Source organism: Fringilla coelebs (genome assembly GCF_963513975.1).
Source record: "Fringilla coelebs genome assembly, chromosome: 8".
NCBI classification, from domain to species: Eukaryota; Metazoa; Chordata; class Aves; order Passeriformes; family Fringillidae; genus Fringilla; species Fringilla coelebs.
Window position 1 is genome coordinate 33,290,403 of NC_140066.1, and position 124,017 is coordinate 33,414,419.

General features: G+C 42.2%; 1 protein-coding gene across 1 annotated transcript; it reads right to left on the reverse strand.

Annotated features, from left to right (window-relative positions):
- Positions 1 to 18,670: 18,670 nt before the first annotated feature.
- Positions 18,671 to 81,680, reverse strand: CPXM2 (carboxypeptidase X, M14 family member 2; the record flags this gene model as incomplete). The annotated part of the gene is made up of 13 exons (XM_084210653.1): positions 18,671 to 18,921; positions 23,862 to 23,961; positions 25,149 to 25,288; positions 29,455 to 29,752; positions 30,883 to 31,062; positions 31,865 to 32,061; positions 32,955 to 33,078; positions 35,754 to 35,842; positions 42,077 to 42,227; positions 42,518 to 42,602; positions 56,277 to 56,416; positions 62,644 to 62,753; positions 81,368 to 81,680. The coding sequence occupies 13 exons, from the start codon at positions 81,678 to 81,680 to the stop codon at positions 18,671 to 18,673; spliced, it is 2,178 nt and encodes a 725-aa protein (XP_084066779.1).
- Between the last annotated feature and the right edge of the window lie 42,337 nt (positions 81,681 to 124,017).

Sequence of the window (124,017 nt, forward strand, 5' to 3'; positions counted from 1 at the left end):
AAAGCTCCATATTGGGCATGTTTGACTTAAATTGCACCAGGAAAGGCCACAGCCTTTGTAAACTTACACATGGAGCTGATGCCAAAGCCAATGGGAGGTTTGTATGTCAATAAGGGCAGCTCCAGAAACATTTAAACCTTCAAATTCAAAGAGAGTAAGCTAATTTCCCAGGAGAAAAAAAAAAAAAAGCATAATCCATTTAGGATGTCTAGTAAAAGATGGAGAATACAGCACTGGACTTGTCTCATTATGCTTGTGTATCACAGCCAGTCACTGGTTGATTTATATCCCACCATGAGCAATAAATCTCTCCCCTTGTATGTGTTTAAAAAATTGTCTCTCTTTCATGGTGCCTTTCTTCCCTAATTAATCTTATAACAGAGAATAGATATGATTTCCCCTTCCTTGCATCAGCTCTCTGTCATATTTTGACCATCTGAAGCAAGCAGGAGTTGTAAATGCTGGTGCTTGACAAACTGCCTCAGTACACGAAATAAAAATACCACCCCAACATTTCCTGATGACATTTTATAGGATACTCAAAATATGATGCTGTGGCTTGTTAAGTGCTAGATTTTTCAGCTGAATTCTCATAGGCAACTGGCAAAATTTTCTAAAATGTGTGTCTCAGTGATGAATGTAGATATGAGTAACTATCTGTCTGCTGAGTATGGTATGTACTACACAACACTCTGGCTGGAGTGAGTTAAAATCATGCTGGTCAATGTCATGCACAGTGTTTATTATCTCTGCTCATGAAGCAGAGCTGTTCTCTTGTCTAACACACGTGCGTGCAAGGAGGGCGGGGGGGGTGGGGGGGGGGAATTTCCATTTGCTACTTCAATATTTCTGAAAAAGTTTGTCAAGTTTGGCTGCAACCTGTGCCCAAAAATCTGGAGCTGCATGTGCAAAATCTGGGCAGCTGCTTAGGCAATATGCAGATTTCTGTTTGTTGTATCTGTGACCCATATGCAGTATCTACTCCTCACACGCATGTTCAATTAACATTTCCTTCAGAGCTTGTGAATTTGGCAGGCAGAGCACTGGCAGATGACTAAGGGAATGTAGTCCACCACGTCGTTTTGTGGGTTCTGAGCTTTTTCTTTTGTTCATTTGAACGGTTTTTACACCATTTCAGGGCCCTAACTGGGAGCTGTGATCCTGGTTTCTGTTTTAATCTTGAGCTAGTTTGAATGTGAAGATCTGAGTAATTGCAATGGGCAAAACTAGGAGAGACTGATAATTGAACAATTATTAAGTACCGGGCCCTCACTTGACATAAATCAAAATAATGGTGGTTTCACCTGAGGGTTGGGTCCATTAGGTGACTTTATCCAGGATTTATAGATTTATTTCTCTATGTGTAGGGCTCCTTTTTTATGGTATTTACAAATGGAAGGATGTGAGCAGGATTCAGGGAGCTCCTCTGATGTGCAAGGGCTCACTTCCAATGTCAGGCAGCCACATAGCTCATTAAGTTCTACCCCTGTTCTTACACTTTGTGTAGATTACCCTAAAACCTCTTTTCAGTAGCCCCAAATCAGACTTTTTAGAACTTCCCTTATGTCTGAAAATAAAAGCAAACCTAGAGATTAAAAATGCTTCAGACAAATCCTGATGGAGCCTGGTGGCTGCTGCAGCTGTAGCCACACATATCACAGCATCCCAGATCAGCTGAGGTTGGAAGGAACCTCAAAAAGCCCCCAAAAGACCCCAAAATCCACATCCCTGCCTGTGGGAATGATTTACCCTCTCAGTCTTGCCAAAGCACCTAGAAAATTATCTTGGTCTGCTTCAGGTCAACAGTAAAATCTTCTGGCAAGCATATTTTTAAAAAAATAACTGAGACTAATTTTAAACTAAACTTCAAAAGTATCAGAACATCTTTAGGAGGCTCCAGAGGTGAGGCAGGACTGGATGTGAATGGGAGGCTGGGCAGTACAAACTGGCTTTGCTGCAGTGGTTTGGGATTCCTTGGCTGCAGGGAGCTTTTCCCAGCGCCCTGTTTCCAGCCTGAGAGCTCTCCAAGTGTCTCAGACATCATTCACTCATCCCAAAGAAAAAGGAGAAAATCCTGGCAGAGCCCTGTAGCTGTGCCATAGGTTGGGCTGCAAGAGCAGCACAGCTGCCTCAGGAGGATCCTTTTGGGTTTGGGAGGACTCTCATGGTCTTCAGATGGTTTTTATGGAAAATACTCACATAGTTGGAATGACCACAGAGGTTTAGGTCACTTGCAGAATGTGAATTTTTCTGGACCTACATGCCCAAGGTTTCTTAATCCTAAATGAAGAAGGCTCTGAATATCTTGTCCTACACATTTGTATGTGCACAGTGAATATCTCTGGAATAACCCTTTGGAAATCTCTGCTGTTGGATCTGTCTTCTCCCCACACTCTGCGTTCTCCTGATTAAACAAAGCTTAAAGGCAAAGGCAGAGTTTTCACACCTCTGTCAGCTCGTTGTTACTTGGCTCTAAAAGTCACTGATCAGCACGGAGAGCTCAGCTGGAGCCTGACCCCAGAGTCACTGGTGTTTGCTTGGCTGGATTGGGAGGGCTGAGCATTGGCTTTTGTGTCTGCAGAATCAGGGATTATGTCTTTGTAACCTCCCCACACCTGAATAAGTGAGAAAAATGTCATTGTAGCCTTAAATCTATTTATTTTTCATTTGCTTCTTGTGCTTTCAGCATTCAATGTAGTGAAAATTTTCGATGATTGAAGTTTTTTTAGGAAAACCATCCTGCTCCAAAAGGCAGCTGTCCCTGTTGGGAGGGTATAAAAGTTTACACAGAGAAAAGAGCTGCTGCAGTCTTTGTAAAATGTCAGCTTCTTACCTGTACTCCTGGTGTGTTTGGTGTAAATATGTGTTTAGGATTGCTGGTTTTTAAGCAAATACTGCTGATCTATGAGCTGAGGAAGTTGCTGTAGTTTACCCTACATGTCTATATTTCTAAGGAGGAGGATTAGCCCTACAGGCTCGAAGTGCCCTTCAGAAATGTGTGTGCCAAGAAGCAGAAGCATCAGGGCTGTGACAGCAGGGGTGGCAATTGAGGAGTAAAATAACTTTTTTTTTTTTTTTTTGGTTGAAGAAATGCTATTTCACATGGTTTCAATATACCCAAAGGCACGAGTCCATATGGCTGATTATTCACACACAAAGTCATGTCAGGAAAAGGATTTCCATCTGGAATTCTTACTGAGTCACAGAACCAGGGAGGGGTTTGGGGTTGGAAGGGACTTAAATCCCACCCAGTGCCACCCCTGCCATGGCAGGGACACCTTCCCCTGTCCCAGGTGCTCCCAGCCCTGTCCAGCCTGGCCTTGGGCACTGCCAGGGATCCAGGGACAGCCACAGCTGCTCTGGGCATCCTGTGCCAGGGCCTCCCACTATCACAGGAAACAATTCCTAATTCCCAATATCCCAACTAAATCTCTGTCAGTTTGAATCCATTTCCCCTTGTCCTGTCACCCCCTGCTCTGGTCCAAAGTTCCTCTCCATCTTTCTGGCATTAGAAAACTCTTTTCTAGTCACTGTAGTTCTACAGTCAGAGCTTTAAAACAAATGTTTGTTAAAAGTCATGCAAAGAGCAAAAAACAATTCAAAAGTCCCCCTTCCCTTGGGGTTTGGATCCAGTGGTTTTTAAAGCAATGCCAGAGCATCCCAGTGGGATTTCAGTGGGAGTGCAGCAGGGCCATGGTGCAGAACTGGCTGCAGCTTCCCCCTCCTGCCCATCCCACCCTCCTGCTCTGTATTGCCCTCTGAGCTCTTGAACAAAAACTTCAGAAAGCCCTGCCAGATACCAAAGTGTTTTAATTGACCTCCTGACCACTGAACCCTTGTGCAGGGACAGGTAAATTCTCCTCCTGTTTTGCTAATGGGATCAAGGAACGAGCAACAGAGGGGGAAAAGATGCAAAGGAAGGAATCTCATTAATTGAGTGGCTTTAGTGAGGAAAATGTCAGTGAAATGCTCGGTGCCCTCAGGGTCACACAGCAAAAATGTGACAAGGCTGGGGACAAGTTCTCTGTGCTTTGTGCCCAGCCTCATTTAAAAATAGTAAAATGAAGCTACCTGCATCAGCCAGACTAAAGAATGGGTCTTTTTCTAGCAGAAACCATAGGGCTTCCCAGCCAAGACATTGGAAAACTATTATCACGTATTGCCTTGGAAAATAGAAATAGGTAATTAAGAGGTGCCTTGATTAGCTTTATTTACACACAGGGCATTTTTCTAATCCTTACAATTTTTTTTTTCACAGCATTTTTAGTTTTGAAGATCATTTTAGGATTAAAATTTCCAATTATTTGGCAATCACTAACCGTTCCCTTCTGAATTCTTGCAGGAATGTAATTTATTACCAATCCTTCCAGATACAGTGGGATATAAAATTTTGTCCCTAGATTAGGCTATTAGAGGATTATTTGATTTTTTAAAAAGTCGTTAGGAGCTGGTTTTACAACTCCTTGCTGCAAGGACAGTGGGGTTGCTTGGGTGAGTAAGGACCATTCATATCCTGAGAGGGATAAAAATTCAGTCTGTGTATTTAAAGTATTTATTTTGTTTTGCAAATATTGAAAATAGATGGTTTCCTATTTCTAAAAGCACCTAGAGCCAGTCTGAAGGAAGATAGTTATGAAATAACATTGATAGCTGCTGTAGATAGGGCATGTTTGATTCTATTATTATAAATATACCACTATAATTTATTGCATTACACTTTTTTTTTTTTGTATAACAATGGGGTGTAACTGCAGGGGCTATTTATTTAGGGGGGAAAATGGGAATATAAATGAAATCTTTCTAAGTTGCATGGATAAAGGGATGCACAGACCTCTTTTTAATGACAACACACTAAGGAGTGCCATGAGTTAACAGGGATTTTAGGGTCCCAGGTAAACTGAACTCTGAGAGTCTCCTAAGAGATATTCCAGAGAAACAAATCTGTTAACACAAAGGCAAACATGTAAAATCCTCTGTGTCTACACTTTAAAGGAATACAACAAAACAATTATTCTTCCTGAGTTCAGAGTTTGGATAATGGGGCTTGTGCTGTCTGTTCTGTTTACAATGGCTTGTGCTTTGTGGGTACATATCAAATGTTGTAATATATTTTTATTACATAGAGTTAATGGTTAATACAAAGTGACATATATAAACAAATACATACTAAATCTGTATATTGTGATTTTGTTAACTTTACTGTTAATGAAATGTGATTATGACAAATGACTTGGCATGAGCTATTTTTTCATATAAAATTAATGTTTTAAAAAGCCTGTTTCACTTCATTGTTCCAAAAGTCAAAGTCCAGAAGTTCCTGTGGTGTCATTACAATGCTGTGACCCGTTCAGTCCCTCCCATTTTTTTTGAAAAACAGCTACAAAGTCCTTTGCAATGGAATATTCCTTCATTCCAATATGAGCAACACAAGTGGAAGAATTGGAAAATCTGAATGCACAATGCTTATGTCTAGTTTGGATATATGTTTAGCCTTGGTGCAGGTGATTCTGCTTAAGCTGAGTTCTTCCCTGACATCTTGGGCAGGTTTCAGGGTTGGTGAGTGGCTTCCTCCTCCTGCTCCCTGGACACCTTCCCCCATTCAGAATTCCCACAGAAATGTTGAAGGCTCTCCCTCAACCCCACCCAAGTGGTTTGCACCCTGCACAGGACAGAATTTCGATCCTCAGAGAGCAGAGTCTTTCATTTTCCATTTAAAGTCCAAATTCTTGGTCCCCAAATGGATTTTTCTGCTTTAAAGGGATTCATCATTTATACTTTAATAATTTATAATGAATTTTATTAACAGCTCAGAATGGTTTGGATTGGGGTGGGCCTTAAAGGTTATTTTGTTCCACACCCCCTGCCATGGGCAGACACCTTCCACTCTCTGGAATCAGCAACATTTCCAGTCTTCTCCCTGTGATCTCCAGACAGAGATTTGAGCTGAAGATTAAATTCCACTCCAGTGCACAGATTAGGCCTCTTAAGGGCTCTTTTGCTTCCCACCCAGGTGTTAAATCTCCACTGTAGAAAAGCAGAAGAGATCCCAGAAGAGCTGAAAATTGTCAGACATCAAATAATTTCTGATTTAACCAACACTATTACTTTGTGCTGTGTCTTTTATTCCCACTTCCCCCCATCATTTTAAATAACTATTTTCCCCACCTCTCCCTGTGCATGCCCCACCTCCCTGCCAGGCACAAATTAACAGGAGTCTCCACAGATTAACACCCTGCTCTCAAAAAAGCTGGCAGGGCTGGGTGAGGTAAATCACTGATTCACATTCAGCCTGCAGCCACTTTTAATTTGTGCTGAGAGCAAGGCACAAATCCAGCTCCAAATCCAAGGATTTCACTGTTTTCTTTGAAAGAAGAAGCTGATCTGCAAACCTCAGTACAACAAGGGTGTTCTCACATGGGGGAAAGGCATTTCCCAGGATCCCAGCTCCATCCTGGCTCCAGGCTCCAACAAACAGGCAGGGGAAAGCTGCTAACACCATGTGAGACATTCTGGGATGCTGTTCCCTCTCTGAATCTGTGGGAGGTTTTATTTTCCTCTGGTCTCCATTACAACTTTTTTTCCCCATCCCTTAGGAAGGACCTAAATATTGTCTTTCACAGTACAAAGGAATATTAATTCCTGGAAAGTTTCGCCTGGAGATTTAGCACAGACAGAATAATTACCCTGGAAAATGCAAGGAAGTGTAGTTTCAAAGGATTCACCATCCACATCATTATATAACTTTTTTTCTCTTCCCAGTACCATGCTAGGACCAGGTGAAAGACCTCATGGCAGCTTCTGCTGGCCTGGCTCTGGGAGGAAAGCAGCTGCAAGACAGTGGGCACGTCCCAGCACCTCCAACAATGCCAATATTTATCTGAATCCTTTGGCTTAGCAGCACCTGCAGTGCAGAAGAGGGGCCCAGCCAGAGCTGCAGGAGCCCCAACACAAAATAAAGATCCCAGGTGTGTCCCTGAGCCACTCTGGTCCCTGGCATTGGAGCAGCACAGCAAATCTCAGCCCAGCTCCAGGGACCCAAGAGACCTCTGAGGGAGAAGGTGGGGAGCCAGTCCGTGGCCTCTGGGACATCTGGGGACAGCAGCTGACCTAAACTGGTGTTACACCTCTCTGTGGGGCTGCACAGACTGGTTTCCAGAGGGTGGGCTGGAATATGCTGTGCAAACATCACAGAAATGTCCATTTTGAGCAGGGGGATGGAGCACCTGTGATATGGGAGAGCTGGGGGGGCTCACCTGGGGAGGAGCAGCTCCAGGAGAGCTCAGAGCCCCTGGCAGAGCCTGAAGGGGCTCCAGGAGAGCTGGAGAGGGACTGGGGACAAGGATGGAGGGACAGCACACAGGGAATGGCTCCCAGTGCCAGAGGGCAGGGCTGGATATTGGGAATTGGGAATTGTTCCCTGGGAAGGTGATGCTGCCCCTTGTCCTGTCACCTGCTGCCTGTTTGCAATGTCCCTCTCCCTCCCTTCCAGAACCCCCCTTAGGCTACAGAATAACTCAGAGACAAACAGCAAACCTGGCAGGACTCTGAGGGTCACAACTGATCCATGCTGAGCTTTTTTCTGAACTTGTGCAGAGGAGTAGAGCCAGGGTTGCTCCTTCCTCCATTAATATTTACAAAGCCCTACACTTTCTCAGGGCTGCAAATTTTTGTTTTATCACTATGAGAAAAACCCCTGAGATTTAGAGTTTTTAAAAATACCATCGTTTGTTAGTTTGTACAAAGCTACTTTTTCCTTCCATTTTTTGTGATCTTAAGATTGCTCTCAGTGCTTTGTCATCTGTCCTCATTTAATCCGTTTCAAAATTTATCCTTGCAGCATGAAACGTTGCTGTTGATCCCATTAACTGTCTTCTGATAATTGCAGGGTTTAAGAAAGCTAAGGACAAAAACTGACTGAAATTAAGCTTGAAATGAATAAGAACATGAAAAAAAAAAAGAGTAGGAGTATGGTAATTACATGCTTATGACTGTGACATTAGGCAAAAGAAAACAGAGCAGCAGATGGTATCTGAATCTAAAGAAAAATGTAAATGGTGATGAACTCACACCATTCCCTAAATAATGGTGTGTTTAGCAGCAGGTAGATGTTCCATGTAGAGAAGTGCTGCCTGATAATTCAAGGACATACATCCAACACAGGAGGGACATGCCAGGATCCTTTATTAGATGAGAAATCACTTTCTCAGTTTCTGTGCACTGCAGGGCCCCCACTTCTCTTTCCTGGCCATCTCTACCATTGTGCTTGTCAATAAACTCACATTAGTGTTGATATTTGTCACTGGTAATCACATAAAACATCATCTTCTCCTGTGGCCAGGGTGGCCTTAACACAGCAATTGCAGCCTGGGTGGGTTTGTTACAGATATTTTTTCTCATAATTTGTCCCTTCTTTGCAATGCAAAAGAAAGAAGAGGAAAGGAATATAGATCTATGCATTTTTTCATATTTATATACTTCTATATTTGTAGCACCTATAAATATGTATGGCCTTTACAAACATATTCCTCCAAAGGAATACTACAAAGGCAATAAAATCTATTATCTGTTAAAAATTGATCAATTAATTTTATAGAAGACATTAGTGTTTTGTAATTACAATCTCCACTTCTTCCACGTCAAGAGGACTGAAAGACTATTTCTGCCTAGCAGCAAACAATGAATATACATGGGCAGTGAGATCATCTCAGAAGAACTTGTAGTTACTTTGGATTGTTTTCTCCTCTATTTTTTGGCCAGTGTTCACAGACTCCTTCCAGGGACTGAGACATGTTCTTGCTATGGCAAAAATGGGCAGAGTAGATGGAGTTGGTTAGGTGACACAGGCACTGCTGATGCCTCAGGTTTGGCTTTTCTGTGTTTCACATTCTGGGCTGCTTTAGTGTGTGGGGCTGGGCTCACATCAGGGATGCTGAGCTCTGTGCACAGAGCAGGGAGACAAAACAATTCCTGCTCCAGCTGGGCACCAAGGACAAATGAGCCAAATCTCAGGCCAGGAGCACAAACCCCGTGGGCTGGAGAGAGAAAAACAAGCAGGGTGGGGCTGCAGGGGCTGAAGCTGGGATGGGACAATGAACTGCAAGGTGCAAATGGAGCAGAGCTGATCCCAGGGAGAGACCCCGTGCCCGGCCGGGCATTTTGGGGCCATTTTGGTTCATCTTGGGTGCAGCCCTGGCTGGGCTCTGGTGCTGCCCAAGGTGCATCTATGGAGGATCCTTTGGATAAATCCCTGCTTCATTCTGTAACTCCATCCAGCCTCTGCTCTAGGTTAGCCTGCACAAGGCATCACTACCTGTGCCTTTCTAATTTTACTTTTTCTTCCTCCATAACCCAAATTCCACGTGTGTTCCAAAATGTGTGTTCCAAAACCTCCATCAGTTTTAGGAGGGAGGCAAATATCCAGTGTGGCCCCATGTGAGCTGCATTACACCATCCCAGGCTGTCTTACAGTGCAATTTCTCTTCCCTGTGCACCCCAGTTCCCACCATCTCTTCAGTCAGATGGGCTGGCCAGTTGCAGCTCGTTATTCCCTGTATTTTGCTCCTTTTGATGGATGCAGGTGCACACACTGCTGCCCTGCTTTCCCCAGGAGCCCCCAGCTCTTCATCATCCCATTAACGTGATTCCATACTTGCCATCATTTCCACATTAGGATGATCTGCTTTGACTGCACACACAGAGATGTTTGAATTATTTCTTGTGAACAGCTGATCAGATTTAGGTCTGTTTGCTCACAAATTACCCCCTGCCTGTTTGAAGGGTCAGAGAGCTGCTGAGTCACTGAAGTCATCCAAGATATTTCAGGTGTTTTGGGCTAGAGGGGCACCACTGCTGCTTACAGAGAGCTGAGGTGACAGAGGGTGGCTGCCATGCCAAGGGGCACTTTGTAGGGAGCACCCTGGCTGGTGGCAGAGCCTGAACCTCTCCAGGAGGTTCTCAGAGCTCGAATCAGCATGAATTCAGGTGTGCACAAAGCAGCAGTGCAACACAGCCAGCCCCAGGGCTAACCAGTGGCTCTGTCAACAGAGGTATTGAGCAATTCAAAAATGCATTATTGTCCCTTCTGTGGCCTCAGGCAGTGCCTGTCTCCTGTGCTGGGGGAGCTGAGGGGCCTCAATTCCTTGTCCAGTTCTGGGTCCTTCCCTGCAGGAAGGACATGGAGGGGCTGGAGGGAGTCCAGGGAAGGGAACAGAGCTGGGGAAGGGTCTGGAGGCTCAGAGGGAGCTGGAAAAGGGCTGAGCCTGGAGCAAAGGGGGCTCAGGGGGCCCTTGTGGCTCTGCACAGCTCCTGGCAGGAGGGGACAGCCGGGGGGTCGGGCTGTGCTCCAGGGAACAGGGACAGGAGAGAGGGAACGGCCCCAGGCTGGGCTCAGGGTGGACTTTGGGACAAATTTCTTCATGGAAAAGTCTGTCCAGGCCTGGCACAGCTGCCCAGGGCAGTGGTGGAGCCCCTATCCCTGGAGGGATTTAAAGCTCTGTAGGTGTGGCACTTGGGGACACAGGAATGGCAGGAGGAATGGTTGGGCTTGGAGACCTCAGAGGCTTTTCCAGCCTGAGCAATTCCATTACAAGAAAGGCTCTGTAAATTGAAGAAGATAGCTCAAATGACATTTGTATTAGTGGTTTGTTTCCTGCAGCACCCACAACGTGCTGGACCTTTCATGAACACCCAGGAGTGGCTGGGTCATGAACTTTGATGTAGAAATCCTCCTCCTTTCCCAGTGGGAATCAGACAAAGAGTGACTCCGGGTAAGCCTTGGGATGCTGATAAGGAAGCCCATCAAATGCAGTGCCAAAGGGGCTGGGCAGTTTTATCTTGATATCAGCAGCCTTTGTTTGGTTTCAGCAGACCAGAATCTGTCCTTTCCTCTCTGAAGTCTCTTTACAACCTGGCATAAACTGTGGCTGAATTATCAAATATTCCAAGGTAACATTTTCAGATACACAAGTCACAGGAGATTCTGGGGTTTCATCAGCAGGGTGGGGCTTCTCTTTTGTTTGTTTTCTTGTTCCCTCTTTTCTTTTTTCTGCATGGTGGGAGGGATGTTATAACCACTATTTTACATCCTGAGCTCTTAGGCTCACTGAAATTGAAGGAGATGCAGTCAGGGAAGCAGATAAACACTGGGGACTCCTGCACTCTGCTCTGGCTGTTGCTATATTAAGGCTGCATTGGTACAATTTGGGGTTTCTAATGTGGAACAATTGGCAGCTGTGCAGTGCTGATGCCCCCTGAGGGCTGCCTGCATTCCCATTTCTTGTGTGCCCACACAAACACACACCCCATGCTGGTGTGGGTCACAGAGATTCATTTCTACTCCATTTTTAACACCCTGATTTGCTCCTTCCTCCCCATCCACAGTTTATATTTTTCTTTCGAATAACAGGAATTTATGTTATTTTAAATTGGAAATGGGTGATTTCAACACCCTCAACATCTCAATCAACAGCTGATTGTCAAATCCCAAACTCATTGAAGGAATGCTGCTCTGACCATCCCATTCCCCACCCTGGGCTTTTATCAGCTTTGAGGTCCTTTGGTGTGAAAAAAACCCACTCAGCTTTCTGCCAGCTCCCAAATTTGAGAGTAATTTTCTGTTTGATGATAACTCACTATCAGCAGTTGCTGAAATATAATTTGCCACCATCTGCTTCTGAACTCTCTGGCTTGGACTGGCAATCTTGAAATGCCACCACTTATCCTCTTTTGTTCACCTCAGTGGCTGCTTCAGGAACATGGACTATTTGAAAATTCAGGGAAAAGGAAATTCATCCAGGAAAAATATGGGACTAGAATATTTCAACTGGAATCTTCTTTTCCATCTTTCAGTTTTCCTTCTGTAATTAGAAGTTCTGTTTCTCCCCCCTCCAGTCTCACACTTTTTCTGGTCTCTCTTCCCAAAAATCTACCAAGTTCCTTGCAGATGACAGGGATGAGTTCTAGGGAAGCTCTATTGATTTATATTTATATTGAATCAATCATGCAGCAGTCAAGGTCTTAATAATATATCTAAAGACTGTGATAATCTGAAAAATACCCTCTGGAGACTCTTACTGCTTTAAGAATGATCCATTACTCCTGAAGCTGAGATGGAAATCAGCAATTAATTTCTATGGAGGCTTTCATTAGTGAGAAACAGATTTTAAAATGCTGGATTTTCCCCATACCAGGTAGGTCTGCACACAGTGCTGAGGGTGGACAGGACCTTCAATACCCAAATTTGCAGTGACTCAGTCACCAAACTGGTCCTTGGTGACCTTTTTAGGGCAAAAGTCGCAGGAAGTATGTAAGTAAAAGCAGATAAATACCTCTGAAGAGCGACTCTCATAGTTTTAACACTCAAGGAATTTGTTTAAGTATTTTAAAAGGACCATATAGCAGCCAACAGTGGCAAAGCCCTTTAGAATTAAACTGAATAAGGAGATTTAACAGTTTATGTCTCTCTGGTGGATTGTTGATTGATTGCCTTGGTCCTTCAGTGCAATCATGGGGGTTTGGATGTTCCCAGAAATCATTATGTTCATTACAGTGGCTCCAGCTGCCCTTCATTAGCCAAATATAGAAAAATAAGGCAGATACAGGGTGGATCTTAGGAACAGAGTCAGTTTTTTCCTCCAGTTCCCATTCCTCTCCCAAGTATTCTGTAAATTCACCTGTTCTGCTCGTGAGGACAACCTTGGAGTCAGGGGATGATCCCAAATCCAGATTAATGATTCCATTCACCTGAGAGTTCCAGGGCTCACAAAACTGTAATAAATAAAAATGTGATGTTCCACTTCTCACACTGAGGCCATGGAACCAGATCCAGGTCTTGGTGGTAAGAAACAAATCTCAGAGTTAAATCTCCCCTGGTCTGGGTAAGGGAGGTTGTGCTGCCATTGCTCCTTATAAACCCAGCTATGGGATTTCTGTCACATCTAAACCACAAAAAGTAATTCAATTTCTCATCTTTTTACTTGCTGACAGTAAGGCTGGATGAATATTTAATCTTTAAATGACAGTTTACTCTGAATGCTCTTTTCTGTTGCTTTTGGGACAGCAGAGTTAATAAGAATGATTGGGCTGTTGACATAAGTGATGTATTGCATTTTAGAAAGCAGCTGCTGCAAATTAAGGGAGAGAGTTAATGACTAGAATAATTAAAATATCAGGTGGTTGAGATTACTTAGTGTAATAATAGGTGGGAATTGTTGCTGTTTTCTCTGAACACCAAGAATATTTCAGAATGCACAGCAATGCTCTTTTGTAGTGTTTTGGTTGGAAAAAATCACTTTCAAAAGTGCTGCTGTGGCATGAAAATCCAAGTGTTCTCTGCTGGGCCCCAGTCATACTCCAGGGACCTTCCCTGGAAGAGGAAAATGCTTGAAAGGGGTCTGGTCTGAAGCTCAGTTTAGTAAAGTGCAGAAAATTGTGGGATATTGGTTAATCCAGCCTGGAAATGACCAAACACCAGCGAGGGGAAGGTGGATTTGACACCTCTGAGTGTGACACCCTGCAGGTGAGCAAAGGCACTCCAACTCCTGAAAAGGCAGATTAAGTATTAAAAACATGCACCTGTAAAGTACCTTTGTGTTCACTGCCTGGAGTTTTTTACAAGCTGTCAAAAATCCAATGATTATCTTTTTTTTACTGATGAAACCACTCATTTCCCTGTTAAGTTGAAAGGTTCCACCAAAAACTGTTGACTCTGAAATTTGTTAAATGTATAAAAATATCCTTCATGTGCCTAATGAGAAAAACTGAGATGATAATTAAACTCAAGCATGTGAGCAATGTTTTAAAATTTTAATGGAAACTGTAATCTCCATCAAAATCAAACTGAGTCTCTTGTCAAGAGGACAGAGAGGCCACAAAAGTGATCAACAAATTGTTCTGCAAATTTCAGTGTGGACTTGTAAACCTCACCCAGCTATAAAGTGCCCATGAATGCTGCAAAATGTTGATTTTAGCAATGGAAGATGGCAGAGAATGATTATTTAGTGACAAGATTGCATTCACTGTTATGTTTTCATTGAATGCAAATTTTTCTGCTCAAAAATCTTAAAACATCACAGTGAAATACAAAAATGTCACCTGAAGTTTAATTACCTTCAACAAGCAATTAAAGACCAGTAAACACTTCAGATTAAGAGTATAGATATGATTTAAACTTGGAATATTAAAGAGATATCAGAAGGAAACACTAAAACTTCTAGAAGGTAATCACCTGAAGCCAAGAGGATTCAAAACTGTTTATTAAGGACTGGAAAGAGCCAAAAATCCTGTTTGTCTCTATGATAACACAAAGCAGCACAGCCAAGAGTGGTCACAAAAGCACCCATGAAATCCAGGGTATAAAATCACTGATTCTTTCACTGGGTGTGCAGCTGCTGCAGAAGGAGAGGAAAAGGGCTTGGAAAAGCTGTGTGCTCAGGGAGGGTGAAGCAGCAGAGCTTCCCTGGGCTCCGGCTGCAGGGCTGGAAGGTGTGCACAGGGCTGGCTGTCCTGCAGCAGGAGGTGATGCCACCACAATTCATACAAATTATCTCTGCTTTTACACTTCCCCCTCAGGCTTGGGGCTGCTGCCTAAATTCTCTCAGAGTCTGGTGATAAAATAAAAGGTAAAAAAAGCTCCAAATCTGGGCTTTTTTAGACCCACAGCAAAGGTATGTCATGGCAGTTTTTAAAGGTTAATTAGTGGAAGGCACTGGTGTGAATCCACCTGTGTTCTGTTTCTAGCTTGTTTTGGTGTTTCTCAGAAAGGTCAAGCACCTGGCACAATGTGACAAAAGAGACAAGGAAATCTGGCTGGGTCTCTGTCACTCACTGCTGAAATCCACACTTTGGGGAGATGTCCCAAATTCTGTGAGGATAACGAGCTGGAGTTACAGGAAAAAACCCACAACTATAGGTGGGTAAGAGAAGGGAAAGTGGATGGTGACAGAAGCTGAAAATATGTGACAGCTTAAAATATCCCATGAAAAAATGTATTTCCCAGCTAGCACAGACAATGGTTTCATTCACATTCATTTTCATCAGTGTTTTACTCACACAAAGCTCAACCTCCTGGTAAAAGCCATACTCAGATATCCCTAAAACTCCTCTGTGCCAGTAAATTAAACTTGGATCAGAGATTACCAAATGGCACTACATTTCTACCAACATGTGTAAGCAGATATCATTCCTCTAGATTCCCAACCTGACTCACCCATCCCTGGAAGTGTCCAGGGCCAGGCTGGACAGGACTTGGAGCCACCTGGGATGGTGGAAGGTGTCCCTGCCCATGGCAGGGGTGGAATGAGATGGATTTTAAGATCCTCCCAACCCAAACCAGTCTGGGATTTGATTTGCAGGTACTGAGAGCTGTCTTTGAGAGGTTACTGTACTTGCAGTGATCAGGCTGGATGAGAAAAACCCAGATGATAATGAAGCCAATAAAAATGAGCAGCTGGATAACCTGACAGGGAAGTTAAGAGAAGCCAGGCAGCTCCCACTGTGTTTTGTGATAGTCAGGGCTCTGACTGATGGTTGGCATTATCAAGCAGAATGGAGTATCTCCTGTTTTAACCTTTCATTTGTTTAACCTTTCCTGTGTGGGTGAGGTTGTGCAGCTGAATTTCTTACTACTTGGAAGGGATTGTATTTTTCTCTTTTATATCAGGGATGATCAAGATTTAGCAAAGTTCTCACATAAGAGAACAGCTATGAGCTGTTCAAATGGATCTGTAATTACAAAAGGGCTGAATCCACCCTCGAGTTTTATTTCTTGGCATCTCTGCAGGGCTGTCTGTTTTCCTACAACACTAAAAGGAAAAGAGATTTAAAACACAGACTTTAGAAAAAAAAAAAAATTACCTGTTCTAAAGAGGTGGAAAAGGCAGCTAAATAGAAAACATTGGTATCCAGATTTACGGATTTACAGATTTACTGGGTTGTGGTTTGGATGTGTCTGAAGGTAAAATAATGGTGCTGTGTATTTCAAAGGAAAGGAACATTTTAACTCCCAAGTGCATAACTACAGCAGAAAATAGGGCACACATCAGTTTGCCATCATTACATCCAGGGCAGGCATAAACAGCACAAGATATTCACACATCTGATATTCCTGGTAAAACCCCTTGGAGCCTCAGTGTTCTCCAGTGCTGGACAATCAGAAAATAATTGCACAGACAAGTCCACTTGACAGCTATTAGGCCATTTATTTAGGAATGCCTGGACTAAAATGGAGTAAGGTCACCTGCATTAGTCCCAGTTCTGCTGTGCTCAAACTCGTGTAAGCACTAGTGACAGCCAGGAAAGAACACCAAAGCCACTGTCCCCAGCAACTGAGGCCTTCAGCAATCAGAGTCCATCCAGTCTTAGCCCTGTCCAAAATTTCCCCATCAAATCCATTCCTTCTTATCAAATGAAAAATCATTTCTCACAGGAAGGACCTCAGTTCTGAGGACAAAGCACAGGAACCTCAAGGTTTGTAAAGTTAAACTCTCACACCATTATCTCAGGGTAGAAAGGCCTCACCTGCCAGGACTAAAGCAGTGCTTTCCACCTTCAATCCCATTGAAATTTGGCTATTCTGTTCCACTTCTGCCAGTGCATTCCAACCACCCTTTGTGGGACTCCAAAGAGAATCCAGCCAAAAAACTCCATTCATAACCCAAAAAATCTTGTGTGCTCTTGATCTGTAGTGATGGTCATAAAATCTACATATGCCAGTGAACACATCAAATTTAACTGCAAACAAATTGTCTGCTGTCATTACTCCATATTCCAAAATCATTTCACTTTGTTACCTGCACAAAGACATCATAAATCCCTTCCCACCTCTCAAGAAAAAAATATCTCTTCTTGACAGCTGCAGCTCTATTTGCTATACAGAAATATATGGTATATAGGATGCTGTAAGGGTGCAAAGAGGGTGAAATTAGTAAAATATAATTCCACATGATGGAATGATTGGATGAGTTGTTTACTTCTGTTACTTAATTGAAATGATACTGACTTGGAGGCATTCCATAATTTCAGTCACAGAGAATTAAAAGTGCACTCTTCTGTTTTATTGGAGCCTTTGCTGTTATTTAGTGGTATCTGCAGAACCAGGAAGGGCTGAAATTGCCAAAGAAATTTAGAAATATGAATATTTACTATGCAAGGGCTCTAGATTATGATTTTCATTCTGCAGTCTTTTACCTTTTATGTGTTTCCTTCCTTCCTTGACAATAAAAAAATTAATACAGATGGCACATGGTATTTTTACAGTAACTTTTCTACTCTGCCTTATTTTTTCCTCAGTTTCAATGATATTTTGCTGAACGTCTTTTCCAAGAATCCTATCAAACTGGCAAAAACTGTAAATAGCAATCAAAATGTTTAAACCAGAATTGTATTTGGAAGAGTATGCTGCAGTCTGCTACCAAGCATGTTAGGAGATGTTTATTTAGCCACAGACTAGCTAAAATCATGCAGCTGACTCTGTTTTTTTGGTATAATTTAGGTCATAACATTGAAGCTAATGGAGCAAAGTCGTATTTTCATCAGCTGGCACTTTGCCCAGTGTTGATTCTTTCCTAGATGTGCTCTGCACCTTTCCTGAACCTCAATCCTGTCCTGCTGGACAATTTTACTACTCAAAAGCCAACAATAAAGCACAACTCCTGCTCCCAAACAGGCATGAGGCCAGAAAAGCAGCAGCAAGAGGAGCCCAGAGCCCCTGGCATGTCACAGAAGGCAGTGGCATGAGATGTGCAGGAGCACAAAAAGCACCTCCAGTCAGGCCAAAAATGAAGATAAAAGATGGTATCAGAGGATTTGTGAATTAAGCACCTGTCAGTGACTGAGCCTCTCCTCTCATATATGACACAAGTGGCTGTATCCTCAGGAAAAACTTTTTTTAGGTCCTTCTGCCACATCAGGGGGGAAGTGCCACACCACAGTGGTCCTGATCCCAAAACCTTTTTGTCAGGTTTAGTTCATGGAATAAAATTGCAGCCTTGAAAAGCCAGAGGAGAAAACACCCTGGAATTTAACTCTGGCAGCACAAAGCATCCTTAAATCTAAACAACCCAAGCAGGAAAGCAAAGGTGGGTTACTCGCTGCAGGCTTTTTTCCTGAAATATAGTGCTTATCAAAGGGGCAACCTTCAGAGAAAGAGAGAAATTTTGACACAAGCTTTAATCACATTAAACAGAAATTGTCACCTCTCAGCTTTTCCTCCCATATGAGAATGAAACATAAAGAGTGTCAAAACTTTTTTGAGTCGCAAAAATATACCAACTTCATGCTTTAGATACTTTTTAAAATTTTTCATTCAGAACACGTCTCGTTTGTAAGTATCTCTTTTTTGCTGCTGCTGTTTTTTACCCTTTCTCTTCAATTTTTAAAGAAAACAGGTTGACAAAGGATTAAACAACCCAACAAGCAAAACATTTCATTCCAGCTCAACTCAAATCACCTTCCTCCATTCTCCCTGTCCCTCCCCTCAACCAGGGGCTCCTTTCGGTTCCACTTGAACTTCATTTCCGATTCTTTCCCCACCAAAAAATGAGAACCCCCTGAGCATCCATCCAGCTCCACAGACAGAAAGGCCTCGTGCAGAGAAAAAGGCATGAAGAGACGGGCTATGTAACTCTCACTACGACTACAGCCAGGCTGGGAGAAGCGGAGCCGGCGCCGAGCTCTACCGCCGCTGCCACCGCCGCGCCCGCTGCCGCAGCCGGCGCGCCGCCAGGCTCAGGGGCTGCTTCCCAAACTTCCTCATGATCTCCTTGATCCTGGCCAGGTTGGTCTTGGAGATGGTGAAGTCGCACTGGGTGGCCCCCATGTCGTAGCCCACCTCGCAGGTCTTGGTGGCAGCCGTGTAGCCCTCGGCCTTGACGCCCACCACGTACTCGCCCGGGTTGAGGAGACGCCAGTAATCGCCGTCAGCTCCTGGTGGGGGGAAAAAGGGAGGGTTTTCAGGGCTTTGGTCCTTTCTTGTTAAGGAAAGTGGTGTTTATAAAGTCACAGAATTGCTGAGGGTGGGAAACATCTCTAAGACCCTCAAGTACAACCATCAACCATCACCATCACGTTGACCACTAAACCATGTCCTCACGTGCCATGGCCGCCGAATTTCTGAACACTTCCACCACATCCCTGGGCAGCCTGCTCCAGTTCTTTAAAACCCTTCCCATGAAGAAATTTGCATCCAAACCTTTCCTGGGGCAACCTGAGTCCATGAGATGAGGACACAGAATCACATGGGATAAGGTGATTTGGAAGGGACCCACAAGGACCATCGAGTCCAACTCCCAGCCCTGACCATCCCAGGAGAAGTCCTTGGCTGTCACAGACATGCTTAATGAAAAATCCTTTCCTTAAGATTTTTCCTCCTGAGAAGCTGAGAAGCCTCAGGAACAAAATGCAAACAATGATTGTTTGCTGCTGTGGAATGCAGCAGGTGGATCTGGGATTGGTCTCATGTGGTTGTTTCTAATTAATGGCCAATCATAGTCCAGCTGTCCAGACTGTCTCAGTCAGTCCAAACCTTTGTTATTCATTCCTCTTCTATTCTTAGCCAGCCTTCTGATGAAATCCTTTCTTCTATTCTTTTAGTATAGTTTTAACATAATATATCCCATAAAATAATAAATCAGCCTTCTGAACATGGAGCCAACTTTTTCGTCTCTTCCCTCATCCTGGGACCCCTGCGAACACTGTCACACTTGGCCATGGGTAAGATGGCACCACAGGTAGAACCCTGCATCCTCACACCAGGAGGGTGTCCAAGGGGCTTCCCCCACCACAAATACCCCTCCTCAACCTGCCAACCCTAGAGAAAAACACCTCTCCACAATGTTTTCCAAATGATGCAAAAAGGCTCCAAACCAGCTGTCTGGTTTTGGCAGTTGGAAAGGCCTGAGGAAAAATCTGGTGATTCCCATGGGGTAGAAAAGAGCTTTCCCAAACCAATCCTAACTGATGTATCCAGAGGAGCACCAGTGAAATATCCACATCACACAACCCTGATCAGACTGCCAGGACACAGATTGTGGTGCTGTTTGTTAGGAAAAGTGTGTGAATACATAATGTCAACTCACTTTGAGGTGTAAGTAAATATTCCCTTATTCACTTACATTAAGACTTACATTGGAGTAAGGCTTAATGTAAGTAAATAAGAGAATATTTATATATTAAGCCTTACATTGGAGTTTATTACATTGATTTTCCTACAAAGTAAATTCACCAGGACGTTTAACCACCTGGTTAAATGTAAATGCACAAACCAAGCTCCTGCAATCAACTAACCTACTCACAAAAATGTATTTTAACACCTCATTGAATCAGGAGTTGTTGGCTTCTTCTTTTTCCCCACGAATGATCTCAGATATACCCATTTTATGTACCCATATGTGCATCAGGATCGTTTTAGGCTTCTTTTAAATATGATTTTAAGCACCGAGTATTCTTAGCTGTGAATTGAAAAAGGGGAAAAACTATTACCTAAAATTAGTTTTGTACTCTGTCCTGGAGAAACTCCCTGTGAATGAAAGCACATATTCAAATATGCAGTTCCATGTAAAAATAGAAATGGAACATCTCCTGCATGAGGAGGGGTTGGGGTTTTTTAGCACTGATGAGACCTGACAGCCTTACTAACACCAGCCTGGGCTCACTGGCAGAGCAGGGTGTAGCAAAAACTGAAGATGATTTGCATAAAAATATTTTATTTGGGGAAGGATCAGGCTGGTCAGCCTCTGTTTAAAGAAACAGTGTTTTAATTTAGAGTTTGGCAAAATAAAAAAATGTGTTTGCAAGCAGCAAGTGTTAACAAATGGCAGTATTGACTATACCCTGTTAGTGCAGCCTCTGTGTGCCAGAATTGTCCCTGATCAGGTCCATTCTTACATCCCAATATGATCAGGGGTTTTTAAGTCAATATAACCACATTTGGGGTGATAATAAGGTCCAAATTTGTGCATTTTTAGGAAGGGCTCTGAAAGAGGCTCTTTATTCGGTTCTCCCTCACCACTGGGACTGTTGGAAGCTGAGCAAAAGGCCAAAGCACAAATCTGCCCAAATTCCTCCTATTTACCCCCAAGGGCTCATTTTCAGCTGTAAATGCTCTGGCAATACCCCAGGGTGGGCAGAGGGCTGTGGATCCCCCAGGGGTGGCTGTGATCACATCCCTGCTCCCAGCCTGGCTTTAGCCCCAGGACTGCAAACCTGACCCACATTTTCCTGACACATTTATCAGTTCATCACAACCCCACACAGGGCCAGGAATAAACCCACACATTCACACCCCACTAGGAATTCACTGCAAAGCTGGGTATTAAACCTTCAGCAGGATGCATTTTCCCTCCTTTCCATTTAGGAGCCAGCAGACAGGAGTATTTCTGTCAGCTGTCAGTGCCCAGAATTTAATACCAGGCTAAAAGGTTGGGGTTTTCTGAAAATCAGATTAAATCCAGTAAAAAAAAAAATCAGAACAGATGGCAAAAAGAAACACAATTAAAAACACAGATAAATTTAGTAAATAATAGGTTTGCTGAAATAATAGGTTCCAGTGGGAGCAGGCTGGAGGCAGACTGCATCCATACCCACCTACTGGGGCTGGAAAAGGATTGCCATGTCTGCTTAGATAAAATAACAATGCATTACAGGACAAAGATAGCATTGCTGTGGATTTAATATGTCAGACTACTCCATAAATTCTACAATTAAGAGAAATGTTCTTTGAGCCTGATAGGACAGAGCTTAGTTACAATTAAGCAATTGTAAAAGTGCAAAAGCAATTTGTACATTTAAATGTGCCAAACTGCACTGATTTAAATACATTATAAAAATCTTTCTAATGCCTTTTTACCAACAAAAGACTCTCCAGGAAACCTGACCATAGTGCTGCAAACCCAAAGCATGTAACAACTTGAACTCAACTTTTCTGTATGGACCAGGCAGCCAGGAGTGAGGCTGGAGAGTTGTAACACCAGAATTATGCTTAGCTTGGACTAATTAGATAAATATTTAATATATAAATATATTTAATATATTAAATATTACTAAATTCTACTTCAAAATCCTTGGGGTTTGGTACATTAACTATACTGAAATCACTGCAAATTTACCAAAATATTAATAAAAATTTTTCTGGACACTGTGTGAAATTAAATTAATTACACCTTAGTTCAGAAACCACACAGAAGCATCTGTCTTTGAAATCTGGCTGTGACACAGAAGTGCTTCACCAGGAAGAAACTGCACATTTCTCCATCAATATTTGCTTTGTCATTTCCCAAATTGCAGGAAGCAACCCCCACAACTGCCTTGGCACCATGGAGGGGGAAAGGGGCATTTGTCCCCCCCAACTGAACTCTTCTTGCACAGGTTTTCTCACAGAGTCCAGCCCAAATCTGACTGTAACAACGTGGAATCACTCAGACTTAATCAATAGTCACATCTGCATCGAGGGAAAATGGAATAATTCCCCACAAAGCTCTTGCTCCTGGAATCAATGCCTTCAATTAGCCCATTAATGGTGTTAGCTGAATGTCAGCATCCCTCTCCTTCCATCAGGGATATTGTACCCAGGACAAAGCCAAACCAATCTGCTTTCATTTCAGTCCACAGGAAGAAGCAAAGGAATTTTCTCAAACCTTTAAATGTTATTACAGGGCTTTTACAGGCAACTTCTGCCTGGCTCCACAGGGCAGCTGACCACGTTAATGCAGCAGTGAAACAGCAGAGCTCTGCTCACTTGAAACAAAACTTTTGTGAATAGAGATCCTGGCCATAATTCTTCTCCTGCTTGGGCTATTTTTACATCAAGGCAACTCAGAGGTTTAAATGGGCACATTTTTCATTTTAAAAGGTATAAATGAAAGAAGACTGCTGACAATTTGCCTTCTTCCTCTGGAGTTATACATGTCATTTCAGCTTTTTGGCTCCAGCATAAATCCTCTAGTTTCAGGGACTAATGAGACGTGTATTGTTATCTGGATAACATGAAACAAGATAGAACTTTTATGTTCCCATCTCCACAGTGATTCCAGAGTGTGAGCATAAATGTCTCATTAAAAAGAAAAATTAAAGGGAATGAAATAAGTATTTTTATTTTTACTAACAAGTGCAGATGGCCTTGATCCATCGAGGCTCAGCAATAAGTCAAGACATAAATAGCTGCAAGATTCTCTGAGTGCTACAAGGTGGATTTTGGGATCTTGCACATTTATTGCACTTTTTTTTTTTCTTCCACATGACAATCCAGAGTACAGAGAGCTGGAGATTAATCACATATTGCATTAACTCCGAGCAGTACATTAATTTTGTTAACAGAGTAACACAACCCACACTTTATGGCAGACTTTCAGCACTGCCAAGGCTTCCAAGACAGGAAAAAACAGCTGATTACTTTAATTCCTACTGTCATTTCCCAGTGGTCCCATTTTGAAATATTTAAGGCAGAATCATTATTGCCTAATTAAGTATCTGTCATTCAATGCTTTCTGTCACAATGGAGACACAGCAGCACTGGAATTAATCATAAACTAAGTTAGATATCCCAAGATTGATTATTGGCTCAGATCACCTCTTCTGGCAAACATTAAAGATTTGGAACTCACAAAGTTCTGTGATATTCCATGGCCTGAAGTCAGTTTATGTGTCCAAATCTGCCTCACTCTTTACCTCAGTGGCAAAGCACATGGGACTGGCAGCAAACGAAGAGCTCAGAACACCAGTAGAGATAAAACCCCATAAAATTAGCATTCAAAACACATGTGGATGTGGTACTTAGGAACATGGTACAGTGGGTTTGTTTTTGAGCCACAAATCTGTTCTTTTGCACGAATGTTTTGTATTTTTATTTGTTTTTGTTTGTTTTTTTTTACCTGTGCGAATGTCATGGTTCACGCCTTCCACTGAAATAACAGCATTTGGAATTCCCTTCCCATGCACATCCTTCACAATGCCTTTGATGCCACGATGGACCTGGGAAGAGAATTAAAAAAAAAAAACAAGTAAATATTGCACAGCAAAGAACAGTAATATTCCTAGGAACTTACAATGAATCTTTAATTCCATAAGTGGATTTTATTTTTATATTCCTACTTTATGGCTTGCAACATTGTGGAACATCATTATTAACCCTGTAGCAGCCCTTCAGGCATTAACTTGTGAATCAGTTTGTGAATTTTGTTAGGATTCCTGAGGCATCAAATACAGATAAAAAGAACAGAGGAAGCAACAGATACAGTATCGGGGTCTTTTTCCATCAGCCCTTTCTGGCAAGCTCAGGGCCCAGATCACACTTTCAGAAGCTTCATTATTTTATTGCCTGAAGTCAAACCAGCCTGGCTGAAGTGCTATGTCTATCAAAAATACCAATAACCACATAATTAGTCATGCAAGAAAAATAATAGGTGTTGGAACCCTAGTTGCTAAGATTTTTAGACTTTCTGTACTATCAGGCACTGACCCCCCAAAAACCACTATATTTAACCTAAAACCATTAAAAAACTTCCAAAATTAAATAATAAAACTGAAATTGTAAGTGTGAAGTCTAAATAAAAGTGTATAATATCACATAATATAAAACTTAAAGTTTAAAGTTTTAGAATATAATAATATATATAAAATAAAATGAAAGTTTTAAAACAGAAACTAATCCTTCTTCTTCACCACCTTCTTCACAAATTTAAGTAGTATTATATAATTAAATAAAAAAATGGACATTACAAAGCACAAGTAACAAATTAAGTTAAAAATAATTTAAGTATAATTTCTTAATTAGACAAGCTATCCTTAAAAAAAACTTGTAAAAAAAATACAACTCCATTTTTAGTTGATTAATAAACTACTGTAAAACTCACAACTTATAAAATGAATCTATATAAATATAAAAATACATTAATATTATAATATAACACTATATATTATAATAATATATATTATTAATATACTATAATATACTATATTATACTGTAGTATAATATAATATAATTAATATAATATAATATAAAAATTGTATATATTATTATTTATTAGTATAATATGTTATTAATACCAATATATATTATTAATGTAATTTAAATTATATTAATAAATGTAAATATATAAACTAATACAAATAAAACTAATAAACATCTAAATCCAAACAAATTATACCAGGTGAGTACCTGTTCCATAAAAACAATCAGGGACTCGCGGTTGTTTTCCCACTCCTCTGGCAGCTCGCTCTCGTGGGGATATTTGTCACAGCCAACATAGATGGAGAGCTCAAAGCAGTTTGTGTGCAGGTAGCTGAAGTCATTGATGCCTGCCAGTATTGGGGAAAAAGGGAACAACTTCATGGCCTTTTTAATCTATTGATCAGATCTGAGTTTTTAAGCAAATTAATGTAACTTCTGTATACACAAGTTGGGCATTCATCCAGCTGGCTTAGCCCGCAGATTTGGAAGGGAAAAAAGTTTTTAGAAGTGCCAAATGTTCTGTAACAAAGCACCAGAGTGCTCAGGGCGAGGTTGGACAGGTGTTCTGGGTTACAAGCTGTGGCTGGGGTGTGAATTCTATCCCCATCTGGCAGAGCTGGGCAGTTCTCTGCTGTTCCTTAGGCAGTTTTTCCAACCCTCCCTCCAGATCCCTTCTGTCCACGGCCAGTGAGTGTCCCTGCAGGGCTGATCACATTCCATCATCCCATGGGGAGATGCTGTGCCCAGGGCAGGAGCCAAGCATTCCTACCTGGATACAATCTGGGATTTCACACATTCCTACCTGGATACAATCTGGGATTTCACACATTCCTACCTGGATACAATCTGCCCTGGAACAGCATAGCAGCCTTTGCCCAATGCATTCCCAGAGGAGCAGCTTTCTCCTGCCCTGCATTCCCAGAGGGAGAGCAGGCCCATCTCCAGCAGCCCTGGAGCTCCAGAGGAAAACTCCCCCCTTGTGCAGGATCCTGCTGCAGCAGAACCACAGCAGGAGCGCTGAGACCCCATGGGATGGGACTGTGCCACCACCCTGACACACAGGGGACAGGGCATGCTCTGGCTCTGGCAGTGCTGTTTTATATTACTGCATTTTTATTTTATTTTTATTTTCTTCCCTAATAGAGAACTGTTATTCCTATTCCCATATCTTTGCCTGAGAGCCCTTTAATTTCAAATTTATAATAATTCTGAGGGAGGGGGGTTTACATTTTCCATTTCAGGGGAGGCTCCTGCCTTCCTTAGCAGACACCTGTCTGTTCAAACCAAGGCAACAGGGCTTGGAGCAATCTGGGATAATGAAAAGTTGTTCCAAGCAGGGGTGGAATTCCATGGGCTTTAAGGTCCCTTCCAACCCAAACCCTTCTGGGATTCTATTGATGGAGGAGATGGGGACACAACCAGGAGAAAGGTACCTCTCTACAAGAAATATTTGTGCTTTTTAAAGAAAGGTCTAAGCATTCCTAATCTTGGACATTACCCACAGAGCAGCTGTCCTTTATGAGTGCCCTGGGTAGAAATGGAGTTGTCTGTGTTGGGTGGCAGGGAGGTGCAGCTGTTCACCCAATTCACAGAATTCCCATTTGATAGAACCCTGAATGCCAGGACACAGAGCTATGTGCTCACAGGGGCTGTTATGTAAAAGTGATTTATCAGAGCAGTTGGTGAAAGAGTTCCTCAGTCTGTTTTCCTCCCTGAGTAATCTAACTGATAGAAAAGCCAGAAAAATCAAGGCAGTAATAATTATTTTATGTTAGATAGGGTGTCTGTAGTTTGTAAGAAATAAAAGGGTCTCTTTTCTCCCTATCACGGTGCTGCAGAAGACTGGGGTCTGCCCTGTTTTCTGCAATAGGGATTTCCATCAGAAATATGTCCTAATGAAGACCCAGGAACCCCAGTGCCTCCAGTCTCTGAGGAGCTGCAGTTTAATTCTGCACTGCAGAGACCACTGTAACCTTTGCAAAGGGCTGGAGCACTAAGGAGGGCTGTCTTTACATACAGAGCTCAAATATTGCCATTCTCCAGATTTCTCTCCTGTTTCTCACCATTATTTTTCCTCCTTATTAGTTCTCCACTCTCCCACAGATAATGAGATACAGAACATGAACACTAGAGGAAGAAATTCTGTGAGCTTCATTTCTTGTTCAACCTGCACTTCTAATAAGAAAATATTTTAAAATATGTTTCTTAATGATCATTAATTGTTATGTTTTAAATAGCAAAGATTAGCAGGAGTTGCATCCACTGAGTGCTTCTGACCAAGAAGAGTTAAACCAAAATCCCTGTTCCTGTCCAATTAGCACAGAGCAGTAGTCAAGTATTTAATGAGCCCTCAGTGCCTTCTGGAAGCAGAGCAGGAAGATTATATAATACAGATGTTAAACTTTTCACTTTTGTTGATGGGGAAAACCTAAACATCAGCCAGTGGCATATGCTACTCTACATAAATGTGCTTCCCCTCCACTTGAGAAACAGCCACAATTATTTTCCCCTCACATACTGTATAACATCCTGATTAATCTGCTGTGAAATGTTTTGCCATACACACTAATTGCTCAGTTTTAATACGTGTATTTAAGAAAATGGCCTTGTGTTGCCAAGAGCAACTCTTTCCTAGTGCCTGAACATGCAAATCCAGCCTCAAAAACACAGGAAATAAAATTAAATCAATCCCTTTTTAGCCTCTGTGCAGTTCATCCACTGCAGAAACTTCATATGTAAAATTTCTGAAGAACTTGCATTCACTGCAGTCAAAATAATATGAAGGAAATATCATGGCTGGGTTTTAAAGGCATGAGGAGGTGTTGGGTATCTGTAGTTCACATGCTTCTCTAGGGACTGAAATGAAATCTAATATTTCTAAATTAAATAAATACTAAAGATTCATTTAATATTTAAATAAATAGTAAATATTTTCTAAATGAAATTAATCTAATGCCATCTAAATTTTCCCATGGCATAAGCAGTGAGAAGTTTCTGTGAAGGACCACTGCAAGGAAGCAGATGGATGAGGAGAGGGGCAGTTTCCAGGTGTGGTGCAATGAGGAGATGCCACCCACACAAGAGGATGGGTGGGAGAGCTTCTTCAAGCACTTTTTTAGAGGTCTTACCACAAGAGCAGGACATAAATCACAATTAAAACATCATCAAGAAATAAAGCAAATCAGATGAAACAAATCCAAAATGTAATTGGTCCTAAGAAATCAGGGTAATATTCAGCATCTATATTGTCCATCTTTACTTAATGGAACTCAGTGTGACAGCTGTTAGTGACAAGGCCAATATCATCTTTTCTGGATTGATTCATAATGATGTTTCTTGAAACACTTAGGAAAATTAAATTCATAAATTAGATAATTAAGGGGTCAAGTTAGCTCTCAGAGAATGCTTTAGAATCTGCAGAAATGCACAGGAATGTACTGTCAGACCTAAGAGTTCAAGGTTTCCCCCAAACTCACCCAACACTTTTTAACCTCCTAAAAAAATATTTGAAAAGCTAATTCTCAACTGTAGCCTTTAAAGGCTGGCCAGCACCAACTCCACATGGGCCAACATAAAAGCCATAAAAGCCACGTCCAAAATCCCAAAATGTTTACGCAGTGGAAGTACCTGCAAGTTCCAAACATGAGCCAGGTTCAGCTAAACCTGGGTTTCAGAGACACTGCCCTGCATCTGTTTGCCATTAGTGCTGTTCCTGCTGTCAGCCCACTGGTGGCAGATGCCAGTCTCATTTCCTAATTTCAGGGAATATGTTGCTGGACTGATGCACTTAGAAAAACATGAGGATTTTGAGCAAAGGCAAACATGCCTAATGCTGTTAAAAATGGGCTTCTAATTGGGATTTCCTGGAAATCAGGGTTTTGGCCACACCACAGGCCATGGCTTCCCCTCTGTGCTCCCTAACAGGGTGACAGGCTCGGGTGTGTGGAGATTGATCCAGGCTGTGATTTCTCCTGGCAGCAGGAATGCCTGGGGAGCCCATGCAAAATTTAAGTGTAAGGACGTCCAGGTGCTTTAGAAATAGGAGAGCAGCAGGCAAACAGTAGCTTTTTATGGCATTTCATTGCAACTGCCAGTGAATGTAGGTGAGAGCTGATCTGAGGCTGAGTTCAGTCAGCAGGAGGCTGAAATCAGGATTTCCTTATCTGAGAGCCACTGGAATCTCTCCCTGAAGCTTCAGCTCTGACACTGGCTGTGCTGCTTGGCAGCAGTTTGCTTCTTGTCACCTTGTGTGGGGGTTTGCACTGGGTTGGTTTCTTCCTGACGAACTGCCTTGAGTGCACAGAGTTTTTAAAGCTAAAGCTCTGCATGTGCATTTTTGGAAAACTTGGCTGCAAAAGAAGCGGTCACCAGGTATTAATGACAGCAGTGACATCTGGAAATATTCCTCCTAGAACACACATTTTTACCACCACCGCCGCTGCAACGCGCACCAGGCAGCGCCGGCATTACCCTAATTAGCAAGGGAACGCTAATTGGAGCTTCTACCACTTACTTCCAGCCACGGTGTGCCACGAGGCTCCGTTGACAGTGCCATCCTCCTTCTGGAAGTCCTCGGTGTGGCAGGCTCTCCTCCTGGCATCCGTCATCAGGCGGTGCGTGGAGGCGTAGGAGTACGCCAGCCAGCGGAACACGTGGTCGTCGGGGGTGGGCGTGTAGTCCTGGGTTTTCCACATGGACCTCACCATGTCGTAGGGATAGGCCACCACCAGCTCTCCCCCCTGCAGGTTGCCCCCCAGCACAAAAGGGATTTTTTCCATCCAGGCGATGATGGCCCGCGTCTCCACCGCCACCTGGGAGAAGAAGCGGCGGCAGATCTGGTTCAGCGCGGAAATGTGAGCGTGCTGCTTCAGAGGGAGAGCAGGATCGGGAGTGCCTGAGAGTGAGGGGCCAGCAGAAGGGGTGTGGGCAAGGAGAAGGCCTTCTTTAAACTATGGTGCTCGTCAGCCATCCTTGGGAGGTCACAGACAGCCCTGAAGAGCTTACAGAACCTTCACAGCAGTAATTTATGGAACAGGAACATCTATGTCGAGTGACCAGGAACTGGCAGAGGTGCCAGATGGTGACACTGCTCCCCCTCTTTGTTTGTAAAATAAGGGGTTGTAAATGTAGAAATAACAGCCATAAATTAAAACACAGGAAGTTTCACCTCAAGATGAGGATGAACTTTTCCATGAGGGTGGAAGAGCACTGGAACAGCTGCACATGGAGATCATGGAGTCTCCCTCTCTGGAAACATCCCAAACACACCTGGATGTGTTCCTGTGTCACCTGCTCCAGGTGACCCTGCCTTGGATTGATCTCCAGAGGCCCCCTTTAAACTGTAATTATTCCATAATTTTGTGATTTTAAAGTGCTAAAAACTGCCACAGTGAAGCTGCTATTAATAGCTGCCATTCTAATTCAAAGATCAGGCCAAAATAAGTTAGATTTCTGGCACTACAATCCAACAAATGACATTAACATAAACCACAGCACTGGGTTTGCCTATGCCTGATGATTCAAGGTAAGAATATATTTCAAGTAAGAGCAAGTAAGAAAATCCCAGGACAAATCTGTGAGTGAGTTTTCAAAGAGCTCATCTATGCCACAAAACTTGGGAGAAGCCTGATCCAAATGGCTGAGCTCATGCTGTGCTTTTCCTTGTCTACCTTGCTGCCTAAAAGTTGGGTTTGGAGCCCTTCAGGTTCTTGTGATAGCTGATGGAAAAGAAAATCCTCTAGGAAACAGTTTCTTCCTCAAGACCTGCCCCTAAATCCTGGGGGAAAATGGTGCTTTTGGGGTGCATCTTTATTTCCACTGACATAAAGGAAATTATTAGATCAGGTGTGGAACTTCACTCCCAGGTTATTCATTTATTGTGAAATATAAATCTCACTCAGCACATCCCAGCCTTTGTGTCCCCTCTCCTGGCCTTACTCACAGTGGCATTTTCAGACAGGTACCAGTCAGGGATCGGGATGTGATGGTTTGGAACTTTTCTTTTACTCTTCTTCTGATCTTCTGACTCCCAGAGCAGAGAGTTGAGGTCAGGGAAGTTATTGTTGATGTCAATGCCGTCCTGAGTCCATCGTCCTAGAGACCAGCCCCCCAGTTCTGAACCCTTAGATTAAAAAAAAAAAAAAGAAAAAGAAAATTAAAGTTCATTTAGAATCCAGAAACCTGTGAGCCCCTGCAGAAAGTTTGGGAATGTGCCAGAGGTAATTCTATACAGAGAAATGGAAGATTAATTAATTAACTGAATTAAATCATTGATGCTTTTTAAAAAAATTGCATGAAATCTTGAATGAGGTGAAGGAAAACCCATGAAAACTATTTGAGGTTGGCCAAAATATATCTCTCAATGGAGACAGCAGACATTCCCTCCAATGACTGTGATTTTGACTTTCCTGTTCCAGTCTTCTGCAGACTGCTCTGGAAGATTTTCCAGTGCATTTGACCAGCCCCTACAATTTTTCCTGGTGTCTGTCTTCTTCCAGACTGAATTATTACGATGCCCAACACATCGTGCTCTCCTTAAAGGCACATTATTAAATTTCAGCTGTGGAGGAATGCAAATTTTCACGTGCTGAGCTTGGTTTCTCATGAGAAACAGATTGCATGGATTTTCCATATTCCATAATGGTGTTCCCATGGCTCTGTACACCTCAGGATGGTTTTCTCTGGCAGTCTTTGTGACCCTCCTTTCATGTACATTTTCCTGTTAGCCAACACCACATCAAATACTGCTTCTTTCAGCTTTTTCCCAAGATGGTTTGTGTTTACTTTGATGTGCCCATCTTTTCATTTTTAAATCTCGATCGCTCGCAAAACGCGATCTTTGAAGAAAATAAAGACAAGAGGAGAATTTTTCATCCATCTACTGGAAAGAAAGAATTCCTTGGTGTGCTCATCATCCTAATTACCGCTTTATAGGCCTTGTCATATCCATCAGGGTTCACTGAGGGCAGCAGGTGGATCCTGGTGTCCTGGATGAGGTGCACAATGCGGGGGTTCCCAGCCAGGTATTCCTGGCACATGAACTGCATGAGCAGAAGGATCAGCTCTCGTCCAAGCACTTCATTCCCATGAGCTCCTGCAATGTAGTGGAATTCTGGCTCCCCTGTGGGAAAAAAACACAGGGCAGAGTTGTAGTCAGAGCAGCAAATCAAATCTCTATCAAACAGCTTCAATGTCAATCAGCAACATTTCACTTACAGAGTGTTGGAGAAACATCTCAGCTGCACAGACGAGAGGTGAAAATGTCACTTTGGAGAAATAAATTGCTTTCTGTTGCTATTTTAGAACTGGCTTATGCATTAGTGATATCTAAAGCCACTGAGTAAAACCTCTAAAGCCCATATTTGATTAAACAGATCTTTAATTATACTCACAACTTCAGCATGTTAGAGGTAGATATTAACAGTTTTGAAGGTCTAAAAGTCACATGAAAAATCCTTTACTGGAAGAGAATTTTCCTAATAACCAATCTAAGGATATTATTCATGGATACAGCAAAGCACAAAATTCCTTTTTTCCAACAGCTGTCCCAGGCACTATCACAGTAAGAAGGACCAAAGATTGAATTAGTTTTTTCTATGCTGAAGAATTATATCATGGTAGGAAAATGAACCCCAGACCTCATGAGTAAAAAATTATTTGGAGATTTGACCTTAATGCTTGCAATGCATTAAGGTAAATTTCTATCCAAAGCTACATCAATCCCATAACTAAAATCCACCCCCAGTATTAAAGCTCACTTTTATTTTATTACTGTGAAGAATGATCATTAAAGAATTTGATGCCACATTCAAAATGTCCTCTATGTGTGCTCACCCTCCCCTTCCCAATTTAGAAATTCAGCACTGAGGTTCCTCCCACATACGTTTGAAATCTTTGCTGCCATAAATATAATTCCATCAGCGATAATTAGTGCAGATATGGAGGAAGAGGAGGGGGGAAAAAGCCAAATCCCAACACCCCTTCAACAGATTTAGTTAAAATTAAAATCCTAACCAACTTCGTGTTCTCCTGGGTTGTCAGAAATCTCTACTGCATACAGCTTCAGTCCTTGGTTGCTTTTTCCAATATTGTAAATTCTTGTGATATTTGGGCACATTTTATTCACGGTTTTCATCAGCTGCCAACAAAAAAAAGAGGAAAAAAAAACCTTAGACAATTCAGCATCAAAATAGCTCTACGATGAATTGGTTCATTCTAAATTGGATGTGGCACAAGCTCTTGATTTGCTTCTCTGATTACTTTTTAGTTGTAAAAACTTTACCTTTAGTTCATGAATTTATAGTTCTGCTATCTCATTTTTAAAACATTATTCCATGGAGAGTAATTCAAATAATGGAGAAAGAGTAATTCAAATAATGGAGAATAATTAAAACAACCACACTCTGTGAGGTACTGCAGATAAGGGACTTGAGGTGACCCAGGGTTCCAGTGCACAGAAATGCATTTATTTTGCAGGTTGCCACATTTCAATAGAAATAGGAAGTTTTCCACTCTGCCAGCAAGCAGAGATATTGCATTAAAAGCAGTTCTATTTTAGCTAAAGGCTAAAACCCTGCTGTATAAATAATGTTACTGACTCAGGCCTGTGTTTACTAATTCCTCTCCTCACACCTTCTTCAAATGGAAGCAAACTGAGCTGGATGATGTTTCCCTGCATCCATGCAGCTCCACAAGCTGAGAAATGGGGACTGTGAGCCTGTGTGTTCAGAGCTCCTCTGAAACCCCTGACCCTGAAAATTCCACGTGCAGAAGCCTTCCTGACATTCCTGGTGCTCCAGTGCTCACAGGAAACCAGGAACATCAATTTAGAAAAGTGGTTGAAAGTATGGAAATGCTCATTAATAGTAAGAAAAACGCCCAGAACCAAGTTCAAAGTCTATTACATTCAGTGGAAATATTTGTATTGGCCTCAGCAAACTCCCCATCATCTGTTTAATTGCAAACATGTGATTATTTTCTGAGTCAAAGAACTTTTCCTGCATTAGAGCCTTTGTAGTAACACTTACTATGACTCTTTTGGTAACAGGTAATGCAGTGGAGTTAATGGAAATACAATGCTGAAAAACAACATACTTCATATTTGATCTTCTCATTCTCATTTCCTACAAATGGCACAATATTTCACCTATGATCTGGGTTTGTTGTATCAAAGACAAGGTTGTACTCAAATACCCACATCAAACATGTAACAGCTTCCAGTATCACATGAATATATACAAATACATGCACAGGAATGAACAAATAAGAAATATTTTGGGCTGTGAAACAATCCTGCACACAAAACATTGACTGGAAGAAGAAATTTGAATGCTCTTTTACAAGGAGAAAACTGGAGCTGCAAATTTCATCTTCCTAACCAGAGAGTTCTATTAAAATCACCTGACACTGAGAAAATCCCTCCCTCTCACAAATACTTGACTTATTGCAATGTAATGTGATGCTTCCAAAACATGGCCCAGGGAACACCATCTCCTCCTCCTCCTTCTGTGTTGATAACAAATCAAAAACCAGCATTTTTCTAGCATGGTTTATGATGAAGTAGCCAAGAAAAGTGACAATAATGCAGATTTTGGGGGTTGGGGATGTTTTTGATTGTTGTTGTTTGTTTGTTTGTTTGTTTGTTTGTTTTTAATAAGAAGTGGACTCTGGCAGTTATTATTCCATTTTGCACTGAAGTTTTGAGAATAGTTTTGGGTATATAAGACTTGCTGCAATGCAACTCATAATATTCTGCCCATCAGGAATTAAAATCCAGTGAGCTCTAAAAAAATTAACTATTTTGACACAGAAATTGGGAGAGCACAAAGTTCACAATTCCCAGCCACAGTCAGAGATTTTCCATTTGTATGAAGAGTGCAAAACCATTCTGGTTTAAAGCTGTGGATTTTTTCCCCAAGATATTTCCAACCTGACCAACCTGTCTTTCTGCAATGACAACATAAATACATTTTATTTTATTGTTCTTGACAGTAATTATGCCAATTGAGTTCCTACTCGTCTAATCTTTGTGCTGAGAAATATAGGCCATGAAATCTCTACCAAAATAAACGTGTGACTCAGTACACAATTGCTCAATAAACCCCAGTGGTGATTCATGCAGTATAAATACACTGAAAATCCAGCACACAGCAAGTGATTCACACACATCAAGTCCAAACATATTATCTTTATATTTGAAGAGAAAGTGGGCAGAAATATTTCTTAAGGACAACCCACACTTGTGTCTGTGGTGATATGAAGCAAGATTAAAAACAATAACAAAGCCAAGAACTTGTTTGAAGTTAAAGGAAAAAGATTAACAACGCTGGTAGGTTTAAAATTACAGTAGCAGAGGGTTTTTTGGTTTTTTTCTGGTGTTTCTGGTGAATTTTTGCTGATTTTCACAACTGTGAATATGGAATTGGACTCTACAGTTTATTCTGATTATTCAAACCCACAGAAATAGATGAGAAAAGTGATGGCTAAATCAGAGTCAAATCTAGAAGGAGAAATCACTGTTTCATTCACCACTCCAATACATATAAAAGAAACAGAGTGGCACATTATATGAAAATAGTTCCTCTGTCACATAGTGTCAACTCTTTCAGGTTTATTTATGGACAAATTAAGACTTTGGGATTTTATTGGACTGCTTCTTTTAATAGATTAAAACAGAGAAAATAGTATTAAAACCATATTGCTGACAGAGTTTAAAATGAAACTAATATTTTACTTTTTGTGGAATTCAGATTCCACAGGGCTGAAAAACCTGCACCCATCCACCCTCCATCACACACCATCCTCTTTGCCTACCTGCCTCATCTCCTTGTAGTTGTGATGCTTAAAGTCCAGATTATCAGTGGTTGTCATTTCATTTCTTCTGTGGTAATAATTGTTTGGGTCTGAGAAAAGAAAAAAAGGAGTTTTCTCATGCTTAGGAATTTCAAATATAGAAATGCTTTGGCACAATGCATGTAAGAAACTTGGAAATCTGAATTCCACTGCCCTGTGTGCAACTAAACCGGGTTTTCAAAAGCAAAACTCAGAGAAGCAACTAATTTGAGATATTTCTAATCACTGCACAAATCAATTCATACAGATCCAAACAAAAGCAAGGAGGCACCAGCTTTCCAGACAGCTCCTCTGCACAAAAAACCCAAACTTCAATAGAAAAGCAGAAGGGCAGCCTTAGGCTGCAGAGGAGGGAAAAAGTCATTGGGAAATGATGAGTCAGATGCAAGATAAAAGAGTGGAAGAAAAATCAAATTAGAGGAAAAAGCCACAGTAAATGCTTTGTGTCCACTTGATTAATTTACTGTTGCAAGGAATTTTAGTTTTCCTGATGAGTATTTGCCAAGTCCATGCATTGATTGCAAAACATGGAAAGGAATAATTTGGCATATTAAGCACTCCTAATTATCTTCCAAAGGAGTTCCTGTGGAAGTCAGAGGCGCTTCTTACTAAAAATTCACATATTCACTTGTTTATGGATATTATTTATAGTTTGTTAACTTTGAAGTATCAAAGGAGGATGTGTGGTTAGAAAAGAATCTTTTGTCTCCTTGCCATTCCAGGCCCTTCACCTGGGAAAAAAAAACCCAAAACAAACAGGCCAAGATTGTTATGGCTCAGCTTTGAAGTTCCTGATAGATGTGCTTCTAGCCTAATCTATTATGATTTATTTTCAAAGACAAACAAGTCTATTTGGAAAACATCAGACACATTCCTTAACTTGCCACATCTGGGATGTCTGGAATTCTGAGTAATCATTTGTCAAGCCAGTGGCTGTCAGGCTTCTATGAAAAATTGTTTCCCTTCACACAAAATCATCTTCATTGCTTTAAAATTATTGGGGGGAAAGCGAAATATGAAAGAGTCTAAATGTCATCCTTATTGCAACACAAAAAGACATTGTCTCTCAGGAAAAAAGTGGTTTTAAACAGTATCACCTGTCAGCTGTGACTTTTTTAGGGGGGAGAAAAAGAACAATCCTGGATAGGAAAAATATGTAGTTACCATCCCACAGCAACAAATCCTCACTGAAATTATGGAAAACTCACAACAGTGCAAAATACTTTATAAGATTGTTAAGTTTCAGATTCCTGGCATCAAAACCACGAAATATTCCCATAAAGTTCTAAAGTTTTGGGGTTTTTTTGCACTATTTAAGTTGTTTATGAAATGAAACATGCATGCCCCATTAAGCTTCACAGATCATGACCCATCCTTGCCTCCACTTCCATTTCCTAATCTACAGCAGAGATGCTGGAAGGTCAGTTGAAGGCTGCTCTACAAATGTGACAGAAAAATGTCCAAAAAAATCTCATCTCATCAAAACCCATGTTAATTTGTAGAAATTACTCATTGATATACTGATTAGAAATGGAAATCATAAAGAAAACCCCCACTTCTTCCCAAAAGAGACAATGAGTTCAATGCCCCACAGAATATCTTCATCATTGAAGAAATACCTCCACGTTGTAAAAATGTAAAAATAAATGTCATAAAACTGCCAGGATGTTGAAAGTTTGCTGTATCCCCATGAGCCAAAATATACAGCAACTGATTTTTTTCCCTGATACTTTAATCCCATGCCTTTCAAAGCCTGGCTCTTTTTCCATACATCAAACACTAATATCATGGGAATGGCTGTGAATGCTGTAGAGTTGGTGGAAACTTAAAAAAACTGCAGTGAAAATGATGGTATCTCTGGCCCTTCCTCAACAACAGAGCTCAATTTGACAGTTCCCTGGGGAATTTACACTCATACTTTGCCAGGCTCTGCTGCAGCCTGCTTGGATAGCTGGATTTCTGCTGCAGCAGGAATACAGATTAGAACATTAAAAGCTAAAATGTAGAAAGGCAAACAAGGCTTGCACACAGCTGGATGGGTCCACTTTGGCAAAAATATTTTTTTTAATAAAACTGAGAATAAAAGACTGAAAAACTCAAACCACAGAAGATTTATAAGAGAAATATACTGATTTATTCAGAGAAATTCTGAAGAAATTCTCTCTTTCTTCCATGGAGAAAAGATCCTGCAAAACTGTGGTACTCACATTTATATAGAGGGATTTCTTACCTTTTTTCTGCCACTGATCTGTCTGTACATCACCAATAGAGGTAATGAAGTTTGCTGGGAGAGGCACCTTGTGCCCTTCATCCTTCTACTCTTGTAAAGATGGACAAGTGAGTAAAGCTGTTAAATCACAAATTCTTAGGAGCTCAGAATGGCCTGGTTTGGATGGGACCTTAAATCCCATCCAGTTCCATCTGCTGCCATGGTCAGGGACACCTTCCACTGTCCCAGGTGTTCCAAGCCCCATCCAGCCTGGCCTTGGGCACTGCCAGGGATCCAGGGGCAGCCCCAGCTGCTCTGGGCACCCTGTGCCAGGGCTCAGCACCTTCCCAGAGAACAATTCCTGCCCAAAATCCCATCCATCCCTGCCCTCTGGCAGCAGGAAGCCATTCCCTTTGCCCTGTCACTTCAAAGTTCCTCTCTCCATCTTTTTTGTAGCTTCCCTCAGGCACTGGAATGCCACAATGACATCACCCCCAGGCCTTCCCCTCTCCAGGATGAACAATCCCATTTCTCTCAGCTTTTCCTCACAGCAGAGCTGCTCCATCTCTCTGATCATCTCTGATGTCTACAACAGCTCCACATCCTTCTGATGCCTCAGGTTTGGCTTTTCTGTGTTTCCCATTCTGGGCTGCTTTAGTGTGTGGGGCTGGGCTCACATCAGGGATGCTGAGCTCTGTGCACAGAGCAGGGAGACAAAACAATTCCTGCTCCAGCTGGGCACCAAGGACAAATGAGCCAAATCTCAGGCCAGGAGCACAAACCCCGTGGGCTGGAGAGAGAAAAACAAGCAGGGTGGGACTGCAGGGGCTGAAGCTGGGATGGGACAATGAACTGCAAGGTGCAAATGGAGCAGAGCTGATCCCAGGGAGAGACCCCGTGCCCGGCCGTGCATTTTGGGGCCATTTTGGTTCATCTTGGGTGCAGCCCTGGCTGGGCTCTGGTGCTGCCCAAGGTGGGTCCATGGAGGAGATCCTTTGGATAAATCCCTGCTTTATTTTTCAGCTCTCTTTAGTCTCTATCCTAAGTCAGCCTTCACAAGGCATCCCTTCCTGTGTTGGGGACCCCAAAACTCCAAGTGGGCTAATGCCCAACAACTTTGCAGTATGAAGGCTCTGAAAATTGCCCAGAAAAAGTACCAGAAAGGACTAATTGCTTGGCAGTTGATGAAAAAAGAGCATTTTCTCTTATTACAGCCCTACAGCACCTCAGCCAGTGAGGCTCTGATGCTTCCAGTGGGTTTCAGCTTCTCAGAAGTTCTGCTCCAAATGCAGGGCATAATGAAGGCAATCCAAGGGATTCAGAGAAGTTTTTAATAAAAAGAATATTCTGGTTTAAATCCCTTAGACCGCCTTAAAAACCCCAATGTGCTGTTTCACAAATGACTGTGGGTTTTTTTTCATTTCCATGTAATTTAAGTGAATTTGACTTGTCTTCACTAAATTGAACATCTCCCAGACAGCACACGTGTAATCTTGAAATAAATCCGCTGGCAGCCACATCAGGTGATTCTAAGTTTTTTTCCACATGATCTATTTCATGGCAGCCTCATGAGCATTGCTCATGAGCATTAACATCACACAGGAAATCAGCAATGAAATAATATTTTTCAACTATAAACTGATTCTTTTCTCCTTTTATTCTCAGAAGTAGGTGCTGGACTTAGAGCTGCTGTTGACATGGACATTTATAATGAAAGATACTTGTAAAAAGTCACATTTTTATCAAAAAATGAACAGAACTTTAGACTTGACCAGGTAGCCTGGCACTAAGAGAGAAGCAGTAAAAATAAACTGAAGCCACTGAAAAACACAGTACTCCATTACAGAGCTGTTAAAATTCATTTTTAACCTTGGGTTCAAAGTAATGGCATGATCATGGTACCAGTGATAGTTTTCTATATAAGAACTATTAAAAATTAAATTCCATCACAAATTTATTCCGTTAAAATAATTGTCTCTTGCCTTGAATACCCTACAACATAAATAAATGCATGAAGAACTCAACTAATTTTCTCTCTCCAATCTCTGGGTGCTTTTGATCAGATATAATTTCATTTTGACCTTCCTTAGGTTTGAGGAAGAGAAGGCAAGGAAAGCACATCCATCCCTCTGAGGCAATTGTAAAAGATTGTGTGTGTCAGCCTCCCTCTCTGTATACCAGCATTTTTGGGAAGGGGAGAGGGAACTAAATGTTTTTGGATTTTGTCCTCTTTTTGCCCTCTTTTCTGAGAGATGGCAGCACTGATTGTTGTTACAGGTAAGATTTTCTGGCACTTTTCTTCCATGGAGAAATGTCTTTCTCTTGGTGAAACATCAAATCCCTTCTGTTGCCCAAAGATAGCACTGACATAGTTGGACCAAAAAAAAGCTTCTGTAACAATCTAGAAAAGGTTGTTTGTCCACACTAGCCTAAGATACAAAAACAATGCATGTTATGGATAAAACATAAGCATTTCACTGATAGAAATTGCAATTATCTTACATAATACTGTTTAGATAAGCAGCAACTTCTCTGTTCCAGTTGTCCAAATAGTGTTTTATCATGATTTATCCAATTTTTAGCACATCTAGCACATGCAGAAGGTTTTATGGACAGAGCCCTACCCACAGGAATGGTTCTAGCTGTCTTTAACCATTTCCATTTCATTCAGACAGTGCTAACCTAGAATATTAATCTCAGTCAGGTTTTTTCTTTTCCTTTTATCCTTTCTCCTTATTCGTTTATTACCCTCCCTTGTGAGCCTGCTTGATGGAAAGCTGATACAGAGCACAGACTGAATGCAAATGGTTTAATATATTCAGGGATTAATGAAGGCATAAACCCTAAAATCACATGAAGAAAAATTCAGAGTTATGAAATGGGTTTCTTTCCTTCCACCCTCCTTTATTTGTTGGTTAATTTCCCTATGCCCCAGGATCTGGGAAGGCTAGAAGTGTGTGAACTAACAGAGCTCCACCTCCTGATTTTGGTGAATTTAGGAAAATTGGTCATTTTGATGGGGAAAAAACCTGTCAGAGAAGAAGAGCCTTTGATTTCCAGTCCCACAGTCAATACAGTGTGTTAGAGCAGCGCTGTCAAAGTCGCTGCTCCCGCGGCCAAACCATCCAGATATTTAACTTGGAATGAGAAAAATGACACCAATAAAGGGTGAGGAATCAACTTAGAGGGAGCTGCAAAGAAATGTCCCATCCTAGAGGAAGAAAACGTGCGTGGAAAGGCCTCTGGAACCTGGGGAACAGCTTTGTCTCAGGCACCTCGCGTGCGACGCGCAAAATGAGCAAGGAGAAAGAAATGCCAGCTCTTTCTGAGCTAAAAAGATGGGTCAGCACTTATCAAAACCTATTAGTTCTTCAGTCCAATTACATTTTGAATGAACACACCCCATTCCCATTGTGTTTCTCAATGAATGATTCTGGTATTTTCTTTCAGGAATATACTGAATCAGCCACTGCGGGCAATTAACTCAATAAATGACTACCGGGGGGATGCTCTGATGCTGTTTCCATGTGAATCCAAGATCTGTGAAAAGCTGGAAGAGCACTCAGCAGGACAGTGCTGAAAGTGGGGATGTGTTCCCAGCTTCACCCACTGACACAGACCCATGAAGCTGAAGGATAACAGATGCCAGCACTGCCAAGCAGAATCTGGCCCTGGATGGGTGTAAAGCCAGTAAGAACACAGGGTAAAAAACTGCTGCACTCCATAAAAATCACCTTTCCAAATACTGACATTTTTGCTTTTTTCCCTGTTTAGATGCAGTTTTAGGGGAGAGAAAGGGATCACAAAAATTTACATACAAATTGCCCTAGAAAACAGTCAGATCACCCATGCAATCTTGTTTTTTTAATAAAGGCACTTGCAGATACTGAGGCTTGCATATCAAAAGTTATCCTGACACTGTCTGTGGGCTTGGGCAGATATTTCTATTTCTTTCTGCATAACCCTACTCACTAAAGACAAATATTATCCCAAAAGCAAAGCCCCCCAAAGGAAATGCAATTTTTGAGTCTTGCCACGGGCAGCCACGCCAACAAGAACTCCCAAAGGCTCTCACCTGGCAAGGGGCAGCCCAGGATTTCCAGCCTCATGCAGATGCTGCCCTCCTGGAACCAGGAGCGCGGGTTGATGCGGATGTAACGCGCCACCAGCGGCACCGGCAGCAGGTTCAGCACTGGGATCTCCTTCTCGCTGTTCCCTTCAAAAATCTGTCAGGCCAAATGGGGAAAGAAAGGGCAGCATCAGTGCTTCAAGCTGTCTCAGAGTGATTTTGGTAAGAGAAATGTAAAATCATCTTTCAGGCGCAGGCTGATGGTGGCTTGGGCCAGAACTGCTCTTGGAGGGTGGCAATCCCCCCATTCCCCCTGGGCAAATCTGACTCTGTACCTTGGGATTTGCTCTTAACATCCATGAGAGATGCTGCCACCGACTAATCTGTGGCCAGCCCCTGCTTTCCCAGCTCTGCTCTTCCTCATAAAACATGTTTTGTTCTACTCACCACATCTCCAGATTCGTTCCTGACAGCAGTCCACGCGTGGCTGTCATTGCTCACCAACACTCGGTAAGAGGTCACCCAGTTACTCCTTGAAAAAGAGAATAAATAAGTTACTTTTCAGAACTTAGAATGACTGCACATTATTTAATATAATCAAGCTTATAAGGCTGCTAGCAGTGGAAATCCCATTTGGCAAAGTCATGCCAATCTGGATTCAACACACTATTCAAAAAGCCTGGCACATAGAAGCAAAATCCTGGTGAGATAATATTCTGGGAATCCAGGGGGTGAGAGACTTGCTGCTCTCCTCTCCTTTTATATGCAGAGTTTGGGATAAATGGCTTATCTAGAACAGATTTATGCAGTGTTCAAAGATCATCTTTTCAGCTGCAGAACATTTATTAGTTCTGCTGTTATTATCAGAGAGGATGGGAAAAAAGTAATAAATCCTCAAGGATGAAACATCTGTGAATTTCAACCAGCAAAATTTCCATTTCTTTCAATAGAAGAATAACTGGTGCCTGCAGTTATTCTTGTATTTATTAGCAAGAGACAGGGACAGAGAGAAAATTGATCACAGGACTACTGCACTCCTACAATATCCTGATCAATCCCCAATAGACTGATTTTTCTAATGTCATATGATTTACAGCAAAATCCCCTTTCATCTAAAAAAGTCAAATATTTCAGTTATGCCTCATCTGGATCCAGCTAGAGAAGAGTATGAGGAAATGTAAAATGCTGCTTCCTATATTCAGGATGAAAGCTGTGGAGTTTCACACTGCTTGGGCATTACCTGTGGAAATGTCTGTACAGGGCTGGAGAAGGCTGGAGAAGGCAATGCCCAACTCTCCTCCCCCGTTTGTTACTCAGAAAGAGCAGCAGTGATTTGTTTTTTCCCCCAACACCTGGTTTCAGTAGGGAGGGTCTTGGAGGAGAGTTGTGGCTTGGAGGAACATTTGTACCATGAAGTCAGTCCAGGAGGATTAAATTCCATAGTTATGTGCAACCAGCAGGGCTCTGGAGCTGCTCTTCTTCAGCACAGGTTCTCAGCTAAGCTAGAGTCCCATGGCTGGGAGTGAAACCAGGGCTAGGAAAGCTCCTGGCACTGGAGAGAAGAAAAGGGGACTTTGGGGAAGGCATTGGAGAAGCAGCAGAGCATAAAAAATTGGAGATCAGGAGTGCCTGGAAGGACAGACACACCTAAGGATTCCCCTTATACTGCTCCTGTACAAATACAACTTTGATTTGTTTTGTTTTTTTCTTTTAAAATCAACTAATAATAGCAAACTACCTATGAACACACACTCCACATTGAACCCGCTGTGCCTGTGTTTAAAGGGACAAATCAGCCTTTATGTGCTCACTAAAGAGTCAGGCTTCTAATGAAAACCAAAAAGGGACAAGGATGGAACAAGGGTAAAAGCACCAGCCCCAGCTCACCAAGCCTTGTACAAAACAGACAACTGAGTTTGTTTACACATCTGAAAACAAAGATGAGGTAAATATTTAGTATGATTTGGAAAATCACTTCTGGACATTCTGTACTAATGCCCCCAAAAGTTAAAAAATAAGATTTTGAAAAAAGAAAAACCAAAAAAAATGACTGAACAAACCCAGCTCTGTTTTAGACACTAAACCAGTCCTTTGCAACTCTTTCACCAGCCTCCTTCAGTGAATAGACTTTGCCATTCATGTTAGATTAAATGGAAAAATCTTGACTATTGCCAAGCAGACAACTTTTTGTTATGGCAATGAAAAGAAGGGTACATCTATCACTTGTAATGCACACAACTTTAGTATTTGGTAAACAACTGTAACAAGTTAGCAGCACTCTGAAAATCCTAATTGTCTGCCTTTCACTGGGAGGGCTCCTGGGGTAGGAGATTTACTGCAGAGCTGAGAAGTGCCGTGCTGGCGTCTCTAAAATTTGGCTGTAAAATGATAAATGACACACAACAAAATAAACAGTGACTTCAGCAGGCTGGATAAGTTTCTCCTGACTCTTGCAAAGAACTTTCTTCCCTCAGCTTCTCTGTGTTCTTAAGTTGAAGAAAGGCTGATTTACTTCTGTCAAATAAAGGAGCTGACAAGAGGGAAGGAGAGGGACTTGTGACAAGGACATGGAGTGCCAGGACAGGGGTGATGAAATAAAGTAGGTTTGGATCAGATATTGGGAAGAAATTCTTGGTTGTGAAGGTGGTGAGGCCCGGGCACAGGGTGCCCAGAGAAGCTGTGGCTGCCCCTGGATCCCTGGAAGTGTCCAAGGCCAGTTTGGACACTGGGGCTGGGAGCACCCTGGGATGGTGGAAGGCGTCCCTGCCATGGCAAGGCTGGTATGAGATGAGCTTTAAGATCCCTTCCAGCCCAAACCATTCTATAAAATGGCCAACAGAAAAACTTTAAAAAGAGGAAAATAGCTTTTTCTGAATTACTAGAAAAAGATAAGCTTGAGAGCAAAACTCCTGGATTTGAAGGAGGGTGCTGGTGGCACTGTACATATTCAATGCACTTAAAATTATATGGAACTTTTTGCTAGGTTGTTTTTTGGTTTTGTTTTTTTTTTTTAAATTTCCTTGCTCATTTTGTTGGAGGTTTTGCATGAGCTTTGCATAATTGGTTTTTTTAGTGTTCTTGGTCACCTCTCAAAATCAGGCTAAAGGACCAAAAGAGGCAACACCACAAACCAAATAACATCATTGCTTCTGAAGTATTACAGAACTTTTTTCACTTCAACTGCACAGGTCAGGTTAGGAGGGCAAACACAACACATCCATATTCATTGCTCAACATTTGCAGGAGAAATTCAAACAGGGTACTAAAGTCACATGGAACCACGACAACCATGGACAGACTTTTGTAAGAAAATCATGGCACGTACAGAATGTTTTAAAAGAACAAGCTTGCTTTACTGGCATGAGAAAATGTTGCTGTCACAGTAACATTTCTAAGTTGGGACTTTCATTTAACATATTTTGATTTTCTCACTCCCTACCAGTACAAAAGTTCAAACCTCTCCCAAAGGAAAACATATACAAGCAGTCCTGCACATTTTCCATCTTGAGTGGCAACAAGTAACGTGCTATGGAGGGGCAGAATGCAATTAAAATTCTAATGGACTGCATCCAGTCTTGGACACTGGCAGGATAGCAGGACCTCAGAGGGTCATGGAGGAGGTAAATCAGTGCAATGTATGAAGGCACACACCATACACTATCCATTGTGTTTGGCCACGAGCAAAAAGCAGAATAAAAACATCACAGGGGATCAGATCCTTCTCTCACTGGCACTGCAGGCAAAGCTGCCTCCAGGGCCTTAAATCCTTCCCCCTTTTTCCCCCAGTGCCACAATAAAAACAGCTGCTGATAATCTTAAGGGGGCTCCTGTAAACTCAGACTCCCCTGGGAATGGCACCTTCTCCCTAAAAGCCACATCCCCCACGCTGGGGAAGGGGAGCTCTGTGTGTGTTCTTGTGGTCAGAGGATCTGGAAAAAAAACAGCAAAGCCAAACTCAGGGCTTTGAGTGAGTGTCTTCAAACCCCAGACACTTCTACAGCTCCAGACCAGACCAGAACTCACTAAATCCTCCCAAGAGCTGCAGTTTTCCCACCTGTGTGTGGCACAGGAGGGCTGTTGACCCCAGGAAGCAGCTGGATGCTCCAAGAACTGCATTTCCCAGGATCCAGGAGTTCCAGAAACACCTCATTTATTCATGTAGGCACAGAAATCTAAAGCTTTTTTTGTGGCAATCCATCAGAGGAACAGGGCAGCTAAAGCCAAGCCTTGTGCTAGGAGAAGTATTGGGGAATTTTGTCTGTGTGATCACCTGGTGACACCAAGATCCATCTCCTCTGGTTTGGGATTTGCAGACAGGGATTTCTGTCACATCCAATCTCTTTGGAGCCCATCAGCACTGGATAATAAAGCTGTCTAAGGAAGGCTGAAATAAAGCTGTCATGCTTTCCAAGACTCAGGATGTCCCTGCTGTTGTTTCAGAGAAGCTCTTCTGGTTTCACTCTACAAAATCTCTCAGGACTTACTACTGCACTCCTAAGAGAAAAATACAGATATTTGCTGGGTTTAGAGAGCTGAGGAGACAGAATTCTGGGGAAGAAGTCCTAGGCCAGCATTCACAAAAGAGGGCATTAATTATGGAGCTCTTTCTTGGCACAGGCAAGGCAATCCAGAAGCCATTGTGACAATCCAGGAGTATTTAAGGTTACCCCCAGCTCATCTCCCTCTGCCACAAAGTGCCACTTCTGCCTCACAGACTTCCTCCATGCTGGAAAAAGATCATGAGGTACAGATTTGACAAGGATCCTTTTAAATAATCCCTTTTAAAATTTATAGCAGCCGTATCTCTTCAGACACAGCCTATCTGAAAAATCTCAGTATCCACTGACAATATTAATCAATTCCTTTCAGAGATAGTAAATGCAAAAATCAAAATATGATTCAAATTCATTAATGCGGTGAATTTTTGAATTATTACTAATTACTTGATTTTTATCTGTAATGCACTGGCCTTAGACAAAGCTTATTTGAACACCTTCAATTTCAAATTCAGTCTTTTGTGATGCAGGGAAATGTCCTGCTTTTCCATTTTTATCCCAAAAGAAAAGCTGAGGGATTAAATAACTTGCCCAGGGACAGAGAGACTAAACCTGAATGAAAGCAGAGAATTAAAAGCAGATCTCCTACAGCTTTGGCAGGTTGTTGTCCCAATAATCAGCTTTTCCTTATCTAACCACGGCATCAGCTACTGAGCAAAAAGATCATGGGCAGCACCAGAACAACAAAACATCTCCCAGCTGTGCCTGCCCTGATACAATTTCCTGACTTTTCTCTCTGTGTGTTGGACCCAAGGCTGAATCCCAGCTCAGGAGAATGGGAAGCAGTGGAGGGATGCCAGGTTTTTCCTGCCCAGGCTCCAGCAGGCAGTGGATCAGCTGGGAACTGGGATTGTTTGGGTTTATTCTCTAACCAGCAACAAGTGAAATAAACCCAACACTTTGATCCTCATCTCTGAGGGTGCTTTTCCACATCAAGGAAAGCCCAGGTGGTTTGAGGTGCTGGTGAGCAGAAGCTCAAGCCCAGAGTGGCAGAGATGGACCACAAAGAAGGTTAAGGGATGGAGCACCCTCCTGTCTGGAAAGGAGAGGACTGGGGGTGTTCAGCCTGCAGAAGGCTCTGGGCTGGACCTCAGAGCAACTTCCAGGGCCTGAAGGGGCTCCAGGAGTGCTGGAGAAGAACTGGGGACAAGGATGGAGGGACAGCACACAGGGAATGGCTCCCACTGCCAGAGGGCAGGGATGGATGGGATATTGGGGATTGGGAATTGTTTCCTGTGAGAATGGATTTCCCAGGGAGGCCGTGGCTGCCCCTGGATCCCTGGCAGTGTCCAAGGCCAGGCTGGATGGGGCTTGGAGCACCCTGGGACAGTGGAAGGGGGATTGGAGCAGGATGACTTTTAATGCCCCCTCTAACCCAAACTATCCTGTGATTCCCTGACATTCTTAGAATGAGTCCAGCAAATACCAGCAGAGCTCCCATGAACAACAGACCTGGCTCCAACTGAGCATTTTATTCTTCTGCTGTCAGGCCAACCTGATTTATCTGCAATAGAGCACCTAAAATTAATATAAAATAGACTCATTCAGGCAAATAAATGTGTACCCAGCAATAATAAATAAACTGACACACCAAAATACTTGATATAGCAAAATCTCTATACCAAAAACTGCTGGACAAGCTTTATACTAAATGATACTCATGCAACAGAATCAGCATGCTGGCAATTAAATGGCTTTCTACTTGAAAAATTAATTTGTACTCTCATGCAATTAAATGTAAAACCATTAATATTAATATTCTATAATAATATTTATGCTGATAAAATTTTAAATCCCCCACTGCCAAACAGCTTCCAAATCAGCCAAGTCAAAAAATGCCCAGGCAAACCACAGGTAGCCCAGCAAGTTTTGCCAACTAATTAAAATAAATATGATTTAGGAGATGAAGATTGACTAGACAGCAAGGGCATTTTTTTAATAATTGAAATCTTTGAATGTTTAATTTTTAAAATTGCTTCTAGCTGACTGAAATGAATGTATTGCTGTGAAATCCATCTCTTTGGAGGCCAAATGAAGAAAAGCTCAGAGCCAGAATTTCACTTGCTTGAACTGAATTCAGCAGAGATTTGTCAAAGCTTTACTCAATAAACAGGAGTTGGGGTTACAAATACCTTTCCAACCCAACATTTGCAACTTACAGACTTACAGCCAGGTTTTTACATTAATTTTATATACATTTATATATATACATATATATACATATATATATACACATTTATTAATTCCAGAAAATCTGGTGCCAGCTGGGGATGTTTCTTTTTGCTGTTGTGCATTCAGCCAGTAATGCCTGTGGGTGCCAGGGTCAGAGACATCCTCTGCTCCAAACATTTTGGTCTTAAAACCCCTTATTTTTGGCCACTCTTTGCAATGAGATCTTCATGAGTTTGAAATTCTTTCTGCAGCAGATTCTCTGTATCTGCTGAACACAGCCAAGCTGTGATGCCTTTTCTTATAAACCTCTTTTTGTGGTGTTCTTAATTTTCCATTCTTTTTTGTGCCTATCTCACCTTTATAAATCAGTTGTGTGTTTGAGGAGAAAAATCCAGACTTTCCAGGCAATGCCTCACTTCATGAATGTTAAAATACAGGAAAATGAAAAGCCCTGAGAGTACCCAGCAAACAATCACTGCCATTTGTGTCCCCAGCTGAGAGAATATTTACTGCAGTGCTGAAGGCTCTCACCCTTGGTGTGCCAGGGTGCAAGCAAGGTGGTCAGGTGCCACTCAGTGCAAGGGACACTGGTTTGGGGAGGACAAGGAGCCTGATGACCCCAACATGACCCCCACCCAGGCATTCTCATTGCACCAAGCACACAAACCCAGGCAGTGATGAGTAAGGGTGAGTAATCAGCTGCAGCAGATGCCCAAATTCACTGCAAGTCTCCTTTTCCAAAAGGATTTGCCTCATTTGATTTCAAGTCCCTTCCACAGAGGTTACAAAGCTTTCCTTCCTCTTCTGAGCATCCCCACTGTGCAGGGCAGGTTCTGTCACCTCCTCAGCACCCTCTGGGAGTGCAGAGGGACCAGGCAGGACCCTGTGAGAGTGCAGAGTGACTCCTGCCCTGGGGTGGCAGTGACCTGCTCCCTGCCCCTGAGGGACAGAGGATCCCCGTGACAAATCAGAGCCACAGCAGAACAGCATCAGCTCTGACATTTCTGTCAAACAAACTTGTGAAAGCATCAATCTGTCCCTGGGCATGCTGTCAGCACCCCACCCACGCAGGATCACCCCAGCTGGTCACCAAGGCAGCTCTGGGGAGGGCTCATCAGGGTGACCAAGGCTGTGACAGAATTCTGGGCAGGGGATGAGAACTGAGCTGAAAAATCAACAGGGAGTGAAATTAAACAGAGAGATGGAGAGCCCTGGAGGTGCAGCTGCCAAAGGCTGGCTCAGGAAAGCCCGTGAGAAGGATCCACCAAGCCACACCCAGAGAAAATCTAATTTATTAGGTAAAACCATCATAAACATCAGTATAACATGGAACTGACATTATTATCTCAAGGGAGCTTTTCCTGCCATGAGTTCAGGTTGTTTTATAACTCACATCAATACACTTGATATGATTTCTATGGATTTGGAGCAATTCACCCCATGAGGCTGACTTTGGGAAGGCTGTAATCATCTCTGCAGTCCTGTCACCCAGTCAGGGCAAATAACAGTTTGCACTGATGTAATGCACCAGAATTACTCAAGTCTGCACACAGCAGCTGCTTGTTTTGTTACATGATCTGGATAAAACATGGAGACATTTCCCCTGAACTTGTGGTGGTTTCACCAGGGTGTGTTTTCACAGCCTCTGTGAGGGGACAGGAGGAGCTGCTCTGAAAGTCACAGCCAGCTTTGTCTGTTGTACTTGTGAGCTGGGCAGGCTTTGGGGTTTGTTCTCCTCTGCTCTCACAAGCAGCATTGCACTGCTGAATTTTGACCCTTCATGGGTACAGTGTAAAATTCTGTTCTCTTAGATTGTAGCAGCAGCTCAAAACACCTGTGAATATCCACTCCACTTTCCTGAAGGCTACCCCAGTGTCACTGGAAGGATTATCACTGCTCTTTCTTTTGTTATTGTTGGAAGACTGAAGATGCTCATGTGATTGCCTCTTCAGGCAGCCAGTGTTACTACTGAGACCGTGACCTTAGCGCCAGGAATAGCTGAAAAGACCCTGGCAGCGTTGGACTTGATGATCTTAGAGCATTTTCCAACCTTAATGATTCTGTGACTCTGATTTTTACTGCCCTGCAAGCAAGGAATTACCCCCTTGCCATAGACACAATTCTGAGCTTCTGAGAAACTGCCAGAGAGTCCAGCAATAAGTTGGAATGTGGGGCAGCACATTCATTTTGTGTCTGCAGAGCAGAATGCTGTACCACCAAAATTAGAAGCAAGCAGGCAAATTGCACTGACCTAAATTTATCCTCAGCTGCATCTCTGGAAGGCGCCCAGCTTGTTACAGACCTAGAGTTCCCTCAGGACAGTTTGTCAAAAGGGATGCTGGGGCATCATGAAGAGCTACACTGCACACAGGGAAGGCTCAGGTCGAGGGTGCACTCCCAAAAAAACTGCAAAATCATCCCCCTGTTTGATCACAAGGATCTAGTCTGCAGCAGAAGCATGATCAGGCACAAAATCCAATCTGCTGGGTGTTTATTGTTTGCTATCCCCACAGAGCAGCACAGGGAAAGCAAAGGAGTGCCACAGTAGGGAGTGTGTGATGGTGTCTACACCAGCTCATGGATAAAATATTTCTTCAGCACTAATGAAAAAAAGTGACCAGCTTAGAAGGGTGTCAGCTTAGAATCAGGCAATACAAGAAAGGCATTCCTTCCAGCCAGCAGCACCACTGATTTGGTGTCTCCTCAAACCTTTTAAGAGCTACTGCAATTTTGGAAAACACAGAGAATAACCTCTACCCAAATCAGGCTTGAAAAATTAAGATGTTCCCCCTACATTTTTTTTTTCCTAAAGACAAATATCTTGCATAAAAGTAAAAAATCTTCAATATTTTTATGAAGCTGAAAGGTCTTAAAGAGAACATACTTGAAAGTAAGTCTATTTTGATTTTTCTCTAAAAATTTCCTAGTTTTGCTGCAGAACTCCAACTTTCTGCACAGATCATTTCATCCTTGCTTTTCCTTATTGTTGTCATTTTGTCATTCCATGGTGTGGGGTGATAGTTCACAATTCACCATGACTGAAAGGTTAATTTTTAGAAAAAACATCTCACTCACTGCAACATTACATCCTCCCCTGAAAACCAAAACATCCTCTGCATTCACACAGCCTGAAGCTTTATATTACTGTCAGCACACACTGACTCTATTTTGACATGTGGGTTTTCTCTTGATACAAAAGATGATGCTGAATTATCAGAAGAGAGTTTGGCTTGTGGGAAACAAGTTTACTCTGTTTTACAAATTCCTGCCAAACTGCTAAGAGTGATTAATAGTTTCTTTCCCTCTGTCAAGAGAGTACATATTTTAAACTGCAACATCATTGCTTTAAATCCCTGGCACAATTCCACAGTGATGCTTCCAGTGTCCCACTCTACAGCCTTGAACAGTTCTTTAAAGATATTTGGTTCCTAAAACTGGAAGATGTATTGGCAGCAATATGAAGAATTACATATATTATTATTATTATTATACATATATTATTATTACTTAATAATTACTTATTATTAAGAGTCACATATTATTATTACAGATATTCTTTCTGCCCCAAAGCAACAGATATCCTGCTCACTTTCAAGGCATTGGATTTTATTCCTATTAGCCAGCACTTGTGGCACTCCTGATTTTTGGATATCTTCAGAGAAAAAATCAAAAAGAAGTCCTGGTTGTCTCAGCTGAATTTCTGTGAAATTCATCATCTGCAGATCTTCTGGATGGTCTAAGCAGATTTGCCCATTTATGGTGGCAAAAGGAGACTTTTCTGTGATTTCAGGTTTCCCAGGAAGGGCTGAGGTGCCTGAACAGCAGCAGCCCTCGAGCTCACCTGCTGCTTTGACTGGCAAAAGGAAGGACTCCTCAAATCCAGGATTTTTTGTTCCAAGCCTGTTTTTGCTTGTTTCAGGCTTAAAAAAAGAGAGGAGAAAGATTGGATTCACAGAATTCACAGCTGAGCAAAAAATTTGTGTCAGAAGTGCTTTTCCTCAAAAAGGAAATGATGAAACAATCCAAGTATTCACTAAAACCAGGCTCAGTTTCCTTCTCCCCCATCAGGTCATCTGTGTTTCCAGGAGCTGCTTCTGCAGCTCCTCTTCCTCCTCGAGGCTCTCCTGTCTAGACCCTGGCATGGACAAGGGGAGCCACAATCACCAGAGGCAGGCAGGGAATAGCAGGAGAGGAAGGGCTGAGCAGGAGCAGCTCCTGCCAGTGCACAGGCCATGGAAACCCCAAGCATTTTGGTGCTTTTTTTTGCAGGGTGTGCAGTGTACCTTTCAGTTCATCATGGCACAGAAAGCCCAAAAAAGCCCCAGTGAGCAAAGCTGCACGTGAGCAGATCGTGCCTGATCACAGAGGTCATGAACAAAACCAGGCTCCAGGTGCCAGAGCTGCCCCAAAGGAGGAAAAGGATGAGCCCAGCAGCAGAAAGAGAGCTCTGACTGCTGCATCTCACACAGGAGGGCACAGGCCAGGCTGCTGGGAGCTCAGGAATTGCAGCTTTGCAGTGAAGGGCAAAGATGTTGGAGAGAGGATTCAGCAGGGTGTTTTCCCTCCCCTGGCATTTTACATGTCCTCATTGGGTCAGCAGCAGGGAACTACAGGGACCAGGACAGGTACAAATCTGATCTAGGTACATCCTCCAGTCAAGTACAGCTTTTTCATTTTGTTAAAGACTCTTTTCCAACAAAGAGAGTTGGTTTAGTGGTTCTTTATCCCAGTGTCATGGAATCACAGAATGCTTCAGGTTGGAAGGGACCTTAAAGCCCATCCTATTCCACCTCTGCCATGGGCAGGGACACCTCCCACTGTCCCAGGCTGCTCCAAGCCCCAGTGTCTAACCTGGCCTTGGATCTCCAGGGATTGATCCAGGGGCAGCCACAGCATCTCTGGGCACCCTGCCTCTCCACCCTCACAGGAAAGAATTTCTTCCTAATATCTAATACAAGCCCACTCTCCTTCAGTGCCTTGATTTTTTTATTTTTAAAATATAAAGCTGGGAAAGTCTCCAAGGCTTTGGACTAAATAAAAATCTTACCTCGGTTCCCCTGCTTGGCAGGTTTTCACTTCTAATACAACACAGATCAGAGAGGTGTTTTTTTGGCTCTCATACCTACAATAAGATTATTCCCCAGCATCTGTTTCCATCAGTCATGAAAGCACTCTGTTCTTGTCACACAGCCTCATCAAGCTGGGAAGGTGCCTCAGGTAACAGAAGGGCATCTTTTGGTACAAACTTTCCCATCACAAACAATCCCTTTTGATACCATCCCTGCCAGCAGCTGAGGGCCAGGGAAGGAAGCTGATGAGTCTCCTTTGATTTCTGAGGCACAAAGGAACCTGCCCACCCCAAATCAAGTCCCACTCCTCATTTCCTGTCCCTTTCTGGGACTGTTTCTCCCCACAGCTCTGCTCCTTCCATGGGGCACAGCTCAGTCCTCCAGGAGGGTTTTCAGGAGTCATTAACCTGCCCCACAGGTCCTGCTGAAACCATCTTGGCTCCTGGCGGGCAGAAATGAGCCTGGATCTCCTCAAATCTCAGCAGTGATCCAGGAGGAGCCTGGACCTGCTCTGCCAGCACCAATCCTGCTCTTCCTGCAGACCCTCAGGGCTCTGCACACCAATTTTTTTTATGGGGAAAGAGGCAAAACCAGAATTCCCAGCCCATGGCAGGGGAGTTGGAACTCAATGATCTTTATAGTCCATTCCAACCCAAACCTTTCTGTGACTTGGTGTTTCTATGGTTCACAAAAAAACCCCAAAACCCCAAGATAACTGTGAATACCAGCCATAAATAGAGTGTCAAGATCTGCTGTAAACTCCTAACAGAGCTGAACTAAAAATAGAAGCATGACAGGATGAAGCAGTGCAGCTCTGGCGTTGAGAGGAACAGCAATGTCAAGAGGATGAATAAAGAAAAGAGTAAGGCTTTGCTACAGTAATTACCTACCTACCACAGAACAATGTGGAATAAATATAGAAACCTTATTGCCAAATAAACACCTACTCCCACAAGCATGTTAAAAGAAATTAAACAAACAAAAAAAAAACCACAGAAAATTCAACTGTTGAAAGGAAAATATGGTTTTTCTAAGATACAGTGGCATTTTTTTCTGGTTTACCTTCAATTACATGTCACATTCATTTTCTAAGAGAAAGATCTGACAGAATGGATCTCTCAGAGTGGTTGTGCATCTCCTGCACACTCGTGCAAAAGGTCCAGCAGCACAAGTGCAATTATCTGCTCACACAAAGCTGTGAGACTCAGTGACAAACTAAAAGGCCAAACAAACAGTAAAGAGCAGGAAAAAACCCCCAAATCCTCCCCTCCTGTTCCTCTATCCCTCATATACACTCCACAACAGTCACAGAGGAGTAAATGCAGACAAATCTGGGCAAAACACACATTTCTCAGTGCCATGAGACATTCTCTACCACAAGCAGTGGCCAGAAAGCTCAAAAATATTAGATATTTATATATACACAATATAGACGCCTGCATAATTATATGCAGATATGAAATTAAGTAATATTTTAAATAAAATTAATTACAAATATATATATAAATATATAAATAAAATATTTACATATATAATGTATTTGTCAATATATATATATAGTACTAGAAAGTTTCTTTTATCAGCTCACATAAAAATCATACTGTATTGGAATTACAGCAATTACTTGGTGATTTCCCAGGGATTAAGACATCCCAGGATGAGGCATGGTTACCTGAAACTGAATTTAAAAGGTCCCCAAAACTTTAACCTGAGCTAATCAAGTTAAATACTGGGAAAGAATGAGGAAGTTTAATACAAGCAAATATGACAAGGTGAGTGTAAAGGCCCAGATGTAGATCATGACTAGAGAAGTTTGCTACTCTTAAACCTCTATTTTATGCCATATATAATCACTTTGCCTTATATATACATATATATGTGTGTGTGTAAATATATATATTATATTATTATTATTATTTAATTATATCTATTTATTTTCATATATAATGGCTTTGCCCTTTATATTTATAAAATAGATATTATTATATAACATTATATCATATCATATAATGTCATATCATAATATATCATATATTATATCATATTATATCATATAATATTACTATATTAAATTACATCATATTACATAGTATCATTATATTATATTATATTATATTATATTATATTATATTATATTATATTATATTATATTATATTATATTATATTATATTATATTTATGATAATATATTTATGATAATATATTTATGATATTTTTTAATTTTAAAAAATATAAATAGTGACTTTGCCTTATATATAATGACTGTTGCCCCATTCAATGACTTGATGTCTCACAGCATTTCCAATCTGTTTTTTTGGTTTTTTTCTTGAAGGACCAAAGCACATCAGGACCTGAATTCCTTGGTCTGAGAGCTCAGAGTGCCATGGAGAAAAGTCAGGGTGTACTTACGACCAGAGGGAGTTTCTTCCCTGGGTGATGACTCCCGTGAATTTTGTCAGCCTTCGAGCATCCACTTCAATCCACTGGTAGGGGTCATTTCTTCCTGCACACCAAGCACCATCATAAAAATCATTTTCGTTAACACCTGCCTGAAAAGAAGGCAAAGCTGACCATAAATCAGAGCTAAGAAACTGAAGGTTTGTCATGGGAAAAAGAAAGGAACACATCATTCATCCCCCTCGCTTTAAGACCCTTGAGGCCCTCACCAAAATATTTCCTTACTCAAGGCAGGGCAGGAAATTCTGGGAAGTCCCTTTGAAAACTAAGAATGTTTACATGTGAATTTCAGTCAGAAAAGATAAACAGAGCTTCACTCTGTTCTTGTGGCCTGATAGAGCCACAGATCCAGAGCCACAGCCTTTATCCAGAACAAATTATCCACGTGGACTGCAGAGTTTGGGAAGCCCTAAAAAGCCAGCTCCAGCCCATGGAAATAATGGTCAGTGATTAGAAAATCTTGTTTTCCCTCAAAGCAGCAAAGCAGAGTGCAGGGCATAAGGAAACAGCAGCACTACTCCCCACCAGAACCAGAATTATTAATTTTCATAGCCAGGGTGGCAAAGGTTAAAAATTCAGGAATGTCTGGCTGCTCCCCAGCTTGAGCACCAATGTGGATCCCAATTTCTGCTGGGAAACCCACCACACACTGCCTTCCCAGCATTTTCAAAGAAACAGCTGAAGGTATTTTGGGTAAGCTGTTTTCCAAATAAATCTGAACTAGAATTTAATGAAACATAACATCTGAAGCTTTCAGAGATTTATTTTCCTTCTAAAGCCCAGGAAATGTTTGGCACCAAGCTGGATACTGCCATAAAGAGCACAGAAGCTTTGCCATGTGCTCCTCTGAGTCTACTTGTATTTTTGTGGTATTTCATCTGTGGTTTATGTGGATTTATCATTGCCATCCATGCAATTCCAGGAATGGAGATCATTAAATATTTCCCAAATGAAAATGAAGAGGTTTACAGGTTTTTTCTACCCAAATGGGTGACTCTCACTCAGAGAGGATGCTGTGGTTAATCCCTTTTCCCAGTTGGTGTCTGAAGGAAGTGCTCCAAAACACAAGACACAATTCCTAAAACTTCTCATTTTCTCATTTTCAGGTCTGAGATAAGGCAGCTTAAAAATTACTTGTTTTCCTACATCTACCAAAATTAAATTAAGCCCCCTACTTCTATGCATTAGCTCTGATATTTTAAGGAGAAGTTTGTATAAAAGTCAAACAAAAAAAAAAAAAAAAAACACAGAGAAAAAAGCCTGTTAACAATGGGAGATAAATTCTTCAGGGAGAGCAGAACAATGGGAAAACATGAGAATACAAACATGGCCACTGACCTGAGTTATAACCCCTGGCAAGAAAAGGTTTCAATGCATTTTAAAGTAAGATGGAATTTGAAGTAGCCTGAGGCTTTAAAACCTTGCCAGGAAGTGTTAAGATCTGCAGAGCACCTTGAACCAGCATCCTGCTAATCCCTCCACACTGGAAATTCCAGCAGTTCCTGCAGAACAAGTGCCCCTGCCTCCCAATCCCTGGTCCTTTTTAAACTGATGATATTTCCCTTGGTGTGATGCTCATCAGGGAATAAACCTCTCCTCCAGATTGCAATGAGGAAAAATATGGAAAAAGTGCTTATTAAAATAAAAACTCTCCCACCTAAATTATATTCTTGAGTATCCATGGTTTCAACTGGGTTTAAATAAATTTCAGTTTATGTTGCTAATAAAATATGGGGAGTTTTAGTTATCCACAGCTTAAATAGCCTTAAATAGGGGCAAAGATAGCATTAAAAATAAAATAAAAAGAAGAGGAGAAAGACGAAGAGGAAGAAGAGGAAGAAGACAAAACCCCATGCTGATACTTCTCCCCGCTCTCTTATTTTCTGATATCAGCTCCTCTGAAGCTAAAAAAAAAGGTTTTTACTTGGTAAAAAGAATCAGGTGTCTGTGTCTAATCAGCACAAAATACTATGTGAAAAACAGGAGATTAATCAATGAGAAGTTATTTTTAGAAATGTTTCTGAAGGGAAAAAACACAAGACATTTATGCTACAATTTCTCTTCTCAAGCTTCAAGTCTATAATTTTTTTCTGAAGGTGCTTTATTTCCCTATGGCCACATCAAAAAACTGTTTCTATAAAATAAAAAGTTCTAGACTCAATCAAGTATTTAGTAATTAGAATTCCTATTAAATTTCTTTGGGAAAATGATCATTCCTGAGAGATGGGTACAGTTACCACCAAGTGTTCTATCCAATAATACAGATCAAGATCTTTCCTCAGTGAGGTGTTTACTTGAATTTTAAAAATCCATATTGAATTACTGGAAAAAGCAGATTCAAGTTATGTCATGGGTACTTAAATTATCTTCATAAGCAGGAGAATGAAGCAGCTGATGAAAACTGGAAGCCAGGGCCAAGTCTTTTTCCCTTCACAGAACATTCAAGAATAACTCCAAGTCTAACCCAGTTTGTGCTTCACTTGCAGCCAAATGCAAAAATATTTCTCAATATACAGTGTCTTATGAGAAAAAAAAAACCTTTTGGACAGAGGAAAAGAGACTTTTTTCTGTCACTCACAAATCAGTTATTCCCAGGTGTGAAAGCTGAAAAATGTAATTCAGCTAAACCAAATGAGCTGCTTATTAGGTATCCAGAAAATAATATGAAGGTTATAAATTCCTGTACAGATAATATGACTTTGCATTTTAATTCATGTTTCTCTTCCAAATTAGATGTGTGCAAGGCAGAATAAAAACTTGCTCACAATATCAGTGTTCTAAAAGCCTTATTCTATAATGAGGAGAAAGATGATACTACCAAAATGTACTCAAATAAAGAAACTCCAGTCTTCTGCCACAAATCAGCTGGAGAAGGAGTAAAAATACACCAAATATCAAACCACCTCTGCTTAAATTCTTTTCCATTCCCAGCAAGATGATAAAAATTTTTTACCATAGTCAAGGAAGTTTGGAAGGGGAAAAAAAAAGAGCATTGCTCATCACAGGAATTTATAGCAACCACTACCAGTAGGGAAGAACTGAAACGCACAGGCTGCAAGTAAATCTTCAATAATTTTGTCTTTTCCTTGTAATTGGATAATGCAGCTTTTCAAAGGAAACAAAGACTTGGAATGACAATCATGGAACTATGGAATGGGTTGGGGTTGGGAGGGACGTTAAATCCCATCCAGTGCCACCCCTGCCATGGCAGGGACACTTTCCACTGTCCCAGGTGCTCCAGCCCCAGTGTCCAGCCTGGCCTTGGGCACTGCCAGGGATCCAGGGGCAGCCCCAGCTGCTCTGGGAAATCCATTCCAGTCCTCCCCACCTTCCCAGGGAACAATTCCCAAATCCCAGTATCCCATCCATCTTTGCCCTCTGGCAGTGGGAGCCATTCCCTGTGTCCTGTCCCTCCATCCTTGTCCCCAGTCCCTCTCCAGCTCTCCTGGAGCCCCTTCAGGCACAGGGAAGTCTCCTTTGGACACAAATGTCTGTGCTTGCAGACATGGGATTGCTTTACTTGGGTAATCTTCAGTGTTTGGATTTCTCCAACCAGGAAAAAAAGGAAGGGAAAGAAACATAATTTGACAAATTATACACATTTCAACCACTCCCAATTATCATTTAAGTGACACCAAATACTAATGAATTTTATCCCCAAAGGCAGAGAGCCTCAATTAATATTATTTTATGTCATGATTTCTCTTGATGATGTTAAATTACTCCTGGTTGTAGCACTAGTGCAGTTAGATCTCCAAAATACGGAGCTCTACTAAGGTGGCTCGTGCCCTTGAGAAATCCCATCTTAATCCTCACACTCAGGCAGGACTGGGAGGAAAATCAGGGCCCACACAATTCAAGGGCACAAGAGAGCAGATCCTGCAAAGTCTTGGCCAATTCTAAGCCTGTCCTTCTCTGGAATAAAGCACACACCAACTGATTCATTTCATGTGCTTCAGATAATCTAAACAGGAAAAATGAAATAACCAAAACAAACCCTGACAAGCTTTGGAAAAACTTCATTATTCTGCAAATTCTCTGAGAATTGAGGCAGTGCCAGTTACCTGGAGAGAGCCCTGAGCTCCTCAGCTGACTTTGCATCAGATGATGGGGTTGGGCAGAGAGAGGATTTTGTGTTATTCTGGGGGGGGGAGCACCACAGTCCCAAGAACATTGTGACAGCTCCGTGGTGAAATCCAGATCACTGGGCAGGGGCAGCAGCCCATAAAACTGCTTGTCACCATCCCCACAGCACAACATGCTCACAGAATTCCAGTGGCACAGCAGTGTCTCTGAGCTGGCCAAGTGTTTTCCTTCAAGCTCTGAACAGCAGGAAAACCCAGCAGCTTCAACCCCACTGCCTTTTGCCTTTCCCAGCACGCTGCAACCTCCTGTGCTGAGCAGCAAAGAGAAACCAGCAGGGACATCAGCCACCTGCAGCACCTGTCCCTGGCTAAAGCAAATTCCCTCTAAATATGAGTGAAATTCAGAAATCTTCATGCACTGAAACCCCAGTGACAGGGACCTGCAGTTCCAGGTTTAGAAAAGTTTTAGTGCTATTCATTTTTAACTAAGCCCAAAGAAAACTGTTAAAAAAAATAAATAAAGGCAAGCCCAATTTTTTTAGCAGCGGTAGTAACCCTGTGTGGTGAGGGAGTTTAGGGAATTACTGTATCTATAGTTTCAGTAGGGGTAAAAAAAATTGGTCTAATCCAAGCTTTGGGAAATTTCAGGAAGAGCTGAGTGGCATTTTTCTTCTGCTTTGCTTCCCAGTAAAAGACTGTGCCCCTGACTTCTATGGAGAGAGAGAAGTCTCTTCTCTCTTGGAGATTTTAAATAGAGGAAATATCAACCACTGGTAACACTCTATTTATTTTATTTATATATATAAAATATATTTACTTATCACCTCTCTATTTATTTTAACACACTCCTGGTGATGACAGGACTGGATGGACTCCTGGTCTAAACCAGTGTGGTCTTGTGTTTAAATAAATTAAACTTCAACAGCAGCATGAAAAGAAAGTAGCCAGAACCAACAGAGAACTCAGAGGTTTGCATCACAGTCCTTGGTTTTATGCCATTATATAAACAAGACTGTAATGAAATAACTAAGCCCTCCTCTAGAACCCCCCTGAATATCATCTGCATTCCATTGTTGTGATCATGAGGGGCTTTTCCCCTGGCAGAAATACCAAGTAAAGAAGCAAACTCTCTCAGTGGGCTCTCCAAGAGCAATAAATGTGAAGGCTGCAGGTGAGAGCTCACCTTGCACACAACCCCATGGACCTGGGATGGACAGGAAGGGCCCATTCCCACTCTGGGCTGGCTGCCCCTTTTCCAGCTGCCTTCTCCAAAGTGGTTTCCTCAGCTTTCTCACCAACTTTAATACATTAAAACAAACACTGAAAAAAAAAATTAGGAGGGCTATGCAGACATTTTCCTCAGAGAAATGTTTGTGCAGAGGCACAGTGGTTTAAAAATTGGTTGAAAAATCAAAAATTGATTGGTTAAAATCAATCCCTCTTCCAGAGTGAACCATATGGAATGTGGCACTGCTGATTAGAGCTCATCCCTCCTAGTCCCAGCCTAAGCATCAAACCCCTTCAGCTGGGGAGAATCACAAATAGAGGGGTCTAAAATGAAAGATAAATTAAATAAACTTCAGAGATCTTTCACTGTTGGCTCAGTGCTGATATCCTGTTTATGACTTTAAGTGTTCTGCTTTATCATGCAAAGTAACATTTTTAGTCTGGACAGACAGTAATTCAGAGAACAGCCCTAATAATAAAGTGGGAAACAGAAACATGAGAAATAGGACAATGGCATTTGGTCCTGCAAAGCACCTAAACACATTTTAAATCTGAAACAAAAGATGCTAAACAGGATTGTATGTTAGAGAGTTCTGAAGTGAAGCATTTTTTTGGATGGTATAATCACTGCTTCTGAAAAAAAACTGCCTTAGGGAAAGGATTTCACTTGAAACCACACTTTCAATTAACCACTGTCATTAACTACAGGCAGACAACAAAGGAAAAAGCAACTTGCTGTGAGAGCTGGTTGTGAAGGCAGCAGGGAAGGGAGCTGCCTCCACCTTTGCTTGCTCAGAGTCTGGATCTGCACACCAAATCTGGAGACTTCCCCAGCGAGCCCAGAGGTTATCCATCCAACCCCCTCCCTCCCACAGCCCCAGCATTTCCCTTCATTTGAATTCCATGAGCTGACAAAGCAGTCAGAAGCAATCAGTGTCTGCTGGTTCTCTGGATCAGCAGCACAACCTGGAGCCCTTCTCCCACTCCGGAGAAGGAATTGCTCTTACCTGGATATTGAGCCTCCCTCGGTGCGCCCCGAGGCCGTAGCGCTTGGCTGTGGAGGCATGGAGCTGGAAGTCAGTAATTTTTAATGTCTCCAGACCGAGTGGAGGGCAATCTGCAAAATAAAAGATTGATTAAATTTTAATTAAACAGGAAAAAAAAAAACAAAACCAAACAAACCAACAAAACAACACAAAACAAACAAGTGTTCAAAGTTTCTGGATTTTGGCAGTGCCAGGCTGGCTGGGGGAGAGGAGCAGAGCAGCACTGAGGGCAATGAGGAATGGCAGTGCTCAGAAAATCAACGAGGCAATGCAGATTTGCACCTTTGCAGGGGCTCACATAGTTATTCCTGCTTGCTCTGTGCCTCAGTTTTCCCCAGATATGCACAGTATTTCCTGTCAAGTGCTTTTCACCAGAAAAACGCCCTTTTTATTTTTCTTTTTGGTGTTTTCTTTTTCATCTCTTGCTTGGATTTTTTTTCCTCTCCTCCCTGTACTCATTCCAAGCTACTGTATGAAATGATGTTTCTAATTAAAATCTCTTCTGGAAACTTCACTCAGAGTTCCTCCCATTGCACAACAGTATCTGTTCCAGAGGTCTGGGAGCCCAGAGAGAGCTGAGCTCTGCAGAGGTGGTGATTAAACACAAACAGAGCAATTTTGACCCAAGGAGCATCTCTCTAAGCCCCAAATTCTGCACATCCTTGAGGACAGAAAAGCAAATGCCATTACTTCAGCAAAGCAAAGCTTGGAGCTTTGGCTTTGGAAGATAAAGAGGTTGGGAAAAATCTGTTCAGTGATTATCAGACAAATATTTGGCTTTATAATCACTCACCAAAATGTCATGATGTTATCAAAATATGAAAGAATCATTTATGTTGGGAAAGCCCTCAAAAATCAAGTCCAATCATTCCCTCAGCACTGAAATGTTCATCACTATTGTCCCCAAATGCCACATGCACACCTCTGTTAAATCCCTCCAGGAATGGGGACTCTGCCCTGGACAGTGGGAATGTACCTGGCTGTATTTAAATTTCAGGTTGAATTTAACTTTCAGGTGTAGTTTTTTGCATTATTAGGCACAAAGTGGCAATGTGTGAGATTTCCCAGATTCCTCCTTAGTTCAAAACAAATTAAAATCCCTCAGGAAAAATGTGACAGCTTGTCAATTCATGCTGCTGTTCCTTTGGTCATCCTTAGGAAGTTCTCACTCAAATCCAGGGCCAAATGTCCCCTTCAGAAGTAGTAAAGACATAAAGTAAAAATTAATATATTTTCTGAAGCACCAACAGTAATCTTAGTGTTACATAAGAGCTGAAATGCAGACAGCTCCTCATTTCAAAGAGCTTTCAATTCAATTATCCAAAACAGAGAAGAAACAGGATGTGTAATGAAAGGCAGAGGAAGAAATAGCTGGGAGGATTTTGGGTTGATTTTCTGATTGTTTTAATTTTGTTTCCTTATAGAGTGTTGCATCTTTCATCATTCTCCAAGTGGAAGAAGTTTCAGGCTCTGACAGATCTCTACTGGGACTAAATTACATTGTTGGGAGCTGCCTGCCTTTTTTAACAAGTCTGGTCCTCAAGACAGGTTTGGAAATCAATCTCATGGTTCAATCCTGAGAATGCTTTGGCACTTTGGTGTATTTTCCTCTGTGAACAATCTCAAATTCCCCAGAAGTTACCCAGAACTACCTGTGCCAGGTCTGAGCTGAAAATAAAGGTGAGCTGAAAAAGAAAAGCAAGCTGGTTTTGCATGTTCAGTTCATAAAATATCATTTAATTCAGCATTTATGCTGCTCCTACCAAAGCCAAGGGAACTCAGCTGTGGCTTTGAGACATTGAAATACATGTCCTGTGTCCATAAGAACTTAATAAATAAATGCACCTGCAGCATTTCTGGTTTAGAGGGACAAAAAGCAAACATTAAGGTTGAAGATGCAGGGAAGGGGCTGTTGTGGACCTTCCTTCCTTCCTTCCTTCCTTCCTTCCTTCCTTCCTTCCTTCCTTGTGTGTGATTTGCAGCCATGGATAGGTGTTCCCTTTAGAAATGAGCATTAATAAGATGTCTGGATCAAATGAATTAATTCCAGTAAGAAGAGACAGGGCTTGGATTCAGAGTTAATAACATTTGTCTGTGGAAGTGTGTTCTGGTGAGGTTTCCTGCAGCAATGCTGAATGGCCACATCTCAGTGTCCTTTATTGCCAATTATTCTTCCCCCAGGAGTCCCAGCAGGGCACCAAGGCAGTTCTGCTACCTGGGCACTGGGGGAAATCCCTGGCTCTTAAAATCAGCAGGAGAAACACTCAGGAATCAGCTCAGTCTCCACCTCATCTCTTGAAATCTGAATTTGCCTCTTATTCCAGGTTTGCCTCCAGCAAGAACAATACCTGGATGTGCAGCTGAGCTCCCTGCTCAAGCCAGCAGGGCCTCACTTTGCAATCTCAGTGTGGGGGGATATTTGAAAGCAGTTTTATCCTCATGATGGCTTTGTCCTGTTGCTGCAGCATCTTCCACTGAAGCTCTGGTCAAACCCCCACCTTTTGCAGAGCCAGCATGGTTTCCTTCCCTCCTGCAGGATAATTACAGCTGCTGTGCTGCAATTTCAGCTGTTCTGCATCACACAGCTGTATGAGCAGGCAAGGAAAACACTTGTGCTCATCTCTGTTGCCTAAATGACTCATTTATTTTATTTCCTTCTGGTCTAAATAAAGAATGCCAGATAAGTCCAGACTGCCTTGATGGCTCTTGTATCTAATAAAGATGCATTTAGGAAATCATTCTGTCCTCCTCTTTCAGAGGCAAAGCAGACAAACAATTCTTTTACTTAAAGAGAATTTCCCATCAATTTTGGAATATGTTCAGCTTCTCAAATGGAAGGGCAGAGAGAAGCATCACTTTTCCTCTTCAGCCCATCTCATAAAAGTCATACCTGAAATCCTCTTCAATTCCTACAAGTCTCTGCTGGTCTAACTCCTCATGAGCAGAGATACTGGGATCTGGAAATGGAGAAATATCAGCTCTGTGCACTCTGACAATCTCCTATCCCAAGGGAGATACAGGATTTAAATCTTGTTTAAACAAAGCACTTCAACAGGCAATTAAGAGGCAAAACTGTGAATTTACCTACAGATACAGGTAAATTAAGCACAAAAATAAGTGGTTTTTTTGTGGAAATTAAGACTTTAATGTTCATTATACCATTCATACTATTCTTAGGTCTTGATGGTCTTGCACAAAAATTTCTAAAGAGGCCAATATCATAAATTTTGCCCTAGCAGCTACATTTAGAGGTCTTCCTATGAAAAGTGCAGTTTATAATTCATCTTCCAAAAGCAGAAACTTTTAATGGGAACTCTGGCAGTCTAATTTCTGTGGCTAAAGTTCTGCTTAGGTCACAGGTGGGCAAAGTACTTTAACACTGCAATGCACCTGCAAGGTGAAATAACAGTAAAAGCACATTTCTGACAACCTTCACCTTGCTGAAAATATCTTTTGATTACATTTCTGTGATGGGCAGCCTTTGTAGGGGCTGAGTTCAACAGAATAAAGTTTTCCATTTTCTGAATAATTTGTTATATATATATTACATAAATAATTTCTATTTATTTATGAGGGCATGGAGGGGTGCAAATTTGATCTCTAAATGTTGCTGTTTTGATGATGTGATCATGGAAGTGTGAAATTCCCACAGATGTTCATGACTCACTCTCCACAGTTGCTGTGGCCCAGCTTTTCCCTGGAAAAATGTCCACGGGTTTCAGTCTGGGTGCTTTTCTGACTCTGCTCATATCTAAGTGTTGCTAACAACAATAAGTTTCTTTTCTGCCCTGAATTCAGGCACCCTGAACCCCAGATCATTGGAAGCAGCATCTTGAGGCAGCTAAAAGTTCCTCAAACACCTTTTGCTTTTATTTACTTTTTTTGAAAAACCCATTCCCAGAGCACTGTGAGAGCAAACAAGCAAAGTGCACTTACAACAAATCCCCTGCACAGAAGCTGAAATACTGAATTACAGTCCCAGGCCAAAGATCAAATAAAGAATTAAGGAGATGCCAACATTTCCTACCCTAAGACCACGTTAATTATTGGCTAATGTTGCACTAAAGCTGTAAATTTGTCCAGGACAAGCACCAAATGCTGCACTGAGGTCTTCAACATCAGGGACTCCTCTCAGGAGGAAATATTTACCACAGCAGTGCAACCTACACTTGTGATTGCTCCTGAAGATTTAAAAAGAAATAAAGAATAAATGAAGAATTCTCTGGGTTCTTTAGGTCAGGTCTGACATGAAACCAAATGAGATTCTGAAAATGCACTTCTTCATTTTCTCTCATTAACTTTTCACGTTTTTGCTCTCTCACAAGCCCAGGTTGTGGCTGGCTGCAGATGCAATGAAACATTTAGCAGGAAGAGTTTCTATTATTGCTGGCACAGCTGGAGGCAGGAGTTCCAGAGTGCCTGAGAGCTTTGTGGCCAAGCCTTCAGACTCAAGAGGTTCATCTAAACTCCAGACATCACATTCACTCCCTGAGCTGCCTTCTGCTGCCACCAGCCTGGCACAGGATGGGATTTGTGATGAGGCACAAGGTACCTTCCAATTTGTGCCCATATCTGCAAAGATCTCCCCTCTCTCTACAGAGAAAGTATTTATTTTAATCACTCTCAAGAAAACATATTTTCTTTAGTGGCCAAAAAAACCCAGCCTGAAAAATATCATATCAGCTTTTAACTTTTTATTATGAGGTTTGACAAAGGCTGAACTCTGTGCTATGAATTTTAAAATGCCTCCTCTGATGTTTTTTTCTGAAGCACAGGGTGAAGAGTTTCTGTAATTCCAGCTAAAGCCACAAAACTGAGTACAGCCATCAAAAATGAGAACCATTCTTTTTTTTCCAGAGCCAAACAAACAGACTTAGCCAAAAAAAGGGAGAACAAAACCGAGACAGACCACTTGCACAATGGCTGGGTGCAGGACAAAAATTACCATTAAAAACACATCTTCATGCCAGAAATAGCTAAAAATACCAGGTCACTGAGGTGTACTGCAAGAGCAAGGATTCTACACTCAGAGTACTAATTGTAGCCATCAAAAATAAACACTAAAACTTGGAATGCTATTAACAAGCCTAAAACCAAGACAGAAATAAGTCTGATCTTAAGATAAAGTCCTGCTCAATAAATGAGACATAGAAGTTCTCAAGTTTAACCATATTAGCAATCCAATTTGCATTTTACCAAAAATAGGATAAATATATAAAAAGTATGAGTATAAAACAGGCTTGTGGTGCAATTTTCCCCCTCTCCCTCCATGAGAGCCGTAGTAGGAATTTTATACAGCAGTAAATGTATCCAATATATCCATAGTTGGTATAGAACATTCACTGGGCAAAGGGACAGCAGAGTCATGAAATCCCTTAAACATAAATAAACTGGAAAGTATCCATAACTCCTGATCCTAGAAATACACATTTACTGAGCATTCTGCTGTTCTTTGAGGATTTTGCAACACAGCCATGCTTTTGGGGAAAAAAAAAACCCTAGGAACTGAGGTGGCCCAAAGGAATTATACAAGTGGGAAGACACAGGAAAGGGGCTGTAAATGCTCCACCCTGAGAATCAGAATGGCTCACCTGGGGCTGAGACACACAAAAACAGTTTCAGAAATCCTTTGGAAACACTTCATTCCACTGGAATAAATGCCACTACTCTGATATCACCCAGCTTTCGCCCTCTCACTCTCGTCACACACATGGAGCAGGAAGAACCAGAGAAACTGTAAAGTTCTCATTAGTAGTGATGAGCCATTGAATTTCATCCCCACTGCTACATCACCTCCACTCCCAAGTGCTAAATTTACACTTGAGAAGGACTGAAATCAGCAGCTTCCTGGTCAGTTCCACTTAATGTTATTCAAATTTTAATCCAGTTCAGACAAAACTACATTTTTTCACTTCTCAGCAAGGCAGAAAATGAGCTGAAAATGACACTGAAACAGACATGTGATCTTCCTTCGATGATGTAGCTCAAACAGGAGTAAATCATGGATGGGGATAGAATCACTTGGCTCTTGTTTTGGGTTTCCCAGGGTGTTTTTTACCCCTTTAGCTGTCTGACTTAGCTCCTGATGCAAGCCAGGAACTCCAGAGCCATGCTGATGAAGCAGCACGAGCTGTGCTTTAGGCAGCCCAGACTCATTAGTCAGCTGAGAGTTGAGATGCCACCTTCCACACTTTTATTATTAAAGTTAAAAGCACTCAAATTGCCAACAGAGAGCAGAATAGCAGCAGTCTGTATCTGCAGTGAGACCTGGTGAGGATCATCCTTCTGACCTGATCATCAGCCCTCCTCGGCTGCCTTGGGAAAAACTCATCCATCCATTTGGAGGGATGGGATCCTTCCACGCTTTGGATCTGAAATCTTCCCAACACCACTGCTCAGTGCTGACATGAAAGTTTGAACACAGGGCTGCAAACACAGCTCCATGCACAAGTAACATCCCCAAAGATGGGCTGGGATTGCCAAGCCAGGGCTCACCCTTGGCACTGCCACCCCTTCTCCTCCAGCAGCACCGGGAGCATCGCAGGGAGCGATGCTGCAGCCCCAGGGTCCCCCAGAGCTGTCACCCTGCCCTCCCTCCCTGCCCAGCCCTCTGCCAGGCTGCACATCTGGGATAAATACTCGACCTATATAAGGAGGCTGTGACAGGAAATACCTCAAACCAATCCAGCTTGCTTTTAAAACCTTTTATAAAGTGTAAGGTCTGAGTTTTATGAAGACCTGGTGTGGCTGCTCTAGCAAGTTTAGACATTTATACACTTTTTTTTTTTCCTTCTAGCATCACATCTGTTGTTATTATTTCATAGGAAATAATAAGAGAAATTAATAAACCCAAACACTTCTCATAAGGCATAGAAGTTTTCATAGTGCCTGGAGCTGTTGCTCAGGCAGTGATTCCAGAGGAAAGTTGTGTGGTTACAATAAACCTGAACTCAAGCTTTGTACTCCTTCCCAACCCTTAAAAAGGAATCAGTTTGTAAGTTCCAGGTCAGAGTAAAAAGCAAAAATATAAGTTTGGTTGGGTTGTCTGCTCCTCACTCAATTACTCTTTTTTATTTAACTGATTATTCATTTGATAGACAGCGTGTTCTTTGAATACACAGAACTCTTTGAATTCTTGAGTATTCTTTGATACATAACTCAAGACAGCACTAAAATGTCAGAATTTACTTATACATTTAAATCCCAAACAGTGGAAAACGGCTCAATGGAGGGATAAAAACTTGGCCAGGTGCACAGAGAAAATAACCAGAGGTTCTTTGGATGCATCCAGAAGTGCAGAAAAGCAAAAGATTTAAGAACTCATATAACAGAGCTTTCTTGTTTCCTTTAAAGCCCACCATGTCCAAGCTGCTGCCCCCTTAAGAAGCACTGTGAGAGCAGAGGATTTCAGAGTTCAAAGCATCAAGAAGCAACATTTCAAAAATAACTGAATCTCTGAGATCTGAGAAAATCAAATCCAGGCCTGAACTGAAGTGTGAGTACCCTCATTTATTTAAAAAAAAAAAACCTCAAACCAACCACCAAAACCACCATACCCCAAACCAAACCCTAGAAGTAAATAAAAAAGGAGGAGTGGAATGGTAGGGGTGCATGAGGTGCATGAGAGAGGCTTTCCTTGGGAAGATGAGATCTGTAATTGGCATTTGGGCTCATTCAGGGGACACAAACCCCAGGGCACCACAGGAATCCCATTGGAGAACATGGAAAACCTAAGGACAGAGCCCAGCTTGCAGAGGGAATCAGTTCCTCCCCAAAGTCATTTTAGAGGAAGGCATGATCCTTAAGGAGCTCAGAAAGCCCCCTGTGCAGCCAGGCTCTCCCTTTCCCACATTTCAGCAGGTGATTCCCTGAGATTTTTGCTCCTCTTCCCAAGGATTTCAGCTCTCAGGTGACTTTTTAGCTTTCATGTGTCCATTGTGAAGATGACATTTGGACACACCAGAGTCTTTCTATTCAACTTCCCCCTCTCTACCTGCCTACAAACCAATCATGAAAAAGTCAGCTTATGGAAATAAATAAATAAATTTTAAAATGCCTCAAGCCCAAGCAGGCACCAGGAATCTGTGGATTTAAGAGCTTGGTTATTACCTTTTAAATTCTGAACACAGCATTTTCTCAAGGCTCTGAGTTTCCCATCTAGAGAAAGAGAAATGCTAAAATTGAGTGAGACATTGCTTTTGGGTGTCTCTGGGAGGATTGTAGGGAAGGTTTGGAGCTTAAGCTGGGAAGCTGGTGTGAAGCTCCAGCTCCAAGCTACAGAGCAAAGGAGATAAAGAGGTTCAAGCAAGGTTCAGACAAATATCTCCAAGGGTGGGCACCTCTCCAGCCCAAATGTTCAGAGCTCCCTTCTCCCTATTCCAGCTTCCTACAGTTCCCAAAATTCATTCTGTCCAAACATCTTTTCTGCTTTGTTTAACAATTCAGCCGTGGTCCAGCGAAGGCTCAGAATCACAGGCTCCACATTTAGCACATTGGAGGCTTCACTGGTTCAAAGCAAAGTATGTCAGGAGCTCCAAATGAACTGGAATATGTGTTATTAATGAGTATAAAACTGACTGCATTCATCTCTGCCTGCTCCAGGATGAAAGCCCAAAAATCCAAAAAATAATAAAAAAAGCGCTTAAAAATCCAAATCCTAAAAATTGAAGGCAATGCACTTGTGGACCCAAGGAGGAATGCTCAGAAGTGCATTCAGATAAAATCTAATTTTCATCAGTTGCCCAGTGAGGTTTGACCTCCTTTCCCTGGAGAAAAGTGCCCACGTTGTCACCAAGAGATTCACCTGCACTGCAAAACATCAAGGTGTTAATGTGAAAAGTTCAGGTCTTGATTTGGGACTTATTAACTCCAGTGCTGCCTTGGGGAGTCCAGCCCCTTCCCATCCACAGGAGCCAAAAGTATTTGTTAAGTACAGGTATTCTGCACTTGAAAAGCCATGGAATAGGGGAAGCTTCAAGGCAAGCTTCAATAAGCATAAAACTCCTCATTTTTCCACTTCCTAATGGGAAAGGAAAAAAATCTGATTCAGGATTAATGAGCTGAAATATGGAAAGAGTCGCAGAGGAAAAGTTCTGTGCTATTTTCTATCCACTTTTTCAGAGAGTTCTGTGGCATTTTATCTGCACTAACTCCATACTTGCACTTTTTAAAAATATTTTTTAAAGTTTCCCATTTTATTTCTCTTGTAAGGCAGCAGGGGGTCTACATGTCTGATTGCCATTTGACTCGCATTCAAGCTCCAAAAAAGCCAAGTACATATTTGGAGCATGGAACAAATCAGATGTGTCTGGAGGATTTTGGATTCCACATGCTACCAGCCTCAGACCCCTCATTCCTGCCAGCTTGGAATTTATCCAGTTTCTTTGGGGCTCATGCCTTTCATCCATCTCTTGGCTTCTGCAGTACCTGGACTCACTTTGTCAGAATTTCCAAAGGTCTTTGGGAGAACACTCAGAGATCACTCACATTTCTGATTCTGTGAGTGACTCCCCAGTCCTTTGTTCCACTACCAGATGGAATCAAGGTTTTTGGGGTCCTTTTTTGTCACTTCCATGTAGCTAAAGAAAGGCCAAGGAACTGGTCCAGCTCTGAGCCACTCATCTGGGGAGCCTGCAGGAGTTCTGGACTGCAGTCCTCTGCTGGCATCCAAAATTATCCAGAGGAGCCTGAAGAACAAAATATCCCCCAGGAGAGCTGTCAGACACTTTTTTCTTTGTTTTAGCTGGGGTGTGTGCTGGGCCTGGCTACTCCTCTCCTCATCCCTCTATTCCCCAGCAGCATAAGAGCTCTGGCCTCACCTGGGGAAGCCTCCTGCTCCAGGGACATGCACTGAAGGCTGGGACACATCCCCATCTTCTTGGGTCAGCCCCATCCTGTAACAAATCCAAATCCACTCCAGATTTACCATGGGAAATTCCAGCCTCCCCAGCAGCCATCTATACAGACCATGTAGAGCCCAGATTTACTTTTGGCAGAGCTCTCATTGGAATTTTTGGATGGAATTTTAAGACAGTGCAGTCTGCACACCCTGGGATAAAGGTGGGTCTGTCCTCTGGGATAGGGTACTGCCCATCCAGCCTGTGATGAGAAACACAGTTCTAACTGGTTCTGAAATGCCTTCTGCAATTCAGAATCACAGAATCATTCATGTTGGAAAAGACCTCCAAGATCATCCAGTCCAACCTTTAAGAGTATTTTTCAATACATGAGCAATTAAGGGAAAATAAAAAGGAGAAAAATCACATTGTCAAGGGCTAAACTTCTGCTTTGAGGCAATCCCATAGGAAAGGCTGTTTGGCTGAAATTGCAGTTTCTGTTATCAGTCAGTGAAGCATTTTTGGGAAGGTTGAGATTTGGTCCCTTCTCTTCAGACATCCTCTGTCTTGTACATGAGGAAAATTCATTACATTATTAAAAATAATCTTGGGGAGGGAAAAAAGAGTGTGTTTGAGCCAAATCTGGCCTAAGGGGTGGTTGTACCAGTGGTGCAGGGAGTGCTGACAGGCAGGTCTGAGATCAGCTCTTCCAAAATACTCTGAACTGTTCCCTTCCTTTGACAGATGTTTTAGGAGCACCCTGAAAGTCGTGAGGAGCCATAAATGTGTCACCATGAACCACTGTATCTCCTAAGGGGAGAACATAAAAATACTCTGTTTTCTGGGAAAGAGGGATGAGTTTCAGTTTGCTCCCACTGCAAGCAACACCTTGTGCCAGCACACCAGGATGGTTGATGGGCTTGGCATTTCCCCTCAGTCCTGGATGTGGAGAAGGAAAGGGAGGCTCAGCCTGGCTCTGAGCTCCCCCTCTCAAACACAAACCCCTGGAAATGGGAGGCTGCTTTGCTTTCTAAAGATCAAATGAGAAAACAGCTCAAAAGCAAATCTGGGGACAGTGGGGATTGCAGACCTCCTGAAAGACAAGCAGGAACATTTGGGCTTCACCCTCAGGATCTCTTCTAGGTCCCAGCCAGAAGAATTGATCCCAAAATGAGGGGAAGCAACAAAAAACCCACTAAATTTGTGATACATGGGCCAGTAAGGAAGAAATCATCTACAGGAAGCACTCAAGCTCCATAATCTAAGCAAGAAAATCAGATTTAGGAAGGTCTACCAGGTGATCCAGGTCTACCAGGTCATCCACTGTCTGGATGAGCTGCTGAGGTCCAAAAGAAAGAATCAACATGAGCAGAGGACTCTGGTGATTTATCCAGCTGAGTCCCACTGTAGAACTTTCAAAATTCCCATAGTTTTTACGTTTCTAACTTTAGATATACACATGATTCTTTACTATCAACTTCATGGAAGATCTCAGTTGGATTTGATCTTTGGGAATCACGTTGATTGTAGGAGAAGAATTTTGCCAGGTACATAACCTTAAATAATTCACCAGCAGCCCCAGGCTGATGTACAGTCACAGCAGAGGTCTGTCTGGCAATTCATTAAAAAAAAAGTAAACCACAAAATAAATCTGTAAGTAATTAACTCCCCTATAAAAAAACCTCCATTAATCACTTCCACGATCCCCTTTGAAAGTCCTATTTTCTATGTCAGTAGCTAGAAGCTACAGAGCAGATACACTGTGTAGCAGAGAGTAAAAAGACATGTAACTGTGATCTTTGTCTAACTTATGTACACAACTTTTACTGTGTTCCTTGCTTGGCATGTTGGATGCAGCAGCACTTTTGCAATTACAGCATCCTTCTAATGCTTGTGTGAAAGCAGGAGCAAAACTCCATTCTTTACTCTTATTTACAGACCTGTACAGTTACAGGTAAATAACCACAAAGAAACAGAAGATTAATCCCACATCTGGGTACTTTCACTCCTAAATCAGCTCAGCTCCAGCCATGGAAGTCACTGTGCTCCTCTGAAGCTTGCCAGCTTTTTTTCACTTTTCTGCAATGTGAAATCCCAGCAAGGCAAGCCCACAGAGCTCAGACAGGGCAGGTTTGGAGGGATTCCTGTGTCAGAAAGTGTCAGAAGAGAAAGTGATTCACTCTTCCCAAGCCAAGGGCAAAATGAGTTCGTCCACCCCTGACAAAGTAGTATTATCTCATGTAATTCTTTGAAATGTATTGTTATAAAATATACTTCCCAGTGTATTGGGGGTGATTCCCATTTATAAGACAGCTCCTTTAAACACCCCTCCAGAATCAGAAAATCACTTTAAAGCCTTTTTATTGTTGCAAAAATGATGTAAATCACTGAGCAAACAAGGAATGAAGCCCTTGTCTTTCCTTGTCTCCATTTAACCCATAATAAATGGATGTTCCCCACCAGAAGGGAAGCATTTTTTGTCCAAAAGAGGACTTCAGATATCTATCAGCACAGTCACCAGAACATCCTTTGTAATTCAATTAGAGCAGGGCTGGAGGGATTAACAGCTAAGCCCGAGTGCTCTGAAGATGCCTTAAGTGACCCACACAGCTCCCTCTGATGCCTTTACAGGCACTCCCGACTCCCTGAGTCACCATCTGGCATCTCTTCATTATTCTTGTTTTTCTCACCTTTTTCTCGTGTCCATTTTTAGCTAAGGGTAGAAAAGAGGAACAGTTTTCCCTTTACACCTGTCAAGTTGATTTAGCACTGCCTGGCACACGTGCACGAGGAATAAAAAGCCTTGCTCCAATCTGATAGTGCTCCATCCCTTCCAGCACACAGCAGACATCCAGAATAGCCTGTTCTTGTTCACACTGGGATGTTAAAACCACAGGGGAATGGAATCATAAATGCTCCTTTTGCTGTGCCACAAGGAAATTATAAATGTGGCTGCATCAGAAGTAATGAATTAACAGTGCAGTGTGTTTTACTAATGCTTTGATGTAGGTGTTTCTCATTGCTTGACTGGATATGCAAACACCCCACCAAACACCTTTTGAAGCTGAAATAGCCAGAAGAAGGCTCCAGAGAAGCAAGGCTTGGGAAATTCCAGCCTCCTGAACAATGCAGGAATTTGTGGCTCAGGAATCCTCATCAGGAAAACAATCAGACAGCAGCAGTGGTGGAGACCTGTCTTTGGGCTGGCCAGTTTCCTTTGAACATCCTCATTTCATCCCCCAGGCACTGAATTTAAAAGTGTATTTAAAAAGCAAGAAATTTTGAGTACATCAGAGCCTTACTTGTTTCCTGGAGCTCCCAGTGTTAAAGGCACAAATTTATATTTCCATAGACCAAATAATCCCACAAGACATCACCTCACCAGAGGCCCAACAAGAAAACCAAATCTAGAGCATCCCTTGCAAAACAACACTAAAATCACAAGCAACAACTGTGTGAATATGACACTTAAATCCCAACTCTGAGCACCAGTCTTTTGGTAGCTTGCTTTTTACACAGTGAAACGGGCAAGACTTTAAAATCCCAGCTCAGAGATAGAAAATTCAGGAAATTGCTTCTTCTGCACCACAGCTTCTACTTCCACCACTTCATCTTTCTGACAGATTTGAAGCTCACACAGCTGACAGAAACCTTCATTCCAAACCCAAAAGAAATAAGTGAAGTTTGGTTGTGAGCCATGGGATTGACCTGTCTAGCCAGCTGACTGAACAGATAACAACATTAAACCCCAAGACTGAATTCAGCTAATGAGTGTCTCATAATTGCTGGCATTTCAGGAACAGCTCTAGGCTCAGGTTGAGATATTAAAATCTATTCAGTGAAATCATCCCCTTTTTAAAGATGTGTTTTTAAAAAGACATTTTTCTCACCTTAAACATGAGGTTGAATTCAGAGAAGGCTGCTGAAGAATTATCTTTCAAAGTGGTTTTCTCTGGCATAATCAAATGTGTTTATTCCCATTTTTTTTCTTTCTCATGTTACATTATTCATTGAAGCCACGGGTAAGGAAAGATGCTAATCAAAAAGATTTGGCCAATTTTGAGGGTATTGCTTATTATTCATTTTTAGTCATCCCTTGTCCTCTTTTGTTGTGACATTCTTTAAAGGATGGGCTCTTAAATGGAATAGTGAACATTACATTATTCTGCATATTTTAGAAGTGCCGAGGAGAAAATAGAGGCTTGGAGATGAAAGAAAACTCATTAAAAGCCACATTGCTTGTCACATTTGGCAATTAGGATGCAATGCAGGTCATATTAAAATTCATGGGATACCCACCTAGGGCCAGGAAGTCCATTCTTAGAAGTTCCTATTATGAGAAGTTTAAACAAAAGCTTTAAAATGAAGACCTGTGTTCTAGGTCACAGGAGAGCTCCACTTTGGGCTGCTCAGGGAAGGAAGGTTTAAGGGAGGGACACCAAAGGACTGGAAAAGAGCAGCACTGGTGGTTCCCCAGCACATGAGGAATTCTGTGCTGCTGTATCTTGGTGACCAGGTCTCAAGTGCTTTCAGCTGTTAGTTCAATGCCTTCTCTGTCATTTCTTCTTTCTAGTGAACAAAGTCACCACACAAATGCCAGTAACACCCCAAACCTGTCATGTTTTTAACTTCACACACTCCTCAGATCTTCGCCCCCATTTCGCACCAAAATATCTCCAGCTTTTCCTGAATAACATCCCTGTGATTCAGCTTTCCCTCCTCATTCACTCACTGATCTCTCTCCAAGCTTTCATTATCTTGATAAACATCTCAATTAAAGTACTATTGGTCCATTTTTATAAATTCACATTCTCTCTGCTGGATTATTTCCATGTTTGCCTTCACTGTCCATTTATCCTCTCCTTGCCTTCCCTTACTGGCTCCTCCTCACAGACATGTCCCAGGAAAGATCTGGCCCATCCTGTGCAGTACAGGAATTAAAAAGAAATAACAAACCAAACCCCTTAAGAATTGCATTATTGAACAGGTGGCAAGACTGCAGAAAAATAAACAAATAAGGGGGAAGTAAACACTGATGCATCTGAGGAGTTTCATCAAGCCTGGGGAAAGCACCAAATGAGATGAGACAAAGGAAATCCTGATTTCAGCTAAACACAGACAAATGTTGGGTTGTGCAGAGATCAAACACTGGGAGATCTGTGAAATACAGAACAAATGTGCTCTAAGCCCCACTCTGAGCCCTGCCATACAAATAAACATCACTCCTTTAGTTTCTAAATACGTTCAGAATTGAGGTATGGCTCTACAAGAACTACAAGTTTAAGTTTTGTAGATCAAATCAAAGTGATTACAAACTTCACTGTGGCAGATTTGGGCTACACTGAGGAGGTTATTGGGCACCTCAGCCCTATAAATCTCTTTATGGTGAATTTTTGCCTGTAGTCAGACCCCCAGACTCTGAAGGGATCTGCCCACAGATGGTAGGTGAGGCACCATATATCAAACTCTATTAAAAACCTCATTTAAAAAAAACATTGATGTTAACAAGACACTTTCCACTGATTTGAATGGGCTTTGGACAGGGGCCTATACAAACAAGAACAGAATTAGAAAATGGAAATCTGTTTATATACACAAAACCTGTCAATCCAACTGTTTGCCTTCCAAGGATGACCTAGTACCACTTAATTTATGAGACATTTAAAGGGCAAAGAGGCAGATTGGTACTTTCAACTTTTACCTGAATTGACTATTTGCAAATATTGATCCTAATGTTTTAAACCCAATTTTAAAAAAATTAAACCAAAATTCTAATATTTCAAACCAAAAATGCAAACCCACTGGCATCAATTGGATTTCTTTCTACATTAACATTTCACAGACTGAAAATATCCATATTCTGTCCACCTTCAGTAATTAGCTGAAATAAATGGAGTGTGTGTCATCAGTTTAGTGCCATGTCCTTGAGACTGCTCCATTTGATTTCCATTTTGATTCAAAGCTGGGGTTGATCAGGACCAGCTGCTCAGCCAAAGGGCACATCAGACATTCCCATTGCTCCTCCTTCCCTATCCCAGCTCCCAGCCAGGCTATTGTTTGTTACAACTAATTAATCCCACATGTCCTGGCTGCCAGCGAGCCTCACAAACCCCAAATTTTGGTATTTACTGCATGTCCAATAAATTAATTCCACCTCTGGAGAGATGGATAAGCACAGATAAGTACATATAATCAGAAGACACATTCTTACCCAGCCAGATTTATGGTAGTTATTACTATTAATGATATCTGTTTGACAGCTGCTATTATTATTTCTAGCTGGCCTCTTAACATCCAGATGTGGGTAAATATAGGTATGTGTTAGTATTTTAACTTCTCTGTGAGGGCCAGACTGTCAGATCTTCATTCCAAACTGACCCCTGGTGACATGGGGACATGGCACTAAGCATCACAGTTACTGCCCTGGCAGGACCTTGCCCTTTCCTGCCTCTGGGTAAGGAGAAAAGAGAAATTTTAAATATTATAGCCAGGACTTTTAACGCTGCAGCTCAAACTGCCTGACACCTCCTGCTGGAACCCTCCTGTTTTCACTCCCATCTCTATCAAGTGGTGACCATTCTCCTCACTGGGTGTTCACCTCAGGGATTATGATGCCTCTTACAGTAAAATTGTTCAGCTGCTCCCAGGGAAATCCACTGAATTTTCCCATATAAATAAGTCTAATTTGCTGAGTTAACATCAATCACCCATGTTCTGGATCAAGGAGAAGGAGTTTGGTGGAGGAGATCAGGAGCTTGTTGTACCTTTGGCTGTTTTTTTAGAAGCTCAGAGGCTTTGAAACCTCTTATTGCACATGGCTGGTGAAAGCTTGGAAGCCCAGCTGTGTCCAAAGAGCCCAAACTTGCTGCAGAAGGAGGGACTGAGCCATTCCCAGCTGCTTTTGGTGGTGCACCACAAGCCTCTCCCCCTGTGCTCAGTGCAGCAGGTGGGGAACGAGGAAGATGCCAGTCTGTAAAGAAAAATAAACTTTGCCCTCATGGATTGGATTCTCTTCTCATCACTGCCATGTTTGGAGCAAGTGTGAATCCCCAAGTGCTGGGAAAATTGGGAAAAAGCCAACAGGGAAGGTGAAAGCAGAGATGAACCACAGAACATCCCACCACAGAGGGACATCTCAATTGTCTCCATCACAATGAGGAATCAAGAACCTAATTACAGAGTTTAATATCCAAGTCTTTCCCATGCTCATGAATTTATGGAATGGTTTGGGTTGGAAAGGATCTTAAAACATCATTCAATCCATTCCACTGTCCCAGGCTGCTCCCAGCCTTGTCCAACCTGGCCTTGGGCACTGCCAGGGATCCAGGGGCAGCCACAGCTGCTCTGGGCACCCTGTGCCAGGGCCTGCCCACCCTGCCAGGGAACAATTCCTTCCCAAGATCCCATCTAACCCTGCCCTCTGGCAGTGGGAAGTGTTCTCCCTTGTCCTGTCAATCCAGCTGATTCAGTCTGTGGAGGTGGAAAGCAGAGCCTTTTTCCTTAACTTAAAAAAACCAAAGGACACATTGGAACAAGAACATTCTGAGGTGATTTTATGTAGACTGCAATGACCATACTGAGAAAATGAACTTGAGATGGTCCAGGCAGTGTCATCCCCTTGGGAAGCTGCTGGCCCCTGAGGGGACAGGGACACAGATGTTTTGTGTCTCTGCTCCCCAGACAAGGTGCATCTGCCACCACGCTTGACTTCTGCCTGGAGTTACCCCGACAAGCCATGCTGTCTGCCCCACAAATGCTTTTAGAAATGTTAGGTGCTAGAAATTACCTTTTCTTATCACTATTTATTAGTATAAAAGCCCATATTTTTGCTGCACAAATGCTAATTCATTTCTATTACTGCTAACATTAAATTTCAAATATTTTGTTTGTTACCTGCTGGACAAAGTTAAAGCCACCCTACAACCCCTGATCCCCCGTTTTGGTGTACTGATGGTTCTAAACCACAGATTTTTTGCCATATGCCCCAGTCATTAACATGAAGTTTCCTCCTGAAGTAAAGGGAATTTCAGCTGTAGGGGAGTGAGATTTGGCCCCAAATTTTACAACTCTCAACTTCATGGACCAAACTCACTCCTAAGTATCCCAAACCAGTAAAATACCTACTGGACAGTCAGGGAGCACAGAAAGGGATTACTCTTTTGGGGTGATCAATCAGGTGTTAATGGGAACAAGTGGGTGGTAAAAGCTGATCAAGTTTCTGCAAACTTTAGGAAATGGAATTAAGGGTGGTCGTTTCATTATAAGGCTTTTTTGTTGCTGTTTAATTTCTTTACTTTACTGGTCGATAATTAAATGGAGCTTGTTAAGGCTTAGTCTTTTCCAGGAAGATTTCTGTTTACATCTCTGGAGGGCTTAAAAGTGAAATCTCCGAGAAATTCACAGGTTTAGAAGTGAAATTAATTCAGAAGCCTCTCTTAGATTAAAGTGACAAGGGATAAGGTGAGATGTCACTATCTATAATCACCTTTTACTATGAGATCTGTGTCTGTTCTTTTGCTTATAGAACAGCAGCTTTCACAGCAAGCCAGTTGCCAAGTGTAATTAAGAATAATTAAGAAGGAAAAGTCCACAGACTAGCCAGAGTACAGCAGAATTACTACATTCCGAGTCTTTAACTCTTTCCCTTTCAAGCAGAGATTGTTTCAAAGTATGTAAAAGTTCTGTTCTGTGGGATATTAAAATTTAATGTGCTGTCATCATCATCACCACAACCTCATTTATTGTTATTATTACCAAGACTGCCATTAACTGAATATTCATTAGTGCTAAAAGTCACAGTCAGTGTGAGATTCAGCAGGCTCCAAACTCTGGAGGAGAAGGAAAGTTACCTGGTGGCGTTTCAAGAACGGGTTTTCCTTTTTTGTTGTTTTTCTTCTGTTTTAACTCCTTCCTGCTCGGTTTGAACCCTGGGCGCTCCTCTGTCTCTGCAGCACGGATAGGTCCTCCCTCTCCGGGTTGCTCCGTGAAAGGAAAGAACTCTTCCCCGGGATATGGAAAGGAGTAATAATGATCCCTGTTGGTAATTTCCTGCAGGTAATAATCCTGATCGTCCATGGGGACAGCCCGGGACACATCCCCCAGCAGTGCCAGCCCAAAGGTGCAGAGAGCGAGGCAGAGTCCGGAGCGGCCACGGGCGATCATCGCTGGCTTTCGCAGGAGTCCCGGAACTTTATTTGGAGAGAGGGCAAAGAGAGTTTGGGCAGCTGGAACAGCGGGGGATGGAGCCGCAGCCGGGACGGGGCTGCGGGGAGGGGGCAGAGCGGCACCGCCGGACACACGGACACACGGGCACACGCACACTCGGACGCACAGAGTCGGACACACGGACGCTCGGACACACGGACGCTCGGACACACGGACACACGCACACTCGGACGCACGGACACTCGGACAGTCGGACACTCGGACAGTCGGACACTCGCCGCAGGTGGGATGCCCGCTGGCCGCTCTCTTGCCCAGCCCCGCCGCTCTCGGGGCCGCTGTGTCCCAGCCCGAGTTCCGCGGCAGTTCCCGCTCCGTGCCCGGACTCCTCGCTCCTCCTGCGCGCCGCTCATCCAAGAGAGCGCTTATTCCAAGGAAAGGCAGCTTGGCAGGCAGCCTTCTCCTCCCAGCCCGGGGCCAAAGCGCTTCCCTCCCCCGGGAGATGGGGGTGGGCACGCAGAGCCCCAGCCTGGTAGGGGTCATCTGCTGGCACTGCCACCCTGGGCACGCAGGGGGACACGGGGCGTGCGGGACAGTGCCAAATCATCCTCATTCCACAGAAGCTATTCCCTTTCGTGGTGCTTTTCCCCCCCCTTTTAACTTTTACAAAGTAGGATCTGTCTCCAGTCAGCATCAATCTCAGCCCCCTTCTTTATATAGTTTACATCCATATGACAACAAAATTACTATATAACTTAGTCTATAGATCTTTATATTTTAGTGTATATATATATCATTAGCATAGTTTATGTTTATATGGTTATATTAGTTTATAGTAACTTAGTTTATTGTTTAAATAATACACTTTAAATCATACAGCTTTAGATACACTTATACGTTGCATTTTTCCACTTCCTAATTAGAAAAGGAAAAAAATCTGATTCAGGATTAACGAGCAGAAATATGGAAAGGGTCGCAGAGGAAAAGTTCTGTGCTGTTTTCTGTCTGCTTTTCCAAAGAAAATAATAAGCTTATTATTTAATCTTAAAATAATAAGCTTATTATTTTATAGCAACTTACAGCAATTTATCTATAACTAACACAACTATATCTATAACTAATATCTGTATTAACTAACTATATTTATAACTAATACAACTCAACACATATCATGTGCCAAGTTATAAGAGGCTTCTCCTGAGCCACTTGGCAGCTCCCTGGATAGTGCTCAGCTGAAAACCAGGAAGAGCATGGTTCATCTGTGGCCCTTTTTCTCACTCTTTTTGGGATAATCCTGATATTTACTCCCCCTGAAACATCTTCCCAGCAGACCAGGATGTTTTGTGCTACACACACGCAAGCCAGTGTCGTTAATGAAATCAATTTGTCCGAGAGCAAAATCTTATCTTTCATCTTTTTCATACCTCTAAAATAACCTTCAGTGCTGAAGGAAATGTGCAACAGTTGGCTCACATGGAATATGAATTCTTACTCCTGTGTTGAAAATACCAGCTTATATTTTCATCATGTATATTGTATTTCTTGCCACGGTCCAGTCAGCTGGGAGAAAGCATTACATCTGTTACCTCAGTCTTTATTCTGGCTTTGTGCTTGCATTTTTGGTGTGTTTCTCATCATTTTAATACCACAATAAGCATCATTTCATGTCTTGGTACCTGTCTCTTTTGATATATTTGGTTTCCAGGCTGTGGGTGATCCTGTCCCATATATGCAATATTCATCCTTGCTTTCTTAGTTGCTATCCCAAAAGGAATGTAGTGATTATGTTGTGGCTGTTGTCCTGTCTTTTATAAAAATGCAAATGTACTTTTATACTGCACATTTACACTGAATTTTTACTTTTTTTCCCCTTTAAATCTGAAAACTATGCACCTTTCTATTTTAAAGATAAGAATTTTTGGTTTTTAAAACTGGAATAAAAAGTACTTTTCTTTTTCACTGTTTTGCTGAATTTTATATATATACATAAACAATCTTTATTTGATGCAAAGCTGCTTCCCATCAAACTTTCAGGCCCTTTTATCTGTAATAGATTGCTTTGTCACCTCTGCCTCTGGGAGCAGTGTGGGAGAATATCCTGGAAATCCCCTCTTAGTGATTTCACAAATATTCTGACTTCATTTTCCCTTTCCAGAGTTCTCTCCCTCCTTGGTCCTAATTTCTGAGGGCGGAGCACAAGCTCCAGAAAATGTGTTTAATTTTGCTGCCATTTGCAGCACAGCCAATCTTCTGAAAACATTATGAATATTCACATACCTAAAGAAGTAGTAGAAAAATAAACTTTTCCATGACGTCAGTAAGGAGTTGGCTGTTTGGTAACTAAAGGAGCTTTAGCTGCAGATCATTATTTAACTTGCTGTGGTGTTTAAAGATGGACAGAGAGACAAGTATTTACATTTTCAAGGATAACAAGAAGCCTTTTCACAAATACAAAGTTGAGTGTACTTTAATTAAAGACCTGAGGAATGTGATTTGGGGAAATTTTGCATTCCACTGAGAAGAACTTTGCAGGACATGAAGCAGCACTAAACCCATTGCTGCTCTTCCTCCTGCAGTCACCACAAATCACTCCCTCTTTTCTCTCTGTCAGTAATTACCCTTCAGAAAGATTAATTCATTAATACCTTTTCCTGGGTGTCAACCTGTGCAAATAACCAGCTCCCCTGTGTTTCTCTTTTAGGGTTTTAATACTTTCTGTGGGTGTGGGTATGGATTCACTGCTTCCCCTTCCACACCCACCTCTCTTTTTGGGATGTGCATGAATTCAGCCAGCTGAGACCACACAAAACTCTGTCTCTAGGCACAATTTTGATCTATTTCACCATAAAATTTTTTTATCTGTCTGCATCCTAGAAAAAACTTACAGGAAAGGAGGTTTTTCTTCTAAGAGTAGCCCAGAAGTATTAAGAACACTGAGGGCTCAGATGTTTTGGGCCTAAGGGCTGTTTCTTTTCTTTTGCCTGGGAAATATCACAATAGCTTATAAAAACCTGTCGTTGATGTGGAAGGAGATAAAGCAAACTGAGATTTTTGTAGAAAACAGCTGTAACTAGCATCACCCTCCCTCCCTCCCTGAAATGATGCCAGTGAGAGTGCAGAAGTCATTCCACACTTTGCTTTAAATATTTGTCCTGCTGCAGTGAGACACAACATGCTGTGGTCTGTGAATGAGAAGGATTTATTTGGAAGATGATGGTTTGCTCTCTAAACTGGGCTAATTTCAACAACACCTCTGGAATAAGAGACACTCCCAGCTCCTCCTCGCCCCTGCCAGGGGAGGTTTAGAGTGGATATTAGGGGAGGTTTCATCATGGAAAAGGTGATCAAGCATTGGAGCTGCCCAGAGCAGTGGTGGAGTCCCTATCCCTGGAATGATTTAAAAGCTTTGTGGATGTGGCATCTGGGGGCATGTGTGGGATTAGCAGGTTAATGGATAGACTTAAGGATCTTTTCCAACATAAATGACTCTGGAAAGTGTAGCTCCAGGAATGCTTTTCACTGTGGAGAAAGTAAAATTGTACCTGTAAGCACAGGTACAACTGATCCTTGCTGAGGATCTTGATTTGTGTTTATACCCCACAATCAGTGACCACACATTTAGGTTTAACTCAAAAAGCTCAGTGACTCCTGCAACTTCTCATTTGGAAAATCAGTTTTTAGTTGGAGCAAAGCTTTGTGGTTGGGAAAAAAAAAAAAAAAGACAAAAAACCAGGCATCTCTGTTTTCCTTGCCTTTCCAGGGTAACTTTCTGAGGTAGCACATAAGGTTTCTATATGCTTTGGCAACAAAATGACTCTAAAAATAACTTTCCTCCTGAACACCAGTGAAGTTTCTGTTCCTTTGTACTTCAGCTGTAGTAAATCATGAAGCACAGAATGGGGCAAGAAAAGAGAATTACACTTTCTAAAGTCATTTTCTTTGCTGCATAAAGCATTTACCCCTGCTGTCAACAAGGTCAAACCATCTCAGAGGAAATGGAAACCTAAAAATGACACTGGGAAATACAAAGGAAACTGCACTGAACATTTATGTGGCTCTTTGATGCCTGTTTCTTACACGTGTAACAAAGACAGGTACTGAGGTTCTGCTCACCTGCTCACCCTGAGTATCACCCTGGCATTTATAGCCCTGCTTGCACTTGTTGATAAGGCATATCCTTAAAAAAGTTCTTCTTGCCACAGAAAAAAATGACTGGAAACATAAACAAGCTCTTACATGAAAACATTTTGCTTAGTTTTAAGACACATTTAACTTTAAAGGGAATGTATTTTTTTTACCAGGTGAGGGATGCCAAATATACCCAGAATCTCAACATTTGTCTCTGAACATATCAAATAATAGTACAAAATATCCTCCTGAGCAGGCTGCTGGTTCCTTTGGGCAAACAGATTTTCAAATAAACTGATGCCATTAATGAAGGCAATTATTTCCTTCAGCAGTTGTTCATTTGAGCTGGTTAGAAATGCAGTGTGCATCCTTGCTAGGGAATTTATCCCAGTGCATTCTCCCTAACTTTTTCTCCTAAGAACAACATGACCTTCAGATAATCATTCAGCATATTGCCGTTGTGCTTGTGTCTGGAGAAGGATCTCAGATTGCCATGGAAACAAAACTTCCTTGTTCTCTTATACTTCCCTGTGCTGTGATATAATTTTCACTATATGAACCCTTTTCCAAGACAGAAATGGAATTGTGGGATTTTCCTGTTTTGAGCACCTCAAAGTGATGGATCAGTTCATGGTACAAATGCTGTGAATGCCAAGCAGAGGCTGCACCCACCATCATCATTATTTGGGGATATTTACATCAGATCCATCTGCATCAGCCCCATTCTGCTGGAGAAATGAAAATTCTCTACCTACACTTTCCCAGAGTTTTCTTTACTTTTTCCTTCTGTGCTGAACACATGAGAAAAACCAGAATTTTAAGAAAGGCAAAGTTAACCAGTGACATAAACAAAGTCAGAAAAGGAATTTCTGGCTTTTTTTTTTGCAAAGAACATAATAGTTTTTTGGGCTTTTTTTATTATTATGGTAACTACATTTCTTCATGCTCCAGAATGTCTGTAGATCTTGTGTTAACAACCCATTGCCCTGGCATTTGGCAGCCACTGCTGGACCAAAGCCAGCAGGATTATCACAAGGAAAGGGACTGGAGAGGCAGCCTTGGGATTAAAATTTCTCTAATGCTAGCACTACAAAAAGGAGAACTAATATTTTATTTTTTTCCAATACTATTAGTATTTTGTTGATTCATCAGCCTTGGAAAGATTGTAGTTCTGTCCCGGTCAATGGTTTAGAGCTGTCTGCATTGTCCAAAAATGGGCAAGTTGAATGTGTAAATTTTATTTTAACTGTGAAACCGAGACAGCACTGAGACAACAGAGATGAGTGGATGACAGTGGTTATATGGAACAGTTGGAGAAAATGGGATGAAATTCCCCTGCTGTGCTCCCAGCCTGTCTGGAACGTCCCTTTTTGGTTCACTTGGATGAAAACAGCCACTTCCAGCAAGTCCCCATGGACATCATCTACCTGCCAACAGCTGAATCCCAAAAAGTAACGACTCTCACATTTCAGTCTGGTATTTCCTGGACTGAAATTGCTGCACATGTGCCATGTGGAGTGTGAGCAGCATGTTTAACACATCCCAGGCAGCAGCCGGGAAATGCAGTGTGGAGTTTGTCTGAAAGGTCATTTTTTCCTGGGATTCCTTCAATATCCACAGCCTAAGTGTAGCCTGAGAAGTCATGGATGAAAGTCCAGTGGGAAGTGAAGATGGCACATAAATGTAGAAATATTTGTTATGCTCAATGTGATGGAGCTGGGAAATGCATCATCAGAGAGTAGTCCTTAAAATTCTGTATTGTGTTTCAAAGAAAGAAGAGCCAGGAATTATTCCTTTCAGGTACAAGGAATATTCATGGCTGGGATTACTTTGGGTGAAGAAATATTTAATGTAATGCAACATTTTCATAGGATAACAATGTCTCTGCATAGCTTAATTCCAACCCCAGACTGATTAATTTAGTGATGTTTAAAGCCAATATTTGAAAATCTAATTTTATCTTCATAATCACATATTTTTGACAGTATACTGAAGGTACCTTCCACAGTTCATTCACTTATGAAAACAGTGAAAATGCAAGAATTAATCTGAAAGGAAAGCAATGAAATGAGTTTTCACTTGTCACACAGAGATTCATGTCAGACTTACACTACCAGATATGCCAATATCATTTCAGAGCTGTGTAATAAACTTGTTTGAACTTACCTTGTAGCCATTAAAAAAGGGCTTGTGCCAGCATGCTGGACAAGGCTGTTTGAGAGGTGAAATGATAGGATTTAAAGGCACAGTGAAGTTTTGATGCTATGCAGATTCTTGCTAATAGGTGGCATAACATAAATTATAAAGTTTCACTGTTTAAAAAGGACTAATATATTTTTCCACACAGGACTTCATATAATTTTGCCCAAAAAAGCAGGATATAAAAATTACCTTACATTTTAAAATTTACCCAAAGTAATTTTGTTTCCAAAAATCATACAACAGCTTTGGTTGAAAGAGATTTTTGTGATATCAGCATGTCCCTTTTTAAACCTTCCTTATATGTTCAAACTATAAGATCTCTAAGACAGAGTATATTTCTCACAGAGGGGTTATCTATCCCATTCATTAATGGGATCAACAGCGCTAGGGATACTATTGAGTCCAAAAATGTTACCCTAAAGAGTGCCATTATCATTTAGGTTACTGAATTTGGTGTTGGAAGTACTGAAATTTAGCCAAATGCACCCCATAGTGCAGTTCAGATATGGTTTTGTTTGCTTCCTACTGGTTATGGCAAATTCAGGCCAAGCAAAACACCTCAGCCTCGCTTGAGGCCAGATAAGCTTGTCAGCAGAGTGGGGAGTAATTTCTAGAACCATCCATCAGGACTTAAATGGTTTTATCTCAGAAATAATAACATTTTTGGAAGGAAATGATTTGTGACTAAAAGGAAGAAGATCTGCTGGTTCCTTTGATCAGCACCTAGACAAGGGAGGTTCTTATTCCCTATTTTACTGCCATAATTGGATTGATAACAAAACTGGCAGGAAGCAATTTCAATGTTTTCCTGGCATTTTAGAGATGCTTTTATTGCTTCTGATCTTCTTTTTCTCTCCTTCCCGTGATCCCTACACATTCGCCCTGGGAAGGGCCTCCTCTTATTGATATTTCATGATATTCAGCACAATGTGTCAGGGGAGAGGCTGAGCCCAGAGGCTGAGCAAGGTTCTCCCCACATGGTGAGGGGTGATGGAGTCAAGGAGGCTCCCAGAGCCACTCTCCCAGATTTCCACACAAATATTGCTAAGGAGACCTCCCCCACGCCTGGGGCTGTGTCCTGCTTTGTGGCTCCTCTCTGTTTCTGAGGGACCACAGGCTCAGGGCTCCACATCATGGGAGATTTCAGACCTGCAGTGGTTTGGGAATGAGATCAGCAGAACTCCTGCAAGGCTGGCAGGCTGGGGAATGGGACATTTGTGGGAAATGCAAGCACTGAGAACTCCCAAGGCCTCGAGCATAAAAGTTCAGAGATAGAGATTGATGCAGTGTTTGACCTAAGACCTTGGAGAAGGCTTGAAGCTTCAGAATAGAATAGCGAAACAGACAAAAAATAAGAATAAAGATTTATAGTTTAAGCAGAAATATGCTTTAAGCAATTAGATATAGGCCTCATATAAGTAAACAAATAAGTTAAGCAAGATAGTAGAAGATTTTAGAACTTAAAAATAGAACTTGTTATAGAGTTGATAAAAAGTAGAAGATACAGCAATAAGTTTCTGTAGATGGAAAAAGACACATTGTGGTTAATGTGTAAAACATAGCAATTAGCAATGGGCTATGAAGATGCCAGCAAGCTTTGTGGAAGTAGGTGATTGGATAAGACATTTATAAAAGACATTGTAACTAGAATTATAATGGCTTCTGATGTATGGCTTCTAAAGTGGCGTCTTTGGATGTAACAACCTTAAGTCTCACCCTTGCATGAGACTGATTTTGCAATAAACCATCTTTTAAACACCTCTTCAGTCGACCCTGTCCTTCTGTATCCCGAACAGACACCTGCAGAGCTGAGCCTGAGGTTGGCCTGGTGTTTGGGCAGGCCAACACCACCCCATAATTATCTTCCCCATCCTGTTTAACAGGTGGCTCGGAGCTGTAATAAATAGGATGTGTTTTCTAAATATAACCATTTTCAAATGCATTCTTCATCTGTGTTTTATTCACTGCAGACAAAATCCCAGCAGAAACTCCCAAGATGTGGAGCCTCACAAGAGGCATTTGCAGGGAGCATTACCAAAGGCCTCTGCTGGAAAATGAGGAAAAGTGAAAACGTGGCTCCCCTTTCTCCAGAGAACTCCATCACAGGCTCACAAATTTTGGTTATTTAATGCTCAGTGACAGCTTTAGGTTTTAAGGGTACTTTTCATGTATTTTAGATAAGTTTACAGTCACATGAGGTCAAAATGTTTTATAAATTTTAGAAGTCACTTGCCAACAGTCCCTTATAAAACTGGTCTTAACAAAAATGCCACACCCTTCCTATACATCTGGATCACCTCCAGCAAATCCCAGCTGTTACAGAAGCATCATATTTTCATTTTTTTCTCCCTCAAGCCCAATGGAAGATAATTGATTTAGTAGTTTCTTTGGAAATGCCTGTCCCATTGTGTTGCCCTGTCACCAAGCTGTCTGTCCGCTCATTTTCCCAGAAGTCTGTCCATCTGCAGTGCCCTCATCTCTAGTGATGCTGCAATTCCTGATGGATTTCATTTGAACTGAATGGAAAAATCAAGATGGCAAATAAATTCCCGTCACATGTTATGAAAATTGGCTGAATAGTAAAAACACAGCCAAGTTAATAACCCCAGGGATGGAAAACTATGTTGGTGAATTTAACAATTTTCTGTTTTCTTTAGCTAGCTGATTTCTCAACATACAGACAGCTGCAGACCAAGCCAAGCACAGGAATTCTCTTGCAAAAATGACAATTTGAGTGTATGGAAGGGAGCCAAAGGTACTCAATTAGGACAGGGGAACAGGAGATGTGAAGAAAAACTGAACTCAGAGCAATGAGCAGCCCTAGGCATTGAGTCCCTAGAGAAGAATCACAGAATGTATGGAATGGCTTGGGGTGGAAGGCAGCTCAAAAAACATCTCATTCCATCCCCTGCCATGGCAGGGACACCTCCCACTGTCCCAGGTGCTCCAAGCCCTGTCCAGCCTGGCCTTGGGCACTGCCAGGGATCCAGGGGCAGCCTCAGCTGCTCTGGGCACCCTGTGCCAGGGCCTCCCACCCTCCAAGGGAACAATTCCTTCCTAACATCTCATCTAAATCTCCCCTCTGTCAGTTTGAAACTGTTCCCCCTTGTCCTCTCCTTGTAAAAAGTAACTTTTTGTCTTTTTATAAGCCTCCTTTAAATACTGCACCAACATCTCTGGAGTGTGGTTTGCACAGCCCTCCCAAGGCTGACAGGCTGGGCAGGGGGGCAGAATGCCAAAAGCTCTTCCTGAGCGAGCTTCCAGACATGTAGGCAGCACATCACCACTTGGAATGGAGCTTCAGAGGCATGTTTGGTTTAAATCACGATGTATTCACCCCAAGTGCAAAGGCAGAAGGAAACTTCCCTCCCAATAACACAGCAGGGAGGAAAGGATGTAATGTGCCTAGAAAGTTTTCTTCTGCTCTACCAGAAGTATCCACACCTTGGTAGTGGAAAATAAGCTCCAAAAGTCCAGCTGGAGGATCACTTACAGCTATTTTCTACATGGTTTGCTTCTGACTGTGATCCATCACACATACCAGACTAATGGATTACAGTGCAGCAACCTTAGCTTCATCTTCCTTTATCTTGGAAAATCTGGGTAATGGCATTAAGTGTATTTTTCCATAAATAATTTACAGGAGGAGACCAACCTTGTAATTGCAGTGGAAAATATTTATTTCTTGTTATTTTGCCCAATCATGTGCAAATTCCTGCCTACTTGTCCAAGACTGCCACAAAAGGAAAAAAAAATACTTAAAAGGCAATGTTTAAAATACCCTGGAAAACACCAGAAGCTTAAAACAAGCAAAAGGTAGGGTAACAAAAAAACAAGCAAAGGGTAGCAAAAGGCAAAGCAAGGCACAGTAAATTCCAGACAGACAGCCAAATTCCACAGAGAAACATTAAACTGGGGAAAAAAAATCCTTGCAATTTCTAAGATTTCAACTTCCTGTATTTCAATTTTTTAACATTTCTGCCCTTCCTGCTGCAGGAATGGCCTGGCCTTCACTCACCTGCCTCAGCCACAGCAGAGTGCTGCCTTAAGCAGCTGGAACAGAGGCTAGATGGAGTTAAGGGGAATAAAGTGGATATTTATTGAAGAGCCTTCATAGGCCACACCCTGGCAGTAGCAGAGTCACAGTCATGGCTCTGCCAAGATGGGTCCGAGATGGAAACCAAAGAGGGCTTGGTCACAAGATCTCACATTTTTTATAAGTCCTGCTCCATTTGCACCTTGCAGTTCATTGTCCCATCCCAGCTTCAGCCCCTGCAGTCCCACCCTGCTTGTTTTTCTCTCTCCAGCCCACGGGGTTTGTGCTCCTGGCCTGAGATTTGGCTCATTTGTCCTTGGTGCCCAGCTGGAGCAGGAATTGTTTTGTCTCCCTGCTCTGTGCAGAGAGCTCACCATCCCCAATATGAACCCAGCCCCACACACCAAAGCAGCACAGAATTGAAGAAAATAAAAAGTGAAAACTCGAGCTATCAAGAGACAGCGCCATGAGCCAGGCCTCAAACCCAACCCCAACCTCATCCCTCCCGCGCCCTGCAGGGAGCGTGAAATCTGCTGGCTGCAAACATCACTCTAAAACATCATCCCAGATCTAAAACATTTCTCCCAGCTCTAAAACATCAATCCCAGCTCTCAAACATCGCTCCCAGCTCTGACTCCCAGGGATTTTCCTTTCAGACTCTAATGAGGCGCTGTTTACAGAGCGCTGCCCTCACGGTGGCAGCAGCGGCGGCGGCCCTGCCCCGCGGTGCCGGGGCCTGCGGCCAGCTCCGGCCTCCAGCAGCCCCAAAAAGCTTCCTTCAGACCACCCCAATTAGTGATTCCCTGGATTTCTGTCTCCATTCCCTTCCAGACAACCCAGTTGTTTTGTAGCTTGGGCCTCCGTGCCTGTGCCATCGTTTTGAGAACACCAACACCATTTGTTACAGCGCTGGTGTTCTCGGTGCCAGCTTTTCCAATAGCTGTTTTTCTACAAAAATAGGATAAACCCAGGAGGTTTCATTATCAGCCCAAACATCCATCTCTTGAGGCAACATTGCCTTTACAGACAGACATTTCTGCTTGCTCTGTCAGTCTCTTTCAGTTCCTTTTCAGAAAATAAATATCTGTGCTACAAAGAAGGGTTTAAAATGGCACAGTTGTGATCATGGTCTCTTCAGAGTGGACAGTGTTGTGCTTCTATAAACTATTAGAACCTATTCATTCTGGAGAACCAAAAATGTGAGTTCATCTTTCAACAGATAAACAGCAATACTGCCCTCCTTAAACATCAGATTTAGGACTCAAGAGAGAAGAAAACTTTCCTTTTTCTATAAGTTACACCCTTTCCCCCAGGCACAGGAGAGCTCCTTGCATATTTTCTTTTCTTTGCACTACAACAACACAAGGTCCAACCACGAGCACAGAAACCTGAAGAACAGCAGAGCTCTGAGTGTTGCTCTGAACTCAGCCCATGTTGCTTAAACTTTCTATAACTCACTTCCTCCATTTATTCTCCATTTTTATGCAGCTGAGGAGACCTATCAGCATTATTCACTTGTTCTTTCGTGTGCATTTGTATACTGAGCATAGATAATTGTGGTTTTGTTGGTTTTAATTAAAATGTGTATTAAGAGTAACCATTAATAAGTTGATTATAAATGGTGCTCCACCATCCTAATGAGAAGAAGATAGGAAAATTCTTGGCATAGTGTCACCTGCACTCACTCTGTTTTGTAATTACTTGAAGAACCTACAACCTGTAAATTCTCAAAAAGTTTTACAGGCAAGTTTACAAAAGGGATTGTAAGAGCCTCCCTCCTGCTAAGGCAGCTTTTGAGGTCTCATCTCTGCAAATTTCCTGGTTAAACTGCTGATACAGCATAATCATGGTTTTTCTTTGCAACAAAAGGGAAAAAAAAACCCACCTAAAATGCCAGTTATGTTTATATTTGATTCAAATAAAAATTACTTTCCATAAAAATGAGGCAAAAAAAGAGAATGTTAATACTTTTCACTGAAATTACATTTCCCTAATGGAGAAATCTGGTGTGCAAAAATGTGAGTTATACTCTAAATATCAATTTCTGCATATTGCAAGTGTGATAGGTGGCTATGTTTTTAAAGAAAGGTAGAAGATCAGTTACTTTTCAAAAAAGCTCCACAGTTCCTGAATTTAGAGCTGGTTCCTCAAGAGGATTTGTGTCTCTTAGCTGGCTGTGTCAGCCCTGGCTTTTTGGTGGGGCTGGCCATGACCCCCTGTGTCCTTTGGGATGTCAGAGGGATTGCCCAGGAAGCACCAGAAAGAGATGCAGCAGGAGCTGTGCTGGTGGGTGTGGAGCAGCCTGAACTCCTCTGCAAATGCTACTAATGAGGGTTTAAAACTGAGGTGGGGGATTTGGGTTTGTCCAGAAAAACATGCAGCTGGTAATGATGTGTAACTTCTCCTTTCTCCACACTTTTCATTAATTCAGGCTAATTCTGAAGAATAGGCTCATGATCTGGATGGTAAAAATTGTTATAATTGGATATTTAACTCCCTTTCCAGAAGCTCTGGGGAGCTGAATGCTCTTGGACAAAAGCAGCAGAAACTTTTTAAAATGTCTGTTGACATTCTCGAAGGCTGATGTCATCATGCAGCTTTTTTAAATAAAAGGTTAACACATGTGTGTGCCTACAATTAATTAACTCTTCTCTCTGTGTGGCTCTGGGCAGTTAATGATTGACACTTCTATTTGCATGATAGTGGTCTGAACAGATTAGCTCAAATTGCTCCTGTTTCATCTCTAAATAAATGCAGGTCATAATACCAAATAAACAGCAGCAGCAGCCAAGCTGACCTTTAAGTATAGCATGCAAATGAGCTCAGTACAAATAATGACCCTAAATTAGGAGGAGGATGTGAGTCTGGACAGGTAGATGTTCTCTCAGGGAGTTTCTTGCTTCTGGTTTGTATTGATATTAATTCTAAAAGCCATCCCTCCTGCCCAGACCTGTTTGAGTCCCCAGATCCCCCCAGCACATATCCTGTGACAAGCACAGGGAGGATGGGTTAATTTAAGCTGTAAATGGAATTTTTAGGTGCCCAGACAAATGTTCCTCTATTCCCCAGACAGGCAGTGACTGAGCCCAGGGAGCATCTTCCTGGGAGAGGAGCTGCAGGAAGGTGATTCCCTGTTTGCTTTGAGGGCCTCTGGGTTTCCATCATTTCCTTCAATTTGTGATCTACTCTTTCCTTTTTTTTTACTCTTCTTTCTTCTCTATGTTATTGTGGGTTGACCATGTGGGCAGGGGTGATTGGGAGATTCCCAGGGACATTTGCCTCACTGATCCTGATTTTCCCTAAAATCCATGGGCATCATTGTGCAGACACCAAGAAGTAGCTGTGTTCAAATATGGAGCCAAAATCTGTCTCAAAATCGAACAAAAACTATAATATACACTACATAATAACCCATTGCAATAAAATTTAAAATTAATCATGTTTTATGGTGACTGAGCTGCTTATGATGTGTCTGCCCACATAAATTCTGTATTGGCTGTTAACCAGTCAAGTTTAAGCTATGGACTGTCCCTCACCTGGAGCATCAATAATCTGTATTTCATAAAATTCAGAATATAGGAGAGGAAATCTGTAGCAGTAATTTTAAATCTCTGTAGCCTCCATATTCTCCATCAAAATCCAACGAGCCAGGCCAGTTGAAAAAAAAGTTTATTAGAAAAAACACCCTTACAGTATGGGTATAAAAACCTAATTAATTAACAAAACAGGCTAATTAGATAATCAGACTGGGATTTGGTAACCACATCAAGAGCACTAGTAAAATTAATTACATGGCTGCAATCAACATGCTGTGATGATTTGGGCCAAGGGGTGTATGACTCTGGAATCTCATTTGAACATCAGGAAAAAGGTGAGACAGGACTGGTGATCAGGTTCAGATCAACTGGGCATCAATTAGTGCAGGAGGCCCTCCAAAGCAGAGTCCACTGTTAGAATTTTTTCCTAGAGGTTTAGAAATCTCTTAAAATTTAGAGATTTTTGGAGATCTCTAAAGAGGTTTCTGCAGTGCCACTGGTGACAGTGGCAGAGCCAAGGTCAGCCTCTGTCTCAGGGGAGCCTATTTACTTTCAGCTTCTTGAAGATGTCTTGAAGATGTCTCCATTTCCATGGATCCATTTACAAGAGGTTGCACAGAAATGTTCATTATAATTAATAAAAAAAGCAGCTGCCAGGACCATCCCTGCTCATTTCTCCAGCCCCCAAGGTGGCTCATGCTGAGCCCCATCACTGCTGCCACAGCTGAGTGCTCTGGGCCTGCTGGTTTGAGCTGATCCTGCCAGACTGGAGCACGTGCAGCTGTAAGTTGCTGTAAAGTTCGTGCAGACAAAATCAGCATTTAATTCTGGCTGGAATAGATGACCCAGTCCTGGCTTGCACAAAGTGAATTTACTCTCCAAGGACTGACTTTAATGATGTGTCTGCAGCCAGCTTTCCCTGTCCACTCCTTCCTTTTCTTTCTTGAGGTGCCCCTAAATGCCTGTGCTAGTCAAGGGACACTCCCTGTGCCCCTGAGCCAGGAAGGATCCTTGTTTCTTCACCATGGATTGCTCTGCAGGATTCAGCAGCCCCAGGAAAAGCCCATGGGGACCCAGGTCCATCAGGGTGAGGGGAGCAGCAGCCAGAACAGAAAAAACCCTCACAGCTAATGTTCACAGAAGAGATGATGCCTCAGGTTTTAGCTTTTCTATTCTTCACATTCTGGGCTGATTTAGTGTGTGGGTCTGAGCTTCTCATCAGGGGATGCTCAGCTCCCTGCACAGAGCAGGGAGACAAAACAATTCCTGCTCCAGCTGGGCATCAAGGACAAATGACCCAAATCTCAGCCCAGGAGCACAAACCCCGTGGGCTGGAGAGAGAAAAACAAGCAGGGTGGGACTGCAGGGGCTGAAGCTGGGATGGGACAATGAACTGCAAGGTGCAAATGGAGCAGAGCTGATCCCAGGGAGAGACCCCGTGCCCGGCTGTGCATTTTGGGGCCATTTTGGGTCATCTTGGGTGCAGCCCTGGCTGGGCTCTGGTGCTGCCCAGGGTGGATCCATGGAGGAGATCCTTTGGATAAACCCCTGCTTTATTCTTCAGCTCTGTCCAGCCTCTGCTCTAGGGCAGCCTGCACAAGGGATCACAGAAACCTGAAGTTTCAACCAGCACATTGCTTCCAGTTTGCAGTAGCCAAGCTTTTGTTAAAGGTCCGTTCACACATTTTTGATAAGAGCTGTGAAAATCAATCAGAAAGCTTCAGCCTTTGGACTGTTTCTAGCTTTGGTGGGATTTATAGGCACTGTAATTGTACATTTTTAAAACTTCCTGTCCTTCTCCTGCTCTGAATGGTGATACTGTGACACACAGCCCAAAACAGAACCAACACACCACAGAATTGACCTTCTCTCTGAGCGTCAAATCCACACCTTGTGGCTGCCTGGTTCTCACCAAACACAACATCTCAACTTGAGCCATTTTTCTCAATATTGGTTTGAAGAGCAATGAGTTTCAGGTGAAATCTGAGACTTTAAAAGTTTGAGGAAGGGAGATGAAGGAGAGGGTATTTTTGAATCCCACCACCGCTGAAATGCCAGTGTTTGCAGTGCCAACCCACACACCTCTTGGCAGCTTTTAGAAATGTTTCAGAACACAGCTATGAGAAGGTTGCCAGCATAAGAAATTCTGCCTTCCAAAAGCTTCAAACCTTGTTTTTCTGCACTGTGCAACTGGACTCTTGGCTGTGGGTTAGAAGTCCCTTGGGTGGAAGTAGGTCTCCAACAGCAGAGGGCTCTTTTGGCTCAGCAAATGATGGAATTGTCAGTCCTGGTAGCTGAAACCAGTTGATAAAACAAATTAAAAACAGAACAGAAATGAGCTGTGAATTTAAACAGCAAGGCTAAACTTTATTGGAACAACTCAGCTGCTGACAGATGTGATAGAGAAGTGAGAATGTCTTTAAAAGTGAATTTTGCTGTAGAAATAACCTAATAAAATATTCTTTCTAGCCTGTATTATGTAGTAGATCAAAATGGATTATCATAACAATCCATTTCAAATTTTCAGCTTCTTATTCCCCTGTGAGAAATGTTAAAAGTTGAGGATTGGGTGGTCAATATGATTTTAATTCTTGCATTTTTTATGTTGGTATTCTAGAAATTTGTTTTGATGCAAATGCTGTCCACAGAATTTTCACATTTTATCGAGTGATTTTTTTTTCTCAGTTCTGAATTTGTTGCTGATATTTATTGTAGAAAACATTGCTGTATCCATCTATTCTATAGGGAAAATTGTGATTGATGTCTGTATAATCTGAGTCTGCCAATTAGAGGTTACTTAGCTCAGCATCATGAGTGAATACAGGGAAATTATTTCAGCCTACACGTGGGGTCTCTCTGTGGGACATAGGGAATATTTGAATGTAAACTGAATACAGGCAGCTCTTTGAATTTCATAAATAAATACCATATGCCAAACCTTTTCACATGCCCCTGTGTAAATTGTTGGTTTGTTTGCACTCTGTAACCAGATGTTGTTCTATAAAATATCTCCCATGCTGGGGGCTGTTACTACAGGCTGCAGACAGCAAAAGAAACACAGAGTTCTTGCCTTTTTTCCTTCCAGGTACAGCACTTTATAACATTTTATCTCTTACTCAGAATGGATCCAGTCTTGATTTACACACCCAGAAAACAGCAGGTGATATTTATGCAATGCCCAGTGCTGGCATTTCCATCAGCCTTGAAAACTATACTTTCTCCTCTCCCTTGAAGGTGATGCCACCTTTTAGCCCCTGGGCACCGGGCTGAGCCTCATGCAGAAACCTGTTCCTTTTCATGGAAAAAAGCCCAGGGAACAGGGTCCAACTGCACATCCCTGAAAATGACCAGGTTATGGAATCACAGAGTGGTTTGCACTGGAAGGAACCTGATTGATTATCTTGTTTTCACCCTCCTTCCACCAGACCAGGCTGTTCAGAGCCCCATTCAACCCAAATGTTTCCAGGGATGAGGGAAGCTGTTCCAGAGCATCACCACCTTCACTGTAAAAATCTTCATCCTTATCTAATTTTAATAATTTTATCTCAATTAACCCACCTTTTTTTTCCAGGGCCTCCTTCATGAGCAATAAAAGGCTGGGCAGGGGAAAAAAGGGCATTTGTGAGTATTTATCTCTCATAACAACTGTGGGCATTTCAGTGCCAGCAACTTCTCAGAGCTAACTGCTCCTTTTGGAAAAAAAATAATTAAAAAAAAAAAAGGTGCAGCTCTTCACACACAAAGGGATCTGAGGCAGGATCTTCCACAAATTCTGAATTCTGCAAAGCTTGAATCCCACTGAGAAAACCTTACAGAATAAAGGGGAAGGTGGGGGGAGCTCACAGACTTTGCTGAGTGCTCAGGGGGGCGAGAAGGACCCATTGTCCCTCTGGGAGCTAAAGGCAGATCCAGCCACGTTTATGAGTCTTGTGACAAAGGAGAGACTCCTTCAGATAATGAATACAGCACCTCACAACAATCTTCTGCTTTGATCTGCTCAGCAGCAGAAAACCTGTGTGCATTGTCACTGCTCGCAAACCTGTGTGCATCCTTGGAGAGGTCTGCAGCAATTAGAAGGAAGTGGGAACAGCTCTTCTGCCAGATGCGCTTGGAGTTCACTGAAGTGGCCCTAGCACAATGAACAGGCCACCAACTGCTGGGAAGCTCCATCAGAAATCAGCATCACAGTGAAAAATTAGCCTGCTAAGGAGCGAGTGCAGTTGGGTTTGACTGAGCAATGTACTGAGAATGTCTCTGAGCATATGGCTCCCCTAAGATCCCCATTTAAAAACAATCTGAACTGATCGATGGAGGAAATTAAAGAGTACATCTAAGCATTTTCTACAGCTGTCACAACAGAAAAATATCTAATTTTTCCCCGTACAGAAATATAGAACTAAAAATTCTGTAAGGCCCCCAGCCCTACCAGCATGTTTCCCACATGATCAGCAGTAGGGGCAGAAGGCCTGGGTGATGTTTATCCCATAAATGCTGCTTTTAACCACCTCCTGGCTTCACTCATGGCTGTTGTCATCTGATAGCAGAGTCTGTCTCTGGAAATGAAACCACAATGCATTTCACATCAGCAGTGTGTTACTATTTTTTATTCCTACTATAGATTCCCCTAAGCCCATCACAGGAATTTCTGGTTTCAGGTTTGAATGCAGAAACTGATCAAATCAAAGTTGCTGGTTCAGGAAGGGGAAGTGCTCATCTCCTGAAATCTGAACAGCTTTGGTGCTCTGTACCAGGGAATACCCCACCCAATTTTTGTCACTGTTGGGTCAGGAATGGATGAGTGAGTGACACTCTCCAGATCTCTTCAGGAGGCTAATAATAATTTTATTAGGAACCCATTCCTTTTTATACACTGTTCTGACACAGGGGGACCTGACTGTTCCTTTAATCAACATACCTCACATGATTGGCTAATTAAGGGAACACCCTTTGGTAAAACATCTTATGAGAAAACAACTGTTCAAAACACCAGCTGCAAGATTGTTTTAATTCTTTCTCTCGCAACAATTCCTGGGAAAGTTTATTTGACTTTTTCTCTCTCTGACCAGGCTGTCAGTATCCACAATTTTGCTGCTGGTGTCTCTATATTTATGTAGATACCTGGCACCAGGTATTCCCAGAGACTTCCACCCCACAGACTCCACAGGGACCAAAATGTGCAGGCTCCACAGCCACTACAGCTCACTAATGTCATAGCAGAGCTGAAAAAAGCCTTGTAATGTGCCATGGAAAGTTCTTACAGTTAAGGGGAAAGTGGCCAGGTGAAGAAATAATCTTTTAGATCATCTCCACATGAATTTTCAGGGATCATCTGTAGGTATCTGTGCCCTGCCTCTCATGTTCTCAGCAGAAAACAGAGAAATCATGAAGAGGTAGAGATTCTTTGTCAGGTTCTGGGTCAGTTTGTCCAAAGTGTGATGAAATATCTTGATGTGAATTTGCAATTAAGGGAAATGGTTTTGTTCAGCCTCACCTATTGGGGTGAAAACCAAGCCTTGAAATCAAATCTCCCAAATGTTTGCCTAATATTTTTTTTCTGTGGCTGAACTGATAGCATTAAAGAAAATAACTAAGGACCTCTGGCAAAAACCAGCTGGTAATATGCATAAATATGAAATCTTCTACTAAAATCTCAAGGATGAGCTATTGGCTTGATTCATGACCTGTGGTCCAAGAGGAATCATGAAATACATTCCCCTTGCTCTTGGATTCCTCTGGACAGCAAAGACACCACATGAGCCCAGGTTTAGGGATCTACCATGCCCCAAAGGTGAGATAACTCTCCTTACTGAGCCGAGCTCAATTTCATATTGCAGTATTCAGTTCATTCAGTCTGGAGATACAGACCTACCTTGTGCTTCCTAAAACTGATATTTATCATTTGTGCAACAGCAAGGCAAGAGTTTCTATGTCTGAAACTCCCAACAATGCCAACAATTTGATTTGTCCTTTTGCAATGTTTTCTTATCTGTGACTCAGTACTGAGTCAGTATTTGCTTCTCTAATAATGAGCAGTGAAATCTTTTCATCTTTATAAATACAAAGAGGCTGAGTTAGTATTTTAGGGAAGATTACTGAACTGCTCCAGAACTAAATATGCACCTTCTTTGCATTTCTGGTGCTGTAAAAGGCTCTTTGCCTTCTACACATCCTCACTTGCAGTGTTTTAATAAGAAACAACTTTACTGACAGAGCAGTGGTGCAGAAACCCCACACTAACCCTTTGTTGAGCAGCAGCCATAGCAGTGATATCTTTTAATAAGTTTAACAATTAAAATTCAGTGAATCTCAGCCCACGTGGCTGAGGCTGCTGGATATTATCAAATGTGAGGTGTCAGAAAATAAAGATGATTGACAAGAACTGTGACAATCACTGGTAAAACCTGTAAACTCTTCAGCCGGGATCTTCAGTGGTTGTTTGGTGCCCTAACTTTAATGGGAATTGGCAGTAAAATGTGATGTTCCGTAGCAAAATGCAAGTTTTGCAAAGAAAAGGAAATGAAGCAGAACTTCTAAAAAGCAATACATAATTTAAAGCCTAGAAGAGATGCCTTCTAATGAGAAACTTCACATTTGTTCTGCCTAACAAAGTGAAGATTGAGAGCCTCTTGTTTGCGCTGAAAACCTCTTTGCAAGTTGCAGAGATAATCAAGTTATCTCTGATCTAATTTGCATTTTGAAAGGGGAGAAGTGATCTTTCTGGGCTCTTCAGCTGTCAAGTTCACGGAAAAACATGCAGAGCTCTTCTCCAGAGCCTGATGGCAGTTAATGACTGTGAGAAATGCACATATAAAACCTCCCCAGAGCTGAGGAAGCACGAGCATTTCAGAGCACTGGCACTGATGTCTTTCATTCCTTTTCTATTGCCATCCCAACTCACTTTCTCCACTCACTGCCTCTCTTTCATGCATCCCATCTCCTTCTCTGCCTTTCCCACCTGGCTGTGTTTCTCTGTCCAAAGGCACAGTAATTCTGAGGATGTACCAGGTTGATTTTACTAAGCATCTCTGGTTGTTTCATGGCTCTGGACTGCTGTGCAAAAGAGCACAGTGCTTCATATCCCACTAAATGTTGGTAGGTTTTTTTTTTTTGCCAAAGTCAATAGAAGCCTTTCTTCTTGATCAAGAAAATGTGTTGCATTGCTTCTCAATCCCAGCTTGTCCAAACATTGTCCCTGCTACTATTTATTGATCAGAGGTGGTATCCTGATCTCCTGACTGCAATCAGGGAAAAGATAAATCTGAAGTGAATTACAGTATGAATGTAAACAGCATTTTTTCCATCAAGGTGCCTCTTTTCTGGCTTGTGCAAAGGATCAAACTGCTTATGTGCTGTAACTGATTGTAAGTAGAGCTGACTTGAACCATTCATGCTGTCTGAGTGATTAAAATTCTCCAGATGGATCCTCAAAATGCAAAGGTCATATAATTAGTCTCCCTTTAAGTGAGAAATTCTTTCTTCAGGGTCTATCTGCAAAATAGAGTGGAGTACATAACATGGGTGTCTCTGCAGAGTTCAGTTCAGTATCCCCATGCTGTAGCACTTCCCAGGTGAGGAAAAAGGTCCCAATTTAAAACACATTTTATACTTAACATGTGTGTCATGTGAGTAGCAAGAACCTTTATTATGAAGTTGTTAAATAACAAGCTTAACTTTTTATTCTGTGTTTTTAATTTGTTTAGTCTACTCCTTTAGTCTGTATGAACTACAGATGCTTTTGCTGCTAGAAAATTTGACTTTAGAAAGATGCCAGACTTTTATTTTCCGTATTGTAAGTAGTGGAAATAGTTGTTAAATTACTGAGATAATTTTGATTATATTATTAATTGATTAATGAAATTATTTTGAAAATATAGAAAAGTCATTGTCCCTTCTGCTCTGTTTTTCCAAAAGATTAATTTAGATTAAATCCCCAGATGCTGCATCTCAGTGTAAATCCAAACCATCAGTCTTATCTTGTGTTTTCTGCCACATTTTGCCTCTGATATATCCATAGGTGGTTGAAGTTTTTCTCATACATAGGACAGGGACATACACTCTAAAGCAGAACTTGAGTGCAGCTTTTCTAATAAAGTGCTTTATTTCCATTTAGTTTAGTCAATGTTTTCTGAGTTGCAGAAATACTTAACTGAAAAAATTTCCATTTTAAAATAGAAATAAGTCTGTGCCAGTCAATGAATAGTAAAACCCAAAGGAGTTTTCCTGCAAGCTGGAGGTTTTCCCTCAACCTAATTTCTTGTTTCATTGACCTGTGGGACTTTTTAAACACAGCTAAAGGAAAAGTGTGAGCCTGCCAAAGGGGATGCCAGGAGACAATCCGTGATGGAAAACAGGGAATTGTGTATCCTCAGGAAGAGTTCCTGGCCCCAGCTGGCCAGTCCAGGGAAATGGGGACATTTACAGCAAATCTTGGATCCTCACTCATCATTCTCTTAAGCTGTCCCTTCTTCAGGAGTGCCAGGACAGGAACAGGATGATCTTCCCTCAGTAATGGGCAAGAAGCTCCTCCAGGTGCTCCAAGGATCAGCAGCTCCTCTCCCCCAGATGCAGAACTGCAGAGTTCCCCAGACTCCAGCTGTCCCATGGCTGATTTCCCAGTTCCACAGGTAGTCACAAATTGCATCTCCTGTGCCAGAGCTGCTCCGTCAGGCTCAGGAGGGATCTCCCTTCTCTATGCCTTGGAAAGAAGGATTTGGTTTTTCCCCATGCACAATTTTGCCCACACCCCTCTCTGCTCAGCCCTGGGAAGCAACAAAATATTGTTTTCAGCCAGTTATCTGCACTAAATAAACCCTCTGCTGCCTGTGAAACATGCTGATAAATTTCAATCAATACTGAGCCTGGAGTCTGCACTCCTCAGTGGGAGCACATTTTTCATGTGGCAGGCACAATGCTGGAGCTCCAGAGGCTGAATCCATCTGGGGCATCATTTTTTAAAGGCAAACATTCTGGGTCATTATAAACTGCACTAATCCCCCTTGTTGAAATTTGCATTTCTAAACCATGATGCATTTGTCCTGTCACATGTTGTGGCATTCAACCAGGAGGTTAATTCATTGATTGACTTACCCCCTCTCCTCAGCATGCTTTGCTACTAATCTTCCATACAAATGGGGTTAGGGAATATAATTTAGATTTACCAGCAGAAACAAAGCATCCAACAGCCCTGCTAGGATGAAAAGCTTAGGGAGTTCAAGGGATAAGAAGAAAACAGCAAGGCTGAAGTAAAAATCAAATTAACACTAAAACCCTCATGCTGAAAATGGTGGTGATTAGAAGGAGCAAACTGGGGAAAGGAAATTTTCTGCTTCCAGCAGGCAGGGCTGGGTACAAAGGCAGAAGGGATGGAGAAAACAGCAGTGTACCTTGTGGAGTCTTAACTTCTTTTATGCTAGGGTCAGGATTAAATGTCTGAGAGGGTATTTCTTGTTGGGACTCAGATGATTATTAGTTCTTATCTCTGTTACAGTCTCACAAACCTTGAGTTCTGCAGCACTTCCCTCTAAACTAAAAATGGAGCCCCATCTCTCTCTCTACAAGGCCTTTGAAGGATAAACTGTCCAATTAACAAATGACACCTCAATTATTTTTACTTTTAACCCAATAACCAACCACCTGTGCCTGCAATGGGAATTTTTTTATCCAATTACACAAAACTGCCCAAACCCATGGAGAAGAAGGTCAAGAAGTAGGTGGAGAAGAAGGAGCAGCCTCCATCCTAAAACCTGCATCTTGCTTTATATATATTACTATATTCTAAACCCTTAAACTCTTAAGTTTTCCATCCTGTGATATTACACACTTTTATTTAAACTCCACACCCACAATCCCAGTTCCGTCATTCCATTCTGGAAGCTTCTCCAGGGCCTCAGGTCAATGCAGTGTTTTCTTGGGGTCAGTGCCTGCCAGCACAGAAAGTCTGAAATTCTCAGCAGCCAGGGTTCCAACAGTCCCTCATACCTTGTAATGGGTGTGAGGGACTGTTGTGAGCCCCCTTCTTGTGAGGTCCGAAATGGGGGACCCGTGGCCAGGCTAAGGGTTCTCCTGACCCCCCAGATGTCTGTGGTGGCTTGAAGACCCCCAGAGGATGGTGGCATGACCCCCAAAGTGGCTGTCACTGCTGAGCCATATCATGGTAGCTGTCATGGTAGCCACTGCCGTGGCTGTGATGGGCAGAAATCTGGTCCAGTTGATTTAAAGCACCCAAAATACAAAACCCAAAATAAATAAATAATCCCATTCATTGTTCTGACCACCTTCCAGCAAAACCCCTCAGCTGAGAGATCTTGCTTCCTGGGGAAAAACCCCAAAAAAATAGAAACACTGGGTTTGTTTCTAGCTCAGTTTCTCAGCCCACCTCTCATCCTGCCCTGGCACAGAGCAGTGCTGCCCCTGCAGACAGAACCAGCACCTCTGCACAGCAATCCCTCCTGCTGCTGTTACAGTTACAGAGCAATTTCTGCCCTGAAGGTAAATCCTGTCAGTCTGTCTGTCAGCCAAGCCACATGGAAATAAATTCTGATTATTTAAAGTATCATGAGCTCACCAATTTGGGGACCCAGCAGGCTCCAGGGACTCTCTGGAATCAGTCAGTGTGAAAGAAAATAGCGATTTTTGTCTAAGTGGCACAAGTTTTGAAATGTGCGGGGAACAGTTCTTTATATCCATTGTAAACCTTGTGCTGCTCTAGTCATGACTATCAGCCAGCTGTGCCATGGAATGCCATGGAGTGCCATGGAATGGCCAGGAAATGCCATGGAATGCCATGGAATGTCATGGAATGCCTCTCCCGTGCCAAGGGATTGAGGTGCTGATCTCAGACCTGATGATTTCCCCACCTGCACTCAGAGGAATTCCCAGACTTTTGGGCTTGCTCATTTTTGTCCCCCTGACTGTCACAAAAGTGCAGAATAAAAGCAAGCAGGTTGTCCCCCAACTTGTCCCAGCACAGGAACTTTGTGGAGGTGACATTGATGGAGGAGAGGGCTCTGCTGTGTCCTGACATTGTTGGGTTGAAAGATGCTTTGATGTGGTTTGGGAGAAATGCTGGGATCTTGCTGAAACTTGTGGTGGGAAGGTGGGAATTATATAGAATTATATAATCTGTATTATTAATAGAATTATAGAATCACAGAGGGGTTTGGGTTGGAAGGGACCTTAAAGCTCATTTAGTTTCAACCCCTGCCATGGGCAGGGACACCTTCCACCATCCCAGGGTACTCCAAGCCCCATCCAACCTGGCCTTGGGCACTTCCAGGGATCCAGGGGCAGCCACAACTTCTCTGGGCACCCTGTGCCAGAGCTTCCCCACCCTCACAGGAAACAATTCCTTCCCAAAATCCCATCTAACCCTGCCCTCTGGCAGTGGGAAGCCATTCCCTGTGTCCTGTCCCTCCAGGTCCCTGTCCAAAGTCCCTCCAGCTCTTTTTCAGCCCCTTTTGGTGCTGGAAGGGGCTCTGAGGTCTCCTCAGGGTCTCCATCTGAATTATGGAATAAAGGTTAGGCAAATTATTTTACCCTGTTTGCCTCTGTTTTCTTCTCTCTCCCATCCTCTGGTTAAAATGCATTAATTGCAGAAGTCAGGAGATTTTCCCAGAAATGAGGGGAAAATGGCTCAGTCTCAGGTTCAGAAATGAGGGGAGGGATTGCAGCTGCCTTTTCAGAGAGCTGTGTTTGAACTACAATTTCCAGCCTTCCCTGGCAGTGAAAATCCCCTCAGTAGATGGTGGCAAAGACCTCTGCTGAAAAAGGCTCAGTGAGATGCTGACTTCAATCTCTCTGCAGAACATTCAGACTTTTATGCAAAAAAACCCAACCAAAATGAGCATGCTTTGAAACTGCTGAATCCTCCCCAACTTGGGCTTTTACCCTGGGGAGAGGCTATTCCTCTCAGTCTGGTCATTTTTCTTTAGCCTGAATAACTTGTCATCTGAATTTTTTTTTTTTTTATTCAGAAACATCAAAATCAAGTTCTTTTTGCCTGTCTGTACCTTATATTCTAATATAAATTCTTTACTGCAACGATAAGCTGGCAGAATTCTGTCCTGGGACAAAGCCCATGCAGCCCACAAGCAGAGTTGCCTTTACAGGCTTTGAGCCAATTGCAAAAAGAGAGAAAAAAAAATAATGGAAGCACCCATTTTTAATAAAAATAATATTTTAATTGAATAAGAGATTATTCACATGATTCCACTTTCAGAGTGGATCAAAAGCATATTGAAAAATTACAAAATTTGGATAAAATTCTCAAAGGCTGATGTTCATTGACTTTATATATTACTTTTTTAAAACATTTTGTAGAAAATGACTATGTAACAAAATTTTCCTCTGAGTTTAAGAAAATTGTAATTCAGGAAGTTATCATGGATTGACTCGCAAAGTCGCCTTCCCTGAAAAATGTTTATTCCATATTTGGCTGCTTTTCACTCTTTGTCTGATTTCAGTCTCACAAAACCAAGAACACAAAGCTGAGGGATGTTGTCTGGGACTTGGACAAGAAAAATAGATGTGAGGGTGGTTTTTGATCTGCTCCAGTTAGAAATGAAATGGATTGTTCTCTATTTTTTTTTAATTAATGCGTCTGAACAATTTCGACTTTTTGGGACAAAACCAAGCCAGAAGTATTCAAAATGTTCCCAGGATCCAACAGGGTAATTCAAGTTGGGGTGTCTTATTTACTGTTCTCTTGGAGGAGCTGGAACTTTCTGGCTGCTTTGACTTTTCTTTACCCTCCCCACTGAGCAGTAAAGGACGAGTCTGAAATGAGTCTGGCAGATCCCAACCAGGACGGGAACTCAAATATGTGGAGTGGGGAGCATTTAAAGGCAAAGATATCACAATTGACCAGGGAAATGTCACCAGTACATTAATGGCAGAGGTTTTTCAATGGAATAGGGTGCTCAGAGAAGCTGTGGCTGCCCCTGGATCCCTGGCAATGCCCAAGGCCAGGCTGGACAGGGCTTGGAGCACCCTGGAGCAATGGAAGGTGTTCCTGTGCTTAAAGGTCCCATCCAACCCAAACTATTCCATAATTCTGTTTTGTCTTCAATCAGCTGCTGACTGTGATGACCAAGTCCCTTCTCATGGGTCTTCAAGGAGCACCAGGATGCTTCTCCTTGTGTGGGAATATCCCTGAATTCAACCACTCTTGGTGTGGATACAAAAACACAGAGAATCAATAACACCCCCAGAACACACTCGAGAGGATAAACAGTAATTAAACAGTAATTAAACTTTCTTTTCTTGAAGATCCCTGTTGATATTTTAGAAGGTAAATCCATGGTGGCTTCATCACACAATATGTCCAAAGAAGGCAGAGATTTTTTATGTTAGAAAATGTATTTTGCTTACCCTGGTATTCTCAGGGTAAGGATTACCCTGGATCTGTTTGTTGTACTTTCTGCTCGACAGGCTGGTCTCTGGTGGCTTCCTGAGGAGTATGTTTTGTGAAATAAAAAGCTTTTTCTTTAAACAAACTGTGGCATGGCTTTTCATCCAGCTGACAAAACAAAACACAGAACATTTTCAGCAGTGTGTGGGAGTGGGTTTGGGGGGCTTCTGTTTACATGCAAGAATTACTTGAGGCAGTGAATCAAATTGCTGACAACTTGTGTTGTCAGGACCCTACCATTTCTTTTTCTTTGTGTAATAATATTTACTCTCAAAGGACCTCCAACTACAGCCTCAAAAAGTCAGTATAACAGATAAATTTCACTTACAGGAAACAACAGACACTTCCTTTTTTCCCTTACCATGAGGCTGTGGTTTCTGCTTCAAATTACTTTCCTAAGTTCTCCCCCTATGTTCATTTTTCTCCAGCAACTTCCATAAGGTTATTCCTCATATCTATCAGCATGAAAAAAATGCACATTCTGAGACAGAAATATTATTAAAAAGCTTTTGCAAATCTCAAACCTGGCTTGTTTATTTTATTTAAATAAGAACAAGTTTTTCTGAATTTGCTACCATTTCTTGGTTATAACCCATGGTACATTAATAAAATATGGTTTGTTGCTTGCAGTCAGTCTAGGCTTTCCAGAGGTTATCCCAGGAGCAAAAAGCACATCCAGATATGTTCTTTAAGTCAAGTAAAGAAAAACAAAGAAGTTCAGCCCAGCAGAGAGGTTTCAGTGGCATTCCTCAATCTGTACAGGTTTGAATCCTGGTCCTGGTCAGTTCCTATAAAAAAAAGGAACCAAAGCCTTCCCCAGTTTGACCCCTGGAGTCTCTGAGGTGCCCAGCAGAAGATGCTGCTGTCTGTGGAGAACAACCCATGGTGTGACACAGCATCTTGTGGTGCCATTGATCTCATCTGGGTTTTCATCAAAAACAAGTAAAATTAGTCCAATTTTCTGATTGGGGAAAAAAAAAAGATAATTAACCTTAAACACTAATAAAAAAGCTCATTATAAGGTGCCATGTTGAGTCCAGGCAATCTAAGCAAAGTGATTATGATGTGACCAAGGAAACATATTCAGTTTTAAAATGGTAGAACCTGTGTTGCTGTTATTGCTATTATTGTTATCCCTGAAGGAAAGAGGGAACAAAAAGTAGAAAAGATCCTACTGTATTTTTTAATATTCTCATGAGCCCTGAGTCACAGGTTTTTCTTCTCAGGTTAGAGCTTTAATAAGAGGATAATTTTCAAGTTGGCTGCATGTCAGGAGTATAATCTTTATCTTGCTTTTTAGAGCAATTAACACTTGGAAATGCTGTGATTATGTTATGTGCTATTCCACAGTAACTACTGCAGGAATTCCCAAAGAAAATATCCTCAAAACCCCACTGTTCTGTTTAACAAACTCATGTTCTATTTAACTAACTTGGAGTGAAACCATGGACTCAAAACTCAGGCTGTGGTTGTGGTTCTGGTCCTGAACAGTTGGAAACTTCAAGTACTTTATTTGCAGTTATTTGTGATTTTGTAGTGATTTAAATAAACTATTTCTCAGTTATAAGGTCTCAGTCTATAGCACTGTCAGGCATGAGGCAGAATGAGGTCAGGCCTTGAAAGTGTTTTTCATTAAAACAGAGATTTCAGTTCAGATTTTAATTTGAATTTTCTTTTTTTTTCTTAAAAAAACTATATCAAAAAGTCACATATTGCTCAGGTAACACCTTGGAAATCAGTGAAACTGGTCCTATATTCAACAGCAACACAAACCCCTATTTCTGTGCTTGTTTCCAGTTGTAAAATGTCAGCTCTGCAAAGAGAGTAGATCCACAGATCATTTTGTAGAGGGTTTTGACAGTTCAGCCATGAAGCAGAGCAAGGAGACAGGAGATTTCAAGAGGATGTGTTCAAATGTTGATTTCTTCCTTTTTTTTTTTTAATATGTGAACTCTTCATTTAATTTTTAAACTTCAAAATTTCTAACCATCTGACTTTGTTCCTTTTATTCTCCACATAAGTCAAAATTTAGAGAAGTATATGGCATTTTGTGTAGAAAATATATGGAAATGTATATTCTGAGATGGTATCTACAGTACAAACCCCAAAATAAGTATGATACTACTGATTATGGGAATTTGTGCTAAAGAGGAGGAGAAGTGGCAAGAAAGGTTGGGAAAACTAAGGAAGAGTTGGAAGAAACAAGAAGAGAAGGGCAGGAACTCAATGAGCTCTATAATATTGGGATATGGGAACATCCCCAAGGCTGGATCTCCAGCTGACACAAATCTGTGGCTGTACATTGATATCAGCTCCTCAATGCCAAGGGAGATAACTCAGGATTCACATGATTCCACTTTCAGAGTGGATCAAAAGCATATTTAAAAATTACAGAATTTGGATAAAATTGTCAGAGGCTGATGTTCACTGGCTTTATATATCACCTTAAAAAAAAATCTTTAGAAGATTACTATGTAACAAAATTTTCCTTGGAGTTTAAGACTGTAGGTAGATAACTCAGGATTTCCCTTCCAGACTCTCAGCACATCCCTCACCAGCTCCACCACCCTCCAAGAGGTTGCCTTGAGGGACTGGGAAAGAGCAGTGATAAAAATTAAAGTTTGGGGTTTAATGGATTGTGTAATTAATGGATTAATAAATTAACTTGATTTGTGTATTTGTCCCATTTTCTCCATGAATGGTGTCCAGCCCAACACGATGGCACCTGGAATTGTGACAGTGTCTCTCTGTACATTTCACTTCACCCATACAGTCACTGCTTCATAAAATTCATGCCTGCTTTCATCCAAACTGTGTCAGTCTCTTTCTGCTTCCTTGAGCTTAGCAAAAGTAAAGAGCAGCTTTTCTTGGAATAATGAACCAAAATAATATCAGATTTTATAAAGACAGTTCCAGTCCTGCCATCCAGAAAATGATAGCTTTATGTAACTGGGCAAGGGCTGGCTTTTGAGTAGAAACCATAATAAATGCATTAAATAAAACCATGTGGTGCTAATTGATTCAAGGCCTGCTCTATTTTCCTGTGTTGGCACTTCCTCCTCCTTTAGCTCAGCATAGATTTGGTATTTCCTGAGAGTCTCAGGTGTTAGACAGAACGGGCATTTTTTATTTAAATGGTGTTTGTCATGGTAAAAGCACAGAAATGTGAGGGTTTAGGGTCAAAGCCTGAGCAGAATCTTGTGAAAACAGATGAATGCAAATTCTTGGCTTTGAGGAACTACCTGAGTAACCAAATCACCTGCAGCAATAATGGGGTAAATAACGAGGCAATAATGGGGCCAGTCCATGGGGTCTGTTCACTGCCTTGCCTTCCAGAGGTTTGGCTTTCCAGAAGTTTCTTCACTTGCCTTGACCTGGCAGAGGGCTGGAGAGCAGCCAAGAACCCCCAGGAGCCAGCCCGGAGGGCAGCCTGTGCCAGCCATGGGAGGTTTGGTTACAGCTCACCTGCTAATGAATATTTTCTTTAGGGCTCCTTCAGCTGAACTTATTTAATGTGTAAGAGTCTCAACTTTCTTTTAAAAAGAGGTTCCTTTCTAGCCTATGTGGCTGGGAAGGCAAACATGAAAATGAAGTAGGAAACAGGGAAATGCAAGCTTCAGAAAAAGCACTAATGTTTTATTTAATTAATCTCATATTTCATGGGTTTGGACTTTGCATTTTTCAATACATGGCATTAGCAGCAGTTCACATGTTTTATACAATATTTTTTTTCATTTAATTAAACTGGAATGATCTGAAAATATAGAATTTCTTATGTGACCAAATGGTTTTTAAAGATCTTTTGCCTTGTAGACACACCATGGTCCAAGAACCAAGAACCTTGCACAGGTAAAGCTCAGTAAAGCTGACATTTTTTGGTATTGTACAGAATGAATGTCCTGGGGATGCTTTGGCTGAATCCCATCCTCTGTAGAATGGTGCAGAGCTCAGCCCATGTCAGACTAGAGCTGGTGATGAAGGAGACAAGGAAAGAGGAGAGCCCTGGCAGGCAGGAACTGCTTCTTTGTCCTCAGCTGTGGTAAATCCACACATGCCTGAAGGTGTTGCCCTCTCTGATGGGGCACAGCTGCCCTGATGTGGTATCAGCTCTATGCCCTTGGAAGGTGCCAAAGGCTCCTGAAGTGTCTGATCCACAGCATTCCATCCTCCACTTGAATTTCCCTGCCCCAGGGGAGGTACCTGGGCGTTCCCATTTAAACCTGAGTGATAGAAATGGTGCTGGGGCTTTCTGCCCCTGCTTTTTTGGGATTTTTCCCACCACCCCATGGATCCAGACTGCAGCTGTGGCTTTGACCAGCACTCATCAAAATTGCAACAAGTCTCATCATAAAGCTTACAGGTGGTGAGACCTTTCTGTTCCCATCCCTCCCTTCTTCTACATTTAAGTGATGTTTTTATGCTTTTATATTGTCATATTCCTATGGATAACAGCAACCCAAACAGCTCCATACCTGTTTTCCTGGGCAACCCAATTTTTCTACAATAAATTCTCCGTGTGTATATTTACAAACACTGATTGCTCAGTGTGATTTCACTCTAATCCACCCCAAGGGCTCTATTAACAGCAGCCTGGGTTATTCTTGTCTCCTGGGGTGGGGTGACCACCCTGCAGGTGTTAATTCCTCTCTACCAGCCTGTGTTAGCCCAACAAGCAGCACTGCAGGGCCATAAGAAATAGAGGATTCTGAATAATTTCAAGGATATTTGGGAAGGATGGAAAATAATGCACAGGAATAAATGAAGTGTTTGAGGCACCCTGGAGTACTTTAGCAGCCCAAATCTCTCTTTTCTTAAAAGCTTGTAATTTTCTTAGAAGTTTATAATTTGGGAAAATTACATTTTTTTATGGAATCACAGAATGGTTTGGGTTGTGAGGGACAGCAAAGCTCATGTTGTTCCAACCCCCTGCCATGGGCAGGCAAACCACCCACTAGATCAGGGGCTCAGGACCCCTTCCAACCTGGCCTGGGACAGTTCCAGGGATGGGGCATTGTATAACTGGACTTTCTGTATAGATAGACTGAAAAAACCTCCCTATCAACAGTAATTTTTGTCAATTGCTCTTGTAAAGAAAAAATGTTATTTTCACTAGGGAGATGGTTGATGAGTACAAAGAGATCAAACCTTCTTTTACATTATTATGGCCAATTAAACTCTTCTCTTTGTTATAAGAGAGCTTCATCCTGGCAAATAAAAAGAGCCCCAGAAGAGCAAACATTTCTTTCACTAATTATATTAAATAAGAAGTTAGGAAAGACCACTTGGGTCATCAACTCCCATCCCATGACATGCAAGGTTGCCATATAACTGGATGATCCCTAAAACCCCATCTGAGGTGACCTATCCCCCACACCCTGCACCACTTATCCCAGAAACACATTCAGGAGCTCAGCCTAAAGGTGAAATACCCAAGGGAGAAAGGAGGAATGATGTAGGAAATTCCCAGTTACTTTTATTTCCTGCAAGAGCAACAGTATTGCTGTTGGATAAACTCCCAAATGTGTCTATAAATGTTCATAAATTTTGAGTAAATGCTTGATTTTCTTCTTTTTTAATCTACTTTTCATTTTTCCTCTGGACCAGCAATTTGTGATATTCCAGTCTTTACTTATTTATGCATCTGGAAGGGCCTTGTTGATGAAACACCAAGATCCCAAGGCTGTATAAAATTTTGATGAGACATTTTCTTCCAGGGATGAGAAGATTGAACATTTCACCCCAAAGTGCCTCTTTTACTAGAACTAGGCCACTCCAGCCTTCTGACTCACACAGCCAAGACATCAGCCCACGCCTGGAGCTTGGATTTGCTGGTCAGAGCAAATTCCTGGTGTGAGGAATGCTCCTCCAGAAGTGGCCAAGCTCCTTCCCAGCCTCCAGCTGGTTCCCAGCAGGTGTGTTGGATGCACTTCTGTTTGCCCAGGACCTGCTGAGTGTGACCTGCCCTGGGTGGAGCAAACACTGGAGAAAACAGCTGGGACTGGCTGCTCCTGCATAGCAGGATTTGTGGAGAAGAAAGGAAGTGTCTTTTCACCAAAAAAAGCACCCAGAGGAGGCCCAGGGCTTTGGAGAACTTGTGTTGTGCTCTCCACGGGTGACTTTGGCGTTGTCCCACCCTCTCCAGCTGTCCCACATTCCCTGCAGGGCACACCTGGCTGTGTCTGCAGGAGGGATGGATGTCCCTGCTGGTGAGAATGTGGTGGCACCATCTCCAACATGAGGCTTGTGACACCCAGGCTTCTGCTCTGTTCTGCATTTAATTTCATTTTCATGCTGGAGCAAGGGAAGGCAATTCTTCTCCCAAATATATTCAACAAAATACAAAAACAAAATTGTAGATGCTGGGAATTGCTGCTGCCCCTTCCAGTCATATTCAAATTGACTTTAAACATGTAAAATGATTTCTAAACTGCAGTGAACAGCACTGCATGTACATTTTGGGCATCTGCATTTGCTATTGTGACTCACCTAGAGATGCTTTTCTTGAATAATATTCTCAGGGTTTTGCATGTCAGTGTGTGCATTTTCCTTAATGTAGATTAACTTTGAGGGATTGTAGTTCAGGGAAAAAGAAATTTAAACTTCAATATTCTTCCTGATGGGTTTTAAAATCCATGTGTTACATGGGCAGTGCCCCTGATGGTGGTGGGGGATTGGAACTTGGTGGTTTTTTAGTTCCCTTCCACTTTTTGTGATTCCATGAAAAAACTTTGGCATTCTGCAAGTGTTTGCACCTCCCTGACCTGCAAACCTGAGCCCTTTGTGTTGGATCTGCTCATTGAACCTGGGCTGGTGTGGAAATGCTTCAAGGACAGCCAGGAACCAGCCCAGCTTATTCTGGGAAATGGGTTCAATGGCAAAGCAGAAAATCTGCAGCATGTGTGTGGAAATTGGTTGCTCCAGGGAAAAGCAGGATAAATATGTTAGGAAACCCAGGCCTGGATAGGGCTAAATAACAATGTGCATTTTTAACAATGTGCATGTTTCAAAGTATATAAAATATTTTTATAAGAAAAAAATTCAATATTTTCTTGGTTCTTGGACTTAATGACAACCAGTTTTTGGCCACCCTCACAAAGCTTTGTGAACAGCTCCATGTACCAAAACAATCTCAGGATATTGTTCAAGCTCCTTATTCTAATCAGTTACATTCCACATATCCCCTTTTGCCTTGTCCTTTCAAAGCAAGCAGAAAGCAAACACTGGGCTGGTTCCTTGCAGCAGAGGAATTTCTCCCCATGACCAAATTCTCTCCACTGTCCTTCAGTCTTCTCTTCTGGAGCCATGTGTGGGTAGGTTGGATTGCCTAAGTTACCTTTATTTTTTTCCCAGGTTATCTCATGAGACAAGGAACTTTTGGTGCTATTTTACTCCCAGTTTAGGGGTAAAGCCAAACCAGCATGGCTGTTTTGTCTCCTGAGGTTTGCCAGCCTTGAGGGGAAGGCAAGGTGAGCCCAGGGCTGTTGTTAGAGGTTTCCTTGAGGTTTGAGGAGGATATGGGGATGGCAAGGTCCCCAAGGCCACCTGAATCCCAAGGAAGCAGGGGACAACTGCAAGATCAGAATTTCCTTCAGGTTTGGTGACTACAGCCATGAGCTGGGTTTATTGTTATCTGTGGGGCAATCCTGGAAGCAAACAAAATACAGAAGACGTGAAAAATGAAGAAAATGTGGATCTTAAAAAAAGTACTCCTTGGAGCAGTAACAGATTTTTGAAACAAACATCTCTTGATAGCTGGTTCTCTCTGCAGCTGAAGGACCAAATGTGCCACATGCCTCAGTTTCTCTAAAATGAATCAGCTCACCCTCACCAGGGCTGAACCTGGAGCCTTTCACCGCTCTCTACCCCGAGTTCTTCAGCTCTCCAGCACATAAATTCTTCACTATAAGTGTTAAAATTCCCAATTTGCTGCCTCTGGCAGCTGTTAACTTGAGCAAACCCTGCCTCCTGCAGTGCTGGCCACCTACAGCTCCTGCCTCCTGAGGTTTTATCATGCTCACAACCATTCACTTCTGCTCCTCCAAGTGCTTTGAACTTCCTGGCTTCAGAAGCTCAGGGCTTTGCTTTCTTGCTGAATTGTTCTGTTTCAGAGGTCCTGCTGTGCTGCCTTTGCCCCCCAGCCTGTAATTCCAGAGCAGGAGGTACCTGCTGGGGTGCTCATTAGGTAATATTCACTTCTGTACAGAGGAAAGGGAAACTATTGAGAGCAGCCCAATGAAAATGTATAAATTCAGTTCCTCTCAAAGGCAGCATCAGGCATGGCTAGAATGACAGGACTGCTCTGCAGCACCACCTGCTGAAGTGAAATCTTTTAAAATCCAGTTTTAGGAAGGCACACAATTAACCATTGGGATAGGCCAGATTTCCTGCTCATTTGGCTTTGGACTGGGAACAAATGTTCCAGCATTCACCCAGGGCTGTATGACACAGCACTGCCAAGGACTGACTCACATTTGCCAGTTTGGTAGGTGTTATTTAATTTTTTTTTTCAGTCCAAGAAACTTTTTTTCATGGATTAGTAGTACTACTGAAGCAAAAAAAGCTCCAGCAGTGCTTGGTTTGGTAATATCACTGCAAGGAACCAGAAATGCTGTTAATGATTCCATGAGTACTGAGCTGGCTGCTGAGTGTGCCACTGTCCCAGCAGGAATTTTCAGTGGGGATCAATTGTTTGTGGGTCCTTTTCCTGACATATCCTGACACAGGATAACTGAATATCTCACTGAAATGATAAACTCAGAGGAGCTGGGCTTATGTTGGCCACTCACAGCAAGGAATTTGGATTTTTGTTTGGCACCTTCAAAATGGCATTGAGGTTTGGGGACAGATTTGCATTCAGCAATGTGGATCAGAGTGAATTTAAGTTCCCCCAGGTCTGGTTGGCTCATGCAGGAGAAGGAAGTGGGATTATGATGCCACTGGCTCTGTGTGAGGAGCATCAATCCCATGAGGGGGGATTTGATGACCTTAAAGGTTTTTTTCCAACATAAACAATTCCATGATTCTATACTGTGTGTAAATTACACTGCTGGGTGTGTTTCAGCCCTTCTGTCTAACTCTCCCAGCTAAGTTTTGCAGGAGTTATGAGTTATATTGTGTTATGTTACGTGTGTGTTCATGTTCCATAGCACGAAAACCAATTTCTCTCCACCATTTGCTGCAATTTTGGTGAAATCTCTGGGGTTTTTGCCCACCAGACACACACCAGCAGACATGTCCCTCCTTTTTCCACCTTCCAGATGTCCTGTGATGCAGGACAAGGAGCTGCCTCTGGCTGTGGCACTGGGTTTCCAGCTGCAGCTGAATTTCCAGCTATGCCCTGCCCTCTCGTGGTGTGCTGCTGGCCCAGTCATGCTTATTTCCTACTGCTTTTACACCACTGGAAAATGAAAAATTGCCTGGTGACCCCTGAGAGCTGCAGCTGGTGGGCTGGGGTGGCAAAGCGCTGCCCCTCACCTGCCTCTGGCAGCAGCAGCACACCCCAGCACCTGAAATCAATGAATCTTCCCCCAAAACAAAAGGCATGTTGTATTTTTGCCACCTGTTATACATGCTGCTCTTTCATGGCTCCTCTCATCTAAAGCCTGCACTCAGGGAACAGACGATACCTGAGACGTTTCTAATGCCAATCCTTTCCTCTTTTTTAGCCAGAAATGCAGCTTTTAGCCTCTCCTTCAGACTCTTAATCCAGCCAAGCACCTCTGGTTCTTTTTTCAGACCCCCCCTTCAATAATTCCATTCCCTTTCAGTGTTTGCTCCTTCCCAAGCTTAAATGGAGCATTTGAGCCTTGCACAAGCCAGGCAGAGGAAGTGAGGAGCCCACATTTCTATGGATCCCCTCCCTGATGCTGAATTTAAACCTCTCAGAGCAAAAAACAACAAAAGCAAACCCTGCAGTGGGCTCAGCTGATGCCTTTCCAGTCAGGCCAGCACATTTTCCCAGGTGATATCATTATTTTCCTTTCCTAAGCCTTTTCAGATGGTAAAAATATTTCCACCTTTTCATCTTACAGCCTCACATCCCTTTCTGCTTATTTCTCTGTCTTTTTTCTTCTGGGTGTTTTTTTGGCTGCCTTGCTTGGCTTTACTTTTTTCCATGCAATTTTGTGTCATCAGTTTGTTCTCAGCATGCCAGGATTTCACCAGACACAGCTGCAGGATTTCTTTCTTACTTTTCCCCATTTCTCCATTCCTTTCTGTAGCTGTTTTACCACAGCCTTTGCCTCCTTGCCCTGTAGGAGTGCCCAGCTTGTATTGATGGACAGAAATTTTCATTGCTTTCTATCTCTAATTTCAACAATCTCGAGGAGGAAATAATTTGTGTCAACCCAATTAACCACCCAGACAGTGCAGCAGCAGCCCCAAATCTTTGGTCTCTGAGACATCCAACATGTTCAATAATCAGGATATACTGGTTTTAGCTTCTTTAAAAGCCAAACTCCAAGTTATTTGCAAGTCATCTATGGCTTAGGCCTCTGTAGCTTAAATTAAATGAAGTTTTGGGAGTTGCTCTGAGGCTGTCCATCTCCTGCAGCGTTCTGAGTAGCAGCAGAGCCTTTCCTTTTCCTCCTTCCTGTTCATTAATAGAGGAAGAAATCATTTTCTAAGTGTGTGGGGCATTCCCAGACTGTGGAAAAACTGGAAATCTGCCCCATTGTCTTCCAGGAACGTGTCCTGTGCTGCTGCCCTGCTGTTCAGCGTCACACAGCAACTGCTCCTTCAGAGACTAAACTGCAATTTTCCACCACTTGAGTGGTATTTTTAGCATTTTTTCAGTACATCTTCCACCCCTGCCAGCCCAGCTGAGGCACCACCACACCAACTCCTGCAGGAAGGGGAAGATTTTCACCCAGCAAAGTCCAGAGATGATGGGGGTGAGGCAAAGTGACTTTCCTCCGAGCTGTGATGCAGTGATCACTATTTGTGTCTCTTTCAGACCTTATTTTCTGCTAATTGTGCCTTAATACAGACACAGCAGGCCTCTAATTTTAATGGCAGCTTCCAGCCTGGCAGCCCATTAGGCCCCTGCCATGCTGGCAATCATTTTGAGGCTCTTCCCATCGATCCAGGCAGCGCAGGGTTTCACAGGAGCCGGGATTCAGAAGCATCTGTCCCCAGCAGGGCAGGGATGGATCCTGCAGAGGGGAGCAGCGCCCAGCCCAAACCACTGGTGACACCTTCCCCTGGGTGAGGTGGGCTCAGGCTCCAAGGGACAGGACAAGGAAAGGCTCAGCTGGCAACAGGGGAGGTTAAATTGGATTTTAGGGGGAAATCCTGCATGGAAAGGGGTGTCCAGCCCTGGGCAGTGCTGGAGTCCCCATCTCTGGAGGGGTGTAAAGGCTGGGTGGATGTGGCACTTGGGGACATGGGCAGTGGTGGCCTTGGCAGTGCTGGGGTCTCTGTCTCAATGATCTCAGACAAATGTGTATTTTATGCTTGGCTTTTCTCAAATATCAAAATGAATGTTACATGTGTTGTGTTATACAGTTATGCTGCATTAATTCTCTTAAGCAGTGTGTTAAATATAGTTTTAGGTTATAACAAAATGTTAAAATCTAAATTATGCTATGTAGGATACTTTTTTAAAGAAAGGACTCTCACTGAGATAGCAGCCACAGGACACCTGAATCTTTCAGAGAAAGAGAATTTATTGCTCCAGTATCAGGAGAAATGAACTTCTTCCTGCCTTGCTCAGTCAGGGTGACACGGTTAGGATTATGAGGAAGAAGCTGACACTGACCAGACAGAACCCTGTGTTTGAATGGAATTTATGCATCATGTATGAGGTGTATGAATATGCAACAGGCTATTGTTTTTAAGGGTTAATCGTCTATTTACTGTGTTCTTTTTTGGGCTTGTGCTGCCCAGAAAAAGGTACCCGGACATCCGTAACTCTTTCTTCTATTGTCTCATAATGTCCTAATTCAAATTGTCCAAATTATTATTACTCTAATTGTATTACTATTTTTATAGCCATTTTATTACTATTAAACCTTTAAAATCTTAAAAACCAAGTGATTGGCGTTTTTCACATTTCCCAGCATAAATGATTCTGTGATTCCACAGTGCTGAGGCTGTGCCAAGCCAGCACTTCTCCCCACGCTCACCAGCTCCTGAGCTGCACTGCAAATTGTGTTCCTGTGAGCATCTGAAAAGAAGTAGAAATTATTTTTTTCCTCTTCTTTTTCCAGAGCAGGAAAAACCCGTGTTCATGGCACAAAGCAGTGCTGGGGTTGGCCAGGAGATGGTACTGCAGGACAGGAATTCTTGTTGGAAGCACACTGCTGTGGAATTGTTAAGGTTGGAAAAGACCTCTGAGATCTCAGACTGTCCCCCAGCACTGCCAAGGCCACCACTAAGCCATGTCCCCACGTCCACAGCTCCTTTAAATCCCTCTGGATGTGGTGCCTTCACTGCCCTGCACAGCCGGTTCCATGCCTGACAGCCCTGTCAGTGAAGAAATTTCTCCCAAAATCCAACTTAAACCTCCCCTGATGCAAACCGAGGCTGTGTCCTCTGCTCCTGTGCAATGTCCCCTCCCCTGTGCGAGGGGCTCAAGCAGGAATGACTTCTCATGACACTCCTGTGCCTTGTCTTTAACAAAAGAACGTTTGGCCTAGTTGGAAAGCAGATTAATTTCTTGGCAGAGAGATGCATTCAGAACTGCAACAACTTCGCCGTTTATCCTGAGTTTTCCAAGCTGCAGCTCGAGGTCTGTGGCTCGGACTCAGCAGATAACAACACATCCTTTTCCACGTCAAGCAGTGCCTGTTTCCCTTTGTTTTTGTTGTCCTTCTTCCAGACAGCCAAGGTGCTTGGCCCAAACGCTCAAGGTCTTACAGAAAACACATTTCACATTCCTCTGCAGTAGCAGTGAGAACATTTGGGAACAACCCTTTCCTCGGTGCCTCTGCACTCAGGAAAGGTTCATCTTTGTCTGATTAGTTTTGTTCAGCAGAGATAAGAGCAAAAGCACAGCATGAGACTCAGAGTTTCTGAGGTCTTTGCAAGGAGCCACTGCTGTGCTTTGGCACAAGACACCAAAAAAGAAAACATATTGTGTTGATGTTAATTCCAACTTCTTGGCAAATGGCTCTTTTGGGGATGCGGGTCACCTCAGGGCTACAGTGACTAATAACAATAAAATTGATTTTTTTCACGGTTAGAATTGTCAGCAGAAAGGTAAAGGGAACTGGGAGAACTTGGATGAGGCTTGTCCTGTGTAGAGATTTGCTGTGAAGCCTCTGGCTGGCTGTGGCTGAAGAAGAGGAGCTCTGGCACCCAGCACTGCCACATCACTGGAGGAAATGCTAGTTTATTTCTTTCTGAGTCCCCAGATCAATTTTACTTTTACAGCCTGAGCTAGAGAGTGATATCCTTACCCCCAAAATGACTTCTTGACCAATATTTGCTGCTGTTTGATTCTTAGTCATGCCACAACCCAACACACTACAATATGTTAAAAGCAGGAGGTCCTATTTTGGAGCTCACAAAGGAGATGGAGACATAAAAGCAGCCTCACTGAAGACTTCACTTTTAGAAGGACCACAGGCACAAATCAGTGTGTGAGCTGTTCAGTGCTCAAGTTAATGAAAAGGACAGATGTATTAATTAGCTTCTAGAGCTGGTAAAATAATATCATTCGATCATGGTTGTAGTTGACAGCTAAATGGAAATATTTGACTGTGGCAGGCCAGGTTAGGAAACATCTGTATAGAGTTGTTCTGACCACACAGTGTTGATTCCAAATCAAAGCACAGCTGAGTGAACTTTTTGGTGTAAATAAGTTGTTGATTAAATTTTTTACATCTACAAATGGTGGCAAGTTATTCTGATTTTCTGTTTCACAGTCCCATACCTTTTATTTGTACTTACTAAAGTAGTCCATTCTCAGCTCTACAACCATTTTTGGTCTCTGAGCATTTTTGAACTAGAACTAATCTGTTCTGGTTGTCTAGAATACTTATTTTAATTACTTATTTTAGGCTTTTCAAACCCCAGATTGAATCCTTTTTTAAACAGCACATTACCAGTTGGCAAAGAACCTAGGAACAATCTTCTGTTGCAAAACATCTCACATGTCAGCAATCATATCCCCGTGTGAAATGTGCAGGATCCATCAAGTTTTCACAGTAATTCTCAGTTTAGAAATGAATAATACATTCCCACAGAGGGGGATGGGGAGAAGTTACCTGTAATATTTGTAAATGTACTTGTGAAACCATCAATAAAACTGCATTGTGGTTGAAGGACACGTGAAGCCAACCAGAGAGGATTCTCTGGGGCATTGATAGCTGCCAGCTGGACAGGAGCTTCCTCTGACCCACTCACACATTTAGGAGGAAACAGGTCAGCCCATGAGAGGAAATGATCAACAGGTAGCATTTATATTTGTCTCTTAAAAAATCCCTTCCTTAGGTGGGACTTCCACCTGAGGAAGGCTGCAGATTGTAGCTGACAGTGACCTAACCAGGTGCATTTGAAATAAAAGATTGAATTGCTGCACATCCATAGAAAAAAATGATCTTTTTTGTCAAATAAAAATTTTCAGGTAGTCCCAAGTTTCTCCATAATTTCAAAATTTTGGGGTTTTTCCCTCAAGTCCGCGTATCTCAACTTCTTTAACTAAATATGAACATTTTTCCTGAAGAGGGAAACACATAACCTAATTCCTCAGGTAGCATTATTTCTGTAAGGTACTGAGAATCCTTCTCATTTATTATTTTAATAGCAAAATTTCATATGGCTTTTAAAATGTGTATTCCTTCACAATGGAGAAGAATAATCCTACAGAATTTAGCAGAAATATCCATAAAATCTCTTCGTGGCCAGAAATGGACTGTTATTTAAAAGTGGTTTCCTGGAAAAATGTGTGAGTGATATAAATAAATTACACATATTCATACTTACATGAACAAATTATGGAAGGCAGTGAATTTGTTATGCTAAACACCAAATTGGCCTGTTTAGGTTTCAGCCATCCATTCTCACCTGGATTATAAAATTTTC